The 144179-nt window shown below is 46.9% G+C and overlaps 3 protein-coding genes across 3 annotated transcripts; 1 reads left to right on the top strand and 2 right to left on the bottom strand.

Annotated features, from left to right (window-relative positions):
• Window positions 1–25247: 25247 nt before the first annotated feature.
• LOC140219974 (uncharacterized) lies at window positions 25248–28364 on the bottom strand. The gene has a single exon (XM_072290142.1). It carries the CDS (start codon window positions 28362–28364, stop codon window positions 25299–25301), a length of 3066 nt encoding a protein of 1021 aa, XP_072146243.1. The 3' UTR covers window positions 25248–25298.
• Window positions 28365–32406: 4042 nt separating this feature from the next.
• LOC126526662 (trypsin-1-like) lies at window positions 32407–130102 on the top strand. The gene is made up of 8 exons (XM_050174526.3): window positions 32407–32529; window positions 62506–62692; window positions 70546–70698; window positions 89910–90007; window positions 94235–94331; window positions 113793–113967; window positions 115921–116078; window positions 128221–130102. Coding segments are annotated over exons 1-8 (1062 nt in total). The 5' UTR covers window positions 32407–32527; the 3' UTR covers window positions 128413–130102.
• LOC140219931 (uncharacterized) lies at window positions 105910–111473 on the bottom strand. Its single transcript, XM_072290111.1, is given in 3 exon segments — window positions 105910–109624; window positions 109783–110630; window positions 111051–111473. Coding segments are annotated over 3 exon segments (4887 nt in total). The 3' UTR covers window positions 105910–106008.
• Window positions 130103–144179: the final 14077 nt, after the last annotated feature.

Genomic DNA, 144179 nt, shown 5'->3' with positions numbered 1-144179 from the left:
ATTGTTAAAATTTTATTATTGTAGGGTCACGCACAACTAATTCTCAAATAGAATAAGCTTCCGTCTTTGTTGTACCATTTCTTGTGGTTATTTTATTTCCACCCACCTTGTTTGCAGGCCTTATTGGTCTTCATAAAATACTGAGATAATGGTGAAAAGTAAGTAAAAAAACGAGAGGCCTACTCTCAGTCCTAAAGGAAAACATGCAATTAATGGATTGCGGTAGCATGGAGAGTTCGAATCATAAACAGGTAGCACAATACACTCAAATAACATTTGAATTGGCCAAAATGAAGGGTTTAAATTTTGATAATGTAGGCAAATAAGTCCTAGCTACGCCACAGGTTTCTTTTTACAAGGGTTCTGTCAACACAAACTTACGTAGATGTTCAACAAAACAGAGCTTCATGAATAAAAAATAAATAATGAGAAACATCTCAGGCCTTCAAGGTCTGCAATTTTCGGTCGTTCTTGGCGTTGCGTAATTTGTCGTTTTCTGTGCGGCACAAGTTGTTCAGCAGTGTATTCGCTGCAGCACTTACAACATGCCCCATTACCTCCTGTGCAGGATGACCGAAATCACACACATCGACATCCTCAAAGTCATGAAGGGTAGCGAACACAAGGCCGACAAGAGTATCTTTCTGCCTAGGAAGGCTGAAAAATCGTACGGCATATTCTGGTGTCCTGAGCTTGTCCAATATAATTTCAGTAAAGAGTACAGCATTAACTACAACTGCTCGTGGAAACTTCAGGCCACCCCTTGTCATCTTCGTGATTAATGCATTCTCAGGGTCATCTAGATCGACGTCTTGCATCACAAGGCTTTCACTGAAAGATGCGCATGTCAGCTTTTTTAGAGTTGCATGGGCACAATAGCCGGCAACATAGGTTAGTGCCGGTAGCCTTGACGTTTTTTTCTCAATGTCGGAGTCGGTCACAGTGACTTGAAACTGGCCGTTTCCTGAATCTACACTTGTCTCGGTGGTAGTAGAATGTCCAAATCTGGCAGGTCCAGAACCTTCTGCAAACGCAATTTGTTTTCAGATTCATATATCTGCCTTATAGACACGTGGTAATTGGCACCAGACAATTGCCGGTACTTTCCAAAGCGATCCTCTAAGCTATCAGTTTGAAATTTGCCCAAAAGAACATACTCGAAATGAAGCTCTTTGAGACAGTATATGGCAAGTTCGTGCAAGGCATGGGTAGTGTGGCTGAAAGCTATGTGCGTTTCACGTGTCAAGCGGCCATTGTCATGTTCGATGCTTCTCCAGTGACCAAGCCATTGAACTATTCTCTCTAAGAATTCTAGTTGAGGACATGACGATGAAACTATTGGACCTTGCAATTGATCTCGCAACCGCTATCCTTTTCTTGGCGTCTTGACGTTAACAATGTTCCACCAAGTCAAAATGGTGTCGACATATTGAGAGGTTTTCTTTGCATGCTGGAACGTTGCAACACTGAGAGCAGCAACAGTAGATGAGTTAAAAATCTTTAAGGCCAGTTTAACGTTCTGCCGTTCCATGTTTGAGGGGTTCAGTGCCTTCAAAGTGAGCGTTGGTGCTAGCTTCAAGAGCTCATGCTTTTCAGCTTCGTGCAGCTGGCATAATACCTTGAAAGATGCTGTAAGTATCTTCGGTTCAGCCTCATCACTCTTCGGTTCAGGAAAGTACATGCATTTGCCAATGTTTCTTTGATTCAGCCAATTATTTCTTATACACTTTAGTATGTGAACTGGGTCCACCACAAAAAACAGGGGTCGTGATGGGTCAGCAGGATGCTGGTAAACAATGCTGACAGTTGCCGGCTTAGCGAAGTAGGACATGGCTTTTCTGTTTATGGAGTTATTGTCCGAGATCACTGCGATTATTCTAAAACCAGATGCCCCTAGATCAAGAACAATCTTCCGAAGGAAGTCGTGCAGCGCCTTAGCATCGATTTGTGCCACAGGAAGGATGTGTACAACATCCTTGTTTGAAGAAAGCAGGCTCTGTATCATAAATACGTGGGCAGTTCTTGCTGCACTCGATGAATTTACCGCAGTACCAGTAACCAACCCAGCCTTGTAATCAAAAAATGATTGAAGGTGAATCTCATCAATCATTAACGTTACAGTCTTTTCATGCTCTTTATATGTGCTTACAATACGCTTTGCATAGGAAAGAAAGCTACATTCTTGCTGCTCCGTTTCAGGGCGTACATCGTACGATGAACACAGTCTTCTGATCGTATCAGGATGCGGCATCTTAAGCTTCATCGAACTTCTCAGGAATCTATATGCATGAGGTGAAATTGTTAACAAAAGGCTAGCAAAAACCAATAAATCGGGGGGATACCGGCCAGCATCATTCAAAACAATATCAACTTGACTCTTCAAGAATTTAAGCACTTCCAAATGCCATTCTTGCCACTCGCATGCGAAATGTTTTCCACTTACTTCCTCTAGCAATGTCGAAACCAATGTCAGTAGATGACGGGCCTTTTCAGAACGCTCAGTGCTGATATCCTTACGTGTCTGTTCGATCATGTGTAACACACTTTTCAAATCTCTCAAGTCGCACAGCTTTTCAGGAACTAAAACATCACCACACTTCCTCACACCCGTTTCACCAAAAAATACTTCGACGCGCAGGTCTGTGGACAGGATCAGCGAAGTCAGAACACTGAAAGCTTGGCAAGGCCTTCAGCAAGTCCGCAAAGCTACCAACCAGATTTTTGGCGTCCTCTTCTGCTTGGGTTTGCTGAGAAAGCATTATTGCTTTTTGCAAATATGTGGCTTCCAAGCGCGCTCTTTTGGCAGCCGGCGCTTCTCGAACGCACACTTGCGGACGCGATAAATAGGCAGGGCAATTGGCAAACAAGCTCGGAACTGCAGTTTTCTTCAGACGGATGTTTTTCATGGCAACTTCGACCACTTTTCCTGTCTTGACGTCCGTGTAAGATGTCGTCTTCAAGTAATCCGATGGCAAGAAATGCTTTTCACAGAGCTGAAATAAAAAAAAAAAAACAAGCCGTCACAGGTTTGAAGCTCGACGAAAACGTTGAATTTACAAACGCGTTGACAGGTGCAGAGACCCATCTATTGTGCGCGCGTGCACGAATGCATTGCGCACTATGCTGACGAAACCTATTCGTCTGGAAACCCGGAATAACAATAGAGAGAAGAAATACTTACCACTGTGTACTTCGTTGGCGAGAAGTCCTTCCGAGGAACTGCTCTCGTCCAAGCTTCCCGAGTGGCTCGGTCAGATGGGAACTTGTGCACTCGGACACTTTGTCCTCCGTCGTAATTGGACTTGCAGTTTGGTGCGCAACAACAGCCAGGCATCGTTGCGCTTCCGTGTACGACGAACCACGCACAATCGAAGAAAAGCAATCGCGTTTACGGTGCAGCATGCCCCACCAAAGCCACGCTCTAGCGTTGCAGCCACGGAGAAAATTTGTTTTCAGAACGCGCGCCGCATTCTAGAAACGCAGCGCTCCCCCATCCACCGCTACCATCCGACTCTCGTGACGTATTGACAGGGGAGAGGAGGTGATGCGGAGGCCTTACATTTTTTTCTAGGTGGCTTTGGCTAAACGCGGCGTAGCGTCTAAGAGCCCGACGTCGAACGTGCGCGGCGCCGCTGCCCAGAAATGACATGAAAATTATCATGCGTCCCAAGCCAGGGCTAGTTGTAAAAGAACTTAAAATCTACGAAGTTGCGCGAGCGATAGAACGTGCAAGCGGCGACCCAGAGACCTACAGGAGCGATAAATTTCTGCTTCGCCTCCGCAACGGGTCAAACATAATCATTGTCAGTACCCCATACGAACAAGATCAAAACGCTGGAGCTCAATGGCACTAAACATCCGATGAACACCTACATAACCACCCCTGAAGGGTACCTTAAAGGAGTGGTACACGGACTGGAACGCGAAACCCCAGAAGATCAACTTTTAAGTCATCTCCGAGTGCGCACTCAAGGAGTGACAATCGTCCAAGCCCGGATGCTCGGCAAGTCTGAAACCGCAGTGATAACGTTCGATGGACCGATAGTGCCACGCTTCGTCTACTATTACGGTGGCGAAGTGCCATGTGTGCCTTATCAGCCCACGAGACAATACTGCAAACTGTAAAAAAACAAGGGACATAGAACGGACGTTCGTCCAACGCCCACGGCAAAGGCGTGCAGCAATTGTTGGCTAAGGGACCCTCCTGAGGACCACACCTGTGATCCAGAGTGTGCCCTGTGCGGGGGGGCTCATCCCACGGCGGCGTCGGAGTGCGCCAAGAAACTCAAACGGGTCCCCCAAAGGGGCAGGCCACCACTGTCGCAACGTCTATGCCGACCACAACCCAACGGAATCCTCAAGAGACGCTGGTTCAGCACGGACCGTGAGGGCTCTGCATCACCAGACGGGGCCCGTTGCAGGTCCCGATCCAGTTTCCGGTCCAGGTCCAGCTCCCGAGACAGCTCCAACTCCAGGGACAGTGGCCTAGAGAGGGGCAAAACAACAAAACAACAGCAGAAGAGCAAAAAGACGCTGAACAAGGAAGGCAAAAACAAGGTGAGCTGGGCAGCAATCGCCTCCCAACCCCCACACCAAACAACACAACTGACACGCCTAGAACGCGAACTAGAGCTAATGCGAGTGCGAATAGGAAACCTAGAAAGAGAAAATAGGAAATCGAAAAAGCAACAAATGTAGCAATCACAACAAGAACCTAAACCAGTCCAGACAGGACAGAAAGGACAAAAACTACCGAATTTAGAAGGCGACACCGTAATTACCTTGTCGGTATTGAAAGAAACCATAAAAGAAGTTATACCCACAATCATAGAGCAGGTGATGATTCAGGTAGATCGAAAACTAGAAGCTCTGGACAAGAAGATCCAGGCACAACAAATAGAATTTACGAAACCCTTGAGAAAATATGCCACAGCCAGCAGCATAAGAGAAAAAGCAGAGAAAGTACACAACAGGCCAGGCCTGTCGGCCATGACCCAGGCGACACACAATGCCTAAGCATCAAAAACACGCTTCCGAAGAGTACGAAATATGGCAGTGGAACTGCCGCGGGTTCCGGCGTAAAATGGGACAACTGTCGCAGCTGGTGATGGCACAAAAAAGATCACCAGCTATCATTGCATTGCAAGAAGCCGGAACAAACCCAAAATTACAGGGATACGAAACCTTCAATACCGAAGGTGAAAACTGGAAGGTCGCAACATTGGTGGACAAGAAAGTCACAGCAATATGTCACAAATCCATAGAAGGAACGGACATTCCGCATGTAATAACAGAAATCACATATAAAGGCACCAGAGGAAAGAGTGCCTTCATAAGTAACGTCTACAGCTCGCCGATTCAGAAAAGAGCAACGTTCGACAAACTATTTCAAGAGACAGCAAAAATGGCGAAGGGGAGAACTCTAGTGATAGTTGGGGATTTTAATGCCAGGCACTCAAGCTGGGGGTATCCAACCCAGAACAATAAAGGCAAAAATATCATGGGACAAATAGAAGCACTCGGAATGACACTTCTAACAGACCCTGCAATGCCAACAAGAACAGGGAATAGTATCTCGGCAGACACAAGTGCGGACCTAACAATAACCAAAAATTGTCCAAATGCGGAGTGGTGCAACACCCTCGAAAATCTAGGAAGTGACCATTGCATTATAAGCACCACAATCCGCACAGCTCAAATGCGCAAACAAATAGGTACAGCTAAAATAACAGACTGGCGGGCGTACAGAGAATCGCTTAAAGAACGAACCACGGACATAAATGATTTAGATAATTGGTGCAAGCGCATACGAAATATAAAGCAGAAACATACCAAAACCATCACCAGGACGGACAAAACACCTGAAGTGAACCCTCAGCTATTGCATCTGTGGGATGCAAGACGAAGCCTGACCAAAAGATGGAAGGGACAGAAATGCAACCGCAAACTCAAAATGAAAATCAAAGAAATAACCCAGAAGGCCGAGGAATACGCTAATCAACTTACAACTTACAACTTACAATTAAGTGTGGAGAATTGGGCCACAGGTCCGACGTTTGCCCAAAAGGCGAAGACCAGAAAAAATGCCGTGGATGTGGCATGCTCACACCATCAGAGGATCATCAATGTGATCCCAAGTGCGCCATTTGTGGTAGGGCACACCAAACGGCAGACCGCAAGTGCAAACAGCGCTTCCAGGTGCCATACATCGTGCGCCAAAGACGGCGGCGCCGCAGGCGCGCACACCACGCGCAGCGGGCGGCAGGACCGTGTGGCTTCGACACAGCTAGCGGCGGAGAAGCAATGGCGGGAGAGAAACCCTTCTACTCCCCGCACCGCAACATATCGGCATCGAGAGGACGCTCCCGCTCCCGAGGGTGATCCAGCAGATCGCGCTCTCGCTCCAGAGGGCGCGACAATAGCAGCAGACGCTCCGGTTCGAGAGGACGATCGGGTTCCAGGGTCCGAATCCAGGAACCAATGTCCTGGGCGGACAAGGCCAGGATGAACATCCCAAGCGGCAAAAAAGGTAACACAGGGCATCTCGCCGGAGCATAAAAGAGAGCAATCTGAGATCTTATTGCTTAAGAAGGAAAATGCAGAGCTAAAAGAGGCACTACGAACGCTGAGGGCTGAGTTCGAGCTCTTCCGTAACTCGCGTGAACCCCGCGAAGTAGCCTTACCCATCCCAGTTCAAGCAGAAGGGTCGAATAAGCGCAAAGCTATTTCCCCCCCCCCCCCCCCGCGACCACGGAAAGAGAGCCAATGCAAACTGACGAGTCCCCCGCTCAGGACCCTAAGCCAGAGCCAAACATACTCGCGTCTTTGAACGTAATTGAGGAATCGCTCACGCAGATGAAAGGACCCTTAGCTATTCAATCTAGCACTGTCGAGCATATGGACAGTAACATCTCCCACTTAACACGTAGAGTTGGCATCCTCGAGTCTAAAATGAAGATGATAGACTCTAGCAAAATCAAAAGCATCACCCCTGGCACCATTGCAAAAGCTAAGAAAGTACAGCAGGATCCCGATAACAGGAGTCCCCTGCAGGCTCTGCTAGTTCAATAGAAATCAAAATGGCGGGACAAACCGGAAACCTAATTATCTGGCAGTGGAATTGCGCCAGCTTCTTAAGGCGCAAGGCTGCTCTATTGCAGCTCATCAAAGCACAAGCGGTAATGCCGCACGTCCTGCTCTTGCAAGAAACACTTAGTGAGAAGGTAAATTTAACGGGCTAGCGTTCGGTTAGCCAAAAACGAGAAAATGGCCGCGGTATCGCCACATTCGTCAGGAAAGATACCTCTTTTCAGGAGCACGAAGCCAAAATTTGTAACTCGGATAAGAAATCCGGTCTCGAGGCACAGTTAATTGAAATCATCCCCCACGGAAAAATCCGACGTAACATTTTCATTCTCAACTTGTACAGCTCTCCTTCGGCTCATAAGCATAATCTCCGCTCACTACTAAATAGGGTCGCAACCGCTGCGAAATCGCATCCCTTAGTAGTCGCAGGAGATTTCAATGCTCCCCACCCGGCTTGCGGTTATGTAACACGAACAAAAAGGGGCCAACCTAGTTGCAGCAAGTACAGACCTAAACCTGACGCTGTTCTCGGACCCACGTTTCCCCACGAGGCTGGGAAACTCGGTCGCCAGAGACACGACCCCTGATCTCAGCTTCACTAGAAATGCTGTGGCCACGTGGTCCAACTTCCAGGAGAACTTGGGGAGCGACCACTACATAATAGAACTCAGGATGGAAATAATAGCAGCTCCTCCCAAAACCTATAAATACACAGACTAGGATCTCTTTAGGAAAATAAGAGGTGAAGATGAGGCAGTATACGACACGTTCAGTGAACTGCTTGTACAGATACAGATGGATATCGAGAAGGCCACCAAGGAAATAGTTACGGATTTTGATGCCCCAGGGATGGACGCAAGGTTAGTGCATCTCCTGGAAGCCAAGCGCTCTCTCCTCGATAGATGGAAGACACAAAGGCTCAATCGCAGGCTACGGAAAAAGATCGCGGAGCTCAATAAACTCATTGAGGAGCATTGCTCCGAACTTAATAATCAGCAATGGAGAGATGCCTGCTCGGCAGCGGATGGAAAAATGCGCAAAGGATGCAAATGGACCCTCTTCAAACATCTCTTAGACGATGGACAATCCAAATGTAATCAGAGACAAGGCATAGACAGATTAATTAATAAGGAAAAAAATGGAAGGCATCTCAAAGGCTTCCATATTTCGGAAACTAGCGAGCAAATACCTTCCAATTGGCCAAAGCCCAGGTTCTCTCCTCCTTCAGTATGAGGGCACGCCTGCCCCAGATCTGGACGTCCCCTTCTCGCAAGCCGAGATCAGGGAAGGGCTGCACAGTTTAAACGGAAGGTCTGCCCCACGCCCCGATGGAGTTACAAACCGGCTTTTAAGAAATTTGGACGACAAAGCAATTCAAGCTTTAGTGAAGGAGATAAATGAGGTATGGGAGAAGGGCGTTGTACCGGAGAGTTGGAAGAAGGCCAAAGTGGTCTTAATCCCCAAGCCAGGTAAATCACCCAGCTTGGAGAACCTCCGACCTATCTCCCTTACTTCTTGCATTAGCAAAGTAGCGGAACATGCAGTGCACAACAGGATATCGAGACATATTGAGCGCAACGAACTATTCCCCTGTAATATTGTTGGCTTCAGGCCCTTGCTTTAAACGCAGGATGTCATGCTCCTGCTCCAAAACACAAATAATTGACTCTCAAAGTAAAGATGTAAAAGGGGTCCTCGCACTGGATCTATCCAAGGCATTTGATACAATTGCACATGACTATATCCTTCAGGAGATATCGGCCTTGAAATTAGGAGTTAAATTCTTCTCCTTCGTTGCATCCTTCCTCGAGAGCAGAACGGCGGCCATAAAGTTGAGGCAATCAGTCTCGGAATATTTCACACTCGGAAACAGGGGTACTCCCCAAGGGGCAGTTATCTCACCCCTTCTGTTTAATATAGCAATGCGCAAGTTGTCGGAAAGCCTTGCAGCAATTCCTTACGTAGGTGATGCATTATATGCTGACGATATTACAATCTGGTGTCCTGGAGGATCGGAGGCTACGGTCGAACAAGCTCTACAGGAGGCTCTGGATGTTACAGAGTCTTTCTTGCAAGGTACGGGAGTGGCACTCTCGCCTGGAAAGTCGGAACTCCTGCTGTACAGAGAGGCTAGACGAGGTGCTAGGGGACTCGCCCCACTCGATCAGGTGCCCATTAGCGTTCGTACCAGAGATGGGCACACCATCCCGAGAGTAGACTATCAAAATACTAGGGCTTTCAGTAAACTCAAATGGATGCAACGCTAAGACTATAGCCCAACTCACCACGACAACTGAGAACATTATTAGATTAATTATGAGCGTGTCCAACAAGAAAGGCGGCATACGCGAGGATATACTCCTTGGGGCTCACCATACTTTCCTCATCAGCCATGTCATTTACATAGTCGGGGCCCTCAATTGGACAAAAACGGAAATGGATAAATTAGACACGCTTATGCGCAAAAGTATCAAAAGGGTGATCGGCGTGCCAATCACGGCTAGCACAGAGAAACTCATGACATTGGGAGTACACAACACAACTTCGGAAGTAATAGAAGCACAAAGATCAGCATAAATTATTAGATTATCAAACTCCAAAGCAGGCAGAAGACTTCTGGATGCGGCAAGCCTCCGTCCTAGCTTCAATCAGGGAAATACCACACAACTCGATATTCAAACAAGGAACTCCTTTATTGTAGACCCTTTTCTAAGGAATATCCACCCCCAACACAATAAAGGTCGAAGGTTGGCGAGGGCTAGAACTTTCTTAAAGAACATATCCGGAAGAGAGACCTTTGTTGACGCGGCGCGACACGCCAGTGCCAACAAGTTCTCCGTAGCCATAGTCAATGACAGGGGAGAACTCCTCTCGGCAGCCTCCCTGAAGACCTCCTCGGTCGATGTGGCGGAACAGGCTGCTATAGCTCTCGCATTACTGGACTCAAAACACACTACGGTGTACACGGACTCCCGAGCAGCCGTCAGAGCGTTCGCATCGGGATTGATAGCCAAAGAAGCAGCCAGGATTCTAAACGGCAAACACCCCTCTGACATTGTTCACCACATAGTCTGGTTCCCAGCTGACATGGGAGCAGACGTATTACCAGGTCACCTGAACCCCAATGAGATAGCCCACGACCATGCGCGAGGTTTCGTATGCCGCGACGGGATGTTGTCTCGGGTGAGTTCGGGAGAGCTCGTCCACAGTGATCCGCTAGTTACTTTTCATGAAATCACCTCTCATTACAGAGGGAATAGGCAGAGTTTTCCTTTCCCCCATCATAAGCTCAACAGGCCACAAGCTAGCACGCTCCGCATGCTCCAGACGGGGTGCTACCCCTCCAGGGGCTTTCTGAACATGCTCCACCCGGAGATTGACCCACTCTGCCCAGATTGTGGCACAGAATTTAGCTCATTAAATCACATGCTCTGGCAGTGCCCTGTGTTACAGGATTTTACCAAAGAAGAAGACTGGACGAAGGCCATCACAGACCCGAGACGGGACGTCCAGCTCCTGGCTGTCCAGAGCGCCCGTGAACGAGCGGAGAGGCATGGCCTCTCTGTTCCGACATGCGACTAGCCAACGGCTGGGTAGGGAGCTGCAGGCCCCCGCTTAGCTCCTCAGGACCCCAATAAAGTATTTACTACTACTACTACTACTATTACTACTACTACTTACAACAGCCAACTGGGAACGCTTCTGCGGATCACTTAATGGACCCCTAGGGACGGCAACAACGTGGAACATCCTCAGAGGAATGATTGAACCGCTCAAAACCAGACGCGAAGGACAAAAGAACTTGGAGAGATTGCTACACTCGTACCCAGGCACAAAAGAAGAACTCCTTCAGGCAGTCCATAGAAATTGCTTCGGTAACAAAGCCCCGATACCCCCATACCAAGCTGATTACACCGGACACCCAAACCCAGAAATGGATGAACTCTTCACGGTGGCAGAAGTTAGAGCAGCAATCGCCAGTACAAAACGGAACACAGCGGCAGGGGCGGACCAAATATCAAATGCCATGATTAGAAACATGAATGATGAAGCCATAACAGCTCTTACGAACTTTATAAATGACCATTGGATCAAAGGAACGATACCACAGCAATGGAAACACGCTGTGATAATCATGATTCCAAAACCAGGGAAGACATTCACTTTAGACAACCTTAGGCCCATCTCCCTTACATCATGTCTAGGAAAGGTGTTCGAAAGATTAGTAAACACTAGACTCCAACGTCATCTTGAAGAAAACAACTTAATGCATGACACCATGTTTGGCTTCAGACCACATGTGTCAACACAGGACATACTCCTGCTTTTAAAAGAGGAAGTATTAACGAACGTCCCCAAGGCAGAAGAACACATTGTCGTGGCTATCGACATAAAAGGGGCCTTCGACAACGTAAGTCACAAAGGGATACTGGATGGACTTGCAGAGACCAGCTGCGGTCAATGGACGTGCCAGTACATCCGAAGCTTCCTCAACCAGAGAACAGCAGTTATCGAAGTAGGAAACGATGAATCTGAAGTCATCCATCCTCCTAACAAAGGAACGCCACAGGGGGCGGTGATTTCGCCTACACTCATCAACATAGCCATGACTGGACTAGCTAAAGAATCCAAGAAATCCCCGATGTCCGCCATTCCCTATACGCGGATGATATAACGATATGGATAACCAATGGCAACTTGGGAGAGAAGGAGGAAAAGTTCCAATGGGCAGCCAATATAATAGAAAACTATACGCAAGAAAGGACTGCAGTGCTCTGCGGAGAAGTCAGAACTCATTCGCCTCACAAAAGCCAAAAAACAAAGAACTGACCCGAGACTCAAACTCGAGATCAGGCTGGAAGGGAAAATTATTCCAGAGCGATCAATAGTAAGAGTGTTGGGGATGTGGCTACAATCTAATGTCAGATGTTTACACACTTTAAACACGATCAGAAAAACAACGCAACAAATTAACCGGATGATCGCTCGTGTGGCTCATAATCGGACAGGAATGGGGGAACAAGACACCCTCAGACTGGTGAAAAGCCTGGTCATTAGCAGACTAATGTACTCCCTACCTTACCACACCATGAACAGGGAGGAAGAAGAAAAGGCTGATAAAATAATAAAGATGGCATATAAGACAGCCCTGAGGTTGCCACGCAACACTTCAAATGAGAAGCTTCTAGCCCTCGGCCTCCACAATGCATTTCATGAGCTGGCTGAAGCCCAACTCCTAGCGCAGAGGAGTCGATTGGCGCAAACGACAGTCGGCAGAGCTCTTCTTCAAAGAATCGGCCTTGGAGAATGCATACAAATATACCAAAACGCCAATGGTCTACCCTGCCAGATTAGAGTTTTGTATGGGGTATCACCAATACCACAAAACATGGATCCGACATTACACGCAGGAAGGAGAAAAGCTAGAGCAGAATACATAGACAAAACAAAAAATACTTGGACACTGCACGATTCACGGATGCTTCACCACATCGGGCCAACGCAAAGAACATGGTGGCAGTTGTCGTAAACCGTAAAGGGAAAATCACGGCCTGTGCTTCGGTTTCCCGAGCAACCATTTTAGAAGCCGAAGAGATACCCATCGCCTTAGCTATAAGAGAAGGCATAGAGCGCAATGCTCCACTAACAATAGTCACAGATTCTCAGGCCGCATGTAGAAACTATCAAAAAGGACAAATCGGCGCGAGGGCACGCCGGATACTTACCGAAACCAACAGAGACCTTGACATCAAGTATACCCAAACGATAACATGGGCCCCGGGACACGAGGGTGTTACTGGGAACCTCCATGCAGATGAGGCGGTTCGAGGTTTCACTAATTGCTGAGCTGCCCATGGCAACATGGTGGAGGACCCCGCACCCATCGACCCAAGTTATAAAGCGATCTTGCAACACTACAGGGAATTTAGAAGACTCTACCCAGCCCCGCATAGGAACCTTTCAGCCGTGGACTCAGCGATGTTACGCAGGCTCCAAACGGACACATACATACACCTACATTAATTGCACATATACTACCCAACAGCATACAAGGACATGTGCCCGTGGTGTGGGAGCACACCAACGCTCTACCACATCACATGGGAGTGCACAGCTCACACAGAATAACAAGAAGATAATTACACGAGAGCGAGGTGGGAGGCATTGCTATCCAGTTCCGCCCTCGGGGATCCGCTCAGGCTCGTCCGCAGGGCAGAAAGGATGGCGAGGGCCAGCGGTGCCTTGGAATAGGGGCCCGACCACGCGGTGTTACCCCGTTTTAGGGGCAACGAAATTCTTTCTACCAATAAAGTTTTGTTCTTCTAACAACGTAGCCCAACAACACCTCCTCACGCTACGTAACAACCCGCAGACACCCACGCCCATCGGCAACAGTGTATCTAGAAACACCAGCGCCGACCTCACATTCGTACACGGACTCAAACAGTATGAGTGGAGCTGCATGGACGAGAATCTTGGTAGCGACCATTATATAGTGCAAACGATCATTCCGAACCACAAAGCAAAGATGAAGATCGGAAAAGCCAAGATCACGGACTGGCAGGCCTTTCGCAAAGATGAGAGCGCCATTAATGCGACGATAGACGACAGAAAAATATGGATCAGAGGAGTCGTGGAAAGTGCCGAGAAGCATACGAGGACAATCCAGCCTTCGCAAATCACCCCCGTGGTCGACCCGCACTTACTCCACCTGTGGGAGGCGCGGAGGGGTCTCGGCAGCGTAACAAGTGCAACCGGAAACTCAAAATTCGAATCTCTAAGCTGATCAAGGAAACGCAAGAGTACTCTGGACAACTTGAAAGAAAGAACTGGTGCGAAATATGTAACAAGCTTCAAGGTACCTTAAGCAGCAAGCGCACTTGGGCGGTGCTCAAGACTCTCTATCAAAGAAGGAGAACAAGAACGCCGCAAAACAGAAAGTGCAGCAACTCATACACAAGCACCGGGGGGAAAGAGGAAGACATTATCAAAGAAGTGAAGGAGAAGTTCCTCGGTACGGAGCGGAACATAACTGTAGATTCGCACTTCGACGAGTATCGAGGAAACCCAAATATAGAACTGGATCTGCCCTTCACAGAAGCAGAAATTGAGAGGGCCTTGAGCAAGCTCACCCGCAGCACGGCGCCGGGGTACGACAGAATAAACAAGACACTACGGAACCTTGACGGACCCTCTGTAGACGCGCTCTTAAAATACATCAAGGAGTGCTGGGAACACGGTAAAGTACCACCGGAGTGGAAACATGCCGAGGTAACCATGCTACCTAAACCCAACAAGCCCATCAGCGTGCAGAACCTTCGACCTATATCCCTAACCTCGTGTGCTGGAAAACTCTACGAGCACATGGTGCACAACCACATGATCGAACATGTCGAAGACAACGAACACGTCCCAAACACTATGTTCGGATTTAGAGCTCACCTGTCCGCGCAAGACGTGTTGCTGCAAATCGAGGAAAAAGTCCTCGACAAGCTGGACACGCACCGCAAAAGAGCCATCCTCGCACTTGACGTGAAAGGGGCTTTCGACAACGTGTCACACGAAGCCATACTGCAGCACCTCAACGTATATAAATGCGGCTAAAAAGTATATAATTACATCAAAGCTTTTCTGAAAGAACGGACAGCCACAGTGGGGATAGGCAACTTACGCTCTGAGAAATTCGACATACCGCGAAAGAGAACGCCACAAGGCTCCGTCATTTCGCCGATGCTATTCAATCTGGCGATGAGCTCACTACCCAAGCAACTGAAGCAAATAGAAGGGATTGGTCACGCAATATATGCTGACGACCTCACCATCTGGACTACGGGAGGGTCGACAGGTAAACAGCAAGACGCTCTGCAAGAAGCGGTTGACACTACGGAAAAGTACCTGGAAGCATGTGGACTGACGTGCGCACCTGAAAAATCGGAGCTCTTGGTGCTATGAAAGCGCACAAGAGGCCGACAACCGCAGCAGATACTAGACCCAGTAGTAAAGGTGGGAGGCATCATTATTCCGCAGGTTACGACGCTCCGCATCCTCGGACTCCTGATTCAAAAGGACGGAGCCGGGGGAGCAGAGTTGGAAGAAATTCAGAGAACAGTGCAACAAATAACCCACCTTATCAAAAGAGTGACGCGCTAAAGCCACGGGCTCAAGGAAGAAGACTGCACGAAAATGATACAAGCGCTGCTCACGAGCATCGTCGCGTACGGGACCCCATACGTTGACATGAAGAACAGTCAACGAGACAAAGTAAATGCCCTCATCAGAAAATCATACAAAATTGCCTTGGGCCTGTCCCCCTCCCAGTGCACAGCGAAATTACTCAAAATGGGAGTCCACAACACGTGGGAAGAGCTCGTGGAAGCGCACAACGTCAACTAACTGGAGAGACTAAAGCTGACAAAGACGGGAAGGGCCCTGCTGCAAGATCTGGGCTACCAAGTCGAGGATGAAAGGCACCTACCTCAGCGTATCCCACACGAGATCAGAGACAAGCTACACATAAGTACCATTCCCAGAAACATGCATCCCGAGTACGACAAGGAAAGGAGACAGGCGAGAATACAGGCGCTCAAGCGCATACTCGAACGCACCAACAGCAAAGAAATCGTGAGATATACGGATGCAGCTGCGTACAGTACCAACGACCGATTCGCAATCAGCGTGGTCGACGAGAAGGGCGAACAACTTACAGCCACATCCATACGTGCCAAGGACGCGAGCACAGCGGAAGAGATGGGCATAGCCCTGGCCATCGCAACGTGCAAGAAGGCCATCGTTACCGTGGTGACGGACTCGCAAGAAGCATGCAGAAGGTATATGAACGGAAGGATTGGAAAGGCAGCACTTCAGGTCTTAAACAACACCAAGATAGAAGGAGCACAAATCCTCTGGACGCCGGGACACGAGTCTCTCACGGGGAACCAGGCGGCACACGCCGCGGCTCGAGATCATGCACGCCGAGCCATCTCCGACGCGCAGAGAACACGTACCAACGACTGTGACGAGGATGATGAACGGATATCCAAGAAGTATTCGGATATCTTGGCGCACTACAGGAAGCAGAGGCGTCGCTACCCGCCCGCGCATAATACGATGAGTAGGAACCAAGCGGTAACCTGGAGAAGACTACAGGCTGGAACCTACCCACACGGTACACTGCTGCACGCCATGTACCCGGGCATCTACGGGCGAGACTGCAAGTTCTGCCCGCCGGACACGCCCAACACCTTGCGCCATATGGTGCTTGGATGCAGGAATAATCGAGAAGCACCACCATCATCACCACCAGGCGATAACATGCAGAAAGAGGCGGATTCAGAAGAAGAATTGGAAGACCAGTGGGAGGCTCTGCTGGTGACGCAAGACCCTGAGAGCCAGCTGCGGTTGGTGAACCGGGCTCGGGCGCCGGCAGCGAGCCATGGCTACCGTGACTGAGGAGGCCACCCACCTTTGGGCTCAAGAAGCCTGGTCTCACAATAAAGTTTATTTCTCTGTCTCTTCTTATCCGCATATATACTGTCTTTTCGAAATTATTGCACATTTGCCATTGTCTACACCACTCAACTACCTTATTAAAGTCCCTGTTTAACCTAAGTTGGTCTTCTTGCGTTGTTATTTCATCGTACAGAACGCAGTCGTCAGCGTAAAGCCTAATTTTAACAGAGAGGTTAGTGCCAATATCGTTTATATATAACAAAAAGAAAAGGGGGCCAAGAATGGATCCCTGTGGGACACCAGAATTGACAGCAGCTATATTAGAGGTTGTTTTATTTGCAGTACCAAACTGATGGCAGTTTGTAAGGCAGGCTTTAATCCATGCTAATATTTTATCATTTTTAAACACAGCTCCTAGCTTATGAAGCAATATAACATGAGACACCCTATCAAATGCCTTGCGGAAATCCATGAATATCGCGTCTGTTTGTTTCCCTTTGTTTACAGTGTTAGCAAAGTCATGTATGATTTCAACTAGTTGAGTAGACGTCGAAAGGCACTTCTAAAACCATGCTGCATGTTTGTGAAAACGTTATGTTCGTCTAGAAAACCAGTTATATGTTTATGAATTATATGTTCTAAGAGCTTACAAGATTTTGATGTTAATGAAATCGTTCTGTAATTATTGATGCGAGATTTATCCCCAGATTTATGTAAAGGTTTTATTCTAGCAATTTTCCAGTCTTCCGGTAGTGATCCTTCGTTGATTGACTTGGCGAATAGAATGTACAGATATATTGCACACCATTCAGCATAACGCTTTAGAAAACAGTTCATAATATCATCTGGTCCTGGAGATTTTTTTAATGTCAAGCTTTAACAATAAATTTAGAATACCCTGTTCCGAAATAACAATGTCGGGAAGGGAAGGCCGTTAAGCAGAAAAGCATGGTAAACAGCCATCATCACTTGTGAATGCACTCTTAAAATGGTTATTAAAAGCAGAACACACAATTTTTTCATCCCGCACACTTTCACCGTTTATAAAAAAAGGTGTCGGAAGACGAAGAAGCGGGCGTCACAACCCTCCAGAATTTCTCGGGAGATGATCTGATAAAGTCTGGTAGTAATGTGCTGTGATAATACTCTTTATCTTTGACAATCTTTTCGTGAAGTTTTTCGGAAAAGTTATCAATATCGGCTTTCAGTTCTTCGCCGTCCTTTATTAGGGCGCGTTTCTTTTTCAATTGCTTAAGTTTCCGCCTCATCTGTAACGTCTCCCGCGTAATCCATGGATTGCGGCTCTCCGACTTCTTCACCATTTCAGGAACGAAGCGTTCCACACAGTCAAAAATGAGGTCTTTAAAAAAAGCCAGAGGTTGTTTACACTACAATCAAGGCATTGAAAGTGATCGTAGTTAAAAGCTAGCGCATCTATTATACAGTCATCCTGTGCTCTTGAAAAATTTGGAAAATATTGAACCTTATTGGTTCGATTGATTAAAAAAGCACTTTTCAACGTCAGGAAAACTGCTTTATGATCAGAAATACCAGATGTTACTGTATATGAGATGCAGTCTTTAATGGTGCCACTTACAAGAAACAAATCAAGAATGGACCTTGAATCATTTTGAATTCTTGTGAAATCCTTCACAATTTGTAGTAGATCAAAAGTAAAAGCGATATCAGTCATAACACTTTCCGCACTATAAATTGAATACGAAAAAAAAGATTCCCAATTGATATTTGGCAGGTTGAAATCACCGGTTAGTATTAATTTATCTTCTCTCGTTACATATGAATGCATATAAGTTGACAAGCGCCCCAAGTTATCAGCAGTGAAGTTAGGAGGTCTGTACAAACCTGCAAGGATATATCTAAAGTTATTGACGTATAATTTACAAAATATGCTTTCTACAGCCGGAACATCAGGCATTGTCTGCAGCATAATGGACGATTCATACAGTATAGCAATACCTCCCCTCTTCTATCCCGGTCCCTACGTAACACATTATAATTCTTTGGTACGAATTCGCTGTCAAATATATCATCGCTTAACCAAGTTTCGGTTAGTACGGCCACGTCGGGCTCTAGTGAAAAAAGCATGCTCTCAAGCTGGACAGTCTTATTCACGACACTGCGGCAATTCATGTTAAGAATTGTGAAAGGCCTGCTGTTTATCTTCTCAATTCATTTCTTTTTAGTAAGTTTAAAGTGCTTATCTTTAGCTTCGTCCCAGCCAAACAGTACGCCGTCCACGCTTAACTTATCAAAGAACAACTTCACCTTAGCATTATTTTCTTTTTCCTCTTTCGCACTTAGCCATAATTTTTTTTCGTATTTGACGCACTCTGAATGAAAAGTCTTCTGTTACGGAAAGGTTTGTTCCTTTTAACTTAGAACAAGACCTGAGAATCGTTACTTTCTCACGATTACCCAAGAATTTAATTATCACTGGGCGGCTTTTTCCGCTCTTCTTGCCTAGTCTGTGACAACTCTCCATGCCACTAACACTGAGTCCCAGCTTATACTTGAAAAGATCGTCTTGTAGTATTTTTGTTAGGCTACACGTTGTTTCATTGTCATGTTCCTGTATCCCGTAAATGATCAGGTTGTTCCGTCTACCTCTATTTTCTTGGTCATCTAACTTATTCTGTAAATATGCCACCTGTGTTTGCAAAGTAGCGACAGATGACTTCACGTTTTTAAATTCTTGTTCTAAAGATGGCACAACAGACGAGTTAGCCTCTAAACAGCTTAGTCTCTCCTTCATATCTGTTATATCTAATTCCATTCTATTTTGATTCGATAATAGGCTGTTCATGGTGGTCATCATGTTATTCTGCCCATCAAGTAGCTTCATCAAGAATTCCTTCTCAGTTGGACCTGGGTTCGCCTCAATATCGCCACATGATAAAAGATTCAACACAAACGGAAACATATCAGACAACAGCAATGGGCATGGCAGCAGGATCAGGAAACGGTTGTCACTACGATAGCACTTCGTAGGTAAATAAGAACTAACCTGCACCGAGAACCAGAACGGATTTTGAAGCAGCATTCCCAAAGCGCTGCTGCCGAGCTCACAGGAGGCAACTTGCAGTGCGGCCCGTTTTAAAGGCGCTGGAAGTTCCACGTGATGTGACGTCACAGATGAAAGCGCAAGCGCAGATGTCAGGACGAAAGGCGGTATGTTCTCGCTGATCTCGCACATGTCCCCATCCACTGATACCCCGATGACGCTGTCACCAAGATTGTGGCGATGAAGTCCGTCAGATGCACAAGCACGGTTCGGTGACCATACTGTGATCAGGGTAGCGAGAACCTGCACCGAGAAGCAGAACGGATTTTGAAGCAGCATTCCCGAAGCGCTGCTGCCGAGCCCACAGGAGGCAACTTGCAGTGCGGCCTGTTTTAAAGGCGCTGGAAGTCCCACGTGATGTGACGTCACAGATGAAGGCGCAAGCGCAGATGTCAGGACGAAAGGTGGGATGTTCTCGCTGATCTCGCGCATGTCACCATCCCCTGATACCCCGATGACGCTGTCACCAAGATTGTGGCAATGAAGTCCGTCAGATGCACAAGCACGGTGCGGTGACCATACTGTGATCAGGGTAGCGAGAACCTGCACCGAGAAGCAGAACGGATTTTGAAGCAGCATTCCCGAAGCGCTGCTGCCGAGCCCACAGGAGGCAACTTGCAGTGCGGCCCGTTTTAAAGGCGCTGGAAGTCCCACGTGATGTGACGTCACAGATGAAGGCGCAAGCGCGGATGTCAGGACGAAAGATGGGATGTTCTCGCTGATCTCGCGCATGTCACCATCCCCTGATACCCCGATGACGCTGTCACCAAGATTGTGGCGATGAAGTCCGTCAGATGCACAAGCACGGTTCGGTGACCATACTGTGATCAGGGTAGCGAGAACCTGCACCGAGAAGCAGAACGGATTTTGAAGCAGCATTCCCGAAGCGCTGCTGCCGAGCCCACCTCGGTGAGTTACGGTTGTAATACGGCACAAAGAGGGTTGTAAGTAGTGGAAGCTGGCCCCAAAGCGTTCAGTTAAGGAGAGGAGCTGTGCACGATGCTGCTACGTAAGATGGGCGTCGACACTTCGAGAAAGGGCGTCAGTAAAGGATGATGGAGAGGGTAGAACAGAAGCATCAATGAAGCCAATCTGAATAGAAGACGGTGGGTCAGGAACGACGTATGTAGAAAATTGGCCCAGTTCGTCAACACTGCCAAGCCACTCACCCGCAGTAAAGTGGAGGGGCAGGGAAGCGGATTGGAAACAGATGGCAGTGGAAGTATCATCAATTGTCAGTACGGCGAAAGGAACCGGAAAGCACTTGCTACGGAGAGCAGTTTCAGAAGGAGTAAAAGGTACGGTTGAGCCAGTAGGGACGTCACAAGAAAGTGATACCAGAGTGGATGAGAAAAAGGGTATAGCAGTGTCAGCGGCAAGAAACACTTTTGCAGGCAGAGGCGGCAAGTCGACGAAATCGGGGTCGTACAATGGCGAAAACTCGAGTTTTGCGCGAGCATAGTCGATGACCATATGTTCAGCGAAAAGGAAGTCCCAGCCCAGTATTACATCGTGGGTGCATTGCCAAAGCATAACAGACTCGATGGTGAACAAAACATCTGGAGTAACAACGCGTGCTGTGCACGCCGCGAAAGGTCGTATTCGGTGCGAGCTCGCAGTGCTCAATGCAATGTCAGAAAGCGGCGTCGTTACTTTTCGCAGTTCACGACAATGTTTTTTAGTCTTTACAGACACAGCGGCTGCCGTGTCAACAAGGGCTAGAACAGGCACACCTTCGACACAGACAACAATATTGGGCGGCTACCAACGAGATCTCGAAAGCTGTGCAGTTCGTGCCCCCGGAACTGCGGCTTTTAGTTTTCCTCAGTGAAAGGCTGAGGGCGTTGCAGCGTTCGTGAACGGGAACGTGGTGAAGTCTACCGGCGTGCGTTGAAGGTTCGGCGAGTCGAAGAGAAAGAGTCGGCAGGAGGACCATAGGGAGGATTCTGAAGTGTCGATGCAAAACTATACTTATTTGGCCAGAGTTACTTGGTCATATGCACCATGGCAGCAGCCGCCGCTGCCACCATTGCACATCCGGGAGGGTAGGATAAGAAATGTGTGCTTTAAGAACGTTAACATCAGACACACGTGTGTCACTTGAACACATGCTATTATCGCAAGCAGTTCGACATTTTAGCAGCAAAACATCAGAAAGCTATTGCTTGACCTTTGCATTAGAAATAGACAGATATGACTAAAGTAGTTGACTGGTTGTCGCACATTTGTGTTTATTTAGACCTTCACGAAACAAAAGTGACGCGGTTAAAAAAAAGAAGAAACATTAGACGCTGCTTTAATACGACCACTACTTCTACACTCATCCCGTTGCTGCCCATGCGATCGCAGAGCCATGAAATAGAGCGAACAGTTCAAAATTTCAGTATCGAATTTGACCCACACCTCACTTGGAACGACCACATCGTTGACCTCTCTAGAAAGATTTGGGTCATTGCGGCCATGATGTATCACCTTCGGGGAAATCTCGTCTTCACCTTAGGCGACTAATCGACGCAGCATTAGTGGAACCTGTTTTAAGATACGGTATTACCGCATGTGGCAACTGTACAGAATATAAGAAGCAAGCACTAAATGTCATACTAAATATAACGGTGAATACTATATCTAACGGCACCAAACAACACTTGGTTGAACGAAAGAGAAATACAATGAGTTAAGGATCCTTCAGATTCGTCAACGGTCTTATTTTGTTTTGTTGATGCGGTATAATTATTGAAATCAATAAAGTACAAGCTATATTGAATGAATTTCCCTAATATTTACGCCTTGCAAATAACAATAGCAAGACGATGACTGATTTATGTATATATATGTACATATTGCAGTCCTATTGGGCTATTGCAGGAGTCGGTATGAAAAGCAGAACTTGAAAAATAAAAAGGCAATGAGATCAATACGGACTGAATGAAAATGACTACCTATTCAATGGTCGCTTTGTTTAAACTTTAAAGGTAGAGAACGAGCATTCCCAGGCAATGAATTCCGATATTCAATAATAAGGCGAAACTAAGCGTATTGAAAAGTGTCTGTATGGGCAAAATAAGGCGCGATGTTTAGGTCATGGTGACTTCTCGTATTGAATGGTTTAGCAGGAGTCAGATAATTATCTGATGAAATCCGGCAAGAGGAGTTAATAATGCAGTGAAGAAACTTGAGTGATTCCATTCGTCGGCGATCTGAGAGCGGTGGCAAGCCTAGGGATGGAAGAGCCGCGGAAGGTGACAAATCTCTGTCGAACCTGCGGCATATGAAGCGAACCGCTTTCTTCTGGATGGCCTCGATTTGATTCATGTCGCAATGTTTGTGCGGATTCCAGACAGGAGAAGCATATTCTAGTAACAGTCGGATTAGAGATTCATGCATTTGTAGTTTAGTATCTCTTGGGGCCGTGTTCAATCTGCGGCGCAGATAGCCTAAATTCTTCAGTGCCTTTGAGGTAATTAAAGGTATGTATTCGGACCAAGACATACTGGGTGTAAAGAAAAGACCAAGGTATTTATATTCACTAACGCTCTGAATGGGATCTCACAATTTTGTAAGAGAAAACGGAATGCGTGGTCTTATTAGTGAAAGTCATAGCGGTGGTTTTACGTAGGTTAACTCTCATTTGCTAGATAGCGCACAGAAAGTTATTTTGGAAGCTCTAAATCGTCATAAAGGCAGGGAACTTAACGATATAAAGCGCAGTCATCAGCATACAAACGTAATTTGGAGGTTATGTGACAAGGCAAATCATTTATAAAGACCAAGAAAAGCAACGGACCCAACACTGAACCTTGTGACACTCGTGAGGGTACCTATGCTACCCTGGAATTAGTTCGGTTGAAGGACACAAATTAAGATCGATCGGGAAGAAAACTAGAGATCCCGCTCAAAAGGCGGGGATTATTAAGAATGGCGTCAAGTTTATACATCAATTTTGTATGAATCACGTTATCGAATGCTTTTGAAAAGTCAATGAAGATTGCGTCAATTTGGTTGCCCGCATCGAGCTCAATACAAATGTCATGTGTCATTTCACTTAGCTGTGTTAATGTGCTGACTGCACGTCTGAAGCAGTGCTCTACATTATATAATTATTTATGTGACTCAAGGTATTCCATAGTGTGTTTGTAGATAATGTGCTCTAACATTTTACACGAATGAGAGGTTAAAGAAATTGGTCTATAATTATATATAATGTGTTTGGCACCGGTCTTGAATAAAGGAAGAACTGGAGCCATGTTCCAGGGTGAGGACACTGTAGCGGAGGCCAGTGACTTGTGAAACGTGGCAGTAAGCTAACGACAGGTCCATAATGAGTACTGTATCAAGAACAAGTTCGGAATGCCGTCTGGGTCAGCAGAATTTGTAATACCAAGTTTCAAAATTCGATTCAAGACAGCTGCTTCGGTTACGTTATTGTCATTGATGGAAGTGTTACTATGAGCAATGGTGTCTGGTTGGATGACGTTGTTGTCCCGAGTGAATACGAACTGGAAATGCTCATTGAATGCATTTTATATATGAAATCGATCATTAGTAGAAACATTGTTAATGACCACAGAAGTAGCCATGGTATCACGTGGTAAAACAGACGACCAGAATTTACGCGGGTTACTTATTAGTAGGTCCGAGGTTTTGAGTAGGACACGGAAGAAGAAATCCGTAGCCGAGTTAATGTTCAGTCTAAGCTCCTCTTTGGCTATAATGAAACTTAGCAAGGCTGCATAATTGCTTGAGCGCCTTTTACACCTTAGCCTATTAGCACGCCGTGTTAGGTGTAATACATCTCGCGTCATCCAGGGCATTTCGATATTATACTTCTTTATTTTTAATAAAATGAAACCCTGAATACATTTTTAACCAAGCATTCTAAACAACTAACCAATGCGTTAACATCACAAGTAGAACTTAGTGCAATAAATTCGTCAAAACCACCTGATAGAGTGTCTATTATTGAAACATCATCAGCGCGATTAGAAGGAGGAAATGCAGTGAAAACGAAATTCTGTTTAGTAATCGAGAAAGGTAATGAGACAAGAATGGCCTAGCGGTCATAAATTCCCTCGTTCATGTCACATCTGTAGCCCTTCGCAACAATTCTAGAACTAACGATGACCAAATCAAATATAGTGCCGCATCGTGTAGGTTCATTGGTAATCTGGACGAGGTCGAACAAAAAGGAGAATGCAACTAGTTCGCTATTTATGGAAGTCTCTTTCACAAGTGTTAAACTAGGCCAATGAGTGCCGATTGCATTAAAATCACTCATGCAAATGAGGTTACTCGTATTAAGTTGCTGCTCGTTAATAAAGTTACTGAGAGTTTCAACGTGATCTACAGAGGAACTTGGTGGATGGTACAAGACGCCTATCGCGAGATGTGCTTTGTATAGATAAATTTTACACCAGACGGATTCTAGATCGCCTGGTGGTGATAATCTAGAAAACTTGAGGCCGGACCGAAAAAAGCAACGCCACGCCACCACGTTTTTAATGACGCCGGTCTGCGCGAACCGGAACGTATCCAGGAGGAGTGAACTCTGAGTCTAGTATATCATCATGCAGCCAAGTCTCTGTGATACCAACTACATGAGGTGAGTGTGCAGAAATTAAAGAGAGAGAGAGAGAGAGAATAAACATTTTTATTCGGTGAATGAAGCTTCGGAGAGGCGTCCTCATTCCAGAATGCCTTGAGCTCGGGCCGCGTCCTGGGCCCTCGCAATCAGCCGTTGCTGATCCTCGAGGTCGGAGCTGGCCAAGGCTCTCTCCCAAAGCTCGTTAGTGGGGTAAGGGTTCGGAGGATTTAATGGTGCCGCTCTGCAACCCCCTACTATGTGCCTGAGGGACCCGGGCTCTGCGCAGAAGCGGCATTGCGGAGAGAATTTTGTAGGGTCTCTGAGGTGATTTCTGGTTGGGTGGGGTAATGTACTAACCTGTAGAGCTCGGAGGAATCGCTCCTGCTCTCTAGGTAGTGACTTGTGTGGGGGTGCATATGTTCTGCGGGTTAGCTTGTAGTGTTGTGTGATGTCTTGGTACGAGACTAGAGGGTGCATGCGCTCGGGTTCAGATTCCTCGGCTTCGGCTCGGTGGGTCAGATCTCGAGCCACGTGGTTGGCGACCTCGTTGCCAGGAATGCCTTGATGAGCTGGCGCCCAGATGATTATGACTGATCTCGTTGGCGGCTTTTGATTGATGATCCGGAGCGTAGTGGTATGAATTCTGCCACTAGCAAAGTTGCGGCACGCCTGTTGGGAGTCGGTCACTATGACTTCAACCTCTGTTTGGGAGAGCGCGAGGGCTATGGCCGTTTCCTCGGCTTGGAGGGGATTGTTTCGTGTGAGCGAAATGCTGCTCCGATGTTCTGTGTTGACGACTACGGTGGCTGTTGTGGCTGCGCGTCTGGAGTAAGAAGCCGCGTCCGTGTAGGCTGTAGAGGGTAAAGTCCCGTATCGCTTGTGTATGGTCAGGGCGCGGGCCTCCCTTCGCTCTGCGTGGTGCACTGGGTGCATATTGCGAGGTAGGGGACGTACGGTGATGTTTCTCCGGATGGCATGGGGTAAGCTCACAGTCTGAGGCGGCGGATGGCTCAGAGGGGCAGAGAGCTCCAGGCGTAAGAGAATAGACCTCCCTGCTTCCGTAACCGCCAGCCTTGTTCGCTGACTGGATAAATGTGCCTCGATCAGCTCCTCGGCCGTGTTGTGCACACCTAGTCGTAGTAGGCGTTCTGTGGACGTACTGGTTGGCAGGCCCATCGCCTGCTTATATGCCTTTCTGATCATTGTGTTGATTTTCTTCAGTTCCGTCTCGTTGAGTAGTGCGTATGGAATAGCGTAAGTTATTCGAGACACGACGAAGGCTTGCACAAGCCGAAGCGTGTCCACCTCCCCCATTCCTCTTGTCTTGGTTGTTATTCGCCGGATCATGTGCGAAACTTGGGCTGTTGTATTTTTAAGCTTTTGAATTAATATTGTATTGGTGCGATCCGACTGGAAAACCATTCCCAATATCTTTACGTTCTGAGACGGAACGATGGTGTGTCCCTCCAGTTGTATGTTGATAGTGGGCGAGTCAGATGTGTGCTTCTTTCGCGGTGAGACCAGGAGTAGCTCCGACTTTTGGGGGGCGCAGCTGAGCCCGCATGACTTAGCATAGTCGCTCACCACGTCTGCAGCTTCCTGCAAGCGGTTCTCAATTTCCCCGATGGACCCTGTGGACGACCAGATGGTAATGTCGTCGGCATATAGGCCATGCCGGATCCCTGGGATGTTATCGAGGAGCGGCGGTAGGCCAATTAGGGTGATATTGAAAAGGAGAGGGGATAACACTGCGCCCTGTGGTGTGCCGCGCCCACCCAGTAGGAAGGGGTTTGTGGCTTTGTCCCCGACCTTTAGGATGGCTTTTCTATCTGAGAGGAAATCTCTGATATAGGAGTACGTCCTGGACCCACAGCCTAGCGCGTTTAGCCTTTGTAAGATTGCTGTGTGATTGACGTTATCGAACGCCCCTTTAAGATCTAAGGCGAGGATAGCCGTGGGGGAGTTGCGTGTCGCTGGTACAATCACCTCCTCTTTCAGCTGAAGTAGGATGTCTTGAGTTGAGAGGTGTGGACGGAATCCTATCATCGTTGTTGGAAGTTTCCCCGAATCCTCCAGGAATGGTTGTAGCCGGTTGAGAACGATGTGCTCTAGGAGCTTTCCTACACACGAAGTGAGGGAGATCGGTCGTAGGTTCTCAATGGCTGGTGGCTTGCCTGGCGTCGGTATCAGACGAACCTCGGCTATTTTCCAGTCCTCGGGAAGGTTTCCTTTCCTCCACACTTCGTTAAGATGAGCGGTAAGCTCTACTAGCGAGGGGCTGTCAAGATTTATAAGTGCGTTATTGGTAATTTGGTCCATTCCCGGGGCTGTGTGGCGCCTCAAGCCCATTGTCGCCGCTGTTACCTCATGTAGATGAATGTCCTCATCTAGGAGCTCGTTAGGGGTGCCGGTGTAGGGTGGCAGAGGCTCCGATGTCTGTGTGGGGAAGTACTGGGCTTTGAGAGCCAAAAGGAGGTCCGCCTCGTTTCCAGGAAATTGGTGAATTACTCGGGCTATATTGTGGTGGGATTCCGTTTTGCTGCTGGCCGGGTTGAATAAATACCTCAATAACTTCCATGTCTTGGAAGTACTCAGTCTTCCTCTCAAGCTGTCGCAGAGGGATAGCCAATTCTCTCGGCATAGCGTGGTAGCGTATTCCGCAGCCTCTTGTGTGAGTAGTGCTATTCGCCTCTTGAGCTTGCGATTTAATCTTTGCCTCTTCCAACGCTTCAGCAGGCTACGCCGGGCTTCCCACATGTGGAGCAAACGAGCATCGATGCTTGGAGTGGTGGTGGATGTTTCAAGCATTTTGGTTTGCGCCTTCACATCCTGGTGATGCTGAGTGATCCAGTCCTTAATTGACTGAAGCTGTTGGCTCTGTTCGTTCGCAGCTCTTTCTTCTCTTATCTCCCGCAGCTTGGTCCAATCCGTGAGGCGAGCCGTGCCTATCCTGGCTTTGTATTCGAGCCTATGGAGAGTGGTGGCTAGCAGCAAGTGGTCGCTGCCTAAGTACTGCTCCAGATTGGTCCAGCAAGCTTGGGGGATACTTCTGGTGAGGGTTAAGTCGGGGTTCGTGTCTCTTTGAACACTTGTGCCGAGCCTCGTGCTATTCCTTGGATCGTTGACGAGCGTGAGATCCATGTCCTCAATTACTTTGTGAAGCATGTTTCCCTGGAACCCACGAAACTTGGTAGTTATGCTCCTTGCATTAAGTTTTAAAGTAGAAAGGCTACAATTGGAATTACATGAAAATCGGTTAGAAGTAGTGGAACGTGATGACTCAGAAGGTTTGGCTGTAAGGGATGAATCAGGCGATGGTGACCGAGATGTTCTGTTAACGAAAGATTTGGGGTCTTTGATAAGGGCATTGGATACACCATCGCAACTGTAGCGTACTTTGTCGATAAAAGCAGGATCATAGCTTATCTTGACCAATGTGCTGAGGCATTCCAAATTTTTTTCCTGATTGCACAGACGCTGGCTGAAAAATCTTCAGTGATGTAATATGGCGACCCTTTAAGCCTCCAGACGTTTTTGATAACCGTAGATCTTTCCCGAAAATTCAGCAACTCAAGAATAACTGGGTGCGGATGCTCGCCGCGCTTTCCGCCGATCATGTGGCAACGCTCAATGTGCGGGGGCGTAATTTGCAGCGTACCAGAAAATATCTGTGCAACCCTTTATAGCAAAATGCTCTCATTTTAATGTTGTTGCGATGGGACCGGTTATCAAGGTCGTCATTCTTGGCAACTAACTGAGCCACATTACCAGTTATTGTTTCAATGTCGGAGCGGAAGTGAGGGGAAACATTGGAATTAGCCTTGTGTGCCGTTGTAGGTGATTCAAGTACTGCTACACGGTTTCCTAGCACATCATAACGCGAGTTCACGAAGTCTTGAAATGAGTTAATTTTGGCAAGGTTCTCAGTCATCTGTTTTTGTCGTTCAAGAACCTCCGTAAGCACGGTGACAATATCAGCATTTTTGGTCGAACATGCGCCAGTAGCCGAATGTTGAGGAGCCACTGTAGAGTGCGTATAGCGTTCAAAAGAACTGGAATCCCTTTGATGGATTACCGAACTTTTTTCAAAGGTCAACTTTGGGGGGATCAGGATTCAGCTCCACGTCTCCACTCAACGAAAGGCGACTGATGCAGTACAAGGTATTCAAACATAAATTAGCCGTGTCTTGTGGGCAAAGAAACAGCAGCAATGATTGATCGTCGGATTTTCAGCATCAAGAATTTTCGAAATAGCATACCTGCACAATGAAGAAACAGTGCTTTAACATCGTGTTGGTGCCGCTGTCACTTTGCCCACATGAGGATCGAAGCCTCGAGCGCCGCTTTTAAACCCATGAATGGTGATATCGATGTGCTCCAGATATCGATGGTGCGCGCAAAAGTATACCAGAGTTCCATGAAACACGCAGGCAGGCCGTTGATTTGCCGAGCATGCCAGAACTATCGCACACAAGGGTGACAGGGCAGACGGGCGATGCACGGGCTTCTCGCGGTGCTCGGAGAACGATGAATCAGCCGGAAAACTTGCCAAGATGACGTCACATGACACACAGTCAGCTTGGAACAGGCTCGACCACGCATCAGAGTATCTGCACAATGAAGAAACAGCGCTTTAACATCGTGCCCGTGCCGCTGTCACTTTGCCCACTATTGAGATTGGTGCGTAAATTTATTGCCCCGTGGAGCTTGACGTGTTTTGTAAGGGTTATTTTGTGATAGTTTTATCGACAATTTGGTGTACAATTAGACAAAAATGCATGCATAGGAAGTTATTCTTCTTTTTAAAGATTTTCCACCCGCTGCCTAACCAGCCAACAAGCAGAATATGCTTGGCTAGGTAAGAATTTGTGTATGTATGATGTACTGAAAAATTAACTTTGATTTGATTTGCATTTATCCCGCTATGACTGCCGCATTCCTCTATTGTTTTCAGCCTTTCCCCACAACTTTCTTTCCTGTAGCTTCTTTACTCTTATTCTCTTTGGCTCAGGGTGCGGTGTGTCTAAGCGCAGCTTTGTGACTGTTCCCTCACGGGCGGTGTTTCTTACTTTGGCTGATGTGCGCCTATTTTGCGTAGGCAGGAGACTTTCTTTGCACTAAACAACGCACGTTGATGCTAGACAAAACGTTTATCCCGATGACGTCCACAACTCAACAGGGAAGCTTCCAGTATACGGCCCAGCACGCTGGACTGCAGGTCAGCACTATCGCAGGCTCGCATAACAAGCTTCCTGTTATAGGTGTATTGGTGAGTCCAGTTCGTGCCATAAAAATACAAAGACATGTGTCTTGAGAGCAGACGGAGAGTGTTGGGCTATTGTTAAATACTCGCGACACCATCAGGTATATGGAAGGCGCATGGATGCACCACGTGACAGAAATGCCTGGTGCGCGGAACCCGTGGGCCTCCTCGGTTACAGTGTCACTGTGTCCAAGTAAGCTATAAACATTTGTGGTCGACGTGAAGCGAGTCTCAGTATACGGTTATTTGATTTTAAGTGGTCTGAGCTCATGATTCCTTGAGTTCAAATGGGTCTTTGATGTCATGAACAGGAGTGAGCCCGTAAGAGTGCGAATTTGTGAGCACATGGATGCCTTGTTCTCAACCTCAAGTCCCCGTCGAGTCTGGTTCTCAATCTGGGGAGTACGCATACCAATGCGACTCGTTGTGTCTAGCTAAGAGTCTATCATTTCCCTCAGCCTCAGTCAGTCCTGAGCTAGAAATAAATAGTTTGTCAGAGAGTGAGAGCCGTTTCTTTAGCCGCATGCTGCACTGAATAGCAAACTAGTCACAATAGATGCCTATTAGAGCCTGAAAGAGGAAGTGTAGACCAAGACTATAGCGGTGTGACAATTTAGGCACATATCAAGAAGTAGCATCAGTTCCTGTTTTGGTAGTGTACAATGCTCATCATAATGCGACCAGGTTCATATTTCGGACACACACAAATTACGGAACACAACTACATTGTTACTCATTACCGCCCTTCTTACATTCACTTGGTTTCTGATTATTTACTTCGTTTCTTATGTTTCTGCAACAATGATGAATGTAATTGTATTACATTGCTTTGGTCACATTTCTTCACTGCGTATATTTAAATTCCATTCTTGTCATAGCTGAAATGCTACCTAACAATGCCCGATTGGCGTTTCGAATTCTTTTTTTCCTCTGCGACAATGATGATTCTTCTTATGTGGAACTGCTTGAATAAAACTCTTTTTTTTCATTGAGCACATTTATATTCTTCTCTTGCCATTGTGTGATGGTACCTAACAATGTCCGATTGCTATTGCTAATTTTTATCTTATTTTGTACACAAATTTTGAAAAAGGCGCCACCGTCGTCAAGCCGCCTTGATTTTGGCTTTTTGTCTGTGCCTCCTACATTATGTATGGATGTGAAATAAATTTGATTTAATTTGAATTTTACTTGAAATGTCATTGAAGAGGATTTATTCGCACGATATTTATTGTAGGACAACATGCATTGAATAAATAATCTTCCAGGTAACGCAGTAGCAATCGCGGAACTGTAGATTTAAACGGAGAGAGGGAAGCTTTGTAATTTGGGGGGGAGAGGGGGAAGAATGTATTTTTTGTGATACACCGTGTTTGGATGATCTTCGTTACAGGTGTGTCAATACTGCGATTATGCATTTTGCACGTATACCAAGAGAAGGAGATATAAATGCGCACACTGGAAACGTGCATCAAAACCAGAAAAAAAGAAATGTGCCATAATTGAGACCCCAGACCGGCCACCGGCCAGGCACATGTAGTCGCCGCTGTTAGCTACTTAATATTGAGATAAGGAATGTTAGTATAAAAAAGTTGGAAAGAAAGACGGAAATGCAGTGTTGTTTTTGACTTCGTCAGAGCGCCAATGACTGCACTTAAGCGGCATGCTTAGATTACGAAACGATAAATTATTTGTTTTCTCTCGCTTCATGAAAGGCAACCGAAATGGCTAATTGATAAATTCTATGGGTAAATGCAATTGATCGACAGTCGAATCCACGTCCCCACCTACAGGTGGTAAGGTGTGCCCTACGCGATGCGTAGCCGCGACTGTCGCACCGACTTGCCGAATGGGGCCGGCTCTCGCCTTCGAGCTGCGGCGAGAGAAACTGGCCCGACCAGTCCGCCTCGCTTCGCCCGGCAGTCGCCCCCGTTCTCGGAAGGCGCGCTCTCGGCCTGCCCACCGAAAATCGCTGCTGAGCTCATCGCGCGGCAGGCCGGCACCGTTACGGCAGCGACAGCTATCACTGCTGGTGGCGGCGCGGGCGACTGAGTAAGGAGCGAAAATGTGAGTGATGCCTCGCTCTGCAGTGGTTCCTATCGCCTGGATCAGATCGTATGCAGGACGTTCCCATGTTCAATGCGAAAAATCTCTCAGAAAGTTGTTTTCCGTGCTGAGAAGAGTTGAGCGAAGAATATTTGCGAATTGAGTGCATACAGAAAGTGCAAGTTTGTCACGCTTATTTAGGTAAGCATTAGGATCTGATCCGTACGGCCGCTGAGAATAATGACAACGTGCCTCTATACGCCTACTAGTAATTGATATAAAGCTGTCGCGTTGCCATCCTATAGGAAACAATGCCATTTACTGAACGCATTTCCTAAAATAGAACACCATTCCGCAATTAAACATTATTTTGAAACCTTATATACAACAGAGCATATGCCAATATAGAGGTTCTTTAATGACAACCGAAATTTTTAGGCAGGTTTCGGTAGTCATATATATGTGCATGTGTTAACACCACGGTTGACAAAAACATCGCTCGCATGAAATTGGTCGGTATACAAAATGTATTTTCATTCGGTTACCTATACTTTAACCCGATGCTTCTTTCAAAGCAAGCACTAGCAAACAGTAAAGGTGTCTGATAGGAAAGTGGGAACCATGTCAAAGTCTGTTTAGTTTCACTAATAAATATCTTCGTACAGAGTGACCATCTTTATCGGCAATAATACTTGATCCTAGAGATTTCAGTTTGCGCACCGATAAATTTTACATTTGAGCAAAACGAAACAATATTTTAAGCAAACGTGTGCTGAGAACTCAGCCAGCAACGACCAACAGAACACGCGCGAATGCAAATACGCCACTGTTAGGCAGCCTGAGTCACATGTCAGCCTGATAGCATTATGGTTTGCAACGTTGTCACTCGGGCAGGCTGTGCCGTGACAATTTTGTGTCCTTAGACTGCGCATTGAGCGGAGAACAAGAAGGAATTTAGAGACAGAAACCCAAGAACAACCTTGAATGTTTCAAAGCCCAAAGTAGGTTACTCGGTGACGCGACCTTTATTCTAAGAGTTTCTTGTTTCAGTCGAATGCGTATATGTATTAGCGCAAGTGGGACTTGACAAGGACATGAAAATTTTTCCCTGTACAAGTCTATAAGACAACCCAACACAAATGACTCCCCTGCTTCTTGTGATATCTAATAATCTTGGTACAATAGTAACGCTTCTCCTATTTAATTTTGTATGATGTAATGGCTCCCTTTTTAAAGCCATGCGTAACACTTATGTATCTAAAGTCATCAAGTACCAAATTGTATCACATATTTCGGCCTAAACACGCACTTGTACCTACATTCTTAAACTAAACCAGACATCTACATAAAAGCTATGCTCACTTGTGCATTCGTTTCTCTATTCTAGAAAAGCGAGAACTAATAAGTATAATTACAAAGCTTGGACAGCGCAATTCTTATTCTGGTTTGTCCACATTCTTAGTCTGTTGCTACTTTGTTCCCGAGACATATGTAAAAAGAAGTAACTTGTAGTTACGCCTCACAGTGCCGACGCAAATCATGAAATATTCCCAAGAGGCACTATTAACCAATAATAAAATACATAAAGGAGGCACCCGCCAGGCTACAACCAGCTTGAGCTTATGTGCCGGCTAACCAAGGAAGCTTGTGTCAGGACCGTTGTTTTCCCACCAACACTTTCTGCACTGTAAAAGAAGGTGCACTAGTTCGTATGTGACTTGATCGTTTGCCTTCTTTTTAAGACTGTGAGTTGTGCAACTGCCCTCTTGTCGCACAAAAGTCTTCCCACAGCTCCACATGTGCGATGTTTGACTGACAAGCGTCTGTCAATACCTTATGATTGCGTTGTTGCGCATGATTGTTGAACGATATGTGAGTTCTCAGAACATTTTAATTTTAGTTAGCGCCCGTTTCATGTACAGCTTTTTAAGCTTTGCGTTTTACTGCGCCGTCTTGTAAATCACAATAAATCCGAAAGAATTAACCCTTTACATATAGTATTTCAGATTTCTATGGTATTTGTCATAGCTCGAAGATGCGATGTAAAACGTAATTTTACTGTCGACCAACTAGCGGTCTAAGCTTGATTAAGGATGCCAGAAGGCAGAACTACGCAGATTTTATTAAATACATCAGAACATTCATTCCTAACTGCTTCGCAGGATTGTAATATCCTTCGTGACAGTCACTGAGCGAACGATATATTGAAGCACATATAGCAAAAAAAAAAAAGAATTATGGGGTTTAACGTGCCAAAGCCACTTTCTGATTATGAGGCACGCCGTAGTGGAGGACTCCGGAAATTTCGACCACCTGGGGTTCTTTAACGTGCACCTAAATCTAAGTACACGGGTGTTTTCGCATTTCGCCCCGAAGCACAAATAGCAAACAATTTCCTTATTCTTTAAGAGAAAAATTTATGAACCAGAAACTTCAAACGTTCTTTGGCTAACTTTGTGAAACAGAAACAGTTTGTGTGTTACACAAAATTTTAACATATGCACGTGTTAGTGAAGTGCATGCATGGCCTCTGAGGGGATGTATGGAAAGTAATAACTTCGAACATGGTCCAATGTGGCGGAAAGAAGTCAGCAACGATTTGTCGATATGTTTAGGCAACTATTCCACTATATATATATATATATATATATATATATATATATATATATATATATATATATATATATATATATATATCTGAGCCTAGTTTGCAGAATTTTCAGCATCTAGAACACTTAAATAAACAGTGGAGCCGACAAGACCAGATGAGTATTGAGCATTTCGTCTGCCGTTCCGTACTTATGAATAAGAATGCAGAGACTCTATGGGAAAAATTAAAAGAAGGGGAAGCCATGGCAGAATGTTTTGATGCCAACAAATTATTGTCTAGGAAAAGGCCAATAGAGGGCATGACAGCATCTACGTGCTGTCTCAGGGGTTCGCTGCTGCTGATCGAGAACTCACGAGTGCGATTCGAAGCTGCAGTGGTTCTGTGCTGGAAATAAATTTGTAGACACTCGCATACCCACGATTAGTGGCACGCTAAGGTATCTAGGTTTTCAAAATGATTCTGTGGTGCATCACTCGGGCGTGCACATAGCAATGTCAGCTGCATTAACAAAATAGCAGGTGAGTCATGTAGAGTAAACTTTCCTTTCCCTTTGAGTTTGAACGTGCAATGATTTGCCGTGAGGTGTTGAAGGGTAATTATGAAAAATACACTGAATTTTGCATCAAGAAAGCATAAATTTTGCATCCATTTGCTTGGAATTGAAAAGAGTCAGAAGAGAACACACACAAAAGTGCCATACGTCGTCTATAGTTGACTCAGGTCAACAGCCTGTCTCTATATCTTGGCAATGACCCCTTGCTATTGCACATTCCTGAAACTGTTCAAAAGCTTAAAGTTGCAGAAGAAGAAATTGCGACTGGGAAGTCGCCATGCAGTTCATCCACAAAATACTTCGTCGGTTGCCCTCCGTATACTTCCTATCGGCTTCACATCAAGAAGGGAGAGATACACAAGTTTGAAAGAAAGCGCGCTGAATTTAGATGAAAAGCCAAGTCCTTAAAATGCGCGCGTACTAAAACCTCGAAGACCTGCTCCGCTTTTATCCGGTTTTCCCCGTCGATGTAATATGTGGAGAAAGACGAGAATCCTGATGGGCTTTGTAAGGGGCATCATTTGTTTCCAAGAAAAGGGGCTGCGGGGAAACCCCTCTGTTTCATGCCACCGCCAGTGTCGTTGCCGGCGAATCTTGAGGCGTTTTCTTTTCACGTACAATTTGACCTTGGACGTGGCATCGACATGGACGAGTAACGAAGCTGGGGCTATGCCTTCTTGGCAGCTGGGGCGTGACCCGAGAGCAGTGAGTTCCCGCGAAACAGTTATGAGCGCTTCTTGGGCAGCGTACTTACCGTTGGAGCCTTCGTTAAATCATCGAGTGTTGGACATGACTGTCGACATCACGTAAGAACTGGTTTATCATAACGAGCGTCCGGGGCAGGGTCACGAGGAAATTATTTACTTATTGATGATTGTCGCAGAGACGGGAAGCCTTAGTTTTTTTTTTTTTTTTGTGAAGCAGATTGGGGGGGGGGGGGGGGAGTCTACTAGGCGCGTCTTTTATTTTAGGTCAGACTCAATGTCGCTGGCCTAAATAGCGTTATCTGCTCAGTGTTTCGATTTGCGCCAGCGGCTTCACTTGCACCATTGTTTGATATCCGTGTGCTTAAAAGGAATGAAAAGTATAAAAGGAATGAAAAGGCTAGAGCTGTACGAAAGAATATATGTAACAGAACTTACCATACCTATACATAACACGTTTTTTGTTAGCGTCTACTTTAAAAACAAAAGCCTTTGGCATATAAGATCACTGTAAGTCTTGAACACGAATCCCTAAATAGAGAGCACAATGGAGAATTTGTTGTACATTACTTGTGCAACAAATTGAAATATTTAATTCTAGTATTCACAAACATTAACCACTTACCTTTTAGTAAATACTTTCAGGAATATTGTGCAATTTACGAATTGTGGGAGACAATTTGCAAGGTAGGCGTACTTCGAATGAATTCTGAGGACGTGACCATTCTTGAACTCACTGGTTATAATTAGAAAATTTCAAAATGTGCCGTAATATTTTAAACATATAATTAGTCAATAATTTAGGTAACTGATTGTGGACCTCCATTTCTTGCGCCAGTACACTTCGCCTCTTCAGCCAGCTCAGATGCTGGAATCGCGAACCCGCCGCAGGCCATTTTAATAATTTTGCCTAAGAAAGCAGCCAGCATACAACGTAGCATTATTGTGTGCAGGTTGGGGCGTCGAACCACTTAACATGCCGTTAGGCCAGTTTTAGGCTTAGTCGTTATGTAGCAATGTTCTTGCGCAATGCACTCGTTCCTTTATTTACAAGTAAATAAACTTTTCTACGTTACATAGTTTTACTTTTTCATTTTCATTTTGCTTTTATTGGATGGTAATTCGTCGAATAGGTGCCCCTGTGCAGGAGGCTCCTTTCCACACGTAAGTTCATTAGCTGTCACAACCGAATTTATAACCAGCTCAACCAACGACAATGTGGCTGTTGGCAAGCGCCACCACTGCATCCGTTGTCAGCCAACGCTTAGCCGACACAACCCATACATAATCACGGACATGGCTTGTATGTACGTGGGAAATTGCGCACACCGTTCTCAAGAGCAAAGCGGAGATTTCGACTAGTTATCCGAACACGATGAAACCAACAACGTAAATGTAGCATGTTCAGGGAACATATGAAAGTAACTGTTCTCTAGCATATCTTCAGCTTCTGTGAGGTGTTACAGCTGCTCGTTTGCTCGGCTCTTCATTGCATTCGTTTCATTCGAATTCTTGCACAAGTGTATTAAAGTTCGCTGTCATTATCAACGTTATTACCAAGGTCAGTTACTCATAGAGGACCCCGATGATGAGAAGGAAATTTAATAACAGAAGAATACAAATAAGTTGAAATGCATACGGCGGGCATTACCAAATCCTGAGTGGGAGCTTATCACTGTCGGGGGAAAGAAAAGTATGCAATCATTGCATTCTACCGGTGGTAACATATGGGACAAAAACTTGGAGATTAAAAGGAAGCGCGGGAGCATTAGTTAAGGACCGCGCAAAGAGCGATGGAACGAAAAATGTTAGGCCTAAAGTTAAGAGAAAGAAAAAGAGTGGTGTGGATCGGAGCATAGGGGTATAGCCGATATTCTTGCTAGCATTAGCAGAAACATTGGACATGGGCAGTCCATATAATTCGTAGGGCAGGTAATCGGAGGGCCATGAGGGCTGCAGAATGGCTGGTAAGGGAAAGGAGCACAGTCTTGTACGGCACAAAACTAAGTGGGCTGATGAAATTAGAAAATTTGAAGACACGATTTGGAATCGGGTATCGCAAGGCAGGGGTGATTGGAGACCACTGGGAGGCTTTCGTCCTGCTGCGGACATAAAAATTGGCTCATGATGATGATGACCATGATGATCAACGTCGGCTGAATTATTAATACTCTGTTATGCACTATTAGTTATCTGCATATATGTACCGCGTCGATATACACACGGTTATCAGCTTTATCTTGACCGCAAAATCCGTAGGATGAAATGTCTTTCATATTGTACTTCTAGGGGTCCCTATGCACTTAAAAATATATATATAATGGAACTCTCTTTCATAGGAATCGGTAGAACACGAAAGTGAAACGTGTCATCACAGAAGCTGTTGCATGCTTCATTCGTGCACTCAAGGTCCGCTGCAGCGAAAGGCGCTCGATATGCGGGCTGGCGACACTGTTGCAGGTTCGGCGCCCTGTTGGCGAGCGGGGTCCTGCTGCCGAGACGCTTCGGCGACGAGCATTTAGGGGCGGCTCCCTCGTGTGTTTTTGGCAGCCGCTTGAGTTGCGACGCGCTCAGCTTCAGGAATGCGAGTGGTAGAGTTCGCAGCGTGCGCGGCGAACGCGGAAAGGCGTTCTGCATCATGCTGGCCTCGCCGGAAGAAAGTGAGATTCACCCGTCGAGGTCGTTGTCCTTCTGCGACGCTTAGCGCAGCAGTTGGTGCCATCGCAAGCGAATTAGTAGGCGGCGTGTAAGCACTGCTAGTGGATGCTGAAGCTGCACTCCGTAGGCGGCGAGACGTCACAGGGTAATCGAAAGCGAAATGCAAACCACGTGCGGAAGCTGCGTCGTCACCTCAGCAGAAGGCCCACACCGTCTGCACCAGGCTACACCGCGTTGGAGCCTTCGATGCGGTCAGACTACCGAAGCGCTCCCTGTTAGCGCTCGTCAGTGTTACGATGCAGTACTTCGCTTCACTGTTCCTAGATTACGGCGCCATCCCTGCAAAAGGGAGCATATTTTCGCGTTCGCACCGACGTCATATTCGTTAGAGGAAGTTGCAGGTGGATTCTTACATAGAACACCTTCGTGCTAAAAATAACAAGCATTCTCTCGAATCAGGTTAGCGCCGTATGCGCCTGTAGGCCTTGTGTCAAGCTCTGCCCCGACTGCACAGGGCACACCATTTAAAAGGTTCGTGGACCACGTTTTATAGAAGTTGAGAAATGCATCCCACATTAAAACAGCCTATTTCAGAAATACCTTGTCACATAAAGTGCTCAAATGCATTCAGAAGAAGCGGAGTTATTATTGGTGTAGGATTGTGGTCTTTATGGTCACAAGTCAAAGAAAGTGATCCCCTTCTTGGCGCTCTTTGTCCTTCTGCGATGCTCTGCACGGCGAAAGCTACGGCGGAGCGAGGCGGTGCCCACAACGCTCCAGCCACCTAACGTGGCGTGCAGTTCAGATTTGATTTTGACTGTTCACATGGATGCCGCTACTTCCGATTTTGGAGCGTCAGCTATGACGCGCCGAACTCAGAGGCAATTTCTTAGCTTACGGTGGAGCCCATGGTGTCTTGTCCTTTTGCTACTCTTCATTTTACTAGAACCTTCTGCCCCTCCCCCGGTACAGGGTAGCCAACCGGAGATAATATCTTGTTAACCTCCCCCTCTTTCCTTTGCCTTTCTTTCTCTCTCTCTCTCTATCTCTCTCTCTAGAAAGCTACGCTATTATTCTCGCATTGAGTGGTATGAGCCGCACATAATTTTTCGTACTTATCTCTACGACGATCACGCAATTTTTAAGGGGCGACAAAATTTCATCTTCATGTTCGCTCCCGCGAGTACGTCGGCTGCGTGCACATCAGCTAAGCGATAGATGCCGCATTCCCGACTCACGTTTAAAGGATTTATGACGTATCGGGCTTCGACCATGATTGCGACGCAGCTGGAGGATGTGCAGCTAGGAAAGCAGACGACCTGTTCGTCGGATGTAGGCGTTCTGACCTTGAGCCAAGTCGCTCGCAGATACCAATCGTGGCACGCTTTTCTGCTGAGCCAGCTCTCGGCGAGCCACAGCGAGCGCGCTCGTAGCGGCAGCCCGTGCCGACGCGGACGCTACGTTGCAGACGCAACTGCTACTGTAATGGCTTACTGCGTGCAGGGCTGGGGTGCGCACTCGCGTTTATGTACTCCTGTCTGGCCATGTTGTGTGGTATGGACCATCTTTGTCCTGCACCAGCTTGACCAACGGAGAGCAGCCACATCCAAAAGGCATGCTTTGAGGAAAAGCTATAGGAAGCAGTGTCTCCCAAGGTGTCTAGATACTGACCCGTGTACTTGTTTATCTTTCCCGGGTGAATCCGTTTCACCAACAAATGTTATCCCGCAGCGCCGGAAGCGCCTGCATGTATCGGAAGCACTGTGTAACAATATTGAGAGGTGTGCGAATGGTGGCGCCTCGCCGAGCTGAGAGCGCATCGACAACTTGCGTGCGCTTCTGCCGTCTTCCGAGCAGGGTTGCCAGATCGCTTCAACCACAGGTAGCCAAATTGGTCTCCGCAGTAGCACAAATGTAGCCAAAAGCGATACTTTTGGGTAGCCCAGCAGTAGCCAAAAAGCTTCGTCTTTTTGTGAAATAATTTCTTAAGCTTATTGAATTAATTTTCGGCAAGAATACCTACATGGTTTTTTCACGGTTGACCAGGCATCACCTCCGCGCGCATCGTCACGGTGGCCATGTGGCACGGAAAACAGGCGCTGCACAACCGCAAGAAGTGCAGAAACGCCGGCACGGAGGCAAATTCATGATAAGGCAAATGCGGTCTTTATTGCAAATGCACTGTTCTTTTTTTTTTTCCAGAGCACCAATAAATCACGAAAACAGCAATACACAAATAGCAATGAGCAATAAACACGCTAAGCAATGACATGCATTCAGGCGTTCAGTGTTATTACTTACAGCTCATGATAATTTTGCTTTACACCACATAACGCACTAAACGAAGGACTACAAAAAAATTCAAGACAATGTTTAACACAATAGATGACGGTTGGTACAAAATCCAGAACGATATATAGATATAAAAAAGTATGCTATGATTAAGCATCACGAGCTTATTGCGAAGTGGAACTGCTAGGCCCAGACAAAATGTCAGGGCTGAAACGGGACAACAATTCTTGGCCCGGTTTAAAATCCTTGTTGCAGCCTCCGTTTCTGGCCAGGCCAAACTTCACGTGGAGGAGCGCTACCAATGTCTCGTTCGAGATTCTATTTCGAAGGTTGCTTTTAATAAGCGAGACCTGGCTGAACACTCGTTCGACGGCGGCATTTGATACGGGTAGTTATAGCAAAGACAGGAGGAGGGTTTTGAGTTGCGTAGGGAACGGATAGGTGCGGTGGCTGTGGGGCAACGGAAGAGGATATGTTCTGCGTTGGCGTTGGAGGAGAAGCAATTTGGGCAGGAAGGGTCCGAGCGAATTGCCACGTAGGCGCCATGCGGCAGGCAGAAAATTTGGCAAATTTCGGTTAGGTGCAGCTCGGTGTTCTCCCTCCGTTCTGGCGCCGAGGTCACCCGCGGCACAACGTCAATGGGAGCTAAAAGCATCTCAGGCTTAAAGCGTAGGACGCAGAAAGCTCACATGTGGAGACAGCAACAGCGTTGGTTCGCAGATGGAGACGTGTTTCCTGAGGCCTGCTTTCACAATTAAAATTATCAAAAGGCTGCGATCCTTGAGTTTTTGACATGCATATGTGTTCAATTTTGACATGCATATGTGTTCAAGACGCGCTCAATTTCTTTAACCTGATGTCGTGTGCATTTCGATTCCAGCGTGCTTTTCATTTGTGCTTAACTATGTAAACTTTTTTTACACGGGGAAAAGATGTAGCCCAAAAATAGCCACACACCCGCCGTGGTTGCTCAGTGGCTATGGTGTTGGGCTGCTGAGCACGAGGTCGCGGGATCGAATCCCGGCCACGGCGGCCGCATTTCGATGGGGGCGAAATGCGAAAACACCCGTGTACTTAGATTTAGAAGCACGTTAAAGAAACCCAGGTGGTCAAAATTTCCGGAGTCCTCCACTACGGCGTGCCTGATAATCAAATAGTGGTTCTGGCACGTAAAACCCCATAATTAAATTTTTTTTAATAGCCACACAGCCAAAAGGAAAATTCTGACGCTAACTCGGACAAAAAGTAGCCCAATTTGGCTTTTAATGGCCCAATATGGCAACCCTGCCTCCGAGTGGCGGCGCTATATGGTGAGGGCTGCTAGCTCATTCTAAAGGATGAAGCCACATCGACATCACATCATCATTCGCGTTCATCGCACGCAGTTGCGAGCACTTCTGTGCTGTGCGCTGGCACACGTGTGTTGCTTTTTCACGGTTTATTGCGGTGTGAATTGTTGTGTGAGCTTGTTCACTCATTTATTTCCCACCATGGCAATAAACAAACGCGAACGAGACCAAAGCAAACAAACAAGCGCGAGCACACGATGGTACGAAACGATCGGTCGGGCGGGTCCGCGTAACACCAGTTAGCCGCGCGCACGTCACTGGGCCTCTTCGATTTTCGGAGTTCTGGCAGCCCGCTGGCAGCGAGATGGCAGCCAGCTAGTTCCGGTTCTGATAGGAAGTCACGTGGGCTAGGTTCCCAAGACAACTCGAACCTGCCCGAAGTTTGCAAATCCGAACGCCAGGACAGCTGTCCGAATGTAAACATGCTACCAGCATGGCAGTGCCTGGCGAGGCCGGCGCGTGCCCGGCGTAGTCGGGCCATTTATGCGTTGCCAGCTAGAAAATATATAGTTGCATTCAGGGATACGATCACTCTTGTGCGATTTCGCGCGACTCAGCACAGGACGCGCACTGGGCCAACCTCACCTTGTGCAGCGCAACAAATGGTCTTCACGCGCCCGGTAACAAGACGCGCAGTCGTGCGCAGTAATTGTATCCTCGAAAGCGATAGCTCGAGGATGTCTGCTCGCGGCGATCACGTCGCCCACCGGCGATGTTGATGAGTTGGCGTTGTCTCATCAGTTCAAAAGACATGAAAAAGCAGGATATCGGGTACGTTTTATACGCATAAAATTTCGTGCCGATCTCCTTGGCCTTCGATTTCAGAAAGTTTGTCGTGGCTGATGGTGCTCCTCATTTGGACCCTAAGGAGCTAGGGACGCGGCTGGCGCGTGAAAATGCACGCCGCCTGTGACCAGCGAAAAATTTCACCCGAAAAGCAACATTGGTCGCGATAATGAGAGCAATAAGCCAATGCACATGTATCTAATGTACGTGTGCCTATTACTCAACCAATGCTTTCTCACATCAACGGCCTGCAGTTCAGACACATATCGGTTTCGAACTGCCAACCCAGCACACGACGGAGAGACGGAGCGAACACGGGCTAGCTGACACGCCTTCGCTAACTGCAGAAAAAAGGAGATATCTCCGCATACATACGTGAGATATGTGAAAAGGAACTCCACCAGAGAAAGAGGAACTGAAAACGTACCGCAATATGCGTGAATGAGCGTCTACAACTTGCGTGGAACACGATGCAGGGGCGCTATAACGTAAAACTATTCCAAACTTTTCTATTCCAATTCTGCTATCAGCCCTCCTCGATTGGTCAAAAACTTTTTTCGACCACGCCCACTTCACGTGTCTGTCACTCGACGTCACGAAAACCGCGATACCTCCCCATCTGATATGATGTGTACACACTGATTATGCATGATTTGACAGAAAAAAGAAAAACAGTTATTTCAGATTCGACCCCTTTTCGCCATTAGCCCTCGGCTATTGGTAAAAAGTTTTCGGGCTGCACCCACTTCACCTGCCTGTAACGCGACATCACAAAACCGCACAATCTCACCGCGTCAAAGTGACGTGTACGCGATAAAGATGCATTAATATGCCGAACAAAACTGAATTTTCTTCGGAATAGCCTCAGGCTGCCCCGTTCCGAAAGGAATAAAAGATCGCGGCCGCCGATCGCTGAGACGCTGGCTACTCGCACCTGCCGGAGAGCATCGGTGTATTTGCGTATAATAAAGCTTCTTGCGTGACCGTGTAACGTTTTCGAGCCCTTTTGGCACGTTTACCACCTCATTCTGCCAACTCTTCTTTGCTGAGGGTCAGTTTTAGCGTCATTCTTAAGCTTCCGTTGCATGCCTCCGTGATTTTCGACCAGCCACCCCAAGCTGAGTAAGGGAAAGCCGACCAATCGCAGACGCCGGCACCACCCTCTTCATCCGGTTGTCGATTTTCAGTGCACTGGCTCTGCCCCAGTGAATCCCTCTCCACTTGAGCCTTCTCCTCGCCTCTTGTCAGCCAATTAGATGCGACAAGCCGCTCAGTGTAGGCAATGTTATTCGTTTTTCAAGCAAACAAAAGTGACCTCCTATGAACGAGGAGAGCGTTTGAGTGGTCCGTTCAGACAACCCTGCGGGTGACCGCCCGGTGCTTGCGTCAGTGGTTACGCAAATTTGACGTCAGGAGATTGGAATAGAAACATATTGGAATAGTTTTACGTTATAGGGCCCCAGATAACATGCACGCATGAGAGCGCGGCGCGCTGATCACCGCCGCGAAGAAGCCTTCAGAGGACACACACACGTACACACACAAAAGCTTTAGACAGTTCACCACGACTAATATCACACCGCTTCGCAATGCGGAACGGAGCGCTTTAGCACCTAAAAAGATAATAGAGTGTTTTAGTTGAGCGTGTTTACGCTCCGCTAAGCAGTTAAGCGGAGCGGAAGCGCGAATGCGCATGCGCCGTCCGCTTAGCAGTAAGCGGGATAGCGGAGCGAGGAACACGGTCCGCTTAGAAGCTGCCTGAGCGGAGCGTGCCGCGCAGCACTTTGGCTAGCGTTGGCGCCAGAACGGATTGGATTGGATGCAGAAAGCAAGCGCGCTGGCTAACACGTGGCGTTCCCCAAGACGGCGCTTTATTTTCCATTGTATAAAATGGACCAGTAACGCATTACAAGCGCACGTCTAGATACTTCATGGAGAAACAAGTTATATAAATACATATATACGTTTTGCAGTATAAGAGTGATCATAAAGTGTTTTTATTTTCTTTCATTACCCTGAATTTAGCCAGGGGGCGCTGCAACTACGAAAGGTCCGCTCCGCTACGCTAAACGTGCAACTAAAACGTGAAAATCACCCGCCGCTCCGCTGTGGCTTAGCGGGGCCGCTCGGAGCGGAGCGTACCGTAAAGACGCTCAACTAAAACACTCTAATGCTACAAGTAAGAAAATCCGAAGATGACCGCATACAGTTGGCTGAGCGAGGTAAATTTAAGTTCTCAAGCGCCTACGTTGCAATCCGTGAAGTCCCTGCAAAGATGGCGGCGAGTGCCCATCGCCTGTTTTAGTCGTCTGCTATCCAGAGAACTTCCAGAGTGCAGCCAGAGCAAAATCGTCCTGGCAGGTTCTGGCAGCCCGCGGGTAGCCAGAACCGCCCAGCCCGAGCAAAACGAACGCCCGGCGGAAGTGCGTGGCGCGGTGGGCGGAGCAACTCAAGAAAAACGAAGACGCTCTGGCTGGCTCTGGCAGCCCGCGGGAAGCCAGAAGTGGAAGATCGAAGAAGCCCACTGAAGGGGCCGCTCACATTGGTCTCCACCTATCGTGGCTCGCGTCGTCCACCTGCCGCTCCGCGTTCGCTCTTCCATCTTTCGCTGTGCTCGTTCGCTTCTGGCCCCAACACGGTACGCGCCATCTTACAACTGCCTGAAGCGCACGAAAAACCAGTATGCTGGAACGGGCGCCGTTCACAGACCTCCCATAATATTCTTACACCGTGATCGGAAGTTTCTCGAATGTTATCGGTGGTTCTATCCACTCTCTGGGGTCACCGAACCTTGTGTAGCGAAGTGACGCAGCCGTTCGTTATCTGACCCATCAGCTCACCAGGGAGACGAAGATGAATGGGGACGACCTCTGGCAGGGGCAAGTCCAAATCGGCAGGTACGACGACGAGAGGTAGCATTCCAACAACTAGATTTATTCACTTGGTATTTTACCCGTCGTCGTCGGCCTGCCGGACCGGCCTGGTCTCCCGTGGCGAAGTTGCGCCGTCCGCTGCTGTCTACTTGCTCACTCACCAAAACTACCCCAAACTATTCCTTAAATAAGTTTCCCCAGCATCCAAGGGACCCGCGGACCGGCGGGAGGCGCATGCTTCTCCACGAATAGGGTATTTCGTTACTCCGACTAATCAGGCAAGCCGACATCATCCAATAAGCGTCAGAGTTTACGGGGCAAGAAATGGTCGCGTCAACACTCCGTACACAAAAGCACTCTGACCATAACTAATCAGCTTTTGACAGCCGAGCGTGGGAAGAGGACGCGTCAGGTGCACGTGCGATGTCAGGCGCGGCGGCGACGGCGGCAGCACATGCCCGCGGTGCCATCGCGGTTATTTGTGTACAAAGCTTTCCCCCGCGTCAAGGAGCCCACAAAATTCCCGGAAAGACAGCAAAGAGGCCCGCGGTGCACTCTCTTCGCGAAACTTGTGTCGTCTGATAGCATGTACGCGCAACGCGAATTGTGTAGTACTTCCTCGAAGACACGTGGGCGCCAGCTATGTTATTATGGAACCTTCGATGAGCGAGGTAAAAAAGTCGATGCGCTTGTCCCGCAGATCAGCTTTCTTTCTTTCTTTCTTTCTTTCTTTCTTTCTTTCTTTCGTTCTTTCTTTCTTTCTTTCTTTCTTTCTGACTTTCTCTAGAGACCCCACTCGGGGGTATTACATAGGGGGGGGGGGAATTACAACAATAGTTAAAACAATATTAGTTAAGGTGAGAGAATATATGACACACCGCCCGTCAATGCAGATGAAGTGGTGATAGCAGCGATGTCGCAAGGAAGGCCGTTCCAGTCTACAACTACATGAGGGAAAAACGAGGATGAAAAAGTGACAGTGCGCGTTTTGGGTCGAGCGACACTTGATGAATGACCACTACGACGTTATGTTCATGCCAGCGGTGAAATGTATGGTGCGATGGCGAAGGGACTGTCACAAAATTTATGAAATAGGGATAAGCTGGCGATGCGTCGGCGATACGAAAGAGTTGCTAAAGTGGAGTCTGCTTTTAAGGATGATGCGCAGATGTAAGAATATGTTGAGTGAATGCACCTGGCAGTGTGATTCTGTACGGCTTCAAAGGCGTTAATAAGGTAAATTTCATGCGGGCATCAGATAGCAGAAGCGCATTCAAGTTTAGGTCTGGTCTGATGAACGATTTGTATGCTAACAGTTTTACGGGGGAGGAGCTTTTCGTAAGTGGCGTTTAAAAAAACCGAGCTTTTTGTTAGCAGATGCTATAACGTTATTCACATGCGAACACCAGTCAAGGTCGTAAGAACTAGTTATGCCTAAGTATTAGAAAGATTTACCTTGTTTTATATTAGATACGAGAATACGAGAGGATTTCGAAGGCGGGTTACTGACATCGCTTTGCATTTAAAAGGACTTAGCAGCATTAGTCAGTCATCACACCTATTTTGAATATTGTTTAGGCCGTTCTGAAGCAATACATGGTCAGTGATGTTAGTTATGGTGCGGTAGACAACGCAATCGTCAGCAAATACGCGGATGTGAGAAGAGACATTAAATAGTGGATCATTAATATATATTAAAAACAGGAGGGGTACTAGCACAGAGCCCTGTGGAAGGCCTGATGTTCCAGGAAGCGGGTTTGAAGCACTATTATTGATTTGCACAAACTGTGAGCGATTAGTAAGAAATCATTTTATCCATCTTAGAACGTTAGAGTGAATATTCAACCGTGAAAGTTTTAGAAGCAGGCGTTGATGAGCTACTGTTTCAAAGGCTTTTGAGAAATGGAGGAAAATCGCGTCAGTGTGTGTATTAGTATCTAGGTTTGAATGCAAGAAAGATCGCCAACTGGCTTTCACAAGAAAAGTCCTTGCGGCAACCGTGCTGTGATGAATGAAAAAAAGAATTATTTGAGTCGTGAAAGTCCATTAATTGTGAGAAACTGCCATGTTCTATGGTTTTGCAAGGGGGGCTTGTTATAGAAATCAGGCGGCAGCTTAGTGGTGAGTTCCTATTACCTGATTTGCAGAGCAGAACGACCTTGCCCACATTCCATTCGATCGGTAGGTTACCTGCGGTTAACGATGGGAAAAACAGCAAGATTAAGAAAGAAGCAGAAATGATTTTAGTGTCTTTTAGGAGTTTTTAAGTAATTTTGTCAGGGCCAGCAGACGATGAAATCTTAAGGTTTTCTAATATGCTGCAGATACTGTTTAATCAAAAAATTATGGCAGGCATTTCTGACATGACAGGAGCAGAAACTCTTTTGATAAGCGTATCAGATTCCATGGCGAAACCTGAATAAAATGTTGGGTTAAAAATGTTAGCGCAGTCAGCGTCTGGTAAAGGATAACGCATTTTGTTTGGGATGCTAAAACGACCGCCGACTGTGTTCGCCGCTATCGTTGTGCTTTGAGTGCGACTTGCTTTTGTGGACAAAGGTTTCTGGAATAAAAAAGTTAATTTTGTCTTTCGCAGTTTTGGGGCTGTTGTCTTCACCGTCACTACAGCGTCACCATATTCAGGAGCAGCCAGGATTGAGGGCGCGCTAGTAAGCGTACATCGGGTCTGACAATAAGTTTTGCGTGGCTCGAGGCTACTTCGGTCTGCAAAACTAATAGAAATTAGCGACATCTGTTGGCTACGGCACTTATAAGTAGAATGGAAAAAGTTTGATTTCTACGCAAGAAGGCGCGGCCTGGCGTTAGCAAACTTCAGTCGGCGTTTGTACGATATTCGTACTTTTGGAAGTACCTAATTTCTATCAAAACTTGAAGCACAGAATTTCGCTTAGTCCAGCCTGTCTAATTAATTGCCTCAATAAATATACACCCTAATAGCAGGAAGAAACGCACTGGTCCGAACACCCTTCTTGGTCGATGTCAGCTATTGGCCAATAGCAGCCCTGTAGGGGAACCTGCTGTATGAATATAGCAGCTGGAAATGAGTAAGGAGAAAAGTTCGAAAAAAGTGTTTTAGAAAAGGGTGACTTCGCTTGCGAGCTCCAGGCGCCGCGCACTAGTCGAAATCGCCATCTATGAGGGGAGGTTCGGCTACGCTTGAAGGAAACAGTCGCCTCTGCCATTCAACTCAGACGAAATTGTACAGCGGCGGCCGGAATCGCTTAAGCTGCTCCGGATGGAATACGCCACGTGCCGACGCGGGGCCGACGCCACGCGCAATCAGCCGGAGCCTTGCGGCACCGTGGCTGGATGCGAATGCCGCGCAAACCGGTTCCGGAAGTCAATCTGATCAGCGTGCGCTTAGCAATAAAGCAAACAAACGAGAGAAAACTTGAAATGTTGCCAGTAGTCATAACTGGCATTTACCTCACGGCACTGCAGTAATGTAGGCACGTGCTTTCAAAACGGTTCGATCACTACGGTACAAAGATCAGCTTGCGTGCATCTCATGACGCCATCTGTTAAGACATGTGTCGTCTTCGTTTCTTTGGCCACTGAAGGTTTGTGATTGGTTCAGTTTTTATTTTCCTGACGTTTATTCGGTACAAGCAGTGTTGCAGTTAGCATACCAGAAGACAGGAAAGAGGAGTGTTGGTTTTTTTCTTAATACAGTGCACCAACTAGCCCACAGACGTGTTTTACTAGTTACGATTAGTCAGCACAATTCTCTTATGTTATCTGCACGAGTGTGAGTGACGATATGGTCACGTGCCAGAGGTCTTGCTTGAAATAGCCTGTACTTTGATTTTCGCGAATATACAGTGTTATGCTCCTTCCCCTAGTCCTCGTTTTTTTTATCGCGCTATTTCAACCCCCCTTCAAGTTTATACGGCATTTGCAACGTACGCAAAAGCAATAGATGACGTAAAATTAATTTGCGAGAGTGGAAGAGGAACACAGTCGGCGAAACGTCATGCGTAAGGCGCACATTGTTTATATTTTTCCGCAGAATGTTTTTCACCGGCTAACCTCTGTCACAATGTTATCGCTGCGTGCAAGACGTGTCCAGGTGTACTGAAACGTTTCCGAGTGCTGTCGCTGATTTTTTAGCGAAATCATCTTGTCTAATAGAATTGGGTGCGCGAAAATAATAGTGCTGCATTCTGGAACACACGATAGCAGAGCGATTGCTCTGGAGTGTACGAGGAGGAGTCCTGCAGAAATTGCCAACTGACTTGTTCCCGTATTTCGACAACCGACAACAGTGCTCGCCGAAGTCATTGCGCTGGAAGTGTCACTCGTTTTTCTGGGCACGAGTTTGCCCAATGAAGCGTAAAGTTCGTCCCTCGAATGTTTGTTACTTCTGGTTCTTCGCCACCACTTCAACGCGACAATATGCACGAAAATTGAACAGCACCGCACGTAATAAGACGAAGTGTGAGATACGAGAAATTTGGTTGGGGCCTCGGCGAGTCCAGGAAGAGTTCAAGCTTTATTCAGCAGCCAGCAGCCTGCAAAGACCGCTGTTGACTGCGATTGTTTGTTGAATATCGCGAATTTAGATAGATATTCTCCCACAATTTTCGCGTAGGCCGTAGATTTGGTAAACGCGAGCTTCCATTTATGAACGCTAATAAAAAGCAAATTAAATAATGATGCCGAAGTTTAGAGATCCGTTGTGTTAAATGTAATGAGTCCAGAAGCGCGCGTTTCCATTCCCTCGCCAGTTAGCAAACCGCTAAGCCCGGTCCGACGGCATTCTAAAAGGCAGAAAGCAATAAAATCGCCTAAATAATTGACACATATGCACCTAATATTAGGCTTTGTTCACTGCATAAATCGGTAGTAGTAATAAGCAAAAAAAAAAAAAAAAAAACCCAAGAAAGTTTTTTCGCCTATTAGCTGTTGTGGGAGGTTTTGGATATATGCTGTATAGCCGGAACGTATTTATGCCACCTTATGACACAACAAAGGAACATTTTTCACTCAGCGAAGCATCTATTGTACATAGAGAATCAGTCAATGCAATATACATCAGCATTTACATTTTTATCAAAATTAATAACAGACTGAGAGCAAGAAAAATTATTACTTTGAGTTGCGTCTGCTGACAACGAGGATCCCTGTACGAACGCATGCATTGCGGGCATTTTTTGGTTCACGTAAGAAAAGTCACTAGAGGACATTGGACAGCAAAAAAAAAAAAAGAAAATGCCAATATCTGCAAATTATTAGTTCACTCACAATGCTTTTGACAAACTACAAATATTAACGGTGTCACTTAGCTTTGATTGCATATGTGAATGTAAAAGTGCAGGCTCTACGAAAAAATAGCTTGTTGAAAACAAAATATCTACAGGGAGCATAAATTTATTGCCGTGGCTTTGGTCGTTTTGAGCCGCGAAGTTAACGCATTAAGCGCTGTTCTTCCAAAAGGGGACACCAATTATGCACTTGTTTTGCCTAATATATTTTGCTTTATTGACGTAGATCACAGCAGTTCGGAACGTATGCAACGGTGTCGAGCAATACACAAAAAAGCACGCGTGTTCATTATCGGAAAGTGTTTCCAACTCACGAGGGTCGCAAAGGGCGGAGCGTGAGAGAATCGGCATGCGAGCGCTCTTGGCGTCGGCCGCGTTACGTAATACTCGACGGACGATAAGCACCGTGGTCGTTTGTAACGCGTCCTAGGCTGCTGGCGCGCCTGGCTGGAGATCTCAGCGGCGTATAGCGATGAAATGCGGATGACCCAGAAAGTTACTTCGGCGGAAGGGGTTCATTGAACGGCGGCCGTCGCTTGGGAGCGGGGGGCGTGCCGCTTCGCAGTGCGGCTCCGTAACCATCAGTGGCCGTTTTTTATTCGTGCCCTTCTCCCTACAGAATGAGGTCTAAATACAGAGCCATCTAGCGAGGACACGGTGAAGCTGTTTTAGGTCAGGTTAGGAGGTTTAATGGGTCAACGAGACTGGCGGTATCGGGACCACTTTCAGAATCGCGGCCACGGGTGCCAACAGCCCGGCGACACGTGCAGTCAGCGGCTTCAAAAAAAAAGAAAGCACCCTGACAGGGCTTTTATTCGACACTTCCGGTTGCATGAATTGCACACTGAAGAACTACAGCATACAGTCTACCCTGCGGGTTCATGAACTCATGGCGGCGTCCTGTGGCAAAGACGAAATTGACGGTTATGACTGAATATTCCGCTCTGACAACACTTTTAACGTGAGCAGCTTATTCTTGTCCCCCAACAGTAATCGTTATCCATCTTCTTTGCCTTTTTTTTTTTGCTTTAACGTTGCCCATCTGATGCTTACAAGGCACCAACGGCATGGGCCTTATCACCGTGAGACATTGCACTTGACAGTGTTCAGCGAGTTCCCAGTTTTCACGAAGGAAAACTCAAGCAAGACATTAATCTTTTGCTGGACAAAGATGAGCCCCAACGGGTGCCAAGAGCGTTTAAGGTGAGCCAAGCGGTCATCGTTGCACTATTTTTATAATGATGATAGAATTGCAAAGTATAGTGTTGTAATAATGTAATGAGATAATGCAAAATATAAATTGCTGCATACATAATCCCGTTCAATGACAGCTTTATGTAGAAATGCGAGTAGTCGTGTAAATGGACCTGCTATTTAAGAATTCCAAGCTAATGACTGTTCAAATAAGGGAGGTGTTGTGTTCTGCTCGTCTGATACGCCCAGAGCTCGCAGCAGCCAGATAGTTGGCATGCTTGCAGAATGATGTGGGTGGAAAGCTAACTTTACCGACAAGACACGATTGCTCGGCAGTTGCCATAGCCTTCAGTTTAAAACGGGGGTACTTTAAAACTGAAAGCAGCGACAGCAATTATATAACAGCGATGTTTTCACTCTTTCATTCACGTCGACATTGTCCTTAGCAACACTACACAAACAAATTGGATTTAAATGTAGTCGCTACGGAGCACCACCTAAATGCTTTACCCGAACTTCTAGACAGCTCAACCGTCTACATTCATTGACATGTTTATTAAGGGGAGGATGAAAAATACTAATACATAAATCGTGCTGAGGGGTAGTAAGAAGGTTTATTGTGACTTCTATATATAGTAATTAGCACACTCCGCGTACAAAAGTGTTGAAAGTATTCCTATCCTGGTATAAATAATGTAGGGACTATCGGCACTCCTCATAAAGAACTGTAAGCAGTGGGTTTCTGAAAAGACAAAGATGAATGCAATTGTCCTCTTGTGAAACAGCCTTGAGAACAATTTCGCAAATATAGATAACACAATGCTGCAATATCTTTAACACACAAAACGAAAGATTTTATAATCAACATTTCCTGAGAATAGGTGAATGACCTGAATGGATATTCAAGCTCATATGATGTCTCTTCTGGTTCCCACCTATGAAAGCGCCAGGAATGTCCTGTGGTTCCACGTCAGTGCTATGAAAAAAAAGATTGCATTTGCGCAATTATATATATATATATATATATATATATATATATATATATATATATATATATATATATATATATATATATATATATATATATATATATACAGAGCGTTTTAGCTAACTTCTTCCTCTTTTTCGGAAATATACGTTTGCTCTGCAAGAATAAACGAAACTCCGTATTTTTCCCGCCCTTCTTGAGCATGTAGAACTATTTTTCATGAACTTAGGTGACTGGTTGTCAGAGACGGAAGAGGTTATTTGCAGGCTATTTACACTGGACTGGAGCCAGAGCACCAGGCCGACATTCGCTTGCGCCAAAGGCACAAGGTTGCCGGGACAAAAGATGACATTGGCAAGCATAATCGTTGGGTCCCACCTGTTATTAGCGCTGGCATGTTCATATAGCTTGATCCATTCGTCAACGTCCTGTCCCTCCAGGCCAGAGAACACACCAGGGTCGCGATGTTGGGCAACCGGGACGATTGGAGCAGTCGGACAAGCCGAAGCCGTTGCAGGCGGTCTCGTCACCGGGAGGCATGGGGACAAGCTCGATGTACCGACCACTCCGGTACATCGCTCACCTCCACCAGAATGCTACGTGTTGAAAGACACAGACGGAAAAGGCTATTTACCGGCAATTTACACTGGACCTGAGCCAGACCACGAGGCCGACATTCGCTCGCGCCAAGGGCACAGACCCACTTCGTCGTCGTTCTCGCGGCGGCTCGTACCTTGAGTATCTCCCGATAATATCCTTACAATATTTAGCAAAAATTGATTAACCAACTTACAAATTATTGTATTAAACACAAAATCTAAAACAAAGAAGTTTTAGGGCATTCTCTTATTAAGAAATCTCTAAAAAATTTTTTTCACTGAAGATCGCTGCTGTAGTTTAAAATTTTCAAAGCTGCTATAGAAGCACGGAAGATTTCAAATTCTATGGAAATACAACTTTTGCGCCAAGCGCAATTAGTACCGGCCAACACGCTATCAATTAATCGCACGCAAATCGATCGCATGATTAGGCCTTAAGTAAGCAACGTAGATGGATCAAGAAATGTATCGTCGCATCTAAGATATTGTCATCTTGTAACGACATTGAAGAAGCAGACAATGGCCACAAGTATGAGTCATGAAAATTTACTATTTATGTGCGACCAGAACTGAAAACTTCGCCGGCCAACGGCAGCGAAGTAACCGGTAGCCTATAGTGAGCGGACGAAGCAGCTTTCTGCACGTGCGTCTATGTCCGGACCTGACTGGGTACCGGTGTGCTGGAACGTGAGAGCGCGTGCACTTCTCGCAACGCGCGCCTGGACAGATTCTGGCTGTGCGCACCGGCTGAAAGCAAACATGCATTGCGTCGGTCGACGCCTAATGTGCCGCTTGCCTGGGCTGTCCACCGGACGGCGCGCGCTAGCTGGAGCGGCTGTGGCGCCTCCTGGCGAGTTCCCGCTGAGCGAACTTGCTCCGAGCAACGTCAGTCGTCGGTCATCCAAACCGCATCTGCGGTTCAAGCATGTCGGCTATTTGACTGCGACTCGACGACGGTTCGAGCGTAATCCAGAAGTGCATGTTGCTGGGCTACTCGGCTGATATTGCGGAGCAGACTATAAATATGACCGCTTTGGCGCAAGCAAGGAAGGACGGAAGGGCGCCCCTTGTTCCCTACCGTCCTTGCTTGCTTGCGCCAAAGCGATCCCATGTATGGTCCATTCATCAGTCGAGTGTTATCGCTGGTGCTCGCGTGGGTTCTGAATGTGCAACACCATAGGGGTCAAGCACGCGGTGTGCTTACGACGGGTTCGACCCGACAACACAGAGAAAACACAGAATCGGCGACGAAAAATTCGCGAAAGCTTTCTGTTGCTCGATACGTGCTACATAAAAGTATTTCTCCAAGCGTGAAAGAAGCCCGCCAATTCACGCGAAATATCCGCGCCACTGGCCACCTGGGGCACATTGCGTGTATTCGCGGGCTTCTTTCACGCTTGGAAAAAGCACTTTTGTGCAGCAGTAATTGAGGAACAACAAGCTGTATCGGGAGTTTCTGGTGTCGCTTTACAATTTTCTCATTTGCGCTTTTAATCTGATTATAATATTTGAGAAGTTGATTAATTAACCAGGACTGATTATGTAATTAGGTAGAATGACAAAAACAATCGGAGTATCTCCGAGCGACGCCAAGCAACATTACCTTGAGTTCAGTCCAGCTACGTGGCATTCGCGTATTTTTAAACTCTGCCTAAAGCTAGGGGCGACACCCTGTATACTATGCACAGCGCATGGCGATTCTTGGAGCTGTGAGAGCGTCGTTGGTGTTGACAGACTGCATGAATCGAGATCAGGCTATTGCAGCTGACGGCGGTTCATCGGAGACACAAGTGTGACCGTCGCCGATCATTCTCGCTTGCGGCCTACTTACAGAACCTGTTAATTTTTACAAATGTGAAACGAAGAAATTGTCATCTGGCAATATTTAAAGAAAAACTTTAAAACACCCAGTACAGATTTTACGAAAATGGCATTCTCCTGAAACTCAGGTACGAGAGAGCACATTTGTGTTTCAGAAATAATAGCTGTTTTAGAGAAATATTTCCAATAATGAGAAAAAAAAACGCCCTCAGAACTCTGGGCTCTCGCACAAACATAATCGTATGTTTCCATGATGCACTACTTCAGCTGAATAATAAATCATTCTGAATATTACTGCCTGGTCACGAAACTACCGACTACAAACTTTTAGGCCGTGACACTCTCATTGATTTACTTACCGAAAAAGATCCCATGAACTCACAACAAAACACTGGTTCTTCTAAACACGATAGCAGAAAAGTTCTACCTACTGCCCAAAACACAAAACAAAATCCCGGCAGGCCCATGATTTCGCGAATCATAACCACAACTGAGAAAATGTGTTGGTATGTCGATAGCGTGATCTAAAAATTCCAACCACCCACCGTCCCTGCATTTATCAAAGAGAAAATTCAATTTATATATAAGATAGCCGACATCGAGGTTCCCCGCAACAATATTTTGATCACTATGGACGTGTCATCCTGTACACTACTATAACTCACACTGACGGCAAAAGGTCAATTATTGATATGTGCTACATGCCTCACGACAAACCCTTTGAGTTGGTGAGCGAAAAATTCATTGACATATTTCGCTCATTTGCTCATCAACCTCGCTCAGGTATGGACAAGCAGTCTCTTGGAACTACTGAAGTCTTTCAATAAATCAACCTTTGTTTCCTGGAAGGACCGCATCTTTATCCAGAAAATTGGAATTTGTGGTAGATCTTGTTCGGCGCCCGTCCTGAGCAATACACAGGGTGTTTCAAGTAACTTTAACCAAGGATTTAAAAAAAGAAATGTGGTTATCCGCAGCTGACTGAAACCAACTGCATATGGTTAGCCGTCATGTGGCGCTCCCGAGAGTACATTGATATTCGGCTTACTCACTTCATCACCTCAGATCAATTGTGCGAAAATTTTAATATTCACATTAGCGCCAAGTGCGTTTCATTACTTTACAGTTCCTTTGTTTCATACTTCGTGGGCTTTCTTTAAACGCCAGAAAAATGATCGCGCTGTATGCACGTTGTCAGCAAAAATTGGGTGGGTCGTTTTTGAATCTCGTCTACAACGTCACGAAACGCACTTGGCCCTAAGATAATATTAAACTTTTTGAATAATTGATCTTACTTATTGAACTCATTAGAAGAGTTGTCGCACAGTGCGCAGATGCCTGAACAGCCGTTTGCGTGAGCATCGCAACGACGTTCACAATATTGTGATGTGACATCTTGGCATTCACTGCCACTACTGTATTGCGGAGCTTGCAGCGATTAATGTTGCACTGAAATACGTGCATGAGAAGTTAACTACATCGAAGATTGCCATCTTTACGGACTCCCGCAGCTGCCCTTAGCAGGTTACAATGCAGTGAAATTGGTTGCCCAGTTGTGCGCAGCATTACTGACTCGGCGAGCAAAATTTCATTAGTGGGGTATCTCTCGTTGCTCAATGGATATTATCACACGTAGGAATCGCCGGAAATGAAGGGGCTGATCGACTCGCTGCAACTTGCGCTCATACCAACTGTGACTGCCCAGAAATATTTCGCGAGCTTGATGACGCTCGTCTGCTAATTCGTCGCCACCTACTCAAGCAGCATCCAGACCAGCGCGTCGCAATTGGAACGTTCCCGCCGCGTGTTCGCGGTCGAGGGTTGCCTCGTCGCGCTAGAGCACAACTACTCAAGCTGAGGGTTGGCTGCGTGAACGTGCACGAACGTTTATACAGACAAGGACTTGTGGCAAGTCCATCGTGTACGTCTTGCGGCTGCTGCGAGACACTCCAGCATCTGATATTTGAGTGCCCCGCTTTCAGTGCTCAGCGCATGTCGCTAGTGAGAGACTATCATCTCCTTGGCCTGAGGTGCACGACACTCGACGAATGTTTGTACCCCAGTGGTTGTGCGTCTAAACGGGATCAGCCTCATCGCGCTCTACTTACTTGTCTAGAGTTAACTAAGATAGGTTCTCGCTTGTAGCGTCGAAACAATTCTATTCAACATTCTGTAGTAGCGTGACCTTCAGTGACCGGCCCTACTCTGTGTGATCTGTACTGTGTTCTACTTTATTCTTTAGATTTGTCCTGTTGCTCTTTCTTTCCACTTTCCTCCCCTCCTTCCTATCTTCCGTTTCTGTGTTGCTGTCACCTCCCTTCCCAAGAGTAGGCAGGCGTTGTGCCCCTTCCGGTGGCAGTTGCGAACCTGCTCCTCGCTTTCCGTTTCCTGTTAATTCTATATGCATCCAAACAAATAATAATAGTAATAATAATAATAATAATAATAATAATAATAATAACAATAATAATAATAATAATACGGTCGTAACGCATCCCTTTTCAATGAATAGAAAGTGATTGCTAAGCATAGGACCCTGCTAACTTGTGAAATTATTGAGCATGAAATTATGAAAAAAAAATCGGATATATACGTGTCAGTGCAATTTCCATTGTACTGTTGAAACATGAATTTGAATATCGTGCCGGGCCTTGATGTACTGGCAGCACGCGCTCGAATCTTATGACAGTGGATGAAGAATATAAATCGCTGTCCTTTGTCTTGTTTATTTTCCACCAGTGTACATAAGGAATCCAACGCGAAGATTAAGCTCATTGGAAATCGCCGATTTTTCACTCTGCCTGTCCTTTTCACTGCCGTATTTGTCCTGTCAACATTATGGAAATCCCCCTTCATTTGTTCTTTATTTCTTGTTTTTATCATACTAATGTGGGCTGGATGGCAGAATAGGCGAAAATACGCTTTTTCTTTTATTTCAGCACAAAAATATTATACCGTCCTTTGCGCATCTTTTCATTAAGTGGCAAGCATTACGGCGAGTAGAAAGCAAATTAAAATTAACTCAAAACATGCCTTCTGTTCCGCCTTCCACCCGTGGAGCCTTAGTGAGGCTTCATGAATTTTGAAATTTTTTTTATATATTTAGGTGGACATAACTGCTGATCATGTCTGAATTGATACCCCCCTGGACATGCCGCAATTTCGATTGGGATCATGTCCGATCGAAACAACTATGCCCAATATGGCTTCGACATGGGACAGTTGGCACGACATCGTTCTGGTTACTGGACCATAAAAAGGACTAAAAAGAAATTGACACACATATGAGCAAAGTTTAAAATGTTTATTATTCGCTAGCATGCCTCAGATATATGCAAGGTGGATAAATGAAAGGAAAACATGCAACGACAGATGAAAACGAAAGTAATTTATGCAGCTCTGGTCTCACAATGACAAGTATGGTTTGATCTAACCATCGTTTGTGAATTTGAAGATTCTTTCTCTCAACGCCAGAGAAGGTGCTCTAACCTGGTTTCCTGTGTCATTTTTCGAATGAAATAATTTTCCAAATTAGAGATACCAGCCATCATAGAGGCATAACGTAATCGAGGTGTACAGACCGCTTATGTAGATATCTTGGAAAATATTCACAGATATTCCACAGATACCTTAATTCTACTCAAGAAGGAAGGTACCTATAAAGAAAGGGGTCAGACGAGGAGACAGAATCTCTCTACTACTATTCACTGCGTGCTTGGAAGAAGTATTCAAGCTATTAAGCTGGGAAGGCATAGGAGAAAGGATCGACGGCGAATACCACAGCAATCTTCGGTTTGCTATGAGATTGTTCTATTCAGCAACACTGCAGACGAGTTGCAACAAATAATTGAGGACCTAAACAGAGAGAGCGTAAGAATGGGGTTGAAGATTAATATGCAGAAGACAAAGATAATCACCAATAGCCGGGCAAAGGAACGTTAGCTGAGTATCGCCAGTCAGTCTCTAGAGTGTGTGAAGAGTACGTTTACCTAGGTCAATTATTCACAGGGAACCCTCATCATGAGAAGAAAATTCATAGAAAAATAAGAATGAGCTAGGTCGCATACGGCAGACATTGTCAGCTCCTGACTGGAAGCTTACATTTATCACCGAAAGGGAAAGTGTATAATCAGTGCATTTTACCGGTGCTGACTTATGGGGCAGAGACTTGGACATTAACAAAGAAGCTTGAGAGCAAGTTAACGACCGCCGAAAGAGCGATGGTACGAAGAATGCTAGGCATAACGTTAAGAGACAGATAGAGAACGGTTTGGAGCAGAGAGGAACGGGTATAGCCGATATTCCAAATGATATTAAGAGAAAAAATTGAGGTGGGCAGGTCATGTAATGCGCCGGTTAGATAAGCTCTGGCCCATTAGGGTGACAGAATGGCTACCAAAAGAAGGGAAGCGCAGTCGAGGACGGCAGAAGACTAGATGGGGCGATGAAATTAGGAAATTTGCGGCCGCTAGTTGGAATCGGTTGGCGCAGGATAGGGGTAATTGGAGATCGCAGGTAGCGCCTTTCGTCGTGCAGTAGACATAAAATGGAATGATGATGATGAAGCTTCCGAAATTTCACGCGCTTCGTTTTAGAGCTGCAGCGTGAGAAAGCCTTGCTTTCGTTGAATACTTCTTCGGAAACCCGCAAGGTGGATGGAAGTAGTTAATAAAGGGACAAAATAAGACATCCGCTCAAACGTAGCTAATTCCTACAAAGGAAACCCATACGGGTTGTTCGAAAGAAAAGCCACGCAGTCGAAGAAAAATTCATCCTGGTCCGTGAGTCGAACCCGGCGCCGCCGTTATGCCACCTGAGCTAACCAGGCGGCCAGCAGATGGTAGGGCGAAGTCGAATTTATCGACAACTCGAAGCACAGGCAGGAGTTTGACGTAAGATTGGCTTGCAGCCGCATTGTGCTCAGTGTGCCGCCAAAGGACCTAGTGAATGGAGCATTTCTGTCGTGTACCTGTGCTCACTTAACCTAATATTAATACATCAGCCTGTAGGCCCTTTGTAGGATTTTCCGCGCGTGTAAGAAATCTTGCAGACAGCTTTGTCGACGTATTCCAAATATCTCATTACATGGTTTAGTTCACATATTGTTTTGAAAAGATTTTCTGTGACATTAAATTTTTCGTATAGACCTTTCCCCTGTAGAATAGCTGAAAAAAAATACAAAACTTCAGCGCCGTGCCTTTCGCCAATAATTTGAAGCCATGGAATATTTTGTTCATTGAAGGCATCACGGTTACCTTCCTTTGAGCTCGCCATCCTTCGTATTCGCTTTCTTTTTGTTTCCTAAAGCTCCCATGATTTCTTCGGTGATGAATAAGTGGAGTACGATAATCACTGTCCTTCCGCTTCGTGACCTGGCGCTGGATGCGAGTCATTTCCTTTTTTTTGTGCTTTGTGTAAAAGTAGACCGCAGTAGACAGAACTATGCCGCACCGCAATCATTGCAAAAAAAAAAAAAAAAAACAAGAAACATTCCGGCCGATCGGAATTAAATTTGTTGATTGCTGATACCGAAGGGCAGCTATCTACCATAGAATTGTGCACCTTCAACTGTGTCTTTGTGCATTAAAAAATCACTTTCTTCACGTACATGCCGGTCTCGCTAAGGCATTTGAATGATAATTGCTTTTTCAGGTGCATAACATTTCGATCAGCACTAAGAAGCCATTGGCAAAGTGATTTTGCCCATGAGATGCCTTAAGGTGTCCTAGCTAGCGCATGCCGAGCTGTTTCTTTTAAAATGAATGACGAGATACGAAGATTGGTGTTTTGTTGGCAATTGCCTTGTGCACACTGGTGAATTTTTCCATCATCTATGAATAGCTATTTATTCAAAATTATAGCAATGTTTTCTATTACTTGAATGACAAATTCCACAGCTCATTTGAAAGTAATATATTCAACACTTTCCCGCTCCGTGTATTTCCCCAGTTGTACTTTATCCGCTTCAACGTTCTGCCGCGAAAGGAGAAAACCAATGCGAGACGAGAATGTGTTCCGCGCGAACGACAACAGTGCTCTCGAAAGAGGTTTCAAAGAATGAACACTACTGGGTGGCTTACATTAGGACCACGAAAATTTGATAAAGCCACGCTCTTACTTGGTCTGTCATTTTTAGCGTTTATCGAAATAATGAACTGTCACCACCAGCAGATACATGTCACGACGAACACAACAAAGGGAAGCTAGCTTGAATGTGCTTGGTGAATCGAGATTACTGTACGAATGTAGCGAGTTCTCACGCGATGCCTTTTCCGGTGTTGCAGGAAAACGTGCATGCTTCTCGGCGCCTGCCTTCTGCTGACGGGTATAAGTTCCGCAGAGGGTGCCCCACAGCAAAATGGAACCGCTGCGGCCGATTCTGGCGCCGCCGTGGACGTGTATGGCTGCATGTGTGTGCCCGAAGACGAATGCAAGGATGACACTGTCGAGGCCGAGGAGAAGCCGCCTCAGGTGAGCATCTCCCCATGACATTGCAATGTAATAGAATAGCAGTTTCGACCAATAGGCGAAGCAATGATTGTAGAATCAAATTATTAGAGAGCAATACGCAGTAACCTTAGTACGAGCAGTAAACAGAGCTATACAACAGGACAGAGAGAAGGACACAGACAACAGCGCTAACAACCAAATGTCTTTATTCTTTCAGTCAGCATATATATACTTCACCGTTATCTCAAAGCATAGAATCAACAGAATTCAGCATGTCCTGCGGCAAAAATTGTAAAGAATGCTATAGGAAGGCAATCTCCTTCGGAAGGAGAGAAATGTAGGGAAGGTTTACACATGCTCGGCCGCTATTACGAATGTGGAAAGCTTCGGAAATAAGACGTGCATGGTCATCACCGTATTTTGACAGATAGCTCACATCTTTAAAAGACCGCTTGCAACCGAATTCATTGCAATGCAGTGACAACTGACTATCTCTAGCTCGTTTTTCAACTTTGAGTGTTCGCGCATGCGGTCATTGATGCCCCGCCCCGTTTGACCGACATAAAAACACTTGCATGAAAGAGGAATCTTATAAACCACACAGTCACAACAGTCAGCAAGAAACCTCTGCCTGTGCTGCTGTTTGCAACGTTTTTTGTTGTTCTCGGTGACCCGATTGACTTGATGGCTCAGGCTACCTAACTTATTTCTGGCAGTGAACAGCAACCTAATATCTATCCTGATGACAACCTTTGTGAGATTATGCGCAACCTGGTGCCCATATGGCATAACCACAACCATCGTGCATTGACCACACCATCCTTCGATTAACCAACCAGCGGTATACATCCGGAGTCATTAAGCACAAACTGGCTGACCATTATTTTTTCCTGTTAGCAGTTATGTCTGAAAAACCAATAAAGAAATGAAAGGCTTTGGTTAAAAGAACTATTATCAATAATGCAAAAGTTGACACAAAAATTAAAAATACAAACTGGAGTGCACTCTTACCGCTTGATCATTTAACCATGTACAGTACTCTTAATGAAACATTAAATAGGATTTACGAAGGTTCCACTAAAATAGTAAAGGTGAAGAAGAGAAAGCCTGACAGTAAATGAATCACGCCAGATATCATAGAATTGTGTTACCTTAAGGACAAAGCATGGCAGAAAAGCAACAAAGAACTGTACGATGTTACGAAAAGAGCAGAATACTGTTCACTAAGAAATCTGGTGACAGCGAAATTGCGACTTGCGAAACGAAGATACCTGTCACAAGGATTCTCGTTAAATAAAAACGATGTAAAGAAAACGTGGGCATGGGTAAACGAACTGATGGGCCGATCGAAACACGCATGCGTTGAAGACGTAATAAAGGTGAACTTCCCCACAGTAGACACGAATGTAATGTGTGATAAGTTCAATGACTCGTTCTTGCATGCGGCGGAAAAACTAAGAGCAACAAGTAGCGATAGGCACACCGAATACAAACCTAAACGCACATGCGCGAACAGAGCTTTTCTGCCAGAAATATCTGAAGTCCAATTATGGAATATCATCAAGGGTTTGAAGGAGTGGAAGCCACCGGGTTTTGGTAAGATTCGTAATCGAGGCCTCCGTAGTAATTTTAAGCAATTAAAAGACGTATTATTAAAAATATTAAACGGAATATTTCAAACTGGAGATATACCGAAAGGAATGAAAGTCTCTGTTAGGCCAATATACAAAAACGGAAAAAAGAGTGACTGCGGAAACTACAGACCAATTTCAATCCTTTCAGCGCTTGCCCTCATAATGGAAAAGCATGTAGCATCCGTGCTGCTGTCATTCTGTGATCGATTTTCACTGAACAATAATGCGCAATTTGGCTTTACGCAGAATAAAAATACAACATCCTTGTTATATGAGTTTTCCGATTACATCAGCAGTTCGATAGAAAATAACCGAGTGGTCATGGCTTTATGTTAGATTAAACAAAAGCTTTCGATACCATAGACCACATTATTATGATAAAAAAGTTGCAGTATCTGGGCTTTTCGGGTCACTTCATTAGATTTTTTTCAAGTTATTTTACTGACAGATTTCAGTGTGTTAGGTTAGGAGAAACATATAGCAGTTTGGACCCACTAAAATATGGAGTACCTCAAGGTAGTACGTTAGGACCCCTGCTTTTTAACATTTATGTTACAGACCTTAGCCTTCTACCATTATATTCTAAAATTTTCCAGTATGTGGACGACACTGCGATTACTATAGATGCTGCCAACATTGATACAGGGTTCCAACAACTACAGAGTGATATTGTCAAATTATGTGAGTGGTTTCAGGAAAATTATATTTTCATAAATAAATGAAAAACAAAGCTAAATTGTTTTAAGAATCCCCACAAAGCTATCACAATTAATAGGATAATTTTTTTGCATTCATCAGACTGTAATTCATGCCATTGCCTACCTTTGGCGCTCGAATCAACTGTTAAGTATCTAGGTGCACATTTCAATCAATGTCTTAATTGGAATAGACACGTTAAACACATATGTAAAAAGCTAAGATCAATTGCTACCATTGTGTATCACCTTCGAGGCAGAGCTCCATTTAAAGTAAAGCTTACTGTATTTAAGGCGCTAGCTGAATCTTTACTTATGTATGGCATTACATTATACGGCACTTGCTCTGAAAACAAAAAAAAAACAAGAAATTAATCATGTAATTCGTAAAATAGTCAAGAGCGTAACATACGGTACTGCGTTAGATAGCACAGGTACAAGGGAAAAATACCAAGCCCTGGGTATACTACCAGTGAAAGAACGATTTAATTATGTAGTTTTGAAGAATCACTACTTTAGCAAAGAATTTAGGGTTGCCGTAAAATAGAACGTGACATTGCGACAAACTGAGGGGTACGTGAAACGACGTGTCTACACTCACTATATAAAAAAGAACCGGGAAATACTATGTCCCTGCAGTATTTGATCAATCGAGTGATGAATTATGTACAATAAACACGAAACAAAAAATGAATAAAGCGATCAGAAAATGGTGTGCGAGCTCAATAAACATTAGTGGTTAAACCCCATTGACTCATATGGAATTGTTTACCGGCTTTGTTTTCAACTTTTGTTTATGATCATGCTTCGATACCTGTGTGTAATTTTGAAGTCAGCAGTTTGAAGAATTGAGTTGTAGTCCTGTAAATGACTGGTGTATTTAGGTATCGCTTCGATGTTTTGACTGTTTTTACTTTGATGTTTTTCTTGACAACATTGTGTAATGAAAAAACAGGAACTCAAAATGCTTGTTATTGTTTGTTTCATGCACTGGGCGGTGTTCAGTGTATATATGCGAGAGAATGTATTAATTGTGGTAATATGAATTTAATATGTTCTTTCACCAACTGCCTGGTCATTTTACAAGCACTGCGTGCTTAGATTGACCAGCAAACTCATCCTGTACAAAGAACTTTGGATAAATGAATGAATGAATGAAAAATGAATAAAATTTGCCGTGAGCGATTCTCAGATTGAGTAGCTGCCGATTGCTTTCTTTTAAGGCTTGTTGTAAGGCTTGCAGTGATGCTAGTTAAAAGCGGTAACAGGAAACCTGCGAGCTTCAGCCTGGCTACTTGCAATTTAAAGCTTGCATCTACTTGGGGGTCACAAGATGTGATGAGGGCCGCCTTCATGCAGGATCTTGCAATACCACGCTTGACAATATTTGAGTGCACGGAGGAAAAGGGAAGAAGGCTCTTATGAGACCGAGTTGCATAACCCCAACATACATGATTGCTTGAGAACGATAGCTCCAAGTCTAAGAAACGCAGCGTATTGGCTGACGCATGCTTCGTGGTAAATTCAAAGGAGTCTAAAACTGTGCGAAGCAGATTAAATATTATAGCAGCAGCAGGCTGCGTGTCAGTAGTGTTAGCATTGTAAATTATTAAAAGAGATCAACGTATCGCATCACTTTTACAGCGCTCGTCTAGCTGAGCTTAGTTCTAAGACTGCGGTCATAGCTGGCCAATAATATGTCGCTGAGAACAAGGGCTATTCATGAACCTATGTACACACCTTTCTTTTGTGTAAAAAGCTTATCCTCCACGGAGACAAAAGTGGAAAGCATGAAAAGATTTAGTAGCTACAAAACCTGTCGACATTGATACCACATGCATTCTGGAAATTAAGAACATCGTATTTGTCAATGCAATGAACTTTAATGCATACATCGTCTTGAGGCAAAGAGTATTATAAGTCCTTGATGTCGACTGAAAAAGCTCGGACAACCTTTGGACATTCCTCACGGAGAAATGTGGAGACAATACCCGGCATCTGTACGAGGAAGGGGTAACGGTTGTTGAGGAGGCACAAGAACATTTGCAGGAGCACTCCCACTTGTCGTTGCCAGGTTCCGCGCTCATAAACAATGGCGCGAAAAAGGCGCAGTTCCTTGTGAGCCTTGTCGCTGAATAACACAGAAAAGCTGGTTCCTTTGCAGACCTTTCTGGAGCAACCCAGTTTCCAAAGTCCGGCTTTTTAGCAAAGCTGAACATCCCTTATTTTCACCTTCGCAGGAGCTACTCCATGCACTTCCTAGAAGTTGCCTAGAATGGCATAATCTGCTTTGCTCTTGTACAAGTCACCTGGCATCCCGACAAATCCACCTTTTTTTGTCGGGTAAGAGCAGCTTGAGCCCCGCTTTCCGAAGGATGGTCACTGCTGTGCGGAGCCGAACTGTGTTGCCTTTTTAACCTGCTGGGGCAGGCAGTCAACATCTTCTCTGCCTCAAGAAGATGTATGCATCGAAGTTGGCGATTGCATTGACAAATGCGCTGTTCTTAAGTTTCAAAATGCATGTGGCATCAATGTCGACAGGTGTTTACAGCTCTTAAGGTTTCACATGCTTTCCACTTCCGTCTCCATGGAATATAAGGTTTTTATACAGAAGAAAGGTGTGTGCATAGGTTCATGTGTAGCGCCTATACTTAGTGACATTTTATTGGCCAGCTATGACCGCAATCTTAGAACTAAGCTCAGCCAGACGAGCACTGTAAAAGCGATGTGATACGTTGATGCCTTTTTAATTTTTTTACAATACTATCACTACTGACGCGCAGCCTGCTGCTGCTATAATATTTCACTTGTCCCCCATAGCTTTATGTTCCTTTGAATTGACCACGGAGCATCCGTCAGACAATAAGCTGCGTTTCTTAGACTTGGAGCTATTGTTCTCAAGCAATCATATATGTTGAGGTTATGCTCCTCGGTCTCATAAGAGCCTTCTTCCCTTCCCCTCCGCGCACTCAAGATCTTGCATGAAGGCGGCCCTCATCAGGTCTTGTGACCACCAAGTAGATGCAAGCTTGAAATTGGAAGTAGCCAGGCTGAAGCTCGCAGCTTTCCCGTTACCCCTTTTAACTAGCATCGCTGAAAGAATCGTAAGAAGCCTTAAAAGAAAGCAAGCGACAGTTACTCAATCTGAGAATTGCTCATGGCAAATGGTGGCGGTTATGCCATATGTGCACCAGGTTGCGCGTAATTTCAAAAGGTTGTCACCAGGGCAGATGTTTGGTTGCTGCTCACTGCCAGAAATAAGTTATGTAGCCTGAGCCATCAACTGAATCGGCTGACCGAGAACAACAAAACACGTTGTAAACAGCAGCACATGCAGATGTTTCTTGCTGACTGTCGTGACTGTGTAGTTTATAAGATTCCTCTTTCATGCAAGCGTTCTTATATCGGTCAAACAGGGCGGGGCATCAATGACCGCATGCATGAACACTCAAACAAAGTTGAAAAACGAGCTGGAGATTGTCAGTTCTCACTGCATTGCAATGAATGCGGCTGCAAGTGGCGGTCTTTTAAATATGTGACCTATCTATCAAAATACCGCGATGACCGCACGCATCTTATTTCCGAAGCTTTTCACATTCGTAATATCGGAGAAGCATGCGTAAGCCTTGCCTCCATTTCTCTCTTTCCTAAGGAGATTGCCTTCCTATAGCATTAATGGCAATTTTTGCTCCATCGCATGATGAATTCTGTTGATTCTGTGCTTTGAGATAGCGGTGAAGTATATATATGCTGACTGAAAAAATAAAGACATTTGGTTGTTAGTCAGCGCTGTTGTCTGTGTCCGTCTCTTTGTCCTCTTGTTTAGCGCTGTTTACTGCTCGCATCATTTCTAGAGTTTGTTTGTTGGTCTCGCGTGATCGCACAGGTAAGAACGGCGCTGGTGACGGTGATAACAGCTTTTATGGCAACGTGATGGAGAGGAGCGCATCCATGGACGCAGTAATAAACCCGAGCGGTTTAATTTAATCGTCGTCGACCAGTGAGGGCGACCGCGGCACAATGGCACCACCCACAGTAGGCGCGTTGTTGGGGCACGCGTGTCACAGCTGGTCGTCGGCCCATACGTCCATGGCACTTCCTTGATTTTATTTGTCAAGGCTTTGTTCACTTTTCTACGTGACAGTGGCCTATTAGAAAGACTATAATGGCCCCATTTCATCCCTTTTCATATTTTCTTTCTCATGCTTTTATTTTTGTCACGCTCTTCTTTCCGTCTTTACTTCCCCTTTCCCTTCCCCTAGTGCAGGGTAGCAAACCGGAGGTTTTAAGTCTGGTTAACCTCCCTGCCTTTCTCTCATTTGCATCTCTCTCTCTCTCTTGATTTTATTTCGTTCTTCAAGGATCGTACTTACTTCATTCCTTCATTTATTGCCTAAAAAATTACCAAATCATCATATAATAATTTTGTGGGTTTCGCGGAATTTATCAAAATGCAACGCAAGTATTGATATTAATATCTCGATTCAGTTTTTATGTCTATTTGCAAAAAAAAAAAAAATATGTATAAGCTTTCCATGGTAACTTCGGGACGTTCATAGGTTTTACTCACTGAATCGTCCCTGCTCAGATGAGTGATCGTAGTTATTAATCATCCTTGAAATAATTAATTGCAGAAATTAATTGTACTGCTCTTGAAAATTTATAGCTTCCATATTATCTGCCAATATTTTAAGTCGACTGTTCTGCGAGATAAAAGAGGCAATATTCCTAGAAAATACGAATGAAGCTGTATTATCGCCGAAATTAAAGGCTGTTTTCCTCAATAGAGCAGTAAAGGCATGGATGAAATCATTTTCTTTCGATTTATGATCATGGAAACCGATGTAGACAATGTTTCTGTAATTGATCATTCTTTTCTTGGGGAGCACGGGGAATTTGATGAGAGTGCATAACCTCTGCGCTGTTGTTAAAAATTTTCCGTAAGTTAAGAACTATCTCGGCTTTATTTTCTGACTTGTTTTTAGTGCAGTCTCTTTTTTTCCTATTCACTATCAGCACTCATGAACTTCAAATGGAGGTGAGAGTGATTCATTTTTGTTTTGCTTTTTAGCAGGCGTGTTTTTCTTTTTATATTGTTTTTTTTTATTCAGAAGATATTGAATTATTCTCCGATGATTAGGGTGTTGCTTTGAAACCTGAAATCTGCCTATGTATTAAATGTTGTGGCGGGACCTTGCCGTTTGCCGTGTATTCGTATTTGCTCAAATTGGCAGCAACTTTTTTTTTCTTTTTGCTTGTATTACATGCTATGCTTCGTCATTCTTTTCTGTAGGCCTCGGTTGCTACTTTATTGAACCTGTTAATCTTATGAAAGCATAATAGTATGTAGTGGACTTTAAAAACAATGCTCCCCATGCTAAGCAATAGTTGTCTGGGCCCCCACCAAGCTACTTTGCTACAGCTGTTGGCGTATGCAGTTCTCTCAGAATTTCAGCATTCCTGTTCCAAAGAATTACGAATTTGAATTTCAACCAGCTGTCCACTGTGTTCTGCATAGTAGCAGCAGCGATGTCACCGTTTGCAGGCGGGTGCAAGAAAGAACGAATGCGGCCCAGAGCAAGTGTGCTGCTTCCACTTGATCGTGCGCACAGAGAAGACGGTGGAGACCCACTCGTACCTGTTTCCGCAGCCGGAAGTCCAGAACGCACTCGCCCAGAAAGGGGAATTCCCGTGGCAGGTGTGTTTTGCATGTATGTGATGCTTTGGTAAAGAGCAAAGAGCATAATATCGTGTTTATTTAAACAAAGCCAATTTTCAGTAATTTCTGCATCGTTAAGCCTGCTTTTTGCATGACATTCTTTTTTTTCTACGTAATGATTTGCAAAGCGACGTCCATGAAACTAAGGATAGCCTTTTACGGTAGATTTCGTAGCTGGAGCTACGCTAAAAATTTACGACTAGTTTCATTGTGGTAGACGTTCTTAAACTGTGCTGTTATTTATTGAAAACGCACAAAAATCTAGTCCGTCTATGGCTTCGAGTACCATTTTCAAATACGTACTCTTTTCTTATCGGAATGGCCAACAGCCCACTTTGTGACTTCTTCGGGTGCAACGAAACAACCGAGCACCTTCTTTGTCAGTGCTCTCGTTTCAACTCACAAAGAGCAGTTCTCTCAGCCACCCTAGACAAACTGGACAAGCGCCCAATGACAGAAAACAAGATCCTTTGAAACTGGCCTACGCGAACATCAGCGCGATCTGTTATGAAGGCCCTGCTGCGGTACTTGAAAGACACGGGACGTTTTGACAGATTGTGACTGTACACTGTGTGACGTAGCATTGTACGGTGACACTGTGCAAGACTAGGAACGTCTTTGCGGGCTGCGTGACAGTGCCCACAGAAACAGTTCATGTGTACGTGCGTGTGTAGGTTCTTTTCCCTTGCTTTCATCTATCGCATCCCCTTGCCCCTCCCCCAGTACAGGGTAGCCAACCGGAGATAATCTCTGGTTAACGTCCCTGTCTTTCCTTTGCCTTTCTCTCTCTCTCTCTCTGACAGCGGTGCTCAGATTATTTAGCAACACCCACAGGATAGCCCAAGTGATTATTAATGCGTTCTTAAATAGCGTAAGTATGATCCTATCTAATAGAACAACGGCTGTTCCTACTTTCACCTGGAAATACCTGCAAGAGGGTTCAATTCAAACGTGGCTCTCTGGGCGTTGACGCTCTGTCGCAACACAAGTTTTTGGGAGTCGCTCTTGATAGGTGGTTGTCATTGGCTCCGCACGTAAATGCAAAAGAGGAGAAACTAATTTCTCTTATCGACGTTCCTCGTCGCTTTGTAGTATTCAGATGGAGTGACACAACATCAGTTTTCTTACGCGTGCTCGCTGCACAATTACTAGAAAAAGGACTGTACTTCCTGTATCAGCGCTTATTGTACTATCTGCAAGGGCTGCCGAATGCCCGAGGTACTCTCAGTCATATATATATAGGTGAGTGCTTCGAGAATTTGCAAGCACGTCGGTTACTTCCGTGTATCAGCAGCCACGTTTTCGGACGCTAAGATTTGACAAAACATGTCAAGACTATTTTTGTTTGGTAGGTGAACGTACCAATCAACCTCTTTGTCAAGCCATTCATCTTCAAAACGCGCCCCGTTTCTGTAATAGTATAGCGCCCGAATCATCTGTCCGTTCATGAATATTGGCCACAAACGTTTCAAGCCCACCATGGCTACTCCCAATTTCAGACCAAAAATTGTCACTTCCATTTCCTGCCTAACTTGTAAGTACGACATGCCAGTAATTGTAATAAAATGTTTACCTTGTTGCACCTGTTCACTACACAGAGGGATCGCATTCAACTGTACACGCATGGTTCGCGTAAGAATGGGAGCTCTGCATCATCGTTCGTTATAGAACGTTGATACAGAGCGAAGAACATTTAGATAGCGTCACTTTACAACATCTATGACGGCAAAGCTTTGTGCTATGCTTTCTGCATTACGCCTCGTGGGTTGACCTCAGGAACATTTCGATGGTTTATCCTGAATGATCCGCAAACTTCGCTGTTGCGCATAAAGGAAACCAGCTTGCGAAAATACAGCAGTGCAGTAATATAAGAAATACAAATGCTTAACCTACAGCAAAGAGTGTTATCCTTGATATCGTATTCCAATGGCTACCAAGTAATGGCGAAATTACAGGGAACGTCACTGCAGATAATATGGCATGCGAAGCTTAGTAAAATGGAGTACAATATTGTCCCCTAGTAGTGACGCTGAGAACAAAGTATCGAAACTGAGAATGACGAAACGTGTGTTAAATTTACTGGGCTAGCATGTGTCCACAAAAACAGGCTGCACTCGAAGCACAAGGATAGCGGCGAACACAGTCGGCGGTGGCCGAAATCTGATCAGCGGGTCAAGCGTGTTTACTTTTATGCATCACTCATCGAAGGTTCCAGAGTAATCACTCGTGCAAGCGCGTCTTCCTGTCAGAACTACACAATTCGCGTGGCATTTACATGCGAACCGATTATGCAAGATTTAGTGACAACAGACAACAGATAGGACCATCGATAACATTCCAGGAACTTCCGATACATGGAGGAGCGTCGTGCGCTGAGCGATAACTTTTGTTAGAAGGTGAAACGCGGTCACCCAATAAACGATACACGCTTCAATACACAACTCTTAAAAAAAGAAAAAAAACGTCGGCCCGATGCTACAAGCACGAAAGCGAAAACAAAACCACAACAAAGAGAAAATGACAACAAACTAAAAAGAAACTAATTCCCTAAGCCCGTCAGCGGGCGTAGAAAGTCTTAAGATGCACCAGGTGGATGACTTCTGGTCGAGCGTGGCGCCGCTATGATTGCGAAATGCCATCTGGCACGACCGCATAGTCCAGTGCGCCAAAAAGTCGGATGAACTTGCAAGGTCAGAAATAGTCTATTAACAGTTTCTCGCTAAGCCCTCGTCGGCGTATCGGAATCGAGGCCTTAAACACGGTCGCCGGGCTGGTACTCGACGTAGCATCGTAGAAGACTAGTGTCGGCTGTCGGTCCGCTGCTGGTTCTTGATGAGAAGGCGGGCGACCTCTCGCGCTTCTTCGGCGCAGTGGAGATAGGCGGCGGTCACGAGATTCTCTTGGTCGGTGACTTGTGGCAACATGACGTCGAGAGTCGTGGTACGGTTCCAGCCATAAACCAACTTCAACAGCGTGGTCTGCGCTGTTTCTTGCACTGCCGCGTTGGAAAGGAAGGTTATGTACGGCAGGACAGCAACACACGTCTTGCGTTCGACGTTGACCTATATTGCGGGCTTGTTGGCGAGGGTCTTGTTCAGCCGCTCCATAAGGCCATCGACTGGTGGTAGGCAGTTGTCCTACTGTGGCTTGTCTGGCTGTGTTACAAATTGCTTCGGGTATGCTCTGCGGTGAAGGCTGTTCCCCTGTCAGTGATGAGGACTTCTGGAGCACCACGTCGCAGGAAGATGCTCTGGACGAAGAATATATCAACTGCGGCCGCACTACCTTTAGGCAGAACTTTCGTTTCGGCGTGGCGAGTAAGGTAGTCGGTAGCCACCATGATCCACTTGTTTCCGGATCTTTACTTCGGAAAGAGCCCCATCAAATCCATACCGAAATGGTCGGCAAGACGCCTCTATCTGCGGTAGTAACCCCGCCGGACTTGTCGGTGGTATCTTGCACCGCTGGCTGTCTCGACATGTCTTGACGTAACAGGCGACGTCGGCGGTTAGGTGCGGCCAGTACTACTGCTCTAGATATTGACACGTGTATTTATCTTTATCGGGCGACCACGTTTCGCCGCCTAACAAATGTTATCGCACAGGGCGGGACGCGCCTGCATGCATCCGAAGTTTCTGGAAAGTTATCGATGCTTCTATCCGGCTGTCTGTTGTCGCCAAACCTTGTGTTATCAGATTTCATCGCGTGACGCGAATGGTGTAGAACTTTGTGGAAGGCACGCGGGTCCCAACGATTAGTGTGGAACATTCTGTACGACGATTGCTGTATAAAAGCCGACGCGCCTGGCCCGCTGATCAGATTTTCGACGATCGCCGACTGTGTTCGCCGCTATCGTTTTGCTATAAGTGTAGCCTGTTTTGTGGGCACAGTATCGCCCAATAAAACTTAGTTTAGTCGTACACAGTGTTGCTACTGTGTTCTTCAACGTCACCACCACGTGACATCTGGTGGAGGTACTGGGTACGTTCATGTACCGAACGCCCCTGCAAAGCTGCGATCCAAGCCCGAAGCCCGAGAAAAAAACCAACATCGCCCAAGACCAGCGTGCTAGACACAGACTGCAAGGACTTCCCCAGAGCACGGACTTCTACCTGAGTCGACAAAGAAGATTGCGGTCAAAACAACCCCAATGGCGGCCCCAGCGTCCCCCGTTATCCTACAACAACCTCGGGACCCACCGACCTTCCATAAAGCAGCGACTGAAGACTCAGAATCCTGGCTGGAGACCTACGAGCGAATCGCGACTTTTAACAACTGGGACTCCGACGACAAGCTGCGGCATGTATACTTTGCTTTAGAAGATGCCGCCAGAACGTGGTTTGAGAACCGGGAGTCGACCTTGACGACATGGGACATCTTCCGTAGCGGCTTCCTGCGCACCTTTACGAGCGTCGTGCGCAAGGAAAGGGCCGAAGCCATGCTGGACGCCCGAGTGCAGCTACCTAACGAGAACGTTGCCATCTTCACGGAAGAAATGAACCGTAGGTTCCGCCACGCCGACCCGGATATGCCCGAGGAGAAGAAAGTCCGCCTTCTCATGCGTGGTGTGAAGGAAGAACTTTTCGGCGCAATGATACGGAGCCCACCGAAGACCGTCGACGAGTTTCTTCGCGAGGCCACCAGCATCGAGAAGACACTCGAGATGCGGAACCGCCAATTCAAGCTCCGTACATGCTCTACCCACTACGCAGGAATTCGATCACTGGCCACGGACGATCTGCGCGAGACAATCAGGGCCATTGTGCGCGAAGAACTGCGCAAGGTCTTGCCTTCGTCGCAGCCTCAAGTGGCCTCGATTGCCGACATCGTGAAAGAAGAGGTGCACCGATCGTTTGGAGTTCCTGAGGTGCAACCAGAATCACCACAGCCCCAGCCGGAAGCAATTACCTACGCCACCGTCGCACGCCGTCAAGGCACCCCTCCGCGACCGCGCCAGGGCCCTTTAACGCCGCAATTCTGTCGTCCGCCGCCGCCGCCACCAGCACGCCCACCCGTCGCCCACCGCACCTACGCGAGGAAGACGGACATATGGCGAAGCCCGACCACCGCCCGCTCTGCTATCACTGCGGAGAAGCCGGCCATGTCTACCGCCGATGCCCATACCGCGACTTGGGACTTAGAGGGTTCGCCGTCAACGCGCCGTGTCCACAGCTTGGCGAACGCCCACGTGACATCGCCGATTACCTCGCCGCTACTCAGTGAAGCCCTCGACGGCCGTCCCGTTCGCCGTCACGAGGCCGCTACCTGTCGCCGCAGCGCCGACCATACACCGGCCCAGCCCGGGGCCGCTCTACGAGTCGATATCCGGAAAACTAAAAGCAGCAACCGATGGAGGTCGAACTGACGAAGATCCTCCGCCGCCGACGAAGACGACAAAGAGACCACCTCGACGACATCATAACGAGCCGCCGCCGTCCCGACGAAGTCAGGAAGCCAGGAATACACCGATGAAAGACGACTTGATGACGCGACGTTCCAGCTTCAGTTCAACACGACGCAGCCGTGATCCAACGCCAAGACCTAACTACAACGCCAGACAAAGAACCACCGACCTCGACTTGCTTCTCGACGGCCACGCAGTTACCGCCTTAGTGGACACAGGGGCCGATTACTTCGTAATGAGTGGACACATCGCCGCCCAGTTGAAGAAAGCTAAAACTGCATTGGAAGGCCCTCAAATTCGCACCGCTGGAGGACACCTCATCACGCCGACTGGAATCTGCACGGCAAGAATAACCATTCATGACAGGACTTACCCTGCCACCTTCGTTATCCTCCAACAGTGTTCACGAGACGTCATTCTCGGTATGGACTTCCTGAACCAACGCGGCGCAATCATCGACCTGAAGTCGAAGTCAATAACGCTGTCGGAAGATAAAGCGATACTTCCGGAGAGCCCTCGTAGTCACCACGCCTTGAGTGTGCTCGAAGATCAAGTGAGCATCGCGCCTCGCTCCAGCATTGTTATTTCGGTCGGCACCGAAACACCCGCTGACGTAGAAGGCGTCATCGAAGGCGACCAACGTCTACTGCTAGACCGTGAAATTTGCGCCGCAAGAGGGATCGCTCGACTGCATGGAGGGAAAACTGAAGTTTTGCTGACAAACTTCAGCCAGGAGTTCAAGCACATCAACAAGGGCACGACGATCGCGTACATCGAGGAAATTCTGGAAATCAGTAATGCGTTTGTCCTCTCGGATTCCGCCGCATCTACCCCGACGACGATGGTTCCCGAACCAGACTACGACATTAATCCAAGTCTCCCCCCCGTGATTAAGCAACAGCAGCTCAGAAGTCTGCTCCGACGATACAAAGGCTGCTTTTCGATGTCATCGAGGATTCGACAAACACCAGTCGCCAAGCATCGTATAATTACCGAGGAGTGCGCTCGACCACTCCGCCAGAGCCCTTACCGAGTTTCGCCGCGAGAACGTTCAGCTATAAGAGAACAAGTCGACGAAAAGCTGCGCAACGACATCATCCAGCCGTCGAAAAGCCCGTGGGCATCCCCTGTTGTCCTGGTGAAGAAAAAGGACGGAACCCTACGTTTCTGCGTCGATTATCGTCGTCTGAACAAGATCACGAAGAAGGACGTGTACCCCCTCCCACGGATAGACGACGCATTGGATCGGCTCTGCAACGCTAAATACTTCTCTTCGATGGACCTCAAGTCTGGCTATTGGCAAATAGAAGTCGACGAAAGAGATCGCGAAAAGACCGCCTTCATCACCCCAGACGGCCTCTACGGTTCAAGGTTCAAGGTCATGCCATTTGGACTGTGCTCGGCGCCTGCAACGTTCCAGCGCGTGATGGACACGGTTTTAGCAGGATTGAAGTGGCAGACCTGTCTCGTTTACTTAGATGACGTCGTTGTATTCGCCGGAAATTTAGGCGATCACCTTAGGCGGCTTGCCACAGTACTAGAGGCCATCAAGTCATCAGGGCTCACTCTGAAACCAGAAAAGTGCCGCTTCGCTTACGATGAGCTTCTGTTCCTAGGCGACGTCATCAGCAAGTCTGGAGTTCGCCCTGACCCGCAGAAGATAGCTGCCATCGCAAAGTTCCCGCAGCCCACCGACAAGAAGGCAGTGCGTAGATTTCTTGGCATGTGTGCCTACTACAGGCGATTTGTCAAGGACTTTTCACGCATCGCTGAGCCGCTGACACAGCTAACTAAATGTGACGTCGAGTTCAAATAGGAAACGCCGCAGGCCGACGCATTTCAAGAACTAAAACGACGCATGCAGTCGCCGCCCATACTTGCACACTTCGACGAGCACGCCGATACCGAAATCCACACTGACGCCAGTAGCCTAGGCCTCGGTGCCGTCCTAATCCAGAGAAAAGATGGACATGAACACGTGATAGCTTACGCTAGCCGGTCGTTGTCAAAAGCGGAAGGCAATTATTCTACAACCGAAAAGGAATGCCTCGCCATCGTTTGGGCTACAGCGAAATTTCGCCCTTACCTATATGGCAGGCCATTCAAAGTGGTCAGCGACCATCACGCGTTGTGTTGGCTTGCTAACTTAAAGGACCCTTCAGGACGACTGGCACGGTGGAGCTTCAGACTACAAGAATACGACATCACTGTAACATACAAGTCTGGACGAAAACACTCAGATGCTGATTGCCTATCACGCGCCCCCATTGACCCGCCACCGCAAGATGACGAGGATGACGACGCCTTCCTCGGAATAATAAGCGCGGAAGACTTCGCCGAACAGCAACGAGGAGATCCGGAGCTAAAAACCCTAGTCGAGTATTTGGAAGGGCATACCGACGTTTTCCCTAGGGTATTTAAGCGTGGATTGTCTTCGTTCACGCTACAAAACAACGTGCTCGTGAAGAAGAACTTCTCACGAGTCCGCGCCAGCTACCTTCTTGTTGTACCGTCAGCGCTGCGTCCAGAAATACTGCACGCCCTACACGACGATCCAACCGCTGGGCACCTCGGATTCTCCCGGACGCTGTCGAGAATACAGGAAAGGTATTACTGGCCGCGTCTGACCGCCGACATCGCCCATTATGTCAAGATATGCCGAGAGTGTCAGCAACGCAAGACACCACCGACAAGGCCAGCAAGATTACTACAGCCGATCGAACCTCCTCGCCGACCATTCCAGCAGATTGGGATTGATTTGTTGGGGCCGTTTCCGATGTCAACATCCGGGAATAAGTGGATCGTCGTGGCGACGGACTATCTCACCCGCTTTGCTGAAACTAAAGCTCTAACAAAAGGCAGCGCAGCCGAAGTGGCGAAATTTTTCGTCGAGAACATCCTGCTGCGACATGGTGCCCCAGAAGTCCTCATCACCGACAGAGGAACGGCTTTTACAACAGAGCTCGTCCAAACCATTCTGCAGTACAGCCAGACAAGCCACAGGAAGACAACTGCCTACCATCTGCAGACCAATGGTCTCACGGAATGCCTGAACAAGACCCTCGCCGACATGCTAGCAATGTACGTCGACGTCGAGCACAAGGCGTGGGACGCAGTGCTGCCGTATGTAACCTTCGCTTACAACACGGCAGTGCAAGAAACAACACAGATCACGCCGTTTAAGCTGGTTTACGGCAGGAACCCGACGACGACGCTCGACGCCATGCTGCCGCACGTCACTGATGGAGAGAATGTTGACGTCGCTAGCTATCTCCAGCGCGCCGAAGAAGCCCGACAGCTCGCCCGCCTGCGGATCAAGAACCAACAGAGGACCGACAGCCGACACTACAACCTGCGACAACGCTTCGTCGAGTATCAGCCCGGCGACCGTGTTTGGGCTTGCACCCCGATACGTCGACGAGGACTGAGTGAGAAACTATTGCGCCGCTATTTCGGACCCTACAAGGTCATTCGACGTATTGGCGAACTGGATTATGAGGTCGTGCCAGACGGAATTTGGCATTCACAGCGGCGCCGCGCACGATCTGAAGTGGTCCACGTGGTGCGTCTGAAACCCTTTTACGCACGCTGACGAACTTCCTTATTTTGTTGTTTTCTTAGCTACGGGTGTTTTCTTTATTACTTTCATTTGAATGCAGCATCGGGTCGATGCTCTTTAAAAGGGGAGTATCGACACGTGTACTTATCTTTATCGGGCGACCACGTTTCGCCGCCTAACAAATGTTATCGCACAGCGCGTGACGCGCCTGCATGCACCCGAAGTTTCTGGAAAGTTATCGATGCTTCTATCCGGCTGTCTGTTGTCGCCGAACCTTGTGTTATCAGATTTCATCGCGTGACGCGAATGGTGTAGAACTTTGCGGAAGGCACGCGGGTCCCAACGATTAGTGTGGAACATTCGACGACTGCTGTATAAAAGCCGGCGCGCTTGGCCCGCTGATCAGATTTTCGACGATCGCCGACTGTGTTCGCCGCTATCGTTGTGCTATAAGTGTAGCCTGTGTTGTGGGCACAGTATCGCCCAATAAAATTTAGTTTAGTCGTACACAGTGTTGCTACTGTGTTCTTCAACGTCACCACCACGTGACAATATTTTGTGAGCGTACGTGAAAACCCGAGGTGCCCGGCTTTCTTATCATCATGCAACAGGTGGACGACTTCTGACCCGAGTGCTGTGGGCACTAGTCCTCACGAGATGGCGATAAGATCTTCTTCACAAGGACGTCGCTTCGTAAGAAAACGGAAGACAATCCGCGCCTAAATACCTTCGGGACAAAGTCGATCTCTCCTTGCAAGTATTCAGCAAGGCTTCTGAGCTCCCTGCTCGCTGATGCTCGCTGCTGACTGATGCTCGGCAATGATGTGTGCACTTATTGTACCTAAAAAGGCGACCTCATGGTCATCTTGGGGCGGCGGGTGCAGGGGAGCGCGAGACAAGCAGGCGGCATCAGAGTGTTTTCGTCCGGACTTGTAGATTACAGTGATGCCATATTCTTGCAGTATGAGGTTCCACCACGCCAGGTGTCCTGAAGGGTGCCTTACATTCGCTAGCCAACACAACGTGTGCTGGTCGATGAGGGCTTCGAACGGCCTGCCATATCGGCCAGCGCGGAATTTTCCTGTAGCCCAAATTTGTAGAATTGCTTTCTGCTTTTGACAGCGACCGGCTTGCGTAAGCTAGCACCCGTTCAACTCAGTCTTTTCTCAGGACGATGACGTCCCCGAGGCCTAGGCTACTGGCATCAATGTGGATTTTCGTATAGGCCTCCCTCGTCGAAGTGCTCCAGTACTGGTGGCTACTGCATACGTTTGGAGCTCTTGAATTGCGTCAGCTTTCGGCGTTTTTCATCTGAACTCGACATCACATTTAGTCAGATGTATCAGCGGCTCAGCGATGCGTGAAAAGTTCTCGACGAACCCTATAGTATGTACACCTACCAAGGAATCTACGCACTGTCTTCTTGTTTATGGGCTGCTGCAACTTTGCGGTGGCAGATGCCGTCTTCGGATTGGGGCTGACTCCAGATTTGTTGATGACGTGGCCCAGGAACAGAAGCTCATCTTAAGCGAAGCGGTACTTTCTCGGCTTCAAAGTGAGTCCTGATGACATGAAAGCCTGTAGTACTGTCGTAAACCACCTAAGGTGATAGTCCAAATTTTCAGCGAAGACGAGAATGCCATCCAACTAAACAAGACAGGTCTGCCGCTTCAGTCCTGTTAATACCGTGTCCATCACGCACGGGAACGTTGCAGGCGCCGAGCGCAGCCCCAATGGCATGACGGTGAGCACATGGAGGCCGTTTGGCCTGATGAAGGCGGTCCTTTTGCGATCTCTCTCGTCGACGTCTATTAGCCAGGAGCCATTCTTGAGATCCATGGAGGAGAAGTATTCAGCGTAGCAGAGCCGATGCAATGCATCGCCTATCCAGGGGAGGGGGTATACGCCCTTGTTCTTGATCTTGTTCAGTCGAAGATTATCGACGCACAAACTTAGGATTCCGTCATTTTTTTTGCGAGAACTACAGGAGATTCCCACGTGCTTTTAGACGGCTGCATGATGTCGTCGGCAGTATTTCGCCGACTTGTTGCCTTATAGCTTCACGTTCTAGCGTAGAAACTCGGTAAGGGCTCTGACAGACTGGTTGAGTGCACTATTCTGGTATTATGCAAACCTTTGCAACTGATCTTTGTCGAATCCTCGGTGACGTCGAGAAGTAGCGTTTGCATCGTCGGAGAAGACTTCTGAGTTGTTGCTGATTATTCAGGGGGAGATTTGGATTTATGTCGGAGGCTGGTTTGGGAACTATGGTCATCGGGGTATATGCTGCAGAATCCCAGAGGACAAACGCAATAATGGTTTCCAGAATTTCTCCGATGCATGCGACGGTCGTGCCCTTGTTGATGTGCTTGAGCTCCTGACTGAAGTTTGTCAACATCACTTTCGCTTTCCCTTCGTGTAGTCGAGCGATCGTTCTTGCGACGCTAGTTTCCCGGTCGAGCAGTAGGCGTTGGTCGCCCTCGATGACGCCTTCATGGTCTGCAGGTGTTGCGCTGCCGACGGAAATGACAGTGTTGGAGCGAGGCGAGATTTAACTTGGTCCTCAAGCACACTCAAGGCACACTGACTAGAAGGCCTCTACGCCGGTATCGCTTGGTCTGTGGACAGCGTAATTGACTTCCACTTCAGGTTGATGATCGCGCCGTGTTTGTTCAGGAAGTCCATGCTGAAAATTACATCTCACAAGCGCAGTTGAAGTACAACAAACGTGGCAGGGTAGTCATGGCAGTCATGAACTGCAATTCTTGCCATGTAGATTCCCGCCGGCGTTTTAGGTTTCCTCCAACTTTACGGATTTGGGGGCTTTTCCACACAAAAAACTTTCTTCAACTTGGCGGCGAAGGATCCATTAAAGACGGAGTAGTCGGCTCCAGAGCCTACAAGCGTGGTGACTTGTAGCCATCGAGAAGCACCTCAAGGTCGGTGGTAGCTTGTCTCTTGTTGCAGTTGGGTCTTGGCACCGGATCACGGCGAAGTCGCGTGGAGCTGTGGCTGGTACGTGGCCTCTTCAGGTCGTCTTTCGTGGGCATATTCTTTGCCTCCACACTTCGTCGGAATGGCGGCATGTCGTTGCTGCGTCATTGGCAAAGATGTTTAAGCATGGTCGCCGGAGGCGGTGTGTCTTCATTATTTCGATGTACAGCAACCGCACCTCCATCGTTTCCTGGTTTTAGCTTCCTGGATAGGGACTTATGGACCGGCCCCGGGCTGGGGCAATGCATGGTCGGCACTGCAGCGCCATGTAGCGTCCTGGCTATGGCGAACGCGAATGTCGTCGGGCTTTCCACTGTGTTGCGGTGATGTACTCGGCGATGCCACGTGGCCGCTCACACAGCTGCGGAAGTGGTGCGTTGACGGCGAACCCTTGTACGTCCATGTCGCGGTATAGGCGTAGGCGGTAGACGTGGCCCGCTTCTCCACAGTGAGAGTAGAGCGGACAGTGGTCAATCTTTCTTGGAATGCTACACTTGGCGACGGGCTGGCGTGCTGGCGGTGTTGGGCGATGGAATTGCGGCGTTACCGGGCCCTGGCGCGTGCGCAGAGGGGGAACGTGACGGCAGGCTACGGCAGCGTACGACATGGCTTCTGGCTTAGACTGCGGCGATTGAAGCTGTCCAAGTCGCTGTCGGGTCTCCTCGCATTCGACGTCGGCGATCGAAGTCACTTGAGGTTGTGAGGAAGGAAACAAATTCTGAAGCTCCTTCCACACGACCGCTATGATGATCTCGCGCAGGTCGTCGGTTCCCAGTGACTTAGCTTCGACTTAGTCTGCTAGGATCGGGCGGCGGTTGAATTGCCGCTTCCACATTTCCAAAGTTTTTTCGATGCAGGTGTCCTCGCGAAGAAAGTCCTCGACGGTCTACGGGGGGTGTTGTATTATTCCGGCTAGAAGTTCTTGCTTCACACCGCACATGAGTAGGCGAACTTTCTTCTCCTTGGGCATTTTCGGGTTGGGTGGCGGAATAGACGGCTCATGTCTTCTGTAAAGATGGCAACATACTCATTTGGCAGCTGCACAAAGGCTTGCAATAAAGCTTCAGCCTTTCTTTGCGGACAACGCTCGTAAGGGTAGAATCTTCCAAGGAGAAGTACACATGGCGCAGCTTATCCTCAGATGTCCAGATGTTGAAGGCACAGATTCTTTAGAAAGTTTTGAGACAAGTTTCGGGATCGTCCAAAGAAGCTCCACGGAAGCTCGGTGGCCCCCTGTGTTCTTGAAGGGCGATGGAGGACGCTGAGGCTGCCATTGTCGTTGTTGACTTGACGACGATATTCATGGTCGTCTGAGCCAAATGTCCATGCTCCGGGGTCAGTCTTTGGAGCCTGCGGCTACCTCGCTGGTCCTTGGCGACGTTGGTATTGTGTACCGGTTTTCGGCTTGGCTCACGGCTTTGTGGGGGCGTCCGGTACATGAACGCAAAGCACTCCCACTAGATAACGCGTAGTAGTGACGGTAAATAACACAGTAGCAAAACTGTGAATGACGAAAATAAGTTTTATTGGGCGAACCTGTGCCCACAAAAACAGGCTACACTCAAAGCACAATGATAGCGGCGAACACGTCGGCGATCGTCGAAATCTAATCTGGGGGTCAAGCTCGTCGGCTTTTATATGTGAGTAATCAAAAGTTCCAGAATAATCGGCAGTCCCCGCGTGTCCTCAAGAAAGTGTTACACAATTCGCGTCGCGCATATATGCAGTCAGATTACGCAAGGCTCGGTGACAACAGACAGGGGATAGAGCCATTGATAACATTCGAGAAACTTCCGATACGTGGAGCTGCGTCCTACGCTGAGCGATAACATTTGTTAGACGGTGAAACGCGGTCACCCGACAAAGATAAACTAGTGCGCGTGTCAACATCTATTATCTCTTGCGGCGATTGGCGCACGTGGTCTGTGAAACAGCTTTTGAGTTTTAATGTTCAGAGCAACTTGGTTTCCAAGTGCTGCGGAAAGCTCCACATTATATAGGATAGACCATATGATGCAATTCAGCATACAGTTCAATAGAAAGAATTAATGGATTTCAGATTGGCACCGCGTACACTAAATGCTTCTGGCCCAATATGGGAAAAACAGACAGTATGTGCGCTTTTTTGAGGAGGCTGCAGAAGACAGAACATCTGCTATTTTATTCTGAAAAATTATGATCCCGGAAAATAAAATACTGAGTGGATATCCATCCCAACACACTGTACAACACACGCATTAGTACAGCTTCTTGAAGAAACGGGCATGAGTAAAACTTATTAGATTATATCATTGCAACTTTCGTTTCTACGCTATTTGCCGAAGTGATTCATTTCTTTAATGGTTTCATATCTACTTTTTCTATTTGCTGATATTGCCGTCTTCCTGTTATTTGTGTTGTAGTGCGGTGTGTTTCTACCAACGAGAGCGGCCATGTGTACGTTAATATAAATACTCGTACGTTTGCGAAATCCTCAATGACAATTGTTTTTGCTTTGCGTGAATGGGATCTTTAGGATTGTCGTCGCTGCTGTGTTTTATTTATTGCTCTGTCGCAAGTTTCCTTATTTAGCTAATTTATGAAATAGGTCAGCAGGAGTCACGGGCTCCGTCTAACAGGCTCCAAGTTCTCATTGGATTAAGTTATATTAATTAAAAAAAAAGCATTCATGCGCGTTTTCATTTATGAAACAAGTTCAACATCGGCCTGATGGCAAATCAAATTTGTGTCGATATCTCAGCATGTGTGCGCATGCACAAGATTTCCTGTCATGTAAAGTGATCCTCATAAAACGCAGCTGTTTGTGCTGTCACTCACCATATTTTGTTTATTTTTGACGTCATAATAATTCCGGCGCATTGAATTTTGTAAAATAAAGATCTTTAGAACATGCTCAGCACAGTTGTACAAGATTATCTTCTCAAAAAACGAGATAATTTCTTGTGATAACAGTTTACTATCAGGATCGCCGCGCAAATCCTTGGCAGAAGCTATTGCATTATTACCTCTTTCAGGTCTAGATCAGGTCCAGTGGCTACACATGTTGTAATTTGTCATGACTTTATTGCACAGGCACGAAGCTAAACAACCGGACATTAGGAAAAAAAAAATGGCCGTTTCACCAGTGGGCATAACCTAGGAAGAGATAGCAAGCATACGCTCAAGGTCTTTGCAGGTTGTTCTGACAAGACGCGCAGGCAACATGGCTTCACGCAGTAGGAGAGACAACTGCGGCAGCGCTTCAGGAAAAGTGCCATAGTTGTTGCAAGGCGTGTCACAAGGCGGGGGTCATCGCCCCCGCTTGAACCGGACCCGGCGTTACTGGCGTCGCACATTGGTGGCGCGCGGGATGCGGCCGGTAGAAAGCCATCGGCGTTTGTAAGTGGCCAAAGAAAGTGTTGTATAGATTTAGCTTGGCGTTTATTGTCTGTTGCTCAGACCTGCTCACGGTGTGCTATGCACGCGAACGCTCCGCAGGAACGCGTGCTTGAGCACGACGCTCATGCCAGTACCAGAAACCAGAATGGCGAACTGGCTCAGGCAGGGCCAATTTTTTTTTTTTTTTTATTGCGACAGCGTGCCTTCTGGCATAAAGAAATATTTAAACATGTAGATACACTCCGGATTCACGGAGGAAGTCCAGCAATGCCCGGTGGTGGGGCCCCAAGATCCAACTTTCGACATCTGGCGGCCGACCTGGGGGTGGTCCACATCGAAGCAGGTGTTTCTGGCGGAGGGCATGTAGAGAAGGGCAAGTCCAGAGGAGGTGCCCAGTGTCCACCTCGCAGACAGGAGCGGGACAGAAGGGGCAGGAATTGCTGATGGAGGCACGGTACTGTGCCGACCACGACCAGGTTATCGCAGGGGTGAGGGCGACACGGAGGCGTAACCTTCGTAACAAGACCTCTTCCCAGCGCGCTAGGCCGTCAGGGAGGTCGGTGCCACACGGTGGGAGAAGTGCTCGCGTGGCGCGCCGAAGGTGTTCTTTTTCTGCGAGGAGCCTTGTCTCCGGAGAGGTGGGGGCCAGTTGAAGTGGACGCGAAGGTTTGTTATGGCTCGCTGCATCCACTAAGGCTTGTGTGGGATGCGCATTCCGACATATCCATTGTACACGTACTGTAGCGGATAATATCTCCACTGTGTCCTGAATGTCCTGTGCCAAAACGTCGGAATTCAGAACACGCCGCAGACAACGGATGGCAGCCGAGGAATCGGTGAAGATATCAATGTGTCTACTAGACGGCGGAAGCAGCGCACAGAGGATGGATATTGCGTCTCGGATTGCCAAGAGCTCCGCCTGTGTCGACGGCCAGGCAGGGGAGCAAGCATACGAGCAGGTTCCGATTTCTGACAATACTTCAGGACAAGCGATAGCCATGGTGACGTGATCATCACTCACGCTAGCGTCGACATACGCTACATGTCTGGACGAAGAGCTTGCACTCGTAGCTGATGAGCTATTTGCTATTATACTCGACTCTCTAAGGTGGCCAATGGATCGTGTGTGTATGCGAGTCAGAGGCCGATTGTCCGTAACTTGCTGATAAAGCCATGGTGGTCGTGGCGAGCAAGAATCGCAGGGCATCACTGAACCGTCTGCCATATACTTCTCAAGAGCTGCAGCTTCAGGGATATTATGGCACTTTGCGCAATCTAGTGGATCGGGAAGGTGCGTCCACTTGCCGTCGTCAGTTCCGCAGCCTAACATACTGCGTGTGTCTGGAAGCCTTCTAATCCTGCATGCATGCCGACACCGTGACAGAACTACGGCAGCGGCGGTGACTGCGCGAACGCGTCTCGAGCGTCCACATATTGGCAATGGCAATAATAAGCAATAAAAAATCGGCGCGACCCAACGCACTGCGGGAATGAATTTAAGCGAAGTTTTGCATGCTGTTTGCTTTGCTTGACAATAATTAGTGGTGATGATAGCGGCGAACGTGTAATTTCTCCAGCGTTTAGTCCAATTTGAGAGTGGTGTGTTGGTGTTACATGTTACCTTGCCTGCATCGCAGCTTGCCTGCATCGCAGCTTGCCTGCATCTGGTCAGCTTCCCTTCTATGCTTTGATGGAGCGCTGAGAATGTGATTCCAGATTGCCTCATCGATAACAATGAAAGTTTCATCCATGATTCTACATGCATCCTGAGGTTTTAGGACGACAGCGTGTGCGTATGAAGGGCGTTGCACACGCGCATTCGATTTTTCCCCTGGATCACAGCATTGATATGCAGCGGTCTTCCACGCACCTTGTTCGCTGTCATCTTCGTGAGCAGCCGCCGAGTCCCAATCATACGCAGTAAAGTCTGGCATCTCGTTGCCGCTGTAGCGAGAGGCGCAGGATGAAACGCGGCTTTGGGTTTCACTGCTGCAGCTGCAGCAATCGCGGACAGCGTTCCTCGTGTGCGTTTCTGTGCATGCTTGGCGGTGGGCACAAGGAGTTGGTTTGAGACGAGTAAATCATCGCGCTTGCCTTCGCTTTCGCTTTCTGGGTCAGGATCAGCAAGGGGACCGAATGGATGAACGTCTGGGCGCAGCGGCGGCTTCCTATATAGAAGCGGTGGTGTCTACCATGGCGTCGGTCGAGGTGCTCGTTAGGGCTAGCGCATCCTCTGGCGTAAGTGCGTCTTCAAACTACTGTAACTCCATGTTCTCGCGTAATGGAACATTGAGCGCTGCCTGTGGGTCATGGCCACGGCCGTTTCGACTTTTGGGCCCCAAGGCCCAAAGTAACAGGCGGAAGGCAGTGACTGCCCGAGACGAAAAGGCGTGCGTCCGTTCAGCTCGGCCACCTGGTGACTAGTCCCTTGTTGGAATCGCACCGCTGGCACGAGTTGTTGCAAACTCAGCGCTGACGCCCGTTGTTGCAATCGGGTCGCAAGCCCCAAGGGTAGCGTTGGCCTGGCGGCCTGGGGCACTGGAAGCATCCGAAGGTCTCGGCAAAGCATGAGTCGACTGGTAACAGAACAACTGGTTTATTCTAACATCGCAAAAGAGCGGGCGGTCAGGTCGACCGAAGTGAGAGACGGGAGAGCACGTAACTCGACAGAAGAAATCGGAGCCTCCCTCTCGGCGTCCGGGGGCAGCTGCTCTTATAGTCTCGGAGTTGAGGGCGAGAAGGAACGCCTCGTCACTGGCGCACGTGACGGCGCCACGGACACGCTGAGAGACAGGTTGAGACGAGTGTAGTGACGCATCGCCAGGCCGGCGCCGTGGTCAGACCTCCTCGCTTCACTCTTGGGGAGCTCCTCTCCCCGGCTGCCGCGCTTTGACAAGCGTGGGCACACACACACACACGCACACACGAAGACACGTGGCACTGAAACACGCCTGGACGCGCTTGGCGGGGAGGCGTATCGGCGGCGCTGAACGGGCCAAAATGTCCGCCGCTTTGAACGAAGCCCCGGCGTCCGTTGCATCCGCGCCGGCTATACCGCGCGTCGTAGGCGAAACGTAACACCCTGAAAATGAAGCTAGACGCCGGCAGCGGGAAGAGAATCCGCAGCTGAGCATCAACCATGACAACCAGCTACGCGAAGCACGAATTCACGTCCCTTTAATGTGTCTCGGCAACGATATGGGGAGGCCGCGTTTGGTTCGTCATGGCGAACAGCAGGCTGTGTTGAAGGAACAGCACAACCCTCATACCCACATTGGAAGCCAGAACGCTTCCTCGCCTACGTCAGCGCCGATTGAGCGGAGCGGGTCCATGGTGGCTAGAGGGTCGGTGCCTCCACTTGGCTTCATCCTTTTCGCGGGCAAACTAACTGCGCGTTTCTGGAAGCACTCTAATCACTGGCCGGGATAGCGCCGTGAATACTAGGCCATCACGTCGATTCTGACGCCGTGGCAACCGGCGCAAATGTGTCTCGGGCGTCCGTATATTTGATATCAGAATAAAATTCGGTAAATTTTAGTGAAAATACATCAGAAAAAGGATAATGGCCAGGTCAAAAGAATCGGTACAATATTTCGTATAGTTGTGACCCGCATAAGTGCAATGTTTCCGTGCGACTTATATGTGAAGAATTCGCCATCTACCACCTCATAGATGACTCTGTAAATGAAGTAACTCTGTAAAAATATACGTGCGTGGTGTCTATGTATTGAATAATCACTAACGGTATGTCTTTATTATCCTCAAACAGTCTGGCGTGATTGGTAATAACTTTGTTGAATCCCCACCACAATCCTCTAAAGTGTCCTCTTCTCTTTGTTTTCTCTTTTTGTACAGGCGATGCTGTTTTCAACTGAAGAGGAATTTCTCTGTTCAGGCGTAGTCATAAGCCCCAAGAACGTCCTAAGCACCGCAGACTGTGTACATAAGTTTCAGTAAGTGTTCATTCATGGTGAATTTTTTTTTTAAAGTTTCCTCCACGTCTTTGTAGATAGAGCAGGCACTGCGTGGCTTGCGGATGAAAGCCGCATGATCTCATACTTGTTTACCGACATTGCGCATTACACTTAATTAGCGCACAAGTCAATGTAGGACGCAAAGTGTTGCACTAGGGTCGTAGTTTAGGCGCTGCTGCGCGCTCGGTTTAGTCGCTGCGAATATTATGTTAACGCAAGCGCACCTCTCTAATTGGGGTTTTAGCTCGTTGTATAATTTGACATTCCCACACGGGAATGGGAAGCAGCACTGTGTCGGCTGCTTGTTGTTGCGCCAAAAGCATCGAGCACCATAATCACCGTTAGCAGTTTAATTATGCGAGTATAATTTTTCAGGCCACCTCAGTCAGTTTGGTCCTATCCAGCTATCTAGCCTCATTACGCCCATCTCCAAGTAGAGCTATCCTTCGCGATTTATGCGGTGCTGGGCGCAATCAAACTTGCGTCGCACGGTTCATCAATCACAGTAGCCCAGCGCTTTCGCGCTGCGCCAGTAATTCTTGCCGGCAGTGAGGCACTCGTTCTCAGCGTTAGCCCGCACCGGCGTGCCACATATTTCCGGAGGCTACGAAAGGGGGCGCAGCGCTACATGGCGCAGCGTGTACAGAGGGAAGCGCAAGAAAGTAGCCCTGCACGGCTCATACATGACGCGTTGCAACGGTGGCAATAGAGCGTATCACTGTATTGCTCGAAAACTAATTACATTAACGCGCATTAACCCGTTAATGTGTTCTGGGAAATATATTCCTCTCCTGCATCTCCCACTGCGAAGGATATTGAACGGGAGGTGCTTTAGAGAGAAGCGTTATATGGCTAGGGTTCCGTACGTTTTATGTGTGCGCAAACAAAAACTATCATCAGTGTTTCATACCTCCGTAAGGAATAACAAAATTCAATGACTCGTAGGCACGCACGGCAGATGCTACAAGCACTCAGGGAAGTGTAGCGAAGAGTGCTTGCATTCCTTCAAATCATGCAGACATCGCGCAGAACAGCATGCCGAAAACTCCTATCATCAATGGCTCATAAACCCGTAAGCAGTGGATGTCCCCGAACCGCGCATTTCCTTTGTGTTCTGGAATTGCTGTGGGAAGGCCACGCATAGTTAGGCAGATATTATGGAGGCATTCCACTCCGTCGCAACTCGCAGACCGGCCTCGGCCTTGTGTATACGTGCGTACTGTCCGCGCTGCAATGCTAGTTTTCTCCGGCTCCCCCTGTGATCATCGTTCGAGGCTTCAATATGGACGTTTCAAAACCAGACAAGAAATTGTTCACTCAGTTTGTGCGAGCAAAGTTCGGTTTCAAGTGCCGCACTAATCCAAGTCACTCAACAACTGAAAAACGGCCGTGTATAGAATTGACTTTGACAAAGATTGTCTCTAAGGTTATGACCGAGCCAATCGGTGTATACCGCAGTAATAACAAAGATATATCGTCACTGGCGTGAATAATGACGAAAATAAATACATTACCCTTGCATAACAATGTGTGATTTGCTACAACTTCGCTCGTAATCCACCTTTACAGAGTGCAATGGTTCCTGAATTTTCATATAGCCTTCCTTCGTTCTGCACAGAAACTGCTCGAGAAAAAAAAAAAAAAACACATGCCCGCGAGGAATTCCCTCCACGAGGTTAAACAAAAATATACAACAGATCACGGATGAATAGGTACACTTGCTGTTGACAGTTACAAAGTAAACGAATGAAATAGTATTGCCCGCAGAATATAATATTACGTTTATTTAACTACAGGTCCAGGTACCACGCGGATGCGTGAAAGAACACATTTCTGCAGCTACAGTTCTAGCAAAGTTGGTGCGCGGTATTTTGTACTTATTCCCATCAACTTCAGCGGATTAGTTGCTGGGCATTTCGTCAAGCGCGGTCAGTCGGTGGCTGTGACGCCCTGCTGCTTAGCACGAAGCCATGAGTTTCATTCACGGCCATGGAGGGCGCATTCCGAGGAAATGAAACTCGCGAGAGTTATTAAATGTTGTCCGCTTCCGGCTTGTGCCTTACGCACTGAGCTGTCTTATGGCCGTCATAGTGCGACATTTAGATGAACTTCTGTGCCAGTTATTAAGTCAGATGGACACGCGTGTGCTACCAGGTCCAGTCCATAAGGGCGCCACACGTTCTAAACAGTTATGTTCCTCATACCTATATATCATTTAGCATCTGGTTGAAATTAATTTCCAGAATGACTCCAACTTGGAAGTATGTGCCATCGAACTCACCGTAAAAATGCCCTGTTGTTCCGCTTACATTTTCAACAAAATGATCTTCTATGCCTTGAAGTACAAAAGTAACTGGAAGGCCCATAGTTTTCGCCCCAAATTTTGGAACTATTATCTCGCAGCTGGTGTGATCATGGCGATTCGTTTCTAGGGGATACATCTTGAAATGTCATCGGCTACGATTCGTAAATTGCAGTTTGTACCGTAAAGCAATCAATTAAGAATTAGGGAGTTCTTGTTAATTAGTTAAATATGTGCTTTGGTTTCTTGTGCTAAATGTGTCCGCCTCTTCTAATGGTCCAGGTCAAGGACAAGAATTATGTAGCAGCTGCAGTTGATTTTAAAAAATGCTGGTAAACTTCCAAATTACCACCCCCTACGCAGGGGAATGTGTAAGCGCATATATGTATCTATATGTATGCACGGTAGGTTGTGTGTGTACACATATACGCGTAAAACATATGAGGTTGTGCTCAAAGACATGTCGCAAAGTATCTAGGTATTGCGCGATGCTTTGTTCGCCTTCACTGTTTGCTCGTTTCTGCGCACCGCATTTACCCAAAGCATCATTTCTCTTTCTTGCGCGTTATTTAGGTACTGTTTGATGGCGTTCAAAAAAAAAAAAAGGAAGGATCTAAAGTCGGTGCAATACTTTATTGATTTCAACTGGTGTCCTTTTTACTTGTTTGTTTAGCTTTTATTTCATGAGACAGGTAATGCTTTTGGCTGCAGCCGTTACTGTATCAAGTTAATTAAAGGTTTGTGAACTTTGTGACGGGATGGTACTAGCTATTCGGGGGGCCAGTAAATGGCGCGACCTTTCTTCTATACATGGAATTGTGGTCCTACGGTACGACAGAGAAGATTAGAGTCACGGGTAGTGTATCTGCTTTCAAAAATTTGATGCGGCTACTTTCAGGAATCACGTCGCTGTTAGCGAAATTAAGCGCACGGTATTATCCATGGCTAATTGTGTGAGGCTGCAGCGTTTCAATCTTTCGTTCAAGCTTTCACTTGTTTTTGATTGCGGATTATTCCTTTTCATCACATAATTTCTAATGGATAGATTGTACGAAAACGCCTCCTGCTAAATCACTCACCATTGATTATATTATTCAGCATTCTAGACACATTCTCCTGTTATTGTTCTGCTAATAGTGCAATGCAAAAATAAAGCTAGTTGAAAATAATAATTGCAGTATAATTACGGTAATATGTTAGATTACCTTGAGAGGAAAAGTGGATAGGTAAAGCAAGAAATACGAATGTCAGATGAATATAGTAGCAACCATGTCAGCATAGCGATATGTAGCGTAGTGCCCAGATAATAGTGCATGATGCCACTGTCTTGTTTTGTGTATGAAATAATATAAAGCTTGTATTATGCACAATGTATGTACATGAGTTCAGGTGGAAGCGCGTTCACCCATGTGTGTGGTGCCACTTCGTGCACTTGTAGGCGGTTTTATTCGTGGGTTGTCAGTTCTGTTTTTATTTTTAGGCTATGCGCCTTGTTTGTTTGATAACCTTAGAAGTCACGTAGCCGTTATTGCATTACGTTCAATAAAGTTCACTTCTCGTGATTTTTTAAGCTGGTGCTTCTTCCTCTTCTTTCATCGTGTACAGAGCAGCAGCTAAAAGTGGCACTGTGATACAGGCCGCTTTATTCGTTTGCGAATAAATTAAATTTTATCAAACGCTGGGTGGGAAGAACGGTCTGAGCAAACGTACTGTGGTACATTAACTGAACGCTCGTGGTTCCGTGCTTTCTAATGTCGAGAGTCGCTTCTACAAAGCTGATTTTTACATGGAACGACGACGTGATTACCTGTATAATAAGCACAGGCTACAACATTTGTATGCATTTTTGACACCATTTCTGATCTCAACGACAATGATCACAAATAATAATTTTTTTTTTGCAGAGGTGACAAGGCTTCAAATCTCTTTGTTCGTCTTGGTGTCCTGGACCGCAGCATCTTAGAAAACTCTCCTGTTCATCAAAACTACACTGTGGACAAGGTAATATACATATACGAATAAATTGCAAGAAGTAAAGGCGTGCGAAAGAACAAAACGGAATGACAAATTTCTCAGGCAATGTTTTCCACAGTTTCGTACGAGCTTTGAAATGCATATTCGGAATAATACGAGTAGTTAGCAGAACCCGCGTAGTGGCGTAGGCTCTGCACTGCTAATCCCGAAGTCGCTGGATCAAGTCCCAGCCACAGCGCCATATTTTGATGGGGCGAAATGCAAAAACGCCTACGTACCCCACAATGGGTGAGCGCTGAAGAACCCCAAATGCTCAATGCTGATCCGGAATCCCCTACTATGGCCTGCCTCATAATCATATGCTGGTTTGGCCATGTAAAACTCTAGAATTTCCTGTGAATCCCAATGACACTAAAAAGACAGGGACAAACAAAGGAACTTCCACAAATGGTGCATCATTGAATTTGCACAGCATATAATTTCAGTAGAGCATGTGCTGTAGGCTGGATCAGAGGCATCTTAAGAGCAGATTGGAACAGCGCTTCAGACAAGACGGAGTGAAGGCGACCAACACAGCGTTGCCTATGACAACGAGTGTTCTTTGTAATATTAACTGCTAAACATAAGCAGGGAAATCTGCGCGGAGAACACAAAAACATCAAATGGTCAAATGCGATTGTTGTCAGGAGGTGATCATGATTTCGATAAATAGCACAGTTCACTACAATGTGGACATCATGAAGGCGCGCTAGTAAAGTAATTACCGTGTTAGTATGTTTAGAAAGCGTCGGTAATCTCAAGTGTACATTGTTCTGTATAGCCACCTGAAAACTAGCAGTTTTCAATAATTTGCCCCCAACCACACTTTTTACATTGTTCAGCCAAATCACTGGAAACAGAGTCTATCAGAGTCAGCAGGGGGATAAGTACGTGGTCTATGGTAGCTTTTGCATTTGGCATAGGAAACTACTTGCCATCTGATGATGGCATGACCGCGCGAAAGCTTCTTTACATTGTAATAAACATTGTAAAACATTAGCAGAACGTTATAAAAGCTTTTGCTCTGAATGAATCCTAAAAGAATTGCAGGTTTTTGTGTTGTCATACACCCACACCATGGTTTATGCGTTACCCTGCCTTCAAAATATCTACACTATATTTAAATCCGCTGCCGAGAACAGTCGCTAGCAATAACTTAATCCATAAGCCTAATAATCCTAATCCATAAGAAAGGAGACGCCAAAGACTTGAAAAATTATAGACCGATCAGCTTATTGTCCGTTGCCTACAAAGTATTTACTAAGGTAATTGCAGATAGAATCAGGAACACCTTAGACTTCCGTCAACCAAAGAACCAGGCAGGATTCCGTCAAGGCTACTCAACAATAGACCATATTCACACTATCTATCAGGTGATAGAAAAATGTGCGGAATATAACCAACCTTTATATATAGCTTTCAATGATTACGAGAAAGCGTTTGAATCAGTCGAAACCTCAGCAGTCATGGAGGCATTGTGGAATCAGGGTGTAGACGAGCCGTATGTAAAAATACTGAAAGATATCTATAGCCGCTCCACAGCCACCGTAGTCCTCCACAAAGACAGCAACAAAATCACCATAAAGAAAGGCGTCAGGCAGGGAGATACGATCTCTCCAATGCTATTCACAGCGTGTTTACAGGAGGTATTCAGAGACCTGGAGTGGGAATAATTGGGGATAAGAGTTTATGGAGAATACCTTAGTAACTTGCGATTCGCTGATGATATTGCCTTGCTTAGTAACTCAGGCGACCAACTGCAATGCATGCTCACTGACCTGGAGAGGCAAAGCCGGAGGGTGGGGTCTAAAAATTAATCTGCAGAAAACTAAAGTAATGTTTAACAGTCTCGGAAGGGAACAGCAGTTTACGATAGGTAGTGAGGCGCTGGAAGTGGTAAGGGAATACATCTACTTAGGACAGGTAGTGACTGCGGATCCGGATCATGAGACTGAAATAATCAGAAGAATAAGAATGGGCTGGGGTGCGTTTGGCAGACATTCTCAGATCATGAACAGCAGGTTGCCATTATCCCTCAAGAGAAAAGTTTATAACAGCTGTGTCTTACCAGTACTCACGTACGGGGCAGAAACCTGGCGGCTTACGAAAAGGGTTCCACTTCAATTGAGGACGACGCAACGAGCTATGGAAAGAAGAATGATAGGTGTAACGTTAAGGGATAAGGAATGAGCAGATTGGGTGAGGGAACAAACGCGAGTTAATGATATCTTAGTTGAAGTCAAGAAAAAGAAATGGCCATGGGCAGGACACGTAATGAGGAGGGAAGATACCTATGCTCATTAAGAGTTACGGAATGGATTCCAAGGGAAGGGAAGCGTAGCAGAGGGCGGCAGAAAGTTATGTGGGCGGATGAGATTAACAAGTTTGCAGGGACAACATGGCCACAATTAGTACATGACCGGGGTTGTTGGAGAAGTATGGGAGAGGCCTTTGCCCTGCAGTGGGTGTAACCAGGCTGATTATGATGATGATGATGATGATGATGATGATGATGATGCCTTATATGGAGTGCAGAACAAACGGGTTTACAGAATTCCGCTGTCATGCGGAAGTTGGCACATCGGCCAAACTGGCCGGTGTGTCAACGTTCGTCTAGTGGAGCACAAGCTGCTTGTCGAGGCACCATAGGGATCTGGGCACTTGGCGGCACATTGCAAGCGCTGTGAGAATGAATGCAGGCCGCCCTTTGATAAAACTGGTGATTACTTATAGCACTCCCCATTCGTAGGCAGATCGCGAAGATAGTGCAATACCGGCCCGACCCGCGGCGCACGTAAATCAGGCGTTAAGCACTCCCCATACGTGGGCGGATCCCGAAGCTTGCGCAGTGGCGGAGGTCCATTTCGCCAATAAGGGGCCCCATATATAGCTTCGCTGGTCATGCTTCTTCACAGAGTGGAAGGCCACTGAGTTTTTTTCGTTTATACTGAGCTTTACTCCCCGTCACTCTCATACGACGCCGCAAGTTAAATGCGTCGTCACTTTGGTTGCACCCTTATCTCAGCTAAGAACCTTTGGCCTAAGAAATTACTTACGAACAGTGCAGCTTCGTGAATTCCGCCCCGGTGCCTTTCGAGCAGTTGCAAAACGACCGTTGTCTCTAACTAAATCGCACAACTTAAAATATTTCTCGTTGAGACAGGTCAAATGAAACATTGCCATATTATAACGTTCCCATGCACTTGGTAGCAATTTTTTACAATTACAGTAATTCATCCACATACACTTTACTTTGCGAAAATATTGGCGATATTCCTCCGCCTTTTCCCCCGAGATGTGATATTTCTCAAGGCCACGCTTCCTTGTCCCTTAGTTTCACGAAACGGAAACAAAGTACCTCTTTTAATCATCCGAGAATAGCGGACGAACGTCTTATCACGCGTGGAAATACCGTAAAAACGAGGGTTTCGCAATTTGTTGTGACTTTCCTAATAAAGCTAGTTACTTCCAAATTTTGGAATGCTTTGAACACAAGATCCTCCCCTCCTCCTCCTCCTCCTCCTCATCATCATAATCATCAGCCTGGTTACGCCTACTGCAGGCCAAAGGCCTCTCCCATACTTCTCCAACTACCCTGGTCATGTACTAATTGTGGCCATGTTGTCGCTGCAAACATCATCTCATCCGCCCATCTAACTTTCTGCCGCCCCCTGCTACGCTTTTCTTCCCTTGGAATCCAGTCCGAAACCCTTAATGACCCTCGGTTATCTTCCCTCCTTATTACATGTCCTGCCCATGCCCATTTCTTTTTATTGATTTCAACTAAGATGTCATTAACTCGCGTTTGTTCCCTCACCCAATCTGCTCTTTTCTTATCCCTTAACGCTACACTCATCATTTTTCTTTCCATAGCTCGGTGCGTCGTCCTCAGGGGCGTAGCCAGGGGGAGGGAGACGTTACTGGGCTTCAGCCCCCCCCCCCCGAAATTTTTTCGTACTGTCTATGCACCGCGCCCACCAAAGCGATCCCCGGTGCCGGAAATCATTCTGAATTTTGTCTAGAATGTCTCTCGAAAAGACATTTCACCACGAACATTGCGAACTCGGGCTGGATTTCGCGGCAACGCCCATGCACCGGGAGTCACATAACGCAAGCAGCCCCATCCGAGCACAAAGTTTCAAGGGCGTTTTGATGGCGACTGGGCTCGCCGCGGCATCTTGCGGCGGCCGCGGAATCCATGGAGCGCATGGATGTCAATTCCGAAATTTATGGGTGTAAAGTTGTCATAAACATTTGATGTGAAAGGTGCATTGACATTTCCAAAGTTGTGCTTTAGATCTTCTATTGCGGAACTTTGTGGGTTAATGTTCGTATAGATATTGAACGTCAAAGGTACATCCGACCATACCACGAGACAAGCCAAATAAACACGCTATCAGACAAGTTGACAGACAGCAGCGAGGTCCGATGAGATGAAGCGTTGTGGTGGTTCATTTGTGCCGTCCTGACACCTACGACGCCAAAGACTTGAAAAATTATAGACCGATCAGCTTACTGTCCGTTGCCTACAAAGTATTTACTAAGGTAATTGCAAATAGAATCCGGAACACCTTAGACTTCCGTCAACCAAAGGACCAGGCAGGATTCCGTAAAGGCTACTCAACAATAGATCATATTCACACTATCAATCAGGTGATAGAGAAATGTGCGGAATATAACCAACCATTATATATAGCTTTCATTGATTACGAGAAAGCGTTTGATTCAGTCGAAACCTCAGCAGTCATGGAGGCATTGCGGAATCAGGGTGTAGACGAGCCGTATGTAAAGATACTGAAAGATATCTATAGCGGCTCCACAGCCACTGTACTCCTGCATAAAGAAAGCAACAAAATCCCAATAAAGAAAGGCGTCAGGCAGGGAGATACGATCTCTCCAATGCTATTCACAGCGTGTTTACAGGAGGTATTCAGAGACCTGGATTGGGAAGAATTGGGGATAAGAGTAAATGGAGAATACCTTAGTAACTTGCGCTTCGCTGATGATATTGCCTTGCTTAGTAACTCAGGGGACCAACTGCAATGCATGCTCGCTGATCTGGAGAGGCAGAGCAGAAGGGTGGGACTAAAAATGAATCTGCAGAAAACTAAAGTAATGTTTAACAGTCTCGGAAGGGAACAGCAGTTTACGATAGGTAGCGAGGCACTGGAAGTGGTAAGAGAATACATCTACTTAATACAGGTAGTGACTGCTGATCCAGATCATGAGAGTGAAATAATCAGAAGAATAAGAATGGGCTGGGGTGCGTTTGGCAGGCATTCGCAGATCATGAACAGCAGGTTGCCATTATCCCTCAAGAGAAAAGTGTATAACAGCTGTGTCTTACCAGTACTCACGTACGGGGCAGAAACCTGGAGGCTTACGAAAAGGGTTCTACTTAAATTGAGGACGACGCAACGAGCTATGGAAAGAAAAATGATAGGTGTAACGTTAAGGGATAAGAAAAGAGCAGATTGGGTGAGGGAACAAACGCGCGTAAATGACATCTTAGTTGAAATCAAGAAAAAGAAATGGGCATGGGCAGGACATGTAATGAGGAGGGAAGATAACCGATGGTCATTAAGGGTTACGGACTGGATTCCGAGGGAAGGGAAGCGTAGCAGGGGGCGACAGAAAGTTAGGTGGGCAGATGAGATTAGGAAGTTTGGAGGGTCAACATGGCCACAATTAGTACATGACCGGGGTAGTTGGAGAAGTATGGGAGAGGCCTTTGCCCTGCAGTGGGCGTAATCAGGCTGATGATGATGATGATGATGACACCTAAAGAAATATCATTTTTTTTTCACCTACGCCAAAGCATCCATATCAAGAAACCAAAGCCAGCCAAGGTAACTACGTTCTTATTTATTTTTTCTACTTCGACTTTTATTCGCGAGGATACATTGAGCCTCTTAATTTTTTTGTCCTCCCTCCCCTACTCGCGGGCTGTCAGAGCCAGCCAGAGCGCATGCATTTTTCTTGTGTTACTCTGACCACCGCGCGATGCACTTCGGTGCGCATTCACTTTTCCCTGGCCGAGTGGATCTTCGTCTGACAGAGTTTTGGGCGCTTTCGGCCTAGCATACGAGAAAAAGAGACTATCGTCGCTAGCCGCCATCACTGTGGGGACTCGACGAATTGCACCGCGTTCGCTTGAGCGCAACCTCTCCGGAAAGTCTTGTCTCGCCAGTGTAGGATACCGAGCACTATGCGTATGGTTCTCGGTGGACCAAGCGTCACACGTTTTTTTCGATATTCCTTCGGTAGCCACATTAGGTGCCCAAAATAGGCATTTGATTGTGGCCAACATACTTTGAGCTTTTTCATTTCGGTGCCCCGGCCACAGAAAAGAAAAGAAAAGATATTGTTGTGGCGCAGCGAATTGTCGCATGGTGAAAGTTCGATTTTGTTACTTCTTCTTTTGCGGACAGTAATGGGTCACGGGACGCTTCAGTTAACGGATACTCTTATTATATAGTATTGCGACAGCAATTATATGGACACTCCAGGCCCATTCCTGGCGTCGCCGTGGCTTTCATGTCTCAGTCCAAGGGCGATAACATCGGCACCGCGCGCCGCATACTGTGTGTGGGAGTGAAAGCGTAGGGAGGGGCGTGGGGGAGGGGCTGGAATGGGTGAGGCGACAATGGTGGCTCAGTCTTGTGTGCGCAAAGGAGAAAAGCGGGGAGGAAGCGTGCCGCCTTCCATCGCGCGCGATACGTCGGGGGGAGTGGATTGAATGTGGGCGAGATCTAGGATTCTGCGGATCTCTGATTGTGCAACATGTTTATTTGCCTTGTTTGACGCATTATATACAGTGACTTTTTTAGATAGTAAGTTTATTGCGGACTTATACGTATATTTAAATATCTCGTTGCCAGGTTTTGTGTATACGTGCAGTGAACTTTGTTTCCAGTGACACTTTTTGGCCTTTTATCAAGCTGTATCTTCGCACTTATATATTCTATTGCAACTTCGCATTTCTGATGTACGAGGGCGAGTAAAATGAAAGTGGTCCAACCAGCCCCGCGCAATAATGGTTCGGTTCATTATCTGCGAGGCATGCGTGTAGCACACAGGTATCTCTCATTTACAAAAGTGACACGCAGGTGTGAGGATAAATTTTTTTTAATGCTCTCATACACTGGGTTGAACATGGTTGCGTGACGTAATGGACGCTCCAGAAGTTGAGCAGCGTGGTGTCCTGAGGTTTTTGACAGCTGAAGGTATTTCCCAAAAGAAACTAGTCGCCGTATAGCTGCCGTGTACGTTGAACATTGCATATCATTGGCCACTGTGAAGCGTTTGAGCAAACGGTTCAAAGAAGGACATGAAACTTGCAAAGACGATCCAAGGCCGGGCCAAAGCCATCGTGCAATCACCCCTAGCAAAATTGCAAAGCTTGATGAGCTGATGAGGCAAGAACGGAGGATAAGCATCGATGAACTCGGAGAGCGTGTAAACATCAGCCACGGTTCGGTTCACGCCATAATTCATGAAGCTCTCGGTTATCGGCTCTTGTGTGCGCAATGGTTGCCCAAGATTTTTGAACTACCGCTAGAAGACAGAGAAGTTCAGCGCTGTCTTGGCTCATCTGATCCGGCATCACAATAAGGGTGACGACTTCTTGTCTCCAACTGTGATCGGGGACGAGCCATGGTGCCACTTCTACGAGCCTAAAACACGACGGCAAAGCTTACAGCGGAAACATTAGAATTCACCACCCCCAAGAAAGGAAAGGCCGTCATTCCCGCCGGAAAGGTGTTGTTGACTTTTCTTTCTCGATCGTCAGGGGCCATTATGGATAGAATTTGCTAAATCTTGAGAGGTTATCAATTCTTTTCGTTATTTTGAAACGCCAGATCGGCTGCGTTTCACAATCAAGAACAAACTACATGGAAAATTGACGAATGGGGTCATCTTGTTCCACGACAATGCCGTCCCCACGTCAGTGATGTAATTAATACAAAACTGGCAATGTTCAAGTGGGAAACGCTGCAACATCCGCCATACAGCTCAGACCTGTCGCCTTGCCACTTCCACATTTTTGGGCAACCGAAAAAAACAGCTCAAGGGAGCCGGATTTGTGTCGGACAATGACATGAAAGAGTCAGTTGCAGACATTTTGAAGCAGCAACCCAAGGATTGTAGTGAGACTGGAATCACGCGACCTCGTTAAACAACGGGACAAATATCTAGATAATCATGGAGACTGCTTTAAATAAAGTACCCCGTTTGTTTTATATTCGCATTAGCTGACTTTCATTTGACTCGCCCTCGTAGATTTTGCCGAACTTCGGCTTCTTATACGTGCCCTCTGTCGCGGCTATAATTTCAGTGCAATTACTCACGATACATGACCGGTGACAGCGGCTCCTGCGTAATACATTGGAACAAATGACAGCATCATTGACATTTTCCACTGGCCATTGCATATGTACAAGAATCTAAACAAGGTTCTTGTATGACAAAGTTTCATTACAATACTTGTCCTCAGCTTGTTAATTTCATGGCCTTTAGATTTTTCATAGCAGCGACATGCACTGCTTTGCTGGTTTCGAACTGATATAGTTCTAAAGTTCGAAGTTCGTGTGATATTTTCTTTACTTATTAAATAGAGAAAAAACTTGGAAGCATTGACACCACTCATTTTCGGCACAATTTATGGCACATACAAGCATATTCTTTTATCAAAAAATACATATTTTACTTGTTTTGACAGTGCGTTGCTTTCAAGAATTCGTTTGCAGCATCTTTAGCAATGGCAATGCAGTTATTATTCATGTATTTGATCCCCGGACAAATTGTTTAAGAGGAAGCTTTAGCTCGCGCCGAACTCCAACGCGGCCTATTCAAATACATGTAAAACGCAGAAACACTTTTCCGGGGTAACCCCCGGATTGCTGTTAGTGAAATTTGTTGCATTTGAGAGAGACAGTTAAATTGTAGTGTCTGTTGGAAGCGGAATTTCGGTTCAGGGAATTTTGATACTGAAAAACTCGAAAGTTAAAAAAAAATTGAAGCACGACGTTTATTTATTTATTGATTTATTCAAAATACTTTACAGGCCCGAAGATGGGCATTGGGTAAGGGAAACAAAAATTTTACGCAGTATAAAGAGCAAAGAATTATAAAAAAATTATGCAATTATACAATGCTTTGTTAATAATAATACAACGAAGAGTGAAGTTTACACAAACTCTAAAATTCTAAGATACATGTAAAATAAGCATACAGGAAGGAACGCAGACAAGAAGTTCTTTTTTTTTTAAATTAAGAAATGAATGTTTATGCCGTGATGGAATTTTTCTTTGTTAGCCTCAGCTACCAGGATATCGGGAAGGTAGTTCCACAAGCGGATGACACGTGGAAGCGCAGATGAGTTAAAAGCGTCTGTTTTGCCGTAGATGAGTGTGAAAGAAAGATTATTATGCAATCTTCGTGAGGTGAATGGAGAAACTTGCAGAGCCATTGGTGATGGCCTCGGTCCGTAAACGTACCTGTGAAACAGCAATATAAGTGCTACATCACGACGAGTGTTCAAGAAGGAATTGACAGACTGCTTTTAATTTGCGTTATACTTTCGTTCCAGTTGCAGTCTTGTGAAATGAATCGAGCGGCTATATTCTGAACTGATTCTAGCATAGTGGTTCAATAAATGTAATGAGGGGACCATATTGAAGCAGCAAATTAAAGTTTAGGGCGAACAAATGTAAGATAGGCTTATTTACGGACATTTGTCCGCGTCTTACTGAGGTTCTGGCGTAAATATCCCAAGGATCGGGAGGCATTTCCGCAGATGTTGTTGATATGTGTAGTCCAGGAAAGGTTTGTTGTCAGGGTTACGCCTAGGTATTTAAAAGATGTAACTATAGACACAGGATTGTTATTAATATGATATGAGAATCCGGAAAGGAAATGTTTTCGAGTGAAAGACATTACTTTACATTTATCTGGATTAAGCGACATTAGTCAGGTGCTACACCAACTGTTAATAAGGTCAAGATCATTTTGAATTTTTACGTGGCACTTCAGTACTAGCAATTTCTCGGGAAACTATAAAATCATCAGCAAAGATCCGCACATAAGAAGAAATGTTATTCGGTAAGTCGTTAATATATATCCGGAAAAGTAGTGGACCGAGGACACTGCCCTGTGGCACACCAGAGAAAACGTAAGAGAGCGGCGAGGAAAAATTATTAACCACGGTGAACTGCTGCCGATTGGTAAGAAAGTTCCCAATCCAAGATAGCGTTAGTGAATCTAAGGACAACGAAGACAGTTTAGAAATTAGTCGGCAGTGAGCTACGCGATCAAATTCTTTTGAAAAATCTAAAAACATGCAGTCAGTTTGCAGGTTTTTGTCCAGATTAAAACGTAATTCAGTTGTGAACTGAAGTAGTTGCGTGTCACACGATAAACCCTTTCTAAATCCATGTTGGTTTGTGAAGAAAAAGTATTTTTCTCTAAATCATTGTAAATATGGGACGTGATTATATGCTCTAGCATCTTTCAGCAGATGGAAGTAAGTGAACCGGGTCTGTAGTTTAGTGGTGAATTTTTATTGCCAGATTTAAAGATGGGAATGACCTTCGCGATTTTCCATTCTTGGGGAAGCATACCTGTCGATAGTGATTGTCGGAATATATGAGATAATATTTTACTCGAGACTGATAACGTGTTTTTTAGTATCTTTGAGTTTATGTCGTCAACGCCTGCTGATGTGGACACTTTCAGATTATTTATTTATTTATTTATTTATATATTTATTTATTTATTTATTTATTTATCATACCCTCAAGGTACGGTTGTACATTGCAGAGGGGAGGGGCAATGCAAATACAGAGGCAAATAAAAAAATAAGGAAGGAAGGCAAACAACATGGCAAAAAACATCGTATACAGAATAAGAATGGTAAATAGAAACTTGTAAGCGTGGCAAAAATACATGGCGTAACAAAAAAAGAAAGGAAGGAACATACGATATAAAATACAAGCCATAATGTAATATAATGGCATAAAAGCAGTTATTATACAGAACAAGCAAACGCAACATTAATTTATAACATGAAGCTTTGAAGTGTGCTTTTAAAGTTATTGGTGTCAATTATGTTTGTAAGTAATGCGGGTAAGTTATTCCAATCTTTGCTCGTTTGGGGAAGAAATGAATATGAAAAGTCGACGGTGTTGCAGTGCGGAATGTTTACCTTTTGGCGGTGGTCTATGCGAGATGAAATGTATGGTGGTGGTTGAACAAAGATAGAACGTAAATATGTGTTCTGGTAGTAGATTTTATGGAAAAGATGCGACGCCGTCGACAGTAATGTCGATGGGCTGTAAAAAAGGGTAGTCAAGATCAGCTACCTCAGGCACATTTGAATCGTCTTCTGTGGTGTATACTGATGAAAAGAATGAATTGAACGCGTTTGGACAGTCATGGTCTGGAATGGGAATGTGGTCGTTATCATGCAAAATGGTGTTGTTGTCCTGTCGCTCCGGACACACTGATTCCCAAAATTCTTTTGTGTTAGTTGTGAGCAGTGATGGTAAATCGTGCGAGAGAGAGAGAGAGAGAGACAACTTCATGTAGTCGCCTGCAGAACGACACCATGACTAAATGGCGCCGTGACGCGGGCCCTGACGTCTTGTCAGAGGGTGGTCTCTACTCAACTCCAGCGCGTGTTACTCCCGCGGTTGGTCGCCCTGTGGGGCAACGTTCCGTCGGTTTCGCTCGGCCTTTGTCTTTCAAGAGCCGCCGAGACCTGCTGGACGGCCCAGGTTTGGCTTTCGTGGTCGTAGCATTCCGCCGCAGCCGCGAGTCGCGGAGGAATCGTTGTACTTGTCGAAGCCTCATTGGGGAACTTGGTGCAATCCCATAGGATGTGCGTCAGGGTGGCCCTCTCCCGCTGGCACACGCGGCACACATCACTCACATATAATTTAGGGTATAGATGAGTCATTAATACTGGGGTGGGTAAAGAACCGGTTTGCAATTGTCTGAACAGCACCGCCTCCGCTCGGCTCAGCCCCGGGTGCGGGGGTGGGAAAGTCCTTCGAGCCAGGCGGTGGAACTGGGTAAGTTCGTTGAACGTCGTAATGCGGTCCTTGGCACTACACCACGTTGGACGGTCGGTTGCAGCGGCGCGGTTGGTTAGCGCTCGCGCCACTGCGTGTGCCGTCTCGTTGTGGTTATCGTGCTTCTCGGACGCATCGTTGCCCACGTGCGCCGGGAACCACTTGATTCTAACACACCGATTCTGTCGTTGCAGGTCAGCCGAGCACAGAACGCGCACAGCCTCACCACACACTTTGCCCTTTGCATAATTCCGCACTGCACTTCGGGAATCGCACAACACCGTCTGGCACCCGGGGTCGGCAATGGCCAGGGCAATGGCCACCTCCTCCGCCTGACACGCCTCGCGGACCCGTAAGCTCGCCGCTGCCCTCGTCGCGCCGGACGACGCCTCGATGACGGTAGCTACGAACGCCGCGCAGTCTCCCTGGTATTCTGCCGCATCCACGAACCTTGCGTGCTCGTCCTTGGCGTGAAAGTCGATGAGGGCCTTGGCCCTCGCCGCTCTTCTCTCCTTGTTGTACTCCGGGTTCATGTTTCTCGGGATGAGGTCCACCCGAATCCGGCGCCGGGTTCCGTCCGGGACAGAAACGTCGCTACTCGCCGCTTTCGCTCCGGGCGTGAAGCCCAAGTATTGAAGTATGCGCCTGCCGGCTTCGGTCATAGAGAGCCGCTCCAGCTGGGCGGTCCGTTGCGCTTCCGCAATTTCGTCGAGGGTATTGTGTACCCCCAGGCTCAGGAGCTTGTTGGTGCTCGTACACTCGAGTAGTCCGAGCGCCGCCTTGTAAGCTCGGCGTATCAGGGCGTCGATTTTATTCCTTTCACATTGCATCCAGTTGTGGAAGGCTGCAACGTAGGTGACGTGGCTGATTACGAAGGAGTGCACAAGCCGAATCAAGCTTTCCTCCTTCATCCCGGCCTTGCGGTTGGCGACCCGTCTGATGAGACGTATTGCGTTGGTAATCTTGGCTGTAAGGCGGGAAATAGTCTCGCCGTTGCCCCGTCGCTTGTCTATGATCATGCCGAGCACCCGGATTTTGTCGACCTCCGGGATCACGTGGCCGTTCCTCGTCACGATCTTGATGGCCTCGTAATCCCTCGCTTTGCTCTTCTTACGTCTGACGTATTTCGGTGGTAACAGCAGCAGTTCTGACTTGCTCGGTGAGCAGATCAAACCAGAACCGTTCAGCTGGTCTTCAATCGCGTCGACGGCTTCTTGCAGCGTGCTCTCAATGTGACCATCGCTGCCTCCCGGAACCCACAGCGTGATGTCATCGGCGTAGATGGTGTGCCGGACGCCCTCGACGCGAGAGAGTCACTTAGCCACCCCGATCATGACGAGGTTGAATAACAACGGCGAGATGACCGAGCCTTGGGGGGTCCCGACACTGCCGAGCCTCTTCTCTTGGAGCCGTAGATCGCCGGCGCAGAGCTCAGTAGTCCGTCCCGTCAGAAAGTCCTTGATATAATTGTAAGTTCTTGCGCCCATGTTGAGTCTGGACACCTGGGCTAGGATTGCAGAGTGCTTCACCTTGTCGAAGGCGCTCTGCAGGTCCAGCCCCAGAATGGCCTTGTTGTCTTTCGTTAGGGTATCTTCGTCAATTATACCTTTCTTCAACAGAATCATCGCGTCTTGGGTGCCGAGGGAACGCCGAAACCCGATGATCGTGGTGGGGTATAGTCCCGACTCCTCCAGGTAATCCTGCCACCTACACATGAGGACGTGCTCCAACACCTTGCCCACGCAGGACGTGAGCGAGATGGGCCGGAGGTTGTCCGTGTTCGGCGGCTTGCCTGGTTTGGGGATGAGTATGGTCTTGGCAGTCTTCCACTGCTGGGGCAGTGACCCCGCACTCCAGCACTTGTTGTAGTAATCGGTGAGGTTTTCGATGGCCACATCGCTGAGGTTCTTGAGCGCTCTGTTCGAGATGTGATCCGGGCCGGCCGCCGACTTGCTGTTTAGTTCGTGCAGGGCCGCTCGCACCTCCTCGACGCTGATGTCGCGGTCAAGCTTCTCGTTGGCTTGACCGCCGTACTCAGGATGCCTTTCCGTGGGTTTAACCGGAAGATACTTGCTGTTTATGCGTCTGATTACTTCAGTTTCCCCGTTTTCCTTGACTGCTCTGTGAATGATCTTTGCGAGGCGGTCGCGTTGGTGGGACCTTGTTTTAGTCTCGTCGAGCAGATGCCGCATCAAGTTCCAGGTTTTGCCGCTATGCATCTGCCCGTCCGCAGCATTACAGATTTCGTTCCATTGTTGCGTGCAGAGCAGCCGACAATGAACTTCGATGGCGCGATTCAGCTCCGCCACCTTCTTCCTTAGGCGCCGATTTAGTCGTTGCTCCTTCCACCTGTTTAGGATAGATTGCTTTGCTTCGAATAAGTGCGCGAGGCGGCTGTCAACCTTGTCGACCTGCTCATCCGTTTCTATGATTTTGGTCGCCTCCTTGACCTTCCCCGCGATGTGAGCTGACCATTCTTCTATGTTATTGATTTCCTCCATCTCCGTTGGTAACAGGCTACGGAAGGCATCCCAATCCGTAAAATAATGTTTTCTGGTGTCCTCCGAGGCCTTGACCTCTTCCGGTATGATGACCTCTACGATGTAGTGGTCGCTGCCGAGCTCTGACCCCGTGTTGCGCCAGGAGATATTCCCCTTCTCGTCGTTCTTCACGAACGTGAGGTCCGGCGTCGTATCCCTGGACACAGAGTTCCCAATCCTTGTAGGATCAGTCGGGTCTGTGATGAGGGTGAAGCCCAGGTCTAATGTGTCTTGGAACACGTCTCGCCCCTTGGCCAATTGCTTGTTATATCCCCATGCCGGGTGTGCCGCGTTGAAGTCCCCGCAGGCGACGAGCCTATGAGTCCCCGCCACGGTGCTGGCTCTGTGAAGGAGCGTCTTGAATTTTTGCTTCCAGTGTGAAGGGCTACTGTAGACGTTAAGCAGAAAGGTGCTGTTCTTTTGTTTCTTGCCCGTAACGACCTCGATGAGAGTGTATTCAATTTTACTATTGTGCAACTCGTGCTCAATGAAGGTGAGTCCCTTGCGAACCAATGTGCATATCCCTCTGCCACCGCTGACCTTTGGAGACTTGGCGTATACGCGATAACCGGGTAGCGACACTGTATCAGTGCGAGTCTCTTCTATCATGATTATATCAGGCTTGTTTGCTACTTGTGTTATGTGTTGCTGCAAGACTGCCTTCTTGCTAGCGAAACCGTTACAGTTCCAGTGCCAGGTCACGAGACCCTTCACTGCTGTAGTTGTTGTTGCTGGAGCGGCCATGATTGTTGCTGATTGTACTGCCGCGTTATTTGCTGTATTGCGTTCGTTAACTGCTGACACGTCCGCTCGATGGCGGCGAACCTGTCGTTAATCATCGTGGTGAACGTTGTCTTAATATAATCTTCGAGCCCATCGAGGTGTTCCTCGACTTGGTCGACCTTGTCTTTCAGGTTGTCCACCCGGTCGTTGAGCTTGCGCTCCTTCAGGTTCTCGATCGCTCGTCTCTTGGGTGCCGGTTCCTTCTCAGCGGATGTTGATGGTAAAGCGCTGCTGATGCTGGGTGTTGGTTCACATGATACCGCTTGGGGCGTTTCGTTATTGGTGGAACGGGTCGTGAGAAGCTTCTTGATTTCCATGATCTCGTTTGCCATCTTGCTAATAGTGGCCTCTTGCCTACTGACTTTCGTCTCGAGCTCGTTGTTTTTGCGCCTGAGTGCCTCGTTGTCTTCCTGCAACATCCTCATCGCCTCGTCTTCCCTCGTCTTGCTCTTGTTGTTGCCATCGACGGTCTTGCTGGTGCTAATGGTCTTTGCGGTATTGGAGGTGGTGGTGGTGGTGGTGGCACCCCCCTGTGCTTTCTTGGCACCGTGCCTTGCTGCATTGGCCCAGCTCACGCGGTCACGTGACTGCGATCGCTTGCGGCTAAGGCTACGCTGTCTACTCTCGCTGGCCCTGCGCTTCGAGACGGAACGTGACGCTCGGCGACCAGCTGGGCCGGCAGGTGTTGCAGTTGCTGACATCAGCGATGGAAATTCCTCAGCTCTGAGAGATGTTCGCTGTTGCTGCTGCGCTTGTTGTTCGGCCATCTTGCGCTCCCATTGTCTCCTTGTAACTACGTATGGGACCTTGAACCTATTCTTGCAAACCTTGTCACCGGTCAGATGTGGCCCTCCGCACAATCGGCAAGTGGGGGTACAACTATGGTCTTCCTTGGGGTCAACGGCCCCGCAAGCAAAGCAAGCCCTCACGTGAGGGTTTGGACAAACGTCGCGGCGGTGGCCCACCTTTCCGCACTGCTTACATACATCGAATTGTTTTCGATATAGGCTGCACTTGGTGAGAACGGGACCATAGCACACGTAATTCGGGACCTTCAGGCCCTTGAAAGCCACGATGACTGTGTTCGAGCTACCAATCCTCTTCGCGCCAAGTGCCAAGGGATTTCTCGAGTTTACAATGTTCCGGTCGATTGCGGCCGTGGAGTCCTCTATTGGGATACCTCTAATAATGCCTTTAACGGTGCCATATGGCGCGGTTTGATATGCGCCAACAACGTGTTCCTTGCCACCAATGCAGATCGATTTTATTTCGGCGTAACGTGAAGCACGTATATCGTCGGGGGTACTCACCACCATGATGTTTTGTTGCAAGTTGGGGCAGAAGGTGTCCGCTGCTCCATCCTCCCTTGATACGTTCGCCGCCGTCATGATGGCTGATGCCACGGTGGCGGTCTGGGTCCTCGCGATGTTAAGGCCTCCCCGAGGCCGCACTATCACCTTGGTCTCCTCCCTCGGTAGAGCGTCCGGCATCCTTGCTGCCCTCGTCACCGAAGCGTTCACGTTCCTGGCAAAGTTCTTCGTCGTAGGTCTTGACTGGTGAGCGGCAGTCCCCTGGCTGGCCAAGGTCTCTATACGCCGGCCTACATGCGACCAGTCTGCATTGTCGTTGAATTCCTCGGAAGAAATTTCTTCCCCTTGAGTTTCAACACACATCTGGCTAACGCCGGAATTCGCCGGGTCCCGAACAATGGACGTCTCCATCTCGGTCGACATGTTTGTATAGCCGCCGCCCGAAGACGACTGCCTTTCCTCGCAGAGGATGGGCCTGGCTATGGGCAGATCCAAGCTGTTCGATTAGGCTTACTGGAATGGCGCCGGCCTCCACGGAAAGTCCCGGGAAATTGGCGAAAAATCGTACCTTTGGTAGCCACCGGTACCGGTTGATGACCCGCACTCTCACAGACACAGTGGTAATAGTTATACCGCGGTAAAATATAATTAGCACTGCAAAATTGGTCATAAAATCCGGAGCCGATGTGAGCACGTCAGCTCAGACCATGGCAGCGAAATCGTGCGAAAAGTACTTATCTCGGGCAGCGCGTACTCTAGAGCAGTAGCTTTTCAAGAAGTCGGTGTATTTTTTCCAAGATATTGGAGTGGACGTGCGTTTTGCAGCCGCGTACAATCGTTTCTTTTTATTTCTCAGTTTGTTAAGAGACTTTGTGAACCACGGGTTGCCTTTATCATTTGTTATTTTAATTACCGGAATATGTTGACTAACCAGTGTTATTAGCTTGTTTTTGAACAAATCCCTGTTATCTTGAACTGTTCGGTTACTGAAAGAAGGAAGCTTTACACTAACAAGAAATGTTTCAAGTTCAGCGTTCATAACACTGTTATTTCCTCAGTTATAGTCACGAATTATCTTAGTTGTCGCACCAGAAAAACGGGACATGTGCTTGGACGACACATGGACGATATATGTGCTTGCTCTGCAGCAAGTACATATATCGCTGCTCAGTAAACGGCATCTATTATAACAGTGAAATCGGACAAACTTGGTGTGTCATTCCGTATCTTACGTCAATTGGTTACGTTGTGTACAAGAATTCTGCGAAAGCCGTATTTCCATAATGCTAAATTTCTTGAGATTCATGTGTGACAGAGCAATTTTGTCCGCTGTAGATGCACTATTAGGTACAATTCACGGAATTGTGATATCGATTTTTATTGCTGAGTTACAGAGTTCTTATACTGATGGTGTCGTTTTCTGAAAATTTGCGATTTTGGTAAATTTTTTATAAAGAATTGACTACCTAAATGAAAAATACGAAACCAGCAGTCACTACAATTTAAGTGGTTCTTTTAAATGCAAGAAACCTCGTCAAATTTAGCGCATTGGTTGCCGAGAAAAACGTGTTCTATACGAGCACTCGAGCTAAAGCTTCCTCTTAAGGAGGAGACCATAACCATAGCCATTTAGTAGCCACAGGGGGTGATATTACCTATTAGTGTGCACATTACTGCTATTAACTTGGTGGCACTTGTAACCAACGGCTGCGTGCAAAAATTTTGCGCCGATCCTAAATGTAATTATATGTTCTATGGAGCCTTTGATTACACAAATAATTGCAGAAAGCGTAATTAAGCGAAACACCATCCATTTTCATTTCATTAACCTCAACATTTCCCATATTTTCGGCGAATGTAAACATTTATAGCATACGGTTACGTCGAGATACGGGAACTAAGCGTAAATACTTCACATACCACTTTAGAGCGCATCTTTAGGGAACGTTTCATAAAATGATTGCATTTAATCCACGAGCTTTTACCTTGGCACACTTGTCGGACAGGATTTTTTCTACATCGTCGCTGAATATGATTTTTGGGGGCCTTTGTAGTTATGTTATAGAGCGCAGCTCTTAGGTTCCCGTTGCAGCGGCGAGCGTCAGCGTCCCTCGTAACCGTGTGAAGAAGCACCGCGATCGATGAAAGAGGGAACACGGAGGGCAGCGTCGGATGAAAGACGGAGATAGCAAACAGAGCGTGGCGAGGAAATCGGAAGAGGAGGATGCAGCGCAGCCATGAGGCGGAAAGCCGAGGTGGAGGGTATGGCGCAAGCATGAGAAGAAAAGCGTTTTACCGCGTAAGACGGGCTGTGTGCCGATGATGGCTACGAGATGGTGCCAAAGCAGTGCGCGTTAGTCATACGGAAACAAAAAGCTCCATGAGCGGTGGTCTTCCTTGGGCGGCGGCTGCGAGTCGCGCCCACGCCTCACCCACGAGTTGCCTCTCGCGATCTCCCGAATAGCGAGGTAGTCGCGCCACACTTCGCTTCGTTTTGCAGCGTTAGCTACGGGACACATTGTCCGCGACAGTTAATATATCGCGAAAGGAAAACACGTATAGAGCAGCGGTCAAATTTCGCGTTAGGAGGCAGCGTAATCATCGGTGATTTTTTTATGCAATGCCCAATACAAGTGTTCGTTACCATGTTTATGTCTGCATGAGTGCATGGATAGACACTTTTCTGAAGACCCAAATAAAGAATTGCTTTTTGATGTACCGACGTGCATCTTGTGCCTACAGGTGATTGTGCACCCCAAGTTCAGGTCAGCGCAGATACGCAACGTGGCCGTCCTCAAGCTGCGGGAAGAAGTGGCCACCACACCGACCATCGGACGCGTGGTGCTGGCCGAGCCCGAGGAGGGCTCTTTGGGCGCCAGCGCTTGCGTGATCAGTGGCTGGGGAAAGAACCTCAAGCGTACGTTTTAACATATTTCTTTCTACTGTAACTTCGGGATTGCCACTAGGCGTCCGTTGTTATCGATGACCAAGTCTACTACTGTAGGTAAAGTGTTGTCACAACAGTGCACTCATATACAATGAGAAGTGCTATGAAGTTACTGTAGGATCTTAATGCGAATAGCCATTTTTCGCTTACCTAAGCTACTCAGGGTCTATCTACGCGGATTTACAATGAAACAAAAATCGCTTAGAGTAACAGAAGAAAGGGAATGGCAGGGGCGTCATTTAGATGAGGGAATATCCTACTCTTGGAAAGCGAGGACGATTGTGCGCGTGTTTGCCTTAAAAACTGTGAGAGTGCCCTCGTCATGCTCAGCTGCAATGGCTTGTAAAGTCGACATTCGAAAATAATTTACTCTCTGAATGGTCCTTTATGAAAGCGCGTTTTAAAGATCGGGAGCATTCGTCTCTGTAATTTGTGACGTGAACAGTTACACAGAACGTGCTGATGATTCACCTGGCTACGACAGGCATCTCCACAAGTTGTTGCCTGCATATTACGTTCTGAAAGCAGAACACTTCGTAAAAGCCACTCCTAGCCATATTCGACAAAGAAAAGTAGCTTCGCGTTGCCAGAGTTTAGCTGGGATGCGCGCACTAGCAGAAAAGTCCACCTTGCGCGGCGGGTTGCCTGGAGATCAAGGGGTATTCGAGATGAAGAACGGGAAATCTCGTGCGTGCATTCGAAGTTTTATGGCGGCGTCTGTCATTGTTGGTGGTATGGTCTCTGTTTCGGTATCTTTGAAAAGCTCACTCAGCAGCGTTATCGACGTGTTCGTTATATGTGATGCCGTGGTGACTTGGAAGCCACTGAATTATGACGTAGTTTCCTTCCACGGCGAACGTTTGGATTAGTTGTCTAATCGGCAATACAAGTAGTTCACATGGTCCGCGCCGCAGGTCATCGAATAAGGAACATCTGCGAAGGTACTCTGGGCTGACGCGATGAAGTCCAGGGACAAAAGCTGCAGATTCTACAGCCGTCAATGTCGTTTTGTAACACGTTTTGACACTGATGCTGGTAGCTCTCGTTGATTTGAAAAGCATAACAGCGCTAACAGATGCAACCAAAAAATAACAAGGACAAGACGCAAGCGCTGACTTTTAACTCAAATCAATTTTCAAATCCAGTATGCACGCACTCGCCCAGAAAGAAGTTTTATTGAATCTCTCATTGGGAAAACCACGGCTCTGGACGAACACTGAATAGTTTCTGATTCATCAGCGGAAACATGGAAGTGCGCGGCTTCCCTCTCGTGCAAAACGAGAATAGATGGTTATTTGACAGCGGGAGAAGACTGCTCAGATTTTTTTCGGATGGTCGGTACAGTGACGTGCTCTCTAGGCTGATACAAATATAATTAAGGAATTAATGGCCGTGTGCCCGAGGTGAAGCCTGATCGAAGGCTGGCGTTATGATCAGAAATCACATCACAAAATGACGTCTGCGGTGTTTCTGAGGCTGTATTACACGGCTCATGCATTGACAGGACCTGATGGGAGCCATCGCCACCAGACTAAGTCAGCTCATGCATGAAGCGTTTCGGCGGTGGCATTCGAGTGTCTCAGTACATTGCTTGAATGCTAATCGCATTAACATGCACATTAATCGTTAAAGAAAATTAAATTATGGGGTTTTACGTGCCAAAACCACTTTCTGATTATGAGGCACGCCGTAGTGGAGGACTCCGGAAATTTAGACTACCTGGGGTTCTTTAACGTGCACCTAAATCTAAGCACACGGGTGTTTTCGCATTTCGCCCTCATCGAAATGCGGCCGCCGTGGCCGGGATTCGACCCTGCGACCTCGCGCTCAGCAGCCCCACACCATAGCCACTGAGTAACCACGGCGGGTCACATTCATCGTTAGATGGGTTCTCTCACAATGTGCATCGGTTCCTCTTTGCAGGCGGCTCTCTGTCTTCGGTGCTTACGAAGGCCAACGTTAGCATCGTGGAGAAAGCGCCCTGCCAAGATGCGCTCAGGAAGACCAAGCTGGGCCCATCGTTCAAGCTCGACGAAGGCTCTATGTGCGTCGCCGGAGAGGGCGGAGCGGCTGCCTGCCAGGTTTGCACCTTGCTGACTTTGAAGCATGCAACAATCACTGGCATTTACGCAGAAACTTGACGAGTTGTCGCAAAAAGAAGCCTGTAGCAGAGGCTCGCTACTTTAGTTGTGTGACGTTACATGCGGAGAAATGAAATTAATTATTGAAGTGCCATTTGTTTTAAAATAAGGTACGTGGATGAAATAACGCGTGTAGGTTTGTCGGGATAAAAAAATATGCAACGGTGCTTCTGAAAAAAAAAAAATGCAGTGGTTAGGCTAGTATACGTCGTTCTCTTTTATGAAGTGAGTTATTCCCACATATTTCTGCGCATTGCTAGTTTCATCACTACGTATTCTTGTTGCGATAGCAATTATATAGACACTTCAGGCGCATTTCTTCAGTCGTCGTTGCCGTGGCCGCGATGTTCGGTATAAAGTCTAAGGTTGATAACGCCGTCGCCGCTCGCCGCATGCTGCATGTGCGAGTGAAAGCGCACAAGGCTAAGCCGACTATCACGGCTCAATCTCGCATGCGCAAAGCCCACCGTCTTTCGTCGCGCGCAAGGAACCCGGGAGAAGGGACGAGGGGTGATTGCACTCCGTCACGAACTGCATGTGGTGCGTGGTGGCGAGTATTTTGTCTTGAAAGCGAACTGCTTTCGACTGTAGTACGGTAGCTAGCTGGGCCGAGTCGTTACATCTGCATTATTATTACTTACAGCGCTGCTCGCGTTTCGTCTCCCTTCTTTGTCCGTGTTTTAACGCGACAGCGTTAAGGAGCTCGTGTCTCAGAAAAGCCGGTGTCGTCGGTGTCGGCGGCGTTGACCGTGAGCGATAAATCCCGGGAGGCACTTCATGAATAAAAAAACAACTTGCAAGATGGGCTGGGTTGGAATCAAACCAGGGCCTCCGGAGTGTTAGACGGAGACGCTACCACTCAGCCACGAGTTCGATGCTTCAAAGCGGTACAAAAGCGCCTCTAGTGAATGCGGTGTTGCCTTAGAAACGAGCTGTAGAAAGTTGTACTGCGGTGTATATCGGTAATTATGAACATGTAACTTACAGAAGTCGCAGTTACACGAGTAGCGAAGTGCGTTTCCGCTACATTTCTTCTGCGCTTTCCGCACACGCAGAGCCATCTTGCGGCAAACACAGAAGACCCCCTCCACTCAATGTGCGGCGCTGCCCCGACAGGTGGCGCGCCACGCACTCATTGGGGCTGTGGGGGGACCGGCGCGAGGCGCGTCGCGGCCCGTACTCCCTCTCCCCTGAGGACGCTTCGCCGTGCTATGTACCCCACGGGTTGCAGAATCAAGCGTCCTTCCTTTCTTTAGATCACTATCTATATATCTCTCTGCCCGTGCCGATCACGACGTTTGGCTGGCGTACATCGCTTCCCCCTCCGAGACACCGAGTTCTTTAGTTCGTTCCGCTTGCTCAGGCGCACGTTTCGTTACCGCGCCGAACGCTGCGTTGCTCGACGCTCACCGCGTGATTGGTGGGTGCAAAGTCCGATGCGGGGCGCCGCGTAAGTGATCGCTGCGCCGTAGCGCATTATCTTACACCGCTTGGCGGGTCGACGGGAACGCTGTCGCGTTCCACTCTTGAAGGCGAAGCTCACGCGCCCTCCAATTTTTTTAGTGCGCGCTGTAAGTTATAATAATCTGCTTTGGGGGCAGAGTCTAGGTGTGCCGATGGCTCGTAGCTTTGCGTGTGCCGTGTTCTAGCTGCTCAGTTTGCGTTGAAGGGATAAGCAGCACGAAGGTCACTTCCCTCGCTGCGGCTGCAGCGCTTCCTCACGCCACTGTTCCGGCAGCGAGTGTTCGCGATTATCAAGTGTAATGTGTGCATGTTTGCCTGTGCGCGTTGTCACCATGTTTAGTAATTTGTTGAGTAAGCGAGTGTTTACAGGTGTATAGGGCAGATAAAGCTACTACGCCTACTTATTATGGCTGTCGACTAATTTGCTATCGCAATCGATACTTCGGCTTTTCTGCGAAACTGGGACTTTTTGTAAAAGTCTTCGGGTTTGAGATAGCCGTATTATTTTAATTATGGTCTTGAAGCACAATTTGGCTTCACATTTAGAAAAATATTTACTTTTTTTTTTATTGAAGTGAATGTTAGGAGAGCTTGGCGCCTTTATGGTGGCTGAGGCTACTCCTTGTCACTTGGCAAACGAAACAAATTTGCGTACAAAGGAAGAATAGTGAAACAATACTTACTTTGTTCAAATTGTTTCATCTTGCTCGACAGGCTGAACTTTTAATTGAACATTCCGAGTAGTTCTCGAGCTTTTATAACAATTTAGCCCGGGACTTTACTGTGGGATTCGCAACGGAGTTATAAATATATATTTCTTGGCTAAACTCAGTGCGTTCTGTTTCATTTGAAATGGCTATGAAAGAGCGCGCTTTCGTAGTGATTCTATTTTTTTCCAATATTATTTTGAATTTTTTGTGTAGGGTTGGAAACACATACTCTTAATTACTTTTTTTGACACTGTATAGAGATAGTATAACTCCCTCTGTAAAGTCTAGTGCTGTGATACAGTGATAACGGATCACAGATGTATGTCACCACGCTACATCGAACACACGGGAAAGAGCACAACACTCAGACATACAAAAAAGATGCAAGCATCAATTATGACGGTAAAAAGAGTAGTGACGGTAAAACAAATGTCTGCGGCTTAGCTGAGATAACCCTGGATATGCAACGTGAAAGCTTGGTTTAGCCTGATTAAGTTTTTGTTTCACTTTGATCTAGCTGTAATTATTATACTTAGGTATACAATCATCGTTAAGCCAGCTATGACGGCTGTGCTTAGGTCGGTAGCTAGACATGACTGTGATCAGGCTTGGGTAGACACGCATCGTTCGATGGTGCGACGCCTGTTGTACCACAGGGAAAGCGAAAGTGCTAGACATGCAAAATGACGCCGCGAACATGCGCAGAAAGGGACAGGACGCGAACGCGGTCCCTACATTGATCTCGACAGTGCGACGCGTGTCTTATTGCGGACCATCTCCAGTGAAGCAGCTGGCCGGGCGATGTCCATGGAGTCGTCAGACGCCGCTTGGCGACGATAGCTCAAAGCTACCCGCTCCCACGCAACGCTCAGAGAAGGCGGCGCGGCCTCGCTCTCATCCATGGCCAAGCTCGCACTGAATAGGTGCCGCGCTCGCCTACTCATACCGCCTATACCACGCTTCCCCTTCCCTTCGTCCTTCTAGGCATCTGAACAGCACTGAAGGCTGACCTATATTGCTCTTCGGCTGAACTCGCGCGTTCCTGGAGAATTATTCATGCCGTCGTCGCCACTTTGCACCCATGATGCTTCCACCTAAATCTGGGAGCTGCGCACCACGTTTCGTGACCTTGCTCCTGTAATTGCTGCTGACCGGCGCCACCGGTCTGTATTTGTCAGCCAGCATATGTATGAATTCCTGCAGCCATGTCTTCGTTCGGCATGGCCACGTGCGTCCACCCCTCACCCCTGCCTACGATAGACCATTCCGCGTACTCCGTCGTACGCCTAAGACTTCGTGGTTGCTGAGCGACTCAAACCTGCCTACGTCGCCGCTCTTGCACCCGCGATCCCTCCACTCAACCTGGCCTCGTTTCCTTCATAACTCCAGGTGGTAACATTCAAGCACGTTCACTGGGTGGCTCCTCTAACTTTCGCGCCATCGGGAGGGGGGAGCCCTGTGACGCCCCTTGCCTCAGGCCCGGGCTGCAGGCCACAACTAGCTCCACGTGCACCGCCCGTCAAGGAGGAGGAAGTTAGCTGCCGGCCAGGCAGCGTGCCCAGTGCAATATATAAAAATAAGAAGAACAGTTCAAAAACCCAACGCTGCCGGAGCTGGGTCTTCCTCGCATTAGCTCCCACTGACCAATACTACTTCTTTTCTATTCTTGCGAGCCTGAGGGAAAACCCGAGGCTGTCTTAGCATCTTGCAGGGCGTGCAGCACTTCTGACCGGAGTGCTGCGGGCGCAACGAGAACGTAGCTTGCACGGGCTCGCGAAAAATTCTCTCAATCGAAGCTTGTATTCGTTCACCAGTTTCGGTAGCGATGTAGTCACGCAAAACAACCAATTTGCTCTCAGAGCAGAGCAGCTACGGGAAAGAGCGGTTTCATGAGTTGACAGCTGCGCCTTCCCTAGAGCGTGAGTTAATAGCAAGGATTCCAACTGCAGAGCGGCGCGATCACGCCAAGCCGGTAAAAATCAGAGCCGTATCGCTACCCCAGGAGAGGGAAAGGGCAGGAAGGGGTTTCGCGCGTGCAGCGCCGGCTTCGTTTTCGTTCTCTTCAGTCTCGAAAAACGGATGGGGTGGTCACGCTCCCCACTACGTGCAGGAGCGGCGGCGAGAACTCATCCGTGAAAGGGCTCGCCGCAGGCGCGCTGATCCAGCCTTTAGAGCCTCCCGATCAAAGGCGATCCGACAGCAACGGGAAGAGGATCCCTAGCTGAGGGAGTGGGAGGCCGAAGCAATCCGGCACCGTTACATGTGGGTTACTTATCCGTCTTGAAGGTCAGGTGCACGCATGACAAGCTGTGCTTACCCCTAATTTCTTGTAGCGGAAGGGTCTCTAATTTTGTTTTTCATCAGGACGTCGTTCCGTTAGAAACACGGAGACAATGCGCGCCTATATATCCTCGTGACAATGTCGGTCTGGGTTGCAAGTACTCAGCAGGTCTTCTGAGCTCAGGGTCTGCTCGCCGCTGCTCGGCAACCGCATCTGCACTTATTATGCCTGGAAAACGCCCTTGTCTTGATAATCTTGGGGCGGAAGGTCCACGAGAGCGCGAGACAGGCAGTCAGCATCAGTGTGTTTTTGCCTAGACATGTGGATTACAGTGGTGTCATATTCTTGGAGTCTGAGACTTCACCGCGCCATGTGTCCAGAAAGGTCTTTTAAAGTCGCTTAGGCTTGAAATGCGTCGGCCTGCGGCATTTCGCACTTGAACTAGGCATCACATTTAGTTAAATGCTTCAGGGGCTCAGTGATGCGTGAAAAGGCCTTGACTAAGCGCCTGTTATTAGCACACATGCCAAAGAATCTAGGCACTGCTTCTGTCAATGGGCTGCTAGAATTTTGCGATGGCTGCGATCTTCTTCGGGTCGCGGCTAACTGCACATTTGCTGATGACGTGGCCTAAAAAAAGAAGCTCATTGTAAGTGAAGCGGCACTTTTCTGGCTTCAGAGTGAGCCCAAATGGCTTGATGGCCTCTAGTACTATCGCAAGCGGCCTAAGGTGATCATCAAAATTTCCCGCAACGACATCATCAGAGTAAACGAGCCAGGTCTGCCACTTCAATCTTGTTAATATAATATCTATCACTCACTGGAACGTTGCAGGCACCGAACACAATCCGAATGGTATGACTTTGAACTCATAACGGCCGTCTGGCGTAATGAAGATGGTGTATTTGCCAGTAGCCACTTTTGAGATCCATCGACGAGAATTATTTAGCATTGCAGAACCGATCCAATACGTCGTATATTTGTAGCACGGGGTATACAACCTTCGTCATCTTGATCGTTCGATGATAATCGACGGAGAAAAGCCGGGTTTCTTGCTTTTTCTTCACAAAAAACACAAGAGATGTCCACGGGCTTTTCGACGGCTGGTTGATCTTGTAGCCAAATATTTCATTGGTTTGCTGCCGTATAGCTCCACGTTCTCGCGTCGGAATTTGGTAAGGGCTCTAGCAGAGTGGCCGAGCGCACTCTTCGGTTAGTATGCGAGGCTTTGCAACTGGTTTTTGTGGAACCTTCGATCGATGACGTCGAAAAGCAGTCTTTGTATCGTCGAAGAAGACATCTGAGCTGTTGAGGCTTACTCATGGGGCTACTTAGATTTATGTCGAAGTCTGGATCGGGAACTATGATCGTTGGGCTAGACGTGAGAGTATCCGAGCGTACAAACGATTTGCTGGTTTCCACAGTTTCCTCGGTGTATGCGATCGTCGTGCCTTTGTTGGGGTTCTAGAACTCATGGCTGCAGTTTGTCAGCATCGCTTTTGCTTTCTCTCCGTGCACTCGAGCGATCGCTCTTGCGACGCAAGTTTCACGGTGATGCAGTAGACGTTGGTCGCCCTCGATGAGGCCTTCTACGTCTGCACGTGTTTCCTTCTACCTTCTACCCCAGTAGCTGCGAAGCAACTGACCACGGCGGCGGTCAAACCTGTTACGCAGCAGACGGTGTTAAGAATCTCTGGGTCCGGACAGGCCGCCATTGGAATCTGAACCTGGCAGCGCTTAACGCTAGGACGTTATCTAGTGAGGCGTGTCTAGCAGTCCTATTGGAGGAATTAGCGGGCAGTAAATGGCATATAATAGGGCTCAGTGAGGTTAGGAGGACAAAAGAAGCATATACAGTACTTAAAAGCGGGCACGTCCTGTGCTTCCAGGGCTTAGCGGAGAGACGAGAACTAGGAGTCGGATTCCTGATTCATAAGGATATAGCTGGTAACATACAAGAATTCTATAGCATTAACGAGCGGGTGGCAGGTCTTGTTGGGAAACTTAATAGGAGGTACAAATTGAAGGTCGTACAGGTCTACGCCCCTACATCCCGTCATGATGACCAGGAAGTCGAAAGCTTCTATGAAGACATGGAATCGGTGATGGGTAAAGTCAAAACAAAATACACTATACTGATGGGCGACTTCAATGCCAGGGTAGGCAAGAAGCATGCTGGAGACAAGTCAGTGGGGGAATATGGCATAGGCTCTAGGAATAGCCATGGAGAGTTATTAGTAGTGTTTGCGGAACAGAATATTATGCGGATAATGAATACCTTCTTCCGCAAGGGGGATAGCCGAAAGTGCGCGTGAAGGAGCCCTAATGGCGAGACTAGAAATGAAATAGACTTTATACTCTGCGCTGACCCTGGTATCATACAAGATGTGGACGTGCTCGGCAAGGTGCGCTGCAGTGGCCATAGAGTGGTAAGAACTTGGATTAGCCTAGGCTTGAGGAGGGAACGGAAGAAACTGGTACATAAGAAGCCGATCAATGAGTTAGCGGTAAGAGGGAAAATAGAGAAATTCCGGATCAAGCTACAAAACAGGTATACGGCTCTAACTCAGGAAGAGGACCTTAGTGTTTAAGCAATGAACGACAATCTTATGGGCATCATTAAGGGGTGTGCATAGAAGTCGGTAGTAACTTCCTTAGACAGGATACCTGTAAGCTATCGCAGGAGACGAAATATCTAATTAACAAACGCCCATGTATGAACAGCTAGAATAGAACTGGCAGAACTTTCAAAGTTATTCAACAAGCGTAAGACAGCTGACATAAGGAAATATAATATGGATAGCATTGAACATGCTCTCAGGAACGGAGGAAGCCCAAAAGCAGTGAAGAAGAAACTAGAAATAGGCAAGAATGAGATGGATGCGTTAAGAGACAAAGCCGGCAATATTATCACTAATATGGAGGAGATAGTACATGTGGCTGAGGAGTTCTATAGAAATTTATTCAGTACCAGTGACCGCCACGACGATAATGGAAAAGAGAATAGTCTAAAGGAATTTGAAGTCCCACATGTAACACCGCAAGAAGTAAAGAAAGCCTTGGGAGCTATGCAAAGCGGGCAGGCAGCTGGGGAGGATCAGGTTACAGCAGATTTGTTGATGGATGGTGGGCTGATCGTTATATAAAAACTGGCCACCGTGTATACGCAATGCCTCATGACTTGGAGCGTACCGGAATGTTGGAAGAACGCTAACATAATCCTAATCCATAAGAAAGGGGACGCCAAGGACTTGAAAAATCATAGACCGATCAGCTTACTGTCCGTTGCCTACAAAGAATTTACTAAGGCAATCGCAAAATAGAATCAGGAATACTTTAGGTTTCTGTCAACCAAAGGACCAGGCAGGATTTCGCAAAGGCTACTCAGCAATTGACCATATTCATACTATCAATCAGGTTATAGAGAAATGTGCGGAATATAACCAACACTTAGCATATAGCTTTCATTGATTACGACAAAGCGTTTGATTCAGTCGACATCTCAGCAGTAATGGAGGCATTACGGAATCAGGGTGTAGTCGAGCCGTATGTAAAAATACTGAAAGATTACAGCGGCTCCACATCCACCGTAGTCCTCCATAAAGAAAGCAACAAAATCCCAATTAAGAAATGCGTCAGGCAGGGAGATACGATCTCTCCAATGCTATTCACAGGGTGTTTACAGGAGGTATTCATAGACCTGCATTGGGAAGAATTGGGGATAAGAGGCAATGATGAATACTTTAGTAACTTGCGATTCGCTGATGATATTGCCTTGCTTAGTAACTCTGGGGACCAATTGGAATGCATGCTCATAAACCTGGTGAGGCAATGCAGAAGGATGGGTCCAAAAATTAATCTGCAGAAAACTAAAGTACTGTTTAACCGTCTCGGAAGTTTACGATAGGTAGCGAGGCCGTGGAAGTGGTAAGGGAACACATCTACTTAGGGCAGGTAGTGACCGCGGATCCAGATCATGAGACTGAAATAATCAGAAGAATAACAATGGGCTGGGGTGCATTTGGCAGGTATTCTCAGATCATGAATAGCTGGTTGCCCTTATCCCTTAAGAGAAAAGTTTATAACAGCTGTGTCTTACCAGTACTCACGTACGGGGCAGAAACCTGGAGGCTTACGAAAAGAGTTCTACTCAAATTGAGGACGACGCAACGAGCTATGGAAATAAGAATGATAGGTGTAACGTTAAGGGATAAGAAAAGAGCAGATTGGGTGAGGGAACAAACGCGAGTTAATGATATCCTAATTGAAATCAAGAAAAATAAATGGGCATGGGCAGGACGCGTAATGAGGAGGGAAGATAACCGATGGTCATTAAGAGTTACGGAGTGGATTCCAAGGGAAGGAAAGCGTAGCAGAGGGCGGCAGAAAGGTAGGTGGGCGGATGAGATTAATAAATTTGCAGGGACAACAGGACCACTATTAGCACATGACCGGGGTAGTTGGAGATGTAAGGGAGAGGCCTTTGCCTTGCAGTATGCGTAGCCAGGCTGATGATGATGATGATGATGATGGTGACTTGACGCGGCTGTCTTGAAACAAGAACTCGCCATAAATTTTGTGCTGCAACCCACAGATCACCCACAGCCAGCAATGCCCTGGGTAAGAGGGTGCACCGTTAAACTAGAGTGCTGAAATTATGGAATGCCTACCAGGCGGCGAAATATCCCTGCTAATTAGTCATGGGAAATATCGCAATAACGGACGGACTTACTCTAAGTAAAAAGTGAAAGATGTAATACACCTCTGTTATTCGCTGTTATACGTATAAAATTCGTTTATTTTTGAACTCATGTTTCTCATTATGTTGAACTGATGGCTCAGTATTATTACACTTGATAACCACGACCTTTATGTTGTACATTCAGTGGTTGCAATTATTTATTTCCTAAATTTCCACAATATTTTGAAGGTGTTTGGATATTGCCACGACCTCCACACAGCTGACAGCCACTCGGTGCGATTCGGTGCCACATGCTAGGCATGTTGGGTGGCTCGCAGACGAAGAGAACGACGAAGGTGCCAGGACAGCGTTATATAAAGAGATCTATACGGTCGACCGAAGTCTTTTGTGGCTTTGTCTGTGACAAACTGGTGGAGCTGCTGTGTACGCGTCTATGTACTCTGACCCCCAGGAACTGGAAGCGGACAACCTACGCAAAAGCCGACGGCTTCAAAGACTGCCTTAGGAATACGGCCTGCAAGATCTGCCGAGGATGGCCACCGCAACCGCAAGCCAGACACAGGAGACGTACGGTACGGGACAGCCTCCTGCGTCGCTGGTTCTCCACACCCCACGCTGGCCGCGGCCGTTCCATGGTGAGCCTTTTGAGGACGTGGAAGGCTGGCTCGATGACTTCGATCGTGTGGCTGACTTGAATTATTGCGGCGAGCAGAAAAAGTTAAGGAATGTGTACTTTGCCCTAGAGGACTCTGCCCGAACATGGTTCGCTAACCACGAGCCATCCATCACCACCTGGCAAGAATTTCAACGGCAGATACGCGATACGTACAGCAGCCCCGCAAGAAAAGAGCGAGCAGAGCAAGCCCTTCAGAATAGGGTTCAAAGGCCGAAAGAAAGCGTAGCCATGTTCGTAGAAGACATGTCGCGGCTTTTCAAGCGTGCTGACCCTGGCATGACAGAAGCGAAGAAAGTACGCCTGCTGATGCGTGCAGTAAAAAAGCAGCTGTTTGCTGGACTGATGCGAAGGCCTCCAGCTACAGTAGCAGAGTTCGTCAGTGAGGCGACATCAATGGAGCGAGCCCTTCAGCAATTCTCCTCGGTCTACGATCGCCAAATCAGCCTGGGATCAGCATCTTCTCTCTCGTTGCCCTATGACACCGACGCGCTTCGAGAGCGTGTACGTAGTGTCGTGCGTGAGGAGCTCGATCGACTACAGGGGACGACATCTCTCACAGATATCGTCCGCGAAGAAGTCCGCCAGGCGGCACATCCATTCGTGCAAGCCAGACCTGAAGCCGCTCCCGTACTGACTTATGCGCAAGCAGTGAGGCTACCTGCGCAACCCGGGAACCATCGTAACCCGCCTTCTTCTCAAAAACCGCTGTGCCACCCCCAGGGCCAAGCTTCACGTACAAATATGTACGGGTACACGAGCCCCCGAATCAATACGCGAAAGTCAGACGTGTGGCGCACACCTGACTATCAGCCATTCTGCTTCCACTGTGGCGAAGCGGGCCACTTGTACCGTGCCTGCTACTACCGAAGAACAGGACTCCAGGGCTATCACCCTGGCGCTAGTCGCCCACGCGAGGGAGAGCGCCCGAAATTCAGCAATATCTGGCCAGTCAACCTTCGTCGCCGTACGCGCAGTTCCCACCGGTTGAACAGTCCCTGCCAACGACCCGATCTCCGTCTCCGCAGAAACGCCAGTCCCGATCACCACCTCCTCGACGATCGGCGTCACCTAGCCGCTACACTACGTTCTCCGCTTCCGTGGGCAACCGGCCCACGAGCTCAAGTCGGGGAAACTAAGAACAGCGACCGCCGGTGGTGGGGCCGCTGTCCAACGCACTTCGAAAGGTCCTCCGCTGTGACACCCCGACGATGGCATCGACGACAACGACGACTGCGTACCTTCGACACCTTCCTTCGGAAACCGTGAACCTGTTTCAGCCGACATACTCGTTTCTGTAGATAACCACCCGGTAACCGCTCTGGTCGATACTGGTGCCAATTATTCTGTCATGAGTGGACAACTGGTTACTACACTTCGCAAGGTGGCGACACCGTGGCCAGGACCTAACTCCGTACAGCCGGTGGTCATTTTCTCACGCCGATCGGCAAATGCACTGCGAGGGTACAGATTTGTGGGGTCACATTTGTCGGTTCATTTATTATACTGGCAGAGTGCTCTAGGCAGGTCATACTCGGCATGGACTTTCTTCGGGAGTACGGCACCATCATAAATCTTCTCGAGTTGCTTGTCACTTTTTCCAGCGAACACGCAACTCATTCAGACGACTACCTCCCACAGTCCACGGTGTTACGCGTTTCGGGTGACTGTGCTACTTTACCACCCCGGAGTATGGCGTTGATCACCGTAGAAACAGACGATGATCCTCCCCATCTCGGAACCGCTGAAGGCAATCTGTCAGTCTTGTTGGCTCGACAGGTTGCGTAGCCCGCGGCATCTTGCAGCTGTCGTCACGGACTGCTCAAATTTTAGTGACCAATTTCACTCGTGAATACCCAGCACCTCCACCAGCTTGTCACAGACAAAGCAACAAAAGACTGTCCTGGCACCTTCGCTGTCCTGGCACCTTCGTCGTTCTCTTCTTCTGCGAGCCGCCCAACATGCCTAGCATGTGGCACCGAATCTCACCGAGGGGCTGTCAGCTGTGTCGAGGTCGTTGCAATATTTAAGTGGGCGGCATTTCTGGCCTATTTCCTGGTCGCTGCGTCCATGCTCCCATTTTCTGTTCGTACTGACTCCAAATTTGGTGAAATTCTTGAATTGTAGTTTACAGCATTTCTTCTTGTGCGCTGAAAATTTAAGCGTTGAAAATGAAGTGGTGTTGTTTTACCCTAAACATGCTTTCACGAGCATTAACAAAGCACATCGCACACTGAATTTGGGAATTGCAGGGAGACGACGGTGGGCCCCTGGTGTGCAAGCGCAACAGCGAGGGACGCCCCGTGCTCGTGGGTCTGGTCTCGTACGGCGACCTGCCCTGCGGCCAACTGGGAGTGCCAGCAGTCTACGCGGATGTGACCCAAAACATGGACTTTATCACTGAGGCGACGGGTCTGCCTCGAGAGCGCTTCACGAAAGCATAGAGGACACGGCAAAACAAGAAAAGAGATCAACAGGTTGATGCTGATCGGTGGTTGACAACAATGTGTCTGGTGCCGAACGTCGAAGCACAGGGATGGATGACATCGGGACTGGTTCTTGGACTACCTGAGACTTACTACACTACATACTGTACAAAGGTTGCACTGACATACCTAGCGTGAATGTACGCTCGACATTGTGGCATAAATGCAGGAAATGTGTACGCAGGACAAGAGGTGGTACCGTTGTGAAACACATTTCAGTTGCCTTCGATAAGCGCACGATGGTGTACATCCTGTTCAACTAATTAGCAGGTGCATGTTGAGTTACCCCAACTTCATATGTGTAGCACATTTGTCCTGATAATGTAAAAACGCTGATGGTAACACATTTAATGAAACGGTTGCCAATAAGTATAGATTTAGCTGCTGCCATCACCCCTCTGTGTTTTGGTTCAGTAACCAATAGAAAAATAGAAAACATCATTCCAGTAGTCGAGCTGTCACTTACAGCCTACTGTGGAAAGTTCAAGCGAAACCTTAAGAGGAAGCTTTAGCTCGAGTGCTCCTATCTAAAACATGTAAAAGGAGAATTCGTTTTTCTCGGCAACCACTGCGCCAAATTTGAAGAGGTTTGTTGCATTTCAAATAAAACCGCAAATATTGTAATTTTGGTTTTGAATTTTTATTTAGGTCGTAAATTTTTTAATAATAAGCGGCAAAAGTTGCAAATTTTCAGAAAATGAAACTATCGAGTTTATAACTGTGTAACTCAGCAATGAAAAGTGATATGACAATTATATGAATTGCATCTAATAATACATTTAAAGCGGAGGAAATTTATATGTTGGACACGAATCTAGAAAACTCTTCTAATACGGAAATACCGCTTTTGCAGAACCCTCGTAGACAACGTAACTTTATGTAACATATAAAATGACATAACAAATTTGTTGATGCCGTTTACACAACCGCGATGCCTCTTGATTCAGAGCCACAAATTTGGAAACTTCGCGCGTCTATATTTTTGAAACTTTCGAAGTTTTCAAAATCCTAAAAAAATAATCAATCTTAGATCAAAATTCCGCTTCCAATAGTCACTGTAATTTAGCTTTCTCTCAAATGCAACAAATTTTGTTGAAACCGGTGCAGGGCATATCTCAGAAAAAACGTTTTTGCGTTTTACATGTATTTGAATAGGCCGCGTCGGAGATTGGCCCGAGCTAAAGCTTTCTCTTAAGTTCATGTGCGCTTTTCACAGAGCACCAAAGAGTTGATTGCACATGAATTCCTACGTATTATGAACGCAATCTAACATTCTGTTAGCCAGATGACGCCAAATATATGTAGCATATGAACATTTCTGGTATACCACAAGATGTTACTTAACACTTCTTGACTGTGGCATTTACTCAACTCTGCGGCAGGGTGCCAGCACTTAAATAAATAAAGCTAAAGTTCGGAAGACGGACTCAAAATTAACTTCCTGAAATCTGAACCAAGGCCTTCGTTCTGACCGAGATAAGACAAAAAAAATTCCTCTTGAATTAATACCTATCATTTTGGCGTGACGATCGTAATAAAATAAAGTGCACATATACAAGTTAGTGACGACTTCTGCCTAATTGCCAACAGGTATTTATAAAAAAGGCTAATAATGATGCGTTTAATAAATGCAGTTTCTACGATAGCATTTTGCCATTTTTGTGTATGTCCTGTGAGACAAGGTATATATTTTTGTTTTACTTGTCTTTTAGGCATTTACATCCAGTAACCTCACGGTAAATGACATTCATGTGTGGGGCTACGCTCTCTTTTTTTAAAAGGTGGAAATTCTTTTAGACCATGGCTGTCTATCACACCATTCACCACTTCAAAAGTAGTTGATTTTTCTTTCGACAACAAAACATTACGCTTATTATCTTTATTTCTAATAGTTAACGTGGTGTTTTGTCGTATTTTATTTTCATGAGTGGAAATATCAGCGCAATGCATTCTTGCGCATATGGTATGCATGCTGAAAGCAAAATAGGGAGGAGATTTTTCTTACATTTGCTATTTGCATTGACCATGAATTGATGATAAGCATTTTATCTTTAATTGTTATACATACAGAGACATCATTGATTTTAGTGTCCCGTTTTCTATTCGTAAAAAAAGTAAGGAAAAATTGCCCAAATGTGTATTATTTGAGCATGTAAATAGGAAATACTGTCAGCAAAGAGGAGTACCAAGTTCTTTATTTGTTCGCATTGTTCGTCATCTGGGTCGTATACCTGTGCCATATGGGTACAGAAAATGGCATTCAGTAGTTAAGGCCTTGAGTTCCTGAATAATATTTCTTTATGCGGAGCTGCCATGCGTAAAATTTAATGACGTTTGACCCAATGATATCGATGACAGTCTCTTATGAAGTAAGCAATGTTAGGGTATGAATGACAAAATAGTATGCCTTTACAAGTTCAAACTTTCCTAATAAACAGCGAATATAAAACTAAGCATACTATGGCACGGTTAGCTTGAGTTTCTTGTCTTTTAGAATCGACCACAGCAACAGTGGCCAATGTATGTCAAATCCGAAGCCCAGAAACAAAATGGCGCCTGCCGCAGGAAGACCGTCGCAACGCCAACCTGAGAGATTTCGTCTTATCACGTGGAGTCCATGAACACAAAGACTGCACGTGAACATCCTGCGTGCCACGAAAGACTTAACGTGCAACAAATATAACCCATCCCCACGTGAAATTCGTCTGTTTCACAGGTTGCCAACCTTTTGCGCAGCTTCGCTAGCTGCAACAGTCCTCGTCTTCTCAAAGATTCTCACGTGTTCCCTCACTCGCAGCTTCACCTGACCGATATCACGCTGCGCATCGCACTTTAACTCGTCATAGCCATTCAAAAGCTGTTTATCCCCCTCCAGCTAGCACCACCGGTCATCTTAAATCTTTCTTCGTTCAAACAGCGAAATGCTGCAATCATCTACCTGCCCGAGCGGTGCACCACTCTAGTCATTCATCGTTCAAGGCATTCGTTGAAAATATGACCTAAATATACCCACCCCTCATGTAAAACCCTAAATGGGGTATTTTAGGTATGAATAAATTAATAAATCAAAAAGTTTCGTTCTCGTAAAAGTACCAGTTGCACTTCAAAGTTATGTACAAATGTTTTCTTACAGGGTTAAATGTTTCAAATACATTACACACACTGAGACATGCGTACAATCAACGCTGTGGCTTGCGACGCTATGGCATCGAGAGTACGCATATTTCAGTCGAATGAGTTCTGGCGAACGCATTAAATAACGAATGGCATTACGGCGAATGCCATTTGATTTGATCGTGTGACACCACGCAAATGACAACTAATACGGCATTATGAAGTTAACGCCATTTTCTGTGCCCGTGTGCCAACATGTAATGAAACACTTGTGGGTGAGCACGTGAAAAAACGTTGTAGGGACCATTGCAACGTGATAGAAAATTCGCGAGCAGTCTTCGAGAAGACAACCAGAGGATCCACGGAAAGCAAAAAAGTAATGACACCGCTGTGACATCCGCAAAAGATGTGAGCTGGTTACAGGCAGTTTAGTGTGCAGCTGTTACCCATGTCAGTCTCACCTTTCGCTTACATCAACGGTAAGTACAGAGAGGCTCGAAGCAAGGTGTTCATAGGTAAGATTGGTTCACTCAAATTATAGATAAAACTGGGAAAAGCCGACGACGTCATGGCACGATAAATTAGGTACCAAGGTATAGCAAGACGCAAAGTAATGTTCCATTAGAGATGGTCGGCGGAAACATTTATCGAAAGCTCATGGTTATGTCCACTTCCTGCTATCTCAGGGGACCAACTGCAATGCATGCTCACTGACCTGGAGAGGCAAAGCCCAAGGGTGGGTCTAAAAATTAATCTGCAGAAAACTAAAGTAATGTTTAACAGTCTCGGAAAAGAACAGCAGTTTGTGATAGGTAGCGAGGCAGTGGAAGTGGTAAGGGAGTACATCTACTTATGACAGGTAGTGGCTGCGGATCCGGATCATGAGACTGAAATAATCAGAAGAATAAGAATGGGCTGGGGTGCGTTTGGCAGACATTCTCAGATCATGAACAGCAAGTTTCCGTTATCCCTCAAGAGAAAAGTGTATAACAGCTGTGTCTTACCAGTACCAGTACCAGTACGGGGCAGAAACCTGGAGGCTTACGAAAAGGGTTCTACTTAAATTGAGGACGACGCAACGAGCTATGGAAAGAAGAATGATGAGTGTAACGTTAAGGGATAAGAAAAGAGCAGATTGGGTGAGGGAATAAACACGAGTTAATGACATCTTAGTTGAAATCAAGAAAAAGAAATGGTCATGGGCAGGACAAGTAATGAGGAGGGAAGATAACCGATGGTCATTAAGGGTTACAGACTGGATTCCAAGGGAAGGGAAGCGTAGCAGGGGGCGGCAGAAAGTTAGGTGGGCGGATGAGATTAAGAAGTTTGCAGGGACGACATGGCCACAATTAGTACATGACAGGGGTAGGTGGAGAAGTATGGCAGAGGCCGTTGCCTTGCAGCAGGCATAACCAGGCTGATGATGATCATGATGATGGTTATGTGCTGTCCCGTCATTCTGTAAGCCAGTTTGTCAGGCGCTCATGATTCTTAGCAACCTTGTGTTTAGTTGATAATTAGCGGAGAACTTTATCTATGATGCGAGACGAGAAGCACTACGTTTGGAAGGCAACAGCAGAGCAGCTGCATAAAACTGAATCATATCGCAGACATGACAGCAATACCTGTAGCATGGCAGGTATGAACGAGCGTGCTGGTCTGACATAGATCCTCTGCGCTGATGTCGTATGGATTCAGAAGACATCGAGTTCAACGTGCAAAGACTGTTTCACATGTTGCTACTGCAGTGAAAGAAATCGGTGGACTTGCACGTGTCTCAGTGCGATTTTTAGAGGGCTCATTTCACACGATTGCGATTTCAACAATCCAGCTGAAGCGATGCCCAGCGTTGCCCGCTGCCAAGTACTGTGGCACAAACGAAACAAGTTTTCAAATGTAAGGAAAATACTTGTGCGGTTTGATATTATTGGCCTGTCTTTGTTAGGAGAAAGTAATACGCCTCTTCTGCAATTTCGGAACGTTTCGAAATTTAAATTTTCTTTGCAGTGCGCAGCGTTGCTTTCTGAAGTTGAGTGGGAAGACAGACGGCATACGTAAACAACAGCTGTTCGCAGCTGATTGATCAGTGCTGTGTGTTGTCCCATGTTCCTTTTATGTCTGTGTTATTCTGCCTGCACTACAACGAATTACAACCTGACCTATCCACAAGCCCATATAGCTACCCTTACCGCATATGCTGTAGCCGGAATTCGGCTGCAGCGAAGTCGTCGTGTCAGCGCAGTGAGATCCTCGCGTTACCTGTGCTTAGCCTCGCTTTCTGAAGAAGCGTTGTGCGTATATTGCTCGTAATTACGCATAAGGATTGCCTGCTCCCAGTCATATTCTTGCATCCCACGTAGCTGCAAGCCCCAAACCAAAAGCCCATGTCTGCTCCTGAAGGAAGCCGCTAACCATCTGTGCGTGATTGCTGAGCGTGAAATGGAATTTGTTTTGTAAACTTCCATCTTAACGCTAACCTGTTTGGTCATTAACTGCGCGTGTGCTGTAATTATGCATAGAAATCTTCTCTGAATGTTTTTAAATGCGCAAAAGCTGAGAATACAATTTTTTAGGGGCAGCCTTTCCTGTTGTACGTAGCATCGTAGCATTTTAACAGACATGGCTGTCGTCTACTTTCTCGTCATGTGTCTCGCACTGTTAGTGTGGTGTGAGTCTGTATCAAGAACCTTAAATCAATATGCTGAGCAGCACGTAGGCTGGTGGCGTAGCCTCTTGACAAACATTAAATACATTTTTAGGAGTACGTTTGTTTGTTAAATAACAAAACAGGGTGCTAGAATTTTGTATTCGTAGTGGCAAGCGTAAAGCAGGAAGCTCTCAAATCTATCGCCGAATATCGTTTACATGCGTGTGGTTCTAGCTCCATCAGCACGTTACCTTAAAGCGGAGCTCAATACCCCAGATTACCGCAAACCTATTCAATTAGTGCAGATGTTATGGTTCTTTCCCTAGGAACTAAGGCAAGCATCCTAATCTGTTAATGTACTCACGTAGGTAACCTGTGTTAGACCAGTTTTAGAATAGGCTAAAAGGAACAATTTCAGTGTCACTGAATCGCCAAAAATATGAAACTGCAAGGTAAGCCTCAAAGTACACTCTAATCAGGTAAAATCTAATCTGGTATTCGTGAACGGACTGTATTACCGAAATTTGACGCTTGGTTAAGTTGCTTGCAATAGCGCAGTGCTCGAAACAGTGAAGTCTCAGTCATTTTCATGCTTTTGAAAAGCTGCTTGAACGTCATAAGGATACTACATATTGTTCTGAGGGAAAGACTTCAGTATTCACATTATCTCTCAGGCTTTATATGAGCTTTCTTCATGAACAGCAACGCAATCAAGAGAGAGCAAGGAGAGGAAAAGCAGGGAGGACAACCAGACGAGCACCCGGTTTGCTACACTACACGGGGGTAAGGGAAAAGGGCAATAGGAAGAGGAATAAAACTGCTTCCCTCAGCAAGGTACCTCTGTATCGTACCGTCACGTGTGCCTTCTGTATGTGCACTAGCTATCGATAGTAGCACCCACTGTCTCTGCCGCCTTTCACATATTTTTCTGGGTTTTCGAGGTTTAGGTGTTTATCCCTGAGCATTTTCTCTCGCAGCCGAGGTGAATTCATCCCAAAGATAATTTGGTCCTGAACCATGCCGTCAGTCAAAATACCATTGTTGCAAAGCGCCAGCTGTTTCATGACTTCTCGCAGGAATAGCTCTGACGGCTCAGCCTCAGCCTGTAGGCGTGTTCGGAACACATACCTTTCATGGACTTCATTTTCTTGTTCGACGCAGTGCTCCTGGAACTTCGCGACTACTGTCTCGTAGTCGTGCTTGTCGACTTCTTCAGCAAACGAGAAGTTGCTTGCTGAAGAAGTTGCTGAAGTTTATGCCTAAATAAAACCACTTCTGACTCTTTTGACTCTCTTGTATACTTCTATTGCGTCTTCACCGGCTATGGGGAACAGGATTGCTGTCTTTGCTTCTTGTGACATTCACTTGGCAAGGCAGGTTGTCTTTAGAAACAGGTCAAACCATTGTATGAACGCCTTGCAGTTCTTCCCACTTGAAAAACACAGCAGGAAATTTCAGTCTGTCATATTTTGGGACGTTGTTTTTGTCGTTCTTTTGTCTGACGTTCTCATGTCTGTAGTGTGACGTCCTGTAGTCGGAAGTTCTGTAGTTCTTGATCAATACTTAATTCAAAATTGACAGAGACCTCTTTTAGGCTATATAAGTTTGTTAGTACAAAAAAGATAAATATGAAAGTAAGAAAATAACTTCCCCGCCGAGGATTCGAACTTGGGACCTAAGGATTTCGAGCCCAGCATCTTACCACTGCACCATCCCGAACTTTCTTTTTTCTGTATTACATGGAAAAGAAAACTGAAGGTGTACTACAAAGCGGACACAACTACACACTTATAACTCAGGCAAGCACACACATGCATCCAACAAGTGCATCCAGTGTGGCGGAGGTTCCCGCGCAGCGTACACACTTCTTACATAAGCAGCACTTTCGCGAAAGAAGGACTTTGTAGATCGAGGGTTTTCGGCATGGCGATGACACAGTCTACTTCTCCGTAGGCTATGTAAACCAAGTACTACGAACATGTCATAGGGAGGACCACCCGTAACTTTAGACGGTAGAAACCTAATTGTATATGGAGTCATGTCAATGTCCTTTTTAAGCGTCCGTTGGAGAATGTCCCAAAAAAATACAGCGTCCCGACAGTCTATGAAGCAGTGATCTATGGTTTCGGCACATGGACAAAGCCGACAGTTTGTTGACCACGGCGCAAAGCAACCCCTCGAATTCAACCGAGTTTCAACAGGGAGTGTTCCCGAATGTAAATTAATGAAAAATATTTTTACTCCAGGAGGTACACACATTTTTCGGACGCGCTTAAGTACATCCTGATAAGCTCGGCTTAAATAAGGTCCACGATACAAAGGACAGGGGAAAATAGAGTCCACCAGTGCCGCAGAAATTGCTTTTCGACTCGCAGTGAACACGTACTCCACGTACTCCAGGCTGAATCTAACTTTCAAGAAAAGAAATGTGCCAACAACCTCCTTGAGAAAGCCCCAGGGAGCCTGTGGGACATCTTTGGCATTTGATGACACTACTATATTAGGAATATAACGAACTAAACGGAGTTGCAACATTTCACGCAAAAATGGATGGTCATTGTCTCGAAAGAAAAACAGGCGTGAAATAATTTGCCTGACGAAGAGGTGGACTAATCCTAAACCACCACGTTCAAGGGTGAGGAACTGATTGTGGCGCCGCATCGATAACAGCTCAAACTCCAAATAAATGTTGCAAATACGCGATGCAGTGCCTGAAGGCGAAGTCGTGAGCAGTGCAGTACTTTCAGCACATACATAATACGGGAAGCTAAGCACACGTCGCACACTTCAGCACGAAAGAACATTGACAAATTCCGCCCTCGCCATGAATTCACTTTACGTTGAATTTTGCCAACTTCTCCCGACCAAAGAGCGTTGCTATTTTTATACTGTGAGAGAGGCACACCTAAATAACGCAAATCTAACGCACACCTAAATAACGCAGGCATTCAATTTCCATTGAATGCCTGCGTAATGTGATGGCATTGTGGCCCATAATCCAAACCAAAAACCTGAACTTTTTCAAAGTTAACGCTTGCACCAGAAGCCGCACAAAATTCTTCTGTAATTGCAAGAGCAGTCTTTACACTCTTTTTATCTGTACAAAAAAGGTCACGTCGTCTGCATACGCAAGAACCCGAACCTCATTAGTCAGTAATTTAAACCCTTGGAAATTTTGTTCTTTAAGAATGCTCCTACAAAGTGGTTCTAAATACAAGCAGAACAGAAGCGGTGACAAAGGGCATCCTTGTCGTACTGATAATGCAAGCCTAATCGAATCGGAGAGAGAGCCATTCACTATCAGCCTCGTTCAACCATTAGCATAACATATCCTGACACCTCTAAGGAGCAGGGATCCGATATTTATATGCTCTAGTACAGTAAACAGGAATGAGTGATTCACCCTGTCGAATGCCTTGGCCAGCCCTAGCTGTACCATTGCCACCTGTCCAAACCCCTCAGCTACACACTCTAGCACCGATACCGCAACATGAATGTTCGTCTGAATGGCGCGGCCCCTGATGCCACATGTTTGATGATCACCAACCACAGGTCTTAGTAAAACATGCAAACGGTTAGCTAATACTTTAGCAAAAATTTTATAATCAACATTGCATAAGGAGATAGGCCGATATCCGTCAACTTTTTGCAATTTAGTCTCATCATCGCTTTTGGTAATAACGGACGGTGTGTCCTTCGTACATTGTGGCGGTTAGGTACCCTACTTCCAAGGGCCCACGGTACACCTGAAGTAATAATGGTGATAACAGGGAACGAAAACACTTATAAAATTCGGCAGTAAGGCCATCGGGGCCGGGCGCCTTGCCCTTCGCTAACGAATCGATGCTTGCAGTTACCTAATTATTATCAATGTTTTCACTTGTGTAATTGTAATCATACTGATTTAACTGGGGCAGCAACGATACAATTTTTTTGGAAGCATCTGTATCCAATATGTTATGGTCTCTAAATCATTTTTGATAATGCTCGAAAAACGCTTTAGTTATTAGAGTAGGCTCATTAACAATGATTCCACCATACTCTATATCTAGTATTTGTTTCGACAGCGCGTGTCGGCGTTCATCACCAAGGGCCCTACTGCAAGGCTATTCTTCCAGGAAACGCTGCTCTCGCGCACGCACTAGTGCACCTCTGTGTTTTTATGCGTTCAAAGTTTGTAACTGTGCCTTGACCTTATAAATATTATCAATACGTTGACCCAGATGTAGGCATTCAAGCTCATGCAATTCACTCAGACGTTCATACATTGCTCTGTAATTATTCTTTTTTCAAAGGCCAATATTGATAATTCTTCGATAGCTATCATTTTAACTTCCTGTTTGAATAATTCCCACACAGCAAAGAGTGGCAAGTCCTTGCGGCATGACACGAGCTATAAGCTCAGTAACACGATATAAGAAATTCTCACGCGAAAGTAATTGGTTATTAAACTTCCACAGCTCCCTGCACATACGCCGACTTTGATACCGACGGCTGCCAAACGATGCTGAGACAAGGCAATGGTCATTAAAGAATATAGGGTGCACAGTGTAACCATAAATAAGAGGTAGCGCGCTAAGCGAAACGTAAATTCGATCAAGCCTTGCATGCGAGGTACCCTAGAAGTGCGTATATCGACATCCCGCCTTTTCATTTTCCCCAATGTCCACAAGCTGATAATCACTTATCAGGCGTTGCAACGCATCACTACTTGGATCATGTCTCAACTTCAGTGACTTACGATCTTGCGCGTTACATACCAAATTAAAGTCTCCAAAGAGGACCAATGCACGATCAGCACAGAAATGATGTTCTAGATATAAGGAGAAACACTCGCGTTCACGTAACATGTTCGGAGCATAAATACGCACAAATCTAAAGCTCATACCACTTATATCAATATCGCAACAGATTAGGCGCCCTTCCCTATCTGTAAACAAATGTAGCAAATAACATGGTAAATTTTTTCTAACAAATAACATACAGCCTGCGGAAACGCCTACTGCATGGCTGACACAAACATTATAGTCAGATAGGAATGGAGATGGAGCTACTTCTGTGTTTTCGTCGGATTCAATCTTTGTTTCTTGGATAGCAGCAATATCTAATATTCTATTGCGTAACAAATGAAGAAGCTGTACTTGCCCTCGCTTACTTCGTAAGCCACGGACGTTTAAAGTACCAAAATGGAAGGGAAGAGCGCCGGCCATGATTACCTATGTAGGTGCAGTGTCTAAACGCAGCTCCAGAGGTGCACCACTCCATTCTTGATGAGGTGATGCATTATGTACCTTTTGGTGCACGTTAACACAAGGGACATCTGCAGGAGTAGGCGTTCCCCGGAGCAAGTTTGTCAGCTTTGACACTTTGAAAAGGCGAGCCTCCTTTCCCGAGGGCGATGGATTGTAAGATGGGGCTGGACGCTTCTTAGCGGCCTCGCACATCGATCCAGATTCCACTGAAGGGGGGCGATCTTGAAATGGTGGCGATTCTGCCCATGACACAGTTGATTCGTAGTCAGGCGCCTTAGTCTCATCCTCGCTCGCAGGCTTCTAGCTGAGGCTAATGTCACCCGATGACGGCTCAATCTGTTCTTGTCGATGAGTTTTAGGGAGTGTTTCTGCAGTTGCATCCACAACTTCGCTCACGTCCATTAGATGATCGGTGATGGTGTCATCCTCAGCTGGTCTATTTCCACGAAGCTTCTCAGCGTAGGTTCCGACGCATGAATCTGCAGGGTGACCATAGCGGTGACAGTTACTGCAGCGTGGTGTTCTACATTGTCGCCGGATATGCCCAACTATGTTGCACCGGAGGCAAAGTGATGGTCGGCCAGGTACCAAGATTAGGCACTGGTGGCCGTATATGCTCAACAGATGTGGCAGATTACTGGCAGAAACTCCATCTTTCAAGGTGAACGCTACGTCGCGATTAGTCATTTGCCAGCCCTCCATGCCGTCACACCGCCACATTTCTCTCGTGATGGACTGCACTGTGCCATATGGCTCTAGGGCTTCAGCAATCCGTCTCTGTTCGAGGTGTGGGGGAAGCCAAAGAAGCTTCATCTTGATATTCTTGCATTGCTGGTCTATGATAAGGCACTTGAGGCCCTTCACCAACAACTCGCCTTTGACGCCAAGTTTCTGTTTCGTGATGCTGTTAACACATGTCACCCGATACGGCCGCCCTGCCAGGTAAGCATGCAGGAAAACTGAATTGAGGACGGTTTTGGCAGTCGGCAGACGAAGAAGAACGACTTTATAATTACCGGAATCACTACTTGACGGTGGGTGTGATCCTCGCCCGAGGGCCGCTGCGCTGTTTCCAGCGGAGCTCATCGCAAACGTGGCCGTTCGAACAAGCCTCTTCTTCTCTCCTCACCAGCCCGAACTTTTTTTTTTGTCTATTGCATGGAATTATGAGTAATGTCAAACCAATATTGTTACATGACATTTCAATGTACATGAAAAACAAATGCACACATGGTATGCAGTCCAATGAAAGTTCAAAATTCTGGCAAACAAGCACGAGCGTCCAGACGCGAAATCCATTCAGGTATGGGATCGAATGTACCAACTACACTACGCCTGTGAGCAATCCCTTCTCGGAAGATCGACCTTGTCGAGCGAGGCGGGTCGGCATGTCTGTCGATAATTCGACTTTTCCATAATGAATGAAGTCCTAATAACATAAACAAGTCATATTGTGTATTACTGGCTGTCTGTTTGAAAGGAAGGAACCGGATACCATAATATGTGAGAGGAAAGTATTTTTTGATAGTTCTTTGCAAAATGTCGCAAAAATGAAATGCGTCACTACAAAGTATAAATCAATGTTCTATTGTCTCCGGTTCATTCCAAAGTCTACAATTTGTATTCCAGCGTACAGACAGTCATTTTTCCTGAACGCACGTTTTAACTGGCAGGGTGGAGGTGTGCAGCCTAAAGAAAAATGTTTGCTCTGCTGGTGTAATGCACATTCTACGGACACGGCAAAGAACAACTTGACCAAATCCGCCGCGGTTGCTCAGTGGCTATGGTGTTGGGCTGCTGAGCACAAGGTCGCAGGATCGAATCCCGGCCACGGCGGCCGCATTTCGGTGGGGGCGAAATGCGAAAACACCCGTGTACTTAGATTGAGGTGCACGTTAAAGAACCCAAGGTGGCCCAAATTTCTGGAGTCCTCCACTACAGCGTGCCTCATAATCAGAAAGTGGTTTTGGCACGTAAAACCCCACAATTAATTAACAACTTGACCAACTAGAGACAGATAGGGCTTTTGCTACAGACTTTCAGGGAAGAGGTTATCTATAAGTGCTACATTTAGCCACGTGCCATTAACTTTGCTGCATCTACGATGCCAGCTCAAGGCGAGGATGCTTCGGGCTCGTCGGCATCCACGCCCACCGTCATTCAAGCACAACCTCGCGACCCAGGAACCTTTTCTGGCACCGACGACACTGATGTTGAAGACTGGCATCAACTACATGAGCGGGTGAGCGCCAGCAACCACTGGAACCAGAACATCATGCTCGCGAATCTGATATTTTACCTCGTGGGCACGGCACACGTCTGGTTTCAGACTCACGAGGAGGAACTTACCAGCTGGGACATTTGTAAACAGAAACTCAAAGATTTGTTTGGCAAGCCAGTTGGACGTCAGCGCGCCGCCCAAAAAGACCTCGCTTCGCGTGTCCAGACGTGCACAGAATCCTATCTCAATTACATCCAGGACGTGCTCGCTCTGTGCCGCAAAGTGGATCCGAAGATGTCCGAACCAAGTAAGGTTGTACATGTCATTAAGGGCATTGCAGATCATGCCTTCCATCTCCTTGTCTTCAAGAATTCTTCCACCGTGCAAGCCATCATTACCGAAGGCCGGCGGTTTGAAGAAGCCAAGAGTCGCCGCATTGCCCTGCCATTTCCCCACCTTCCCAACAAGACTGCTACGTCCACATGCGAAGACCTCCGCAGTCCGCCCACACCCAATCGCTCTGATGACATCTTCCATGTCATCCGACGTGAAATAGAAGCCGCATCTCCTGTCACGACCCCAACCCATGGCCCGGCAATCGCCAGGCGACCGTCTCATTGATACAGTCCGTCGTGCGCCAAGAATTGGCCAACGTTGGCTTCACCAACGTCTGCTCAGTCAATCGGCCCGACTACACTCCGTCCAGCACTGTCATACGTAACCGCAGCCTGAATGCCCCAACGCGGTATCGCAACCCGGCGGAATGGCGTACTCCAGACGACAGGCCTATATGCTTCACTTGTGGCCGTATCGGCCATATTTTACGTCACTGCCGGTCTTCGTGGAATTCGACCCCCTGGTCCTACCACCCATCCCACGGCCCTCATGCTGCTCCCCGGTTCGCCCCGCAAACGCAGCCAGCAAATTCTTCACTTCACTTCACTTCACTTCACTTCACTTCACTTCACTTTATTACCTTAAAGGCCCCCGGGGTTGGGGGTGTTACATAAGGGGTGGGTTACATGTATAAATCATAATAAACAAAGAAAACACGTAATGAACATAAATTATTCGCTGTTAAATATAGTAGTTATACAATTCAGAAATTTGGATGTACAGATGATTGCGGCGATGTCGTGTGGAAGGCCGTTCCAGTCCGGGGCTGAGCGTGGAAAGAATGAAGATGCGAAAGTAGCAGTGCGCGTACGAAGCCGTGCAACTTGAAGGGGATGACCAATGCGGGGGGAGATACGTGCCGGCGGATTGATGTAGGGCGGATGACGAAGTGAGCTGTAATAAAGTTTATGAAACAAGCACATACTAGTAATACGACGTCTACAAGCTAGAGATGTTAAACCTGCCTCTGCTTTTAATGATGATATACTAACGTTATATGAATAGCATGAATATATGAATCTTGTGGCTCGACTTTGTACTGATTCTAGGGAAATTGTTAGATAATTTTGGTTAGGGCTCCAAATAGCAGAGGCGTATTCTAATTTAGGACGGACAAGTGATTTGTAGGCAAGTAGTTTTACGTTTTGTGGTGCATGTCGTAGATGACCTTTTAAGAATCCAAGGGTTCTGTTAGCGGATGATATGATTTTTGTGACATGTGCGTTCCAGGTTAGATCATTGGACAATGTTACGCCGAGGTATTTATAAGTGTGAGTTAATTTTACCGTGGCATGCGAGATTTTGTATGAGAAGAGGAGAGGATTACGTTTTCGGTTAAAAGACACGAGTTTACATTTATTGGGGTTTAGTTCCATGAGCCATTGGTTACACCAATCCTGTACGCTGTTTAAGTCATTCTGGAGGGCGAGCTGATCAGAGGTGTTATTGATTGTGCGATAGATGACACAGTCGTCGGCGAAAATACGGATGTTACAAGAGACATGCGTCGGTAGGTCATTATTGTATATTAAAAATAATAGCGGGCCAAGGACTGATCCTTGCGGGACACCTGATGTTACGGGAAGAGGACTAGAGGCTTGATTATTAACGTAAACATACTGGGTGCGGTTAGCAAGGAATTCACTTATCCACTGTAAAATGTTAGGATGAAGGTTTAACCATGAAAGTTTTAGTAGCAAGCGTTGGTGGGGTACTTTGTCAAACGCTTTCGCGAAGTCCAGGAATATTGCATCAGTTTGAAGGTTACAGTCAAGGTTCATATGCAAGTCATGGATGAAAATAGCCAATTGTGTATCACAGGATAGGTTTTTACGGAAGCCATGTTGAGCAGGATGCAAAAAATTAATAGAGTCAAGAAAATTCATTATTTGGGAATAAATGAGATGTTCCATGATTTTGCACGGCACGCTTGTTAAAGAGATGGGGCGGTAGTTAAGGGGTCATTTTTTGTTACCTGATTTGAAGACCGGAACAACCTTCCCCACCTTCCAATCGCTGGGAATGCTACCTGTGGAAAGTGATTGCGCAAAAAGTTTTGATAGATACGGTGCGGAAGCATGGCCAGTATTTTTGA

The sequence above is a fragment of the Dermacentor andersoni genome, chromosome 8 (assembly GCF_023375885.2).
Source record: "Dermacentor andersoni chromosome 8, qqDerAnde1_hic_scaffold, whole genome shotgun sequence".
Classification (NCBI taxonomy): Eukaryota; Metazoa; Arthropoda; class Arachnida; order Ixodida; family Ixodidae; genus Dermacentor; species Dermacentor andersoni.
This window is presented reverse-complemented; position numbering and strand designations above follow the sequence as displayed.

What these genes read in the sequence shown, in the direction of transcription:
- LOC140219974 (XM_072290142.1), bottom strand. Translation starts at nt 28,364, where the DNA reads ATGCTTCACAAAGTAATTGAGGACATGGATCTCACGCTCGTCAACGAT.
- LOC126526662 (XM_050174526.3), top strand. An exon ending in CCGAGGAGAAGCCGCCTCAG is followed by an intron (nt 62,693 to 70,545) that starts GTGAGCATCTCC and finishes CACCGTTTGCAG; the next exon opens with GCGGGTGCAAGAAAGAACGA. An exon ending in GCGGAGCGGCTGCCTGCCAG is followed by an intron (nt 116,079 to 128,220) that starts GTTTGCACCTTG and finishes TGGGAATTGCAG; the next exon opens with GGAGACGACGGTGGGCCCCT.